The sequence below is a fragment of the Carcharodon carcharias genome, chromosome 2 (genome assembly GCF_017639515.1).
Source record: "Carcharodon carcharias isolate sCarCar2 chromosome 2, sCarCar2.pri, whole genome shotgun sequence".
NCBI lineage: Eukaryota > Metazoa > Chordata > Chondrichthyes > Lamniformes > Lamnidae > Carcharodon > Carcharodon carcharias.
In genome coordinates, this window is record NC_054468.1 from 2,372,859 (window position 1) to 2,484,311 (window position 111,453).

At 46.2% G+C, this 111,453-nt stretch overlaps 1 protein-coding gene across 1 annotated transcript; it reads right to left on the bottom strand.

Annotated features, from left to right (window-relative positions):
• Window positions 1–4,705: 4,705 nt before the first annotated feature.
• LOC121270411 (leucine-rich repeat and IQ domain-containing protein 4-like) lies at window positions 4,706–81,293 on the bottom strand. Its single transcript, XM_041175726.1, has 6 exons — window positions 80,373–81,293; window positions 34,247–34,420; window positions 18,014–18,152; window positions 9,159–9,355; window positions 5,494–5,648; window positions 4,706–4,784 (listed from the first exon to the last, which is right to left on the bottom strand). The coding sequence occupies exons 1-6, from the start codon at window positions 81,291–81,293 to the stop codon at window positions 4,706–4,708; spliced, it is 1,665 nt and encodes a 554-aa protein (XP_041031660.1).
• Between the last annotated feature and the right edge of the window lie 30,160 nt (window positions 81,294–111,453).

Consider the following 111,453-nt stretch of genomic DNA (forward strand, 5'->3'; position numbering starts at 1 on the left):
CTGATGAGGGCGCAGGTTCCTCCAGGGAGTGCGGACAGAGCCAAGCTTCAGGCACCACAAGCAGCCTGTCTGTACAGGAGGGGAGGAATGGAGGAAGAGCAATAGTAATAGTGGATTTTACAGTCAGGGGAACAAATAGGCGCTACTGTGGCCATCAACGTGACTCCAGGATGGTGTGTTGCCTCCCTGGTGCCAGGGTGCGGGATGTCACTGAATGGCTGCAGGGCATCCTGAAGGGGGCGGGTGATAAGGCAGAGGTCATGGTACATGTTGGTACCAATGACATAGGATGAGGTCTTGCATCAAGAATTCAGGGAGTTAGACAGTAGACTAAAAATCTCGGGTTGTGATCTCTGGATTACTCCCAGTGCCACATGCTAGCGAGCTCAGAGATAGGCTAATAGTGCAGATGAATACGTGGCTTAAGAGTTGGTGCAGGAGGGAGGGTTTTAGATTCCTGGATCACTAGGACCGTTTCTGGGGAAAGTGGGACCTGTACAAGCGGGACGGTCTATGCCTGAACCAGAGCAGGACTAACATCCTTGCAGGTGGGTTTGCTAGTGCTGTTGGGAGGAGTTTAAACTAACTCGGCAGGGGGAAGGGACACAGAATGTTAGCAGAATAGGGACACATCATAATACAGTAAAACAATCACGTCAGAGGGAGTACAGCTGCATTAAGCTTCAAGGGAGTAAGGCAAGGCTGGATGGCCTCTACTTTAATGGAGTATTACAGGTAAAACGGATGATTTAAGGGTGAGGATTGACACGTGGAATTGTGATATAGTAGCCATCACTGAGATGTGGTTGAGGGAAGAGCAGGATTGGCAGCTCAATATTCCGGGATACAGAATTTTCAGAGGAGGCGGTAAAAGAGGAGGAGGCATTGCATTATTAGTTAAGGAGTCAGTTACTGCAGTAAGGAGAGATGATATCTTGGAAGGGGCATCAAATGAAGCTTTGTGAGTAGAGCTTAGGAATAAAAAAGGGGCAGCCACATTGTTAGGTGTTTATTATAGACCCCAGATAGTCAGCGGGAAATTGAGGAGCAAATATGTGCACAATTTGTGGAGGTGTGTAAAGACAATAACAATAAAGTAATTATATTGGGTGATTTCAACTTTCCCAACATTAATTGGGATAGACATTGTGTTAAGGGCTTGGATGAAATGGATTTCTTGAAATGTGTACAGGAGAACTTTTTGGGTCAATATGTAGAGGGTCCAACAAGGGACGGTGCATTGCTGGACCTAATTCTGGTGAATGAAGCCGGACAAGTGGCTGAGGTGGTGGTGGGGGAGCATTTTAGTGATAGCGACCATAACATGGTACAATTTAAGCTTGTTATGGATAAAGGAATAGACAAGTTGCAAAAAAATGTTTTGGACTGGGGGAGAGTGGATTTTAGTAAAATAAGGCATGATCTGGCTAAGGTAGACTGGGAACAGTTACATGTGGGAAAATCTACAGAGGAACAGTGGGGGGTGTTCAAAAAGGAAATGGGGAGGGTACAAGCTCAACATGTTCCCTCTAGGGTGATAGGAAGGAGTAACAAGCCCAGAGAACCATGGATGACCAGAGGTATTCAGGATACGATGAGTAGGAAAAGAGGCTTTTAGCAGGTACAAGGGAAGCAAATCAGCAGAGGCATTAGTGGAGTACAGAAAGTGCAGGGTGGAGCTTAAGAAAGCAATTAGGAGAGCAAAGAAGGGATATGAGAAAACGCTGGCTGGTAAAAGTAGGGAAAATCCCAAGATATTCTATAAGTATATCAATGGGAAGAGGATAACCAGGGAAAGAAAGATTAGTAAGTGTGCGGATGACACAAAGATTGGCCGGGTGGTAAACAGTGAGGTTGAGTGTCTTGGGCTACAGGAAGATATAGACGGGATGGTCAAATGGGCAGATAAATGGCAGATGGAATTTAACCCTGAAAAGCGTGAGGTGATACACTTTGGAATGAGTAATTTGACAAGGAAGTATTCAATGAACGGCATGACACTAGGAAGTTCTGAGGAACAAAGGGACCTTGGCGTGTGTGTCCATGGATCTCTGAAGGCAGAGGGGCATGTTAGTGGGATGATGAAAAAGGCAAATGGGGCACTTGCCTTTATCAATCGAGGCATAGATTACAAAAGTAGGCAGGTCATGTTGAAGTTGTATAGAACCTTAGTGAGGCCACAGCTGGAGTACTGTGTGCAATTCTGGTCACCACATTATAGGAAGAATATGCACTGGAGGGGGTGCAAAGGTGATTCACCAGGATGTTGGCTGGGATGAAACATTTATGTTATGAAGAGAGGTTGGATAGACTTGGGTTGTTTTCGTTGGAGCAGAGAAGACTGAGGGGCGACCTGATTGAAGTGTACAAGATTATGAGGGGCATGGATAGGATGGACAGGGAGCAGCTGTTCCCCTTAGTTGAAGGGTCAGTTACAAGGGGACATAAGTTCAAGGTGAGGGGCAGAAGGTTTAGGGGGGATGTGAGGAAAAACTGCTTTACCCAGAGGGTGGTGACGGTCTGGAATGCGCTGCCTGGGAGGGTGGTGAATGTGGGTTGCCTCACATCCTTTAAAAAGTACCTGGATGAGCACTTGGCACGTCATAACATTCAAGGCTATGGGCCAAGTGCTGGTAAATGGGATTAGGTAGATAGGTCAGGTGTTTCTCATGTGTTGGTGCAGACTCGATGGGCCAAAGAGCCTCTTCTGTACTGTGATTCTGTGATCACAGATGCCAATCAAGCTGTTCCAGTACAGCTACAACACTGGCATCTACCCGGCTATGTGGAAAATTGTACACAAAAAGTAGGCCGTATCCAACCCTGCCAATTACCGCTCCGTCAGTCTACTCTCGATCATCATCAAAGGGGTCATCAACAGTGCTAACAAGAGGCACTTATTTAGCAATAACCTGCTCACTGATGCCCAGTTTGGGTTCTGCCAGGGCCACTCAGCTCCTGACCTCACTACAGCCTTGGTTCAAACATGGACAAAAGAGCTGAACTCCTAAGGTGAGGTGAGAGTGACTGCCCTTGACATCAAGGTAGCTTTTGACCGTGTGTGGCATCAAGGAACAAGGAGCAAAACTGGAGTCAATGGGAATCAGGGGAAAACTCTCAGATGGTTGTAGTCATACCTAGCACAAAGGAAGATGATTGTGGTTGGTGGAGGTCAGTCATCTCAGTTCCAGGACATCACTGCAGGAGTTCCTCAGGGTAGTGTCCAAGGCCCAACCATCTTCAGCTGCTTCATCAATGACCTTCCTTCCATCCTAAGGTCAGAAGTGGGAATGTTCGCTGATAATTTCACAATGTGCAGCAGCATTAGTGACTCCCCAGATACTGAAGCAGCCCATGTCCAAATGCAGCAAGACGTGGACAATACCCAGGCTTGGGCTGACAAGTGGCAAGTAACATTCACACCACACAAGTGTCAGGCACTGATCATCCCCAACAAGACAAAATCCAACCATCGTCTCTTGATGTTCAATGGCATTACCATCCCCCACTCTCAAAATCCTGGGGGTTACCATTGACCAGAAACTGAACTGGACTAGCCATATAAATACTGTGGCGACAAGAGCAGGTCAGAGGCTAGGAATCCTGTGGTGAGTAACTCACCTCCTGTCTCTCCAAAGCCTGTCCACCATCCACAAGGCACAAGTCAGGAGTGTGATGGAATACTCCACACTTGCCTGGATGAGTGCAGCTCCCACAACACTCAAGACGCTTGAAACCATCCAGGACATCCAGCCCGCTTGATTGGCACTACATCCACAAACATTCACCCCCTCCATCACCGATGCACAGTAGCAGCAGTGTGTACCATCTACAAGATGCACTGCAGGAATTCACCAAGGCTCCTTCGACAGCACCTTCCAAACCCACGACCACTACCATCTCTAAGGACAAGGGCAGCAGATAGATGGGAACACCAGCACCTGGAAGTTCCCCCCCAAGGCACTCACCATCCTGATTTGGAATTATATCACCGTTCCCTCACTGTCAGTGGGTCAAAATCCTGGAACCCCCTTCCTAACAGCACTGGGGGTGTACCTACACCACAATGAATGCAGCGGTTCAAGAAGGCAGCTCACCACTGCCTTCTCAATGACAAGGGACGGGCAATAAATGGTGGTCCAGCCAGCGAAGCCCACATCCTGTGAAAGATTAAAAAAAAATAAGAATGCTAATAATTTATCCCTTACACCATGTGCACTTATCTTGTGAAATAACCTTTGATGTGGCACCTTATGAAATCTAAGAACACCACATCTACAGGTTCCCCTTTAACCACCTTGCTTGTTACTTCTTCAAAGAAATTCACCACATTACACTTATTTATAGTGAAATTAATGTCAAGTCATGCCCATTCTGAAGCTTATTGACATCTTATATTTTATCACAGTTCTTTTCACTCTTAACTATACCTTCCAATTTGTTGTAATTTGCTCATTTTGAAATTTTACTTCTGATTCCTGATAAAATCTTTTATGTAAATGGTGAACTACACTGGAGCCAATACCAAGCTTTTTGGAATACGTTCATGTTCTGCCAGTCCGAGCAGCTACCTTTCACTATGCGCTGTTTTGTACTGGAAAATACAATGAATATATTATGCAGTCCATTTGCAAAGGCTTTTGGAAGTCCTTATATACCACTTGCATTACATTACCTTTGTCTATTCTTTGTTACTTCGAAGAATTTAAGAAGGTTGGTTGAATGCAATTGCTATCTTGGGACTAGCAACCAACACCTGAGTTATCCTATTGTATTTGCTTGAGCTAGAGATGAGAATAATATCCGTGTAATTCACTAATGTTTTCCTTTGAGAAACCTCCTGTGTGACCTCTGGATTTAACTCTTTCGGTTCTATTTGTGACAATACAAGTTAAACATTCACAGTACATTTTTGTCACTTGTGCTGTGTAAATGCATGCTGTTGTTAGTTTATGATTAGTTAAATTTAAAGTGCTTGTGGGGCAGCTGTTTTATGAAGTGCAGAACAATGAGCAAAGATGACGAAATTTCTATCTAATATTAGGCGTGTTCCTTGAGTCATTCTATCTCTGATCATAATTTTGTAAACATCAACCTTTAACTACCCAACAACCAGAGAATTAGGAGAATAACCTTTGAACTTCTGAGAGTGAGGATGAAATTGGTCTTCAGTGAAAGCATGAAACGGGATGATAACGAATCAGTAACTCGTTTAATCAGGTGGTTGTAAAACGGCCTGTCATTTGCTGTTGGCTGTTTTACGTTATTTCTATGGTGTCCAGAACTTTAATAATTTTCAAAATTCAGATAATTCTATTGAGGACAGCCTCTAGGTGAACATCCAATATTATGATTAGGCTCTTGTAGAAACAAGTCTCCTTTTCTCCACTCTGTCATTTGTTTCCTCTGAGGTCTGATTATAGTCAGATCCTCCAGCTTTTGTGCACATTCCACTTGTTCCAGCTGATGTGACAACTTCAATTATTTTATTACTTTTTCTTCCTTTTCTGCTGCTTCCCTTTTTCACTCTTTCTTTTGTCTTTCTTCCCCTTTTTGTCTTTCTTCCCCTTTTTGTCTTTCTTTGGGAACAGGTTTTTGAATGGTCCTAGTTCTTTTCGGACCATTAATCCCCGCCACCAAGCCTGGATCTGTCAGATGGAAAAATGAACATTGAGTTACGAATGAAGTAAGAACTTCCTGCTTATGGCTGACCAAAAACCCCGGTGGAGAAACAGAGGGAGGGAGATGAGTAGAGAGAGGGAGATGGAGTGTTGAGAGATTGGTGATGGGTTAGAAGTGGGTAAATAGAGACCAGAAAGCAGTGGACTGGGTCGGAGGGTGACTGGGGCCCAGAAACACATGCAGGGAAAGCAACAACATGGTAAGAGGGAGCAATCCTGAGAGAAGAGCAGTGGTAAAAGTGAAGGTGGAACCTGGGAATTTTATTGTGGGTAAATAGTGAAATGTTGTTTTCACTGGTGGGCCAGTGGGGAACTTGGGAAGGGAAACCAAGGACTTGTATTGGAAGAACCAAGGGGAAGGGCAGAGAATTGGGATAAGGATGGCATTTTCAGGATGGCAACCTGGAGTGCCACAGGGATCAGTGCTGGGGCCACAATTATTTACAATATATATTAATAACTTGGGGGGGGGGGGGAGTGAATGCACTATCGCCAAGTTTGTGGATGACAAAAATAGTTGGGAAGGCAAGTGGTGAGGATGACACAAGGAGTCTACAGAAGGATATAGACAGGTTAAGTGAGTGGGCAAAAACATGGCAGATGGAATATAATGTGGAAAAATGTGAGGTTATGCACCTTGGCAGGAAGAATACAAGAGATGAATATTATTTAAATGGAGAAAGCTACAGCACAGAGGGATTTGGGAGTCCTTGTGCATGAATCCCAGAAAGCTACGTACAAGTTCAGCAGGTAATAGGGAAGGCAAATGGAATGTTGGCCTTTATTTCAATGGGAATGGAGTAGAAAAATGAAGTCTTGGTAAAACTATACAAGATAATGGTTAGACCACACCTAGAATACTGTGAACAGTTTTGGTCCCCTTATCTAAGGCAAGATATACTGGCATTGGAGGCAGTCCAGAGAAGGTTCACTAGGTTGACCCCAGATATGGAGGGATTTTTTTATGAGGAGAGTTTGAGTAGGTTGGGCCTGGAGTTTCGAAGAATGAGAGGCGACCTTATTGAAACATATAAGGTTCTTGGGGGGTTTGACAGGGTAGATGCTGAGGTTGTTTCCCCTTAAGGGAGCGCCTAGGACCAGAGGGCACAATCTCAGAATGTGGGGGCACGCATTTAAAACAGAGATGAGGAGGAATTTCTTCTCTCAAAGGGTAGTAAATCTGTGGAATCCTTTACCGCAGAAGGTTGTAGAGGCTGGGTCGTTAATTATATTCAAGGCTGCGATAAACAGATTTTTAATCAATAAGAGGATCAAGGGTTATGGGGAAAGGCAGGAAAGGAGTTGAGGATTATCAGATCAGCCATGATCTCACTGAATGGTGGAACAGACTCGATGGGCCAAATGGCCTACTTTTGCTCCTACGCCTTGTGATCTTAAGGGCAATTAGTGTGTTCATGCTTCACTGCAAAAGTCTAATGAGGCAGAGACTTAAATATCATTTCAAAAGGAATGGGCTGAATACTTGAAAAGGGGACCTATAAAAGGGAGTTTGAGGCTATAGCAGAGAGCACTGGCACTGAGAGATGAATGACTTCCTTTTTGTAATCTCCAATTGTGGAAACTCTCCTTTATTGAGCTGAGAATAGGAGTAGTTAAGAAATGTTGTTGCTGAGCTGAGTTTAGGATGATGTGCCCTGTGAGCAGTGCTCCAGACACTGCGAGTGCTGCCCTCTGTTGGTTCAGATTGAATTCTGACACCTGGTTTCAACATGTAAAGTGCAAGCACAGATCAGCACTAACTGACGCTCCAATTCAAAGCTGACACCTTTACATAAAACCAGAGTCCAAGGAAACTGGCGGAGAATATGGGCTTGTTAAAAGTGGCACTGACTGAGGAGCCCTGTGCGGTCATTTAGGCTACAGTTTTAAGGTGAATATCAGTGGGTTATAGCTTTATACTAGATACAGGTAGAATATCAAGTTGTTATACCTACTGTTACCAGTTACATTTTGACTAATGTTTAGTTAATTAGTTATTTCTGATTGAGGGAAATATGAGTGTCACCAGTAATAGTATTAGTTATTGTACTTTGCGCATTATGTTTAACTGCTGATGGATTCAACCTTCCTCCCACTTCTGGTCTCTCTTCACCGCCCTCTATTTCCTCTCTCCCCATATTCTTCTCTTTTTCCTCTTTCTTTGTCTCAATTAAATTTCTACTGTCCACTAGGTGTTTCTCCTCTACCCACTGCTCTGTATACTACCTGATTGCTCATTATCAGTGTATGAGAGTCACTGGGCTATTCACCTTGTCAGGCATAGTGATTCTGGATTAGAAATTTAGCAATTAGAAATAAGTGGATATTTTTCGGAGTGGCAGGCAGTGACTAGTGGGGTACCGCAGGGATCAGTGCTTGGGCCCCAGCTATTCACAATATATATCAATGATTTGGATGAGGGAACCAAATGTAATATTTCCAAGTTTGCTGTGGACACAAAACATGGTGGGAATGTGAGTGGGGAGGAGGCTGATAAGAGGCTTCAAGGCGATTTAGACAGGTTGAGTGAGTGGGCGAATACATAGCACATGCAGTATAACTTGAATACATGTGAAGTTAGCCACTTTGATAGGACAAACAGAAAGGCAGAGTATTATTTAAATGATGATAGATTGGGCAATGTTGATGTACAAAGGGATCTGGGTGTCCTTGTACACCAATCACTGAAAGCAAGCATACAGGTGCAGCAAGCAGTTAAGAATGCAAATGGAATGTTGGCCTTCATTGCGAGAGGACTTGAGTACAGGAGCAAGGATGTCTTACTGCAGCTGTACAGGGCTTTGGTGAGACCACGTCTGGAGTACTGTGTGCAGTTTTGGTCTCATTGCCATAGAGAGAGTGCAGTGAAGATTCACCAGACTGATTCCTGGGATGGCAGGATTGTCGTATGAGGAGAGATTGGGTTGACTAGGCCTGTATTCACTGGAGTTTAGAAGAATGAGAGGGGATCTCATTGAAAAATTCTGACAGGGCTGGACAGATTGGATGCAGGGATGATGTTTCCTCTGACTGGGGGGGTCTAGAACAAGGGGTCACAGTCTCAGGATATGGGGTAGACCATTTAGGACTGAGATGAGGAGAAACTTTTTCACTCAGAGGGTGGTGAACCTGTGGAATTCTCTACCACAGAGGCTGTGGAGGCCAAGACACTGAATGGACTTCTAGACTCTAAAGACATCAAGGGGTATGGGGAGGGAGCGGGAGTACAGCATTGAGATAAAGGATCGGCCTTGATCATATTGAATGGCGGAGCAGGTTCAAAGGGCCGAATGACCTACCCCTGTTTCTATTTTCTATGTTTCTATGTTCTTGCCTAACACAGACTGGACAGTGATCAGAAGCAGGAACCCTGGCTGATTTAACTGGGGCTAGAGGACAATTGAAATCCTGCTAAAGTAATTGCGATAAGTTTTTTTTTACATATCTTTTAAATCTTAACAGTGGAAATATTAATACCTTAGTTGCCTTGAAGTGCTGTGCCTTCTTTGTCTGTAAGTATTGGAGTACAGCAGATACTCCCTGCTGGCAAAGTTCGTCTAAAGGCTTTTCCAATGGGTTCCTCTCTAGGGACAGGATTTCCAGTTTCTTCAGTTGGTCAAAGTTTGCTGGGAGATGAGTTATTCGATTACAGCTTGCTAGAAGCTTCTGCAAGCCTGTAGGATCACACCAAGTTTCATGAAAATCCATTTCTTTCTAACAGGCTGAAGCTAGTTCAAGTTTATTTTCAAGTGCTTCCATTTACCGCTGTTAAGTTCTATTGTCCATGATCCATGTTTCCAGGACTCAGCCCTCTCCAGTTATTGGAGATGATATTTCTATATCAGACAAATATTTCTGTTTGTGATGAACAGTCCATATCTACGGGGGCATTGGTTAAAAATCTGGAAGTTAAATCTGAGAACAAAAATAATGGGGCATGTGGTTAAGTGACGGGTAATCGAGCAGCCCAGACCTGAGAGTGTAAATTGGTCAAGAGCTAGTTTGGTGTTTTTCAGAGAAACACTTGTGAAGTTCGTGGAAGCAAGTCATTGATAGTATTGTTACCTAATGGTCTGCTGTAACAATCTTTCTAATTTTTTTTAATATTACTTTCCAGTTGAGAAATATTTGAATGCTGATAGGCAGACTGCACCAATAGTTTGCATTAGTATATTGAAAATGGCAACTGAATCTTTTCTGTAGAAAACAGGAAGAATATCTTCTGTCCATGACCTGTTCTTTCCTCAGGCATAACACAATCAATCATTTTATGAAATAAAACCAAAATACTAGAAATACTCAGCAGGCAGCTGTGATGTGAGAAACAGAGTTAACATTTCAAGTTGATGATCTTTCATCAAAACCGTGCCGGTAGCTCCTGAGGACTCTTTTGTACAGAACTTCTTGTTCCACAGACAATCAAGTAAAACTCAAGTTATTGATTCTTTCAGGCTGGCTATATTCTCCATTTTAGTCTCCAGTTCACTGGGGCTGAATTTTATGCTGGGGTTGGGGAGGCAGTCTGGCCTCTGCTTGGCAGCTCTCCCAGTCACTGTTTTACAGCCATTAGGCCTTTTACTGGTTTGAGACAGGATTTCTGCCCCTATTGGGAAGGAAATCCTGCTTCCAAGAGCTACTGGCCAATTAGACAGCTGGCAGCTCTCTTGCACTATTAGCACCACCAGGAACAGTGGCCACTGCTGGGACTGCAACAGTCTCTATTGGAAAACACAGGGAAATGCGAAGATTCAAAAAGGAGGCCAAGTTTCACCAGGCGGGATGGACATTTGGTGCCAGCCTTCCCCACCACAGGTAAGATTCCAACGATAGCAGCAAGAGACCATTTATTGGCCACTGATGAGCCTCAGTTGCCCCATGGGCTGCTAGGTCCCTCCTCGCCGCTGGTAAAATTGCAGTGGGGGTGGGTAGGTGGTGGGCGCTCTGTTGCTGCCATGATACCCAATTTTACAGTCCCACCACCCCCCCCAACCTGCCCGTCAACCTGTCCCTGGGAGCCATAAAATTCCAGTAATTGTTTTTGTGTTTATTAAAATTAAACTGCATAAAATCAGATTCTGTGGAGTTAAAAACAAAAACCTTGACCTCAGCTTGCAACTTTCAAACATGTAACACCAAGGTCCGAATTTTCATCTTGATAGAAGGGTTTGGCCAAAATGCTGCTGGAGCCCTGAATCCAGAACTTCTGCTCCTGAATCCAGGAGCACATTTTCGGCGGGGTGGGGGGGGTCAGGGAGGGGTGGTATTTTGGGCATGGGCAGTTCAAGGAGGCAGTTACACGTATTAAAGTTCAGCTGCATTCAGTTGTCTGCGATTTTTGTCACCCAGGTTTTGGAAACACGACCTGTGGACTTGATACTTTTCGGGAGAAGGTCTAAACTTACCAGAGTTCTTTGCAGAGCTTCAAAAAGTTTAACAAAGTGCCACAGAACTTCCACCCACTAAATCACAGATGTGTGGATGGCACCCAAGGGAGTTGGAGGGTGAGGCCTTTGGCTTTGGGAGAGCAGATGTTTTTGCCCCTCATGACTCAGGCACCCAGGTGGCAAGGAGGAGAATGTGCTAGAAAAGGGAACAGTGTGCGTTGTGATGAAGAGAGTGCAAAATTGGAGTGGCATCTTCACAATATTGCACTGTAGAGGCCAGTGAATGTGAGCAACATGAGGCTAGAGAGAGGAGACAATGTCAGGTGTTGGAGGCAACACAGTGTGCACCAGGCAATAGGAGGAAGAGGAATGAGGAGGGAATGCCGGGTTTTGCCCTGAGATAAGGGCATGCCGACTGCAGAGGTCACATCTCAATATGATTAAGAACCACTGCAGATAGTGGCTCAGGCTAACCCGGAAATTGGTCAATGCCATAGCAAGATCTCATACCACAGTCTGCCGATGCTCATGTCCTGTCCCCACAGTCTGCTGATCCGCATGTCCTGCAAGTGCTTCAAGAGCATTTGGGCTTGAATTCTTATGTAGACAGCTCTTCTAGGGCTCAGCCGGAGACCCCTGTGGATTCTCACAGTCAGCCGCACACGGCATCAAGGCAGCCACTGATGCCCTGTATGCTCATGTGGGAAGCACTTTAACCACCCGATGGATGTGGTGTTTCAGACACAGCCATGGGATTTGCAGATTTAGCAAGTTCCTCTCAGGCGCAGGGAGCTCTCGAATGGACTCATGTTATCATAAGGGGACCAACTCATCAACGTGATACCTTCGTGCACACGAATCCTTTCACTGGCTGAATGTGCAGGTGTTGTGTGGCCACAGCAAGGTTCATTCACATCTGTGCACAGCACCTTCGAGGTGACCGAGGAATTCCCAGCTGCCTCAGACTTGGCAAACACTAACACAGGTCCGTGATTGATTTCTGGGGAACAAGGGATACCCCTTAAGGGGGTAACTTATGACCCCCTTGAGGCGGCTGGTAACGGAGCCCACATAGAACTATAACTACAGTCACGTGGTGGTCCACAGTGTGATAGAGCAGGTTATTGGCATTCTCAAAATGTGCTTCAGGTGTCTTGACTGCTCAGGAGGAACACCAGTCTTCCCTTGCAAGGGATAGCAGTGGTGTGCTGCATGCTACACAATATGGCACTGCGGAGGGGCCTACAACCAGAGGGGGCAGAAGCCAGGTCAGAGTTACATCATTTGAGGAGGAGAATGAGACCCCTCTTCAGACTCATGGATCTGGCACAGGGGAGGGGGAGGATGGCAATGGCAGATCAGCTGAGGAGCAAGCTCATGAAGCCATGTCTGATTCTTTGTAGGAGAGGGTCATCTCCAGATGACCTAGATTCACCTAGGCTCTTGAAAGCTTATAAATAAAAGCAGCCAGTCCCGGTGAGCAGCTCCCATATAATAAACCTTTCATATGACAGCCATATATCCTCCAAGAAATGCCCATCCCCAACAGGAGAGAAAACCAGTAGCATATGCTGAAAGTCAGGACCTTAAACATGGCTGAAACCATGACAATTATAACCCTTAGCCTCAACACCTTGAGAAGCCTTTCATAACCTGGACCCTGCACCCATCTGTTAGTAGCTGCCAACGAGTTGGCCAAGATGCCATCCTATGACTGTTCAAACCATGGAGTGATAGTTGGGAGCAGTACTTTACATCCAAGACCTATAGATATGATTGTATATGCCAATAGCACTGCAGCTAATACAGTTCTGCAGTGTACGGCTACAACTGTGTGAATGCAGCTCCTTTAATTACCTTCCACGTTGTGCATCCACCACCTGCATCCAATATCAGGAGTGTGTGCCATCTGCAACATGCAATGCTGCCAGGAATCTCAGCTCCCTTCAAAACCACAGCCTCTACTGCCTGGAAGACAAAGGCTGCCAATGGGAACACCACCACCTGGAGGCTCCCCATCAATTCACTCACCATCCAGACTTGGAAATATATCACCGTTCCTTCACTGTCACTGGGTCAAAATCCTGGAACTCTCTCCCTAACAGCCCTGTAGATGTACCTACACCACATGCACTGCAGCGGTTCAAGAAGGCAGCTCACCACCACCTTCTCAAGGGCAACTAGGGATGGGCAATAAATGCTGGCCCAGCCAGCGAAGCCCACATCCCATGAATAAAAACAAGTGCAGTAGGAAGACCGCATAAGCAGACTTTTCCGGAACATACATGGTATCTTGACATGCCAAGTTTCCACTTAAGTGATCATGTAAGACTCCCGTGTGGATGACTGCCTTTGACACAGCACTCATGCTTGAACTGTACCTGATAAACTCCAACTGATCTTTGAGTCTGATCACTGATCCTCCCTTAAAGTTAATCATTGATGAACAAGAAATGCTGCTTAGAGCATCTCAATCCACAGCCCTTGGTGTACCACTACCTTATCTGAAGGCCTGGAGAAACAAACAACCTTCTATTGCCAGACAGACATGGGCATACCCTTACTCCTGATTGTATCAATGCAACATGGGAGACCTGGCATATACCCCTTCAGCATGTAGTCTTCAGTGCCACCGCGTAAGGAGTGCTTTCATTTTGTAAACCTTCTCATTGAGGGATTCAGCGTACAAAAGCAGACTGAAACATTTTTCAGTGTAGTGATGTATAGGAAAAATGTGCGTAGTTTTGATAGTGTCACCACGATGAACACATTAGTGATCGAGGAGAGACGATGCCCTGCACTGGCGAATGCTCCTATGAAGTGCTCCTTGTGCTGCCTTGGAGGAGGTAGAGACAGATTGTTCACCTCTCATGTGATGTAGCACTGAGGAATTTGGTGGCTGGCCTCATCGTGCAGGGATCTATTGGCGACCTACTTCAGACTGCAGCCTCTGCATTTCTGCAGTCACACCAGTCACTGGCATCTATGGAGAAGTTGAGGGCTCTGGCAGAGGGGCTAGGGAGGTGGAAGAAGATGAGGATGCTGAGGAACTTCCAGCACCTTCACCCTCCTCAATGACTTCCACAGCCCTGGGTCGGCCTTCAGGTGGGGTTGATGGGGCTGGCTGCTCGTGCATTCCAGTAACCGCTGTACCAACAGTTACGGGTACTCAGCCCCTCATGTATTCTGAGGATGTCAGTGTTCATACTCTGAGTGGACTGATGCAGGTTACTGAGGGAAGCTTCCACCTTTCCCTGGTGAGACACTGCTCCTGCATCCACTCCGAGCGTTGCTGCAAGTGTCTCTCCGTGAGATTGGCGAACCTCTCATGGTCCCAGGATAATGTGGAGCTCATGACGTCGATAGACTCCTCCATTTGAAGTGCGTGAGCTCGCATTGCCTCAGGGAACTCCACCATGTGTCAACACACCTGCTGCTGATGCTCCAAACACTGTTCCCAAAAGGTGAATCTTGAGGGTCCACGTTCTTGCCCACTGGAGCATCACCACGACTTTCCTCCCTCCTCCGAGGGAGTCTGTGCACAGAGGTCTCTGACTCTGACATCTCCTCCTGCACTCTGGTGCGATGATTTTCATCTTGTGCTACCAACTCTACATGTGCGCTACATCCCACCAATGTGCTGCATCTGAGTAGACGGAGTGAGAGATAGTGAGATGTGATGCCACCTCCTTGGACATCTCTTCCTCCCTTGATGTCCAAGGGATGATCTGACCTGGGGACAGGGGTGTGAGCAAGTGGTGCTAGAACCTGTGTGAGACACAAAGGGAGTTAATGTGACAAAGCCCTTCACATTGTGAGAGCACAGCCTGATACAGGCCATTGTCTTTAGCCATAATTGCACTGCCCTTTTCACTCAACCCAACGTCCACACTGCCTCTCATACCAACATCGCCCTGCGCTCCTTGAGCTGACAGCATCAACTCTACCATTACTGCCATGTTCCACCAGTGTCTTTAGCACCTGCTACAGATGCTTCTCCAACCCCGACAATGAGCTGGGAGGGTACCTCGCCACCTCCATTGCTGTCTCCTCTTCATTCCTAATTGCTCAAATTCTTATAGCTTCTGCGGTCCAGGCCATCACCCTGGTGTTATGGGCCCTCTTGTCCTGCAGATACAACATAAAGAGTGATGTTTGTCAAATATATAATGCTGCCAGGGAGAAATCTCTTGGATGTGTCATTGCATCACAATAGACATTAACACTTCTATAGTGTGCACCACAGGAGCGACTTGGACAGACAAGCCTGCATGCTTTGGAGAGGTATGTGCCAGGCCTCCCACCATTGGTACAGCTTTCGGATGTGAACTATCATTTGAGCCTCTGTGCACCTGTACTGAACAACTCTCCTTTCCAGATTACAGCAGATCATAGAACCACTTCCTACATTGGACCCATGGTTTTTGATGGTCCACTACTGAGCTCATGGCAGTGACGATCTTTTGCCCTCTTGGTTGCTATGGGTGCATTCCAGTCACCATGTGTATATAATTTAATTTTCTTTTCATTATTCTTTCATGGGGTGTGGGTGTCACTGGCAAGGACAACATTTCTTCCCCATCCATAATTGCCTTTGAACTGAGTGACTGTTCAGGCCATTTCAGAGGACAGTCAACCATATTGCTGTGGGTCTGCAGTTACATGTAAGGCAGACTAGGTAAGGATGGCACATTTCCTTCCCTAAAGGCCATTCACCAGAAACTGAACTGGACACCAATTGATGGCAGTTGTCATCATGACGGAGACTAGCTTTCAGATTTTATTAATTGAATTCAAATTCGACCAGCTGCCATGGTGGGATTTGAACCTATGTTCCCAGAGCAATTAATCTGGATCTCTGGATTATCGAACCAGTGGCACACCACTGTGTCACCATCTCCCAATAATAATATTGCATACCCAATAGTGCACACCATGTTTGGACATTCTGCTCCAGAGCTTTTTTTTAATTCATTGATGGTATGTGGTAATCATTGGCTAGGCCAGCATTTATTGCCCATCCCTATCTGCCCTCGAGAAGGTGGTGGTGAGCAGTTACAGACCATGTAGTGTAGGTACACCCACAGTGCTGTTAGGGAGGGAGTTCCAGGCTTTTGACCCAGTGACAGTGAAGGAACGGTGATATGTTTCCAAGTCAGGATGGTGGATGACTTGGAGGGGAACTTCCAGATGGTGCTTTTCCCATGTCTACTGCCCATGTCCTTCTAGATTGTGGTGGTCGTGGGTTTGGAAGGTGCTGTCTAAGGAGCCTTGTTGAATTCCTGCAGTGCATCTTGTGCGTCGGTGGTGGATGGAGTGAATGTTTGTGGATGTGGTGCCAATCAAGCGGCTGCTTTGTCCTGGATGGTGTCCAGCTTCTTGGATGTTGTTGGAGCTGCACTCATCCAGGCAGGTGGAGAGTATTCCATCACACTCCTGACTTGTGCCTTTTAGATGGTGGACAGGGAGCCAAAGGGAGTCAGGGGGTGAGTTACTCGCTGCAGGATTCTTAGCCTCTGACCTGCTCTTGCAGCCGCAGTGTTTATATGGCTAGTCCAGTTCAGTTTCTGGTCAATGGTAACCCCCAGGATGTTGATAGTGGGAGATTTAGAGATGGTAAAGCCATTGAATGTCAAGGGGTGATGGTTGGATTCTCTCTTGTTGGAGATGGTCATTGCCTGGCACTTGTGTGGTGCGAATGTTACTTGCCACTTGTCAGCCCAAGACTGGATATTGTCCAGGTCTTGCTGCATTTGGACATGGACTGCTTCAGTATCTGAGGAGTCACAAATGGTGCTGAACATTGTGCAATCATCAGCAAATATCCCCACCTTGACATTATGATGGAAGGAAGGTCATTGATGAAGCAGCTGAAGATGGTTGAGCCAAGGACACTACCCTGAGGAGCTCCTGCAGGAGCTGAGATGACTGACCTCCAATAACCACAACCAACTTCCTTTGTGCTAGGTATGACTCCAACCAGCAGAGAGTTTTCCCCCTGATTCCCATTAACTCCAGCTTTGCTAAGGTTCTTGATGCCACACTTGGTCAAATGCAGCCTTGATGTCAAGGGCAGTCACTCTCCCTTCACCTCAGGGGTTCAGTTCTTTTGTCCAGGTTAGAACTGAGGCTGTAATGAGCTTAGGAGCTGAATGTCCTGGTGGGAACCCAAACTGGGCATCAGTGAGGAGGTAATTGCTAAGCAAGTGCCGCTTGCTAGCACTGTTGATGACCCCTTCCATCACTCTACTGATGATCAAGAGTAGACTGATGGGACTGTAATTGGCCGGGTTAGATTTATCCTACTTGAGCAATTTTCTACATTGCTAAGTAGATGTCAGTGTTGTAGCTGGACCTGGAGGCCCTAGTCGCTGCAGGGCACTAACCCTCCCAATCCTTCTCCATTCTTGCCTCAGTGAGAGATTTTGGCATGAGAAATGTAAAAAGTAAAGGTACATAAGACTTCCAGCTTTGATAGGTCTCACGCACATTTGTCTGCTTACATGCATACATGCATGGACCATGTTCTCTAAATCATCAATGAGTAATATTGGTGGAGGGGAAGTGCATGGGGTGTGAGTTCTGGACAAATGAAGGGTAGACTGGGTTTTGTTCCTGTCTCTCCCAGATACCATGCTACGCTCCAAAGCACTAACTACCCTGCTGGGTTGCTCCCTCTGAGTCAGTGTTGTGTCATGAGATTGTGTGGCTTGAAGGGTCCTGGTCTGGAGGGAAGGACATGAGAGATGCCTCCATTTTCATAACTCCAGCAATGCTGAGCTGTTCACAAACATCTCTGAGGATGTTACTCTTCATTCTCCCCGCCTGAGGTTTTGGAGCGTTCTGAACTCAGCACAAACTAGAGATTGAAACTGGCACCTTTTTAAATGTGTGTGCTTTGGGTACATTGGATAAGGTTGAGACAGACTAACAGAAAGAGCTGTGTACCGTGGATGTCCGTGATTGATTCGGGTAACTCCAGCAAACGGTTTTCATGGCAATCGAGCACAATCAAGTTCTGGAGCAACCCGATTGTTGATGGCAAAAACTGAATCTCATTGTTTTCAAGATACAATTCTTTCAGGTTCTGAAAAACAGATTGCAGTTACAGTGACTGTGAGGTCCCCAATCATAGGCAGTAATTTTTCTCTATCTACCCTTTAAGTTCCCTTTAACATATAACGAACTTCAACCAAAACACCCCTTAACCCTCTAAACCAAGGGTGTACAACTCTAGTTTGTGTAAGCTCCTCTCGTAATTTAACCCTTGGAGTCCAAGTATTATTCAGATAAAACTACTCTGCACTCCCTTCAAGGTCAATATATCTTTCCTAAGGTCTGTTACCCAGAACTGCTGACAGTGATGCCAGGTATGGTCTAACCAGGGCTTTGTATAGCTGAAGCATAACTTCTACCCCCTTGACTTTTCTGTTCATCTATGGGACTTCCTGCCACTGACTTATTTGGGGTGGAGGCGGGAAAGTGGCAGGGTCCCAACCCACCACCCTCCCACCTAATTAAATGCCCCCTCTGCCACTCAATGTGCCACAGGCACAAGATTCCACCTGGGGCCTCAGTTTAACATTTCTTCTGAAAGTTAATGCCCCTGGGGATATGGCGTGGGAATGGAAGTGATTGGACTGCTTTACAGAGAGCTGACATGGGCTTGAGGGCCAATTGGCCTCTTTCTGTGCCATAATGACCCTATGATAGGACAGCACCCGCTCAGTACTACACTGGAATGCTAGCCTTGTTTTTGAGGCTCAAGTCTTTGGAGAGGACCTTAAATCCACAGCCACTGGCCTAGAGGTGAGAGTAATACTGAGTCACAGTTGACTATGCAACCTGTATATGTATTATTGGCAAACTTCGCTATGTGCCTTAAGCTGTTAAAAAATACAGTGAATATTTGTGGCCCCACACAGATCTCTGTGGGGCTCCACCAATCACATCCTGACAATTAGAGTACCTGCCCATTATACGGACTATCTGTCTCCTGCCAATCAGCCAGTCTCTAACCAGGTCAATAATTTGCCCTCAATTCCATGAACTTCAACTTTAGTGAACTTTCTTTTATGAGAGACTTTATCAAATGCCTTCTGAAAGTCATATAAGTAACATCCATTGACATTCCCCAGTCCACTACTTTAGTCACCGCCTCAGAATATTTAAGCAGATTCATTAAGCAAGACCTATCCTTTACAAATCCATCTCCAATCAGCAGAAAACTTGTAAGGTTTTAGGGAAGCTTGTGGTACAGTGGTATTGTCACCGGACTGGTATTCCAGAGACCCAGCGTAATGCTCTGGGAACCTGGGTTTGAATCCCTCCACGGCAAACGGTGGAATTTGAATTTAATAGAAATCTGGAATTAAAAGTCTGATGATGACAGTGAAACCATTGCCGATTGTCATGAAAACCCATCTGGTTCATTAATGTCCTTTAGGGATGGAAATCTGCTTACCTGGTCTGGCTTACATGTGACTGCAGACCCACAACATTGTGGTTGACTCTTAAATGCCCTCTAAACAAGGGCAATTAGGGATGGGCAATAAATGCTGGCCTAGCCAGTGACACCCACATCCCATGAGCAAAAAAAAAGGTGCCACTAATGCCCTTTAGGGAAGGAAATCTGCGATCCTCACTTGGTCTGGCCAACATGTACTCCAAATCTGAAGTAATGTGTGTTATGGCACAGTGGATAGTAAATGCTGAGCTACTCACAGAATCACAGGGCAGAAGAAGCCCTTTGGCCCATCGAGTCTGCACCAACACGTGAGAAACACCTGACCTACCTACCTAATCCCATTTACCAGCATTTGGCCCATAGCCTTGAATGTTATGACGTGCCAAGTGCTCACCAAGGTATTTTTTAAAGGATGTGAGGCAACCCACCTCCACCACCCTCCCAGGCAGCACATTCCAGACTGTCACCACTCTCTGGGTAAAGCAGTTTTTCCTCACATTCCCCCCTAAACCTCCTGCCCCTCACCTTGAACTTATGTCCCCTTGTGAGTGACCCTTCAACTAAGGGGAACAGCTGCTCTCTATCCACCCTGTCCATGTCCCTCATAATCTTGTACACATCAATCAGGTGGCCCCTCAGTCTTCTCTGCTCCAACGAAAATAACCCAAGTCTATCCAGCCTCTCTTCATAACTTAAATGTTTCATCCCAGGAAACATCCTGGTGAATCTCCTCTGCACCCCCTCCAGTGCAATCACATCCTTCCTATAATGTGGCGACCAGAACTGCACACAGTACTCCAGCTGTAGCCTCACCAAGGTTCTATACAACTTACCAACATCACCTCCCTACATTTGTAATCTATGCCACGATTGATAAAGGCAAGTGTCCCATATGCCTTTTTCACCATCCCACTAACATGCCCCTCTGCCTTCAGAGATCTATGGACACACACGCCAAGGTCCCTTTGTTCCTCAGAACTTCCTAGTGTTATGCCGTTCATTGAATACTTCCTTGTCAAATTACTCCTTCCAAATTGTATCACCTCACACTTTTCAGGGTTAAATTCCATCTGCCACTTATCTGCCCATTTGACCATCCCGTCTATCTTTCTATAGCCCAAGACACTCAACCTCGCTGTTAATCACCCGGCCAATCTTTGTGTCGTCCGCAAGCTAACTAATCCTACCCCCCACATAGTCATCTATGTCATTTATATAAATGAGAAATAATAGGGGATCGAACACAGATCCCTGTGGTACGCCACTGGACACTGGCTTCCTTCTGTCATCACCCTCTGCCTCCTACAACTAAGCCAATTTTGAATCCACCTTATCAAATTACCCTGTATCCCATGTGCATTTGCCTTCTTTATAAGTCTCCCATGTGGGACCTTGTCAAAGGCTTTGCTGAAATCCATGTAAATTACATCAACTGCACTACCCTCATCTACACACATGGTCACCTCCTCAAAAAATTCAATCAAATTTGTTAGGCATGACCTCCCTCTGAAAAAGCCATGCTGACTATCCCTGATCAAACCTTGCCTCTGCAAGTGGAGATAGATTCTCTCCTTCAGAACTTTCTCCAATAGTTTTCCCACCACTGACATGAGACTCACTGGCCTGTAGTTCCCTGGCTTCTCTCTACAACCCTTCTTAAATAGCGGAACCACATTAGCTGTTCTCCAGTCCTCTGACACCTCCCCTCCTGGCCAGAGAGGAATTAAAAATTTGGGACAGAGCCCCTGCCATCTCCTCCCTTGTCTCCCTCAGCAGTCTGGGACAAAAATCATCTGGACCTGGAGATTTATCCACTTAAGCCTGCCAACACCTCCAATAACTTATCACTCTCTATATCAATTTGCTTAAGAACTTCACAATCTCTCTCCCCGAGTTCAATACCTTCATCCTCATTCTCTTGGGTGAAGACAGATGTGAAGTATTCATTCAACACTCTAGCAATGTCCTCTGGCTCCACCCATAGATTGCCCCCTTGGTCCATTATGGGCCCTACTCTTTCCCTGGTTATCCTCTTCCCATTGATATACTTATAGAATATCTTGGGATTTTCCCTACTTTTATCAGCCAGAGCTTTCTCATATCCCCTCTTTGCTCTCCTAATTGCTTTCTTAAGCTTCACCCTGCACTGTCTGTACTCCACTAATGCCTCTGCTGATTTGCTTCCCTTGTACCTGCTCAGTAGCGCCTATTTGTTCCCCTGACTATAGAATCCCCTATTACTATTGCTGTTCTTCCCTTCCTCCCCTCCTGTACAGACAGTTTGCTTGTGGTGCCTGAAGCTTGGCTCTGTCCGCACTCCCTGGAGGAACCTGCACCCTCATCAGCTTCCAAAATGGAATATTGATTTGCAGGTGGGACCCCAGGGGACTCCTAAACAACCTGCCTGTTTCTCTTGGACTGCCTGGTGGTCACCCATTCCCTCAAGTCCCTTCAGCTGCGGTGTGACCACCTCTCTAAGCGTGCTACCCACGGTGCTCTCAGACTCCCGCATGCTCCACAGTGTCCCCAGCCGCCGTTCCAGCTCTGAAACCCAAGCTTCCAGGAGCTACAGCTGGACACGCTTCCTGCACACGTGCTGGTCCCGGGCACTGAAAATGTCCCCAGCTTCCCACATGGAGCAATGTCCCCAGTCCCCATCATTCCTCTGCCTGCCACCCCCTCACTTGGTCATCTGAAACCACAACCCCCTCACTGTGACTCTGCCTGTTCCCCACCCCATCCCTCTCCTAGCCTGGTCTCTCCTGGTAGCTTGCAGCCCTGCCTGCGCCCCACACCAGTCTCTCCAAGGTGTCTGTAGTCCTGCCTATTTATTTGTCATGGGATACGGCATCACTGTCGAGGCCAGCATTTGTTTCCCATCCTTAATTGTCTTTGAACTGAGTGGCTTGCTAGGCCATTTCAGAGGGCAGTCAAGAGTCAACCACCTTGCTGTGGATCTGGAGTCACATGTAGGCCAGACCAGGTAAGAACAGCAGATTTTCTTCCCTAAAGGACATTTGTGAACCAGATGGGATTTTACAATAATCGACAATGGTTTCTTGGTCAATATTACTGAGACCAGCTTTTAATTCCATATTTTTATTCTTTGAAGGCAAATTCCATCAGCTCCATGTTGGGATTTGAACCCATGTCTCCAGGGCATTATGCTGGGCCTCTGAATTAATGACATTACCATTACACCAACGTCTGAGCACCCCAACACTCTCTGTGGGTAGAGTGCAGCCCTGTCTGCCCACCCCACCCTGGTCCTGCCTCAGAGAGCAACTTTGCCAGTGCTCAGGAGTTGGAGCAGTGGTGAGAGATGATAGCAGCACAGTGAAAGGTAGACAAACACTGCATATAAGTTACGCCAAGTTTGTGAAACTGCACAGTTCATGAAAGTGGCAGTTTGATCACCCAGCTCATGAAATGGACAATGGCAAATTTGCCCAGTTCATGAAATGGCCAATTTCTATAAACAAAAAAAAAAATAATTCGTAAGTGTATGATCTACTTAATTCTGTTTCTTGTCCTCTTATGTTTCATACAGTATTATATCCAAACTATTTAAATATAACTTATATTCAATGATTACAGTGCAGCAAAAACAAATAAACCAACCATGATTAACTAAGAAAGTTAAGGATAGTATCAAATTGAAAGGAAAAACATACAATGTGGCAAAGATTAGCGGTAAGCCAGAGGATTGGGAAAGTTTTAAAAACCAACAAAAGGTGACCAAAAAATAATGAAGAGGGAGAAAATAAACTTTAAGGGTAAACTAGCAAATAATATAAAAACAGACAGTAAGAGCTTCTTTAAATATATAAAAAGGAAGAGAGAGGCCAAAGTGAACATAGGCCCCTTAGAGAATGAGACTGGGGAAATAATAATGGGGAACCAGGAAATTGCAGAGGATTTGAATAAATACTTTGCATCAGTCTTCATAGTAGAAGACACTAGCATTCCAAAAATACTAAATAGTTGGATTTGGGATAGTTATGGAAAAAGATAAGGTTGGGCTGGGAATAAAAGTTCTAAACTGGGGAAAGGCTAATTTTACTCAGATGAAACACAATTTGGCCCAAGTGGACTGGGAGCAGCTCCTTACAGATAAAACTGTGTCAGAGCAGTGGGAGGCATTCAAGGAGGAAATAACAAAAGTACAGGGCAAATATGTTCCCGTAAAGACAAAGGAGGGGACGAAGTCCAGAGAACCCTGGATATCCAGGGACACAAAGGTTAGGATTAAGAAAAAAAGAGAAGCTTATGGCAGATACTGAGGGCTCAATACAGCAGAGTCCCGAGAGCACTATAAAAAGTAAAGGGGGGAACTTAAAAAGGAAATTAGGAAAGCTAAGAGAGTGCATGAGAAAGCATTGGGTAGAATAAAGGAAAACCCAAAGGGGATTTTTATATATATAAAGAGCAAGAGAATAACTAAGGGAAGAGTCAGGCCAATTAGGGACCATAGAGGTAATCTGTGTGTGGACCTGGAAGACATGGGTACAGTCCTCAATGAATACTTTGTGTCAGTCTTCACAATGGAAAAGGACGATGCAGGTATAGACATCAGGGTGGAGGACTGTGAAATATTGGATGGAAATTAACATAGAGAGAGGAGGTACTAGTGGGTTTAGCGGCCTTAAAAGTAGATAAATCTGCAGGCCTGGATGAGATGTGTCCCAGGTTGTTGAAGGAGGAAAGGGAAGAGGTATCAAGGGCCCTGGCAGTAATTTTCAAATCCTCTCTAGCCACAGGGTGAGGTGTCAGAGGACTGGAGGACTGCGAATGTTGTCCCAATATTAAAAAAGGGAGAAAGGGATACTTCAGGAAAATACAGGACAGTCAGTTTAACCTTGGTGGTGGGGAAGTTCCTAGAAAGAATTCTGAGGGACAGAATATATTTGCACTTGGAGAGACACAGATTGATCAGGGATAGTCAGCATGGATTTGTTAAGGGAGGGCCGTGTTTGACAAATTTGATCACATTTTTTGAGGAGGTAACCAGGAGTGTTGATGAGGGTAATGAATTTGATGTGGTCTACATGGACTTTAGCAAGGCTTTTTATAAGGTCCCTCGTGGCAGACTGGTCAAGAAAGTAAGAGCCCATGGGATCCAAGGCAAAGTGGCACATTGGATCCAAAATTGGCTGAGAGGCAGGAAGCAGGAGGTAAAAGCAAAAAACTGCAGATGCTGGAAATCCAAAACAGAAACAGAAATACCTTGAAACACTCAGCAGGTCTGGCAGCATTGGCGGAGAAGAGCACAGTTGACGATTCAAGTCCTCATGACCGTTCAACAGAACTAAGTAAAAGTAGGAAAGGGGTGAAATATAAGCTGGTTTAAGAGGGGGGGGGTTGGTTGGGGGGGTGGTGGGGTCATTAGGACAAGCAGTCAGTAAAGGGAGTGATGGTAGAGGGATGTTTCTGTAACTGGAAGTCGGTTTCCAGTGGGGTTCCACAGGGCTTGGTGCTGGTGCCCTTGCTGTTTATGGTGTACATAAATGATTTGGGCTTAAGTGTAGGGGGTATGATAAGACCATAAGACATAGGAGCAGAAATTAGGCCATTCGGCCCATTGAGCCTGCTCCACCATTCGATCATGGCTGATAAGTTTCTCAACCCCATTCTCCTGCCTTATCTCCGTAACCTTTGATCCCCGTACCAATCAAGAACCTATCTATCTCGATCTCTCTATCTCTATATACTCAATGACCTGGTCTCCACAGCCTTCTGTGGCAATGAATTCCATAGATTCTCCACTCTCTGGCTGAAGAAATTTCTCCTCATCTCTGTTCTAAAAGGTCTTTCCTTTACTCTGAGGCTGTGCCCTTGAGTCCTAGTCTCTCCTACTAATGGAACCATTTCCCCCACATCCACTCTATCCTGGCCTTTCAGCATTCTGTAAGCTTCAATCAGATCCCCCCCTCATCCTTCTAAACTCCATTGAGTATAGACCCAGAGTCCTCAATGTTCCTCATACGTTAAGCCTTTCATTCCTGGGATTGTTCTCGTGAACCTCCTCTGGACCATCTCCAGGGCCAGAACATCCTTCCTGAGATATGGGGCCCAAAATTGCTCACAATATTCTAAATGTGGTCTGACCAGAGCCTTATAAAGCCTCAGCAGCACATCCTTGGTTTTATATTCTAGTCCTCTAGAAATAAATTCCAACATTGCATTTGCCTTCCTAACTACCGACTCAACCTGCAAGTTAACGTTAAGAGAATCCTGGACTAGGACTCCCAAGTCCCTTTGCACTCCAGGTTTCTGAATTCTCTCCCCATTTAGAAAATATTCTATGCCTCTATTCTTCCTACCAAAGTGCATGACCTCACACTTGCCCACATTGTATTCCATCTGCCAATTCTTTGCCCATTCGCCTAACCTGTCTAAATCCTTTTGCAGCCTCCCCACCTCCTCAATAATACCTGTCCCTCCACCTATCTTTGTATCATCTGCAAACTTAGCCAAGATGCCCTCAGTTCCTTCATCTAGATCATTAATGTATAAAGTGAAAAGTTGTGGTCCCAACACAGACCCCTGCAGAACTCCACTAGTCACTGGCCGCCATCCTGAGAAGGACCCCCTTATCCCCACTCTTTGCCTCCTGCCAGATAGCCAATCTTCTATCCATGCTAGTACCTTGCCTCGAACACCATGGGCTCTTATCTTTCTGAGCAGCGTCCTGTGCGGCACCTTGTCAAAAGCCTTCTGGAAGTCCAAGTAGATAACATCCATGTGCTCTCCTTTGTCTAACGTACTCGTTACCTCCTCAAAGAATTCTAACAGATTTGTCAGGCATGACCTCCCCTTGATGAAACCATGCTGACTTTGCCCGATTTTATCATGCACTTCCAAGTATTCTGAAATCTCATCCTTAATAATGGACTCTAAAATCTTACCAACGACCGAGGTCAGGCTAATCGACCTGTAATTTCCTGCCTTTTGCCTCACTCCCTTCTTAAACAGGGGGGTTACATTAGTGATTTTCCAGTCCTCTGGGACCCTCCCCAACTCCAGTGATTCCTGAGAGATCACCACTAATGCCTCCACTATCTCTTCAGCTATCTCCTTCAGAACTCTGGGCTGTAATCCATCTAGTCCAGGTGATTTATCCACCTTCAGACCTTTCAGTTTTCCTAGTACCTTCTCCTTGGTAATGGCCACCATACTCACCTCCGGCCCCCAACTTTCTTGAACTTTGGGAATGTCACTAGTGTCTTCCACCATGAAGACTGACGCAAAGTACCTATTCAGTTCCTCCGCCATTTCTTTGTTCCCCACTATTACTTCTCCAGCGTCATTTTCCAGTGTCCCAATGTCCACTTTTGCCTCTCTCTTACCCTTTATATATCTAAAAGAAACTCTTGCAATCTTCTTTTGTATTACTGGCTAGTTTACCCTCATATTTAATCTTCTCCCTCCTTATTTCTTTTTTAGTTGCCCACTGTTGGTCTTTGTAGGCTTCCCAATCCCCTGGTTTCCCACTGCTCTTCGCCGCATTGTATGCTTTCTCTTTAGCTTTTATGCTGTCCCTCACTTCCCTTGTCAGCCATGGTTGCCTCATCCTCCCTTTAGTCTGCTTCTTCATCCTAGGGATGAATTTTTGCTGTGTCTCCCAAATTACTCCCAGAAACTCCTGCCATTGTTGTTCCACTGTCTTTCCTGCTAGGCTCATCTCCCAGTCAATTCTGGCCAGCTCCTCCCTCATGTCTCTGTGGCTGCCTTTATTCAACTGTAATACCGTTACATCTGATTCCAGCTTTTTCCTCTCAAATTGCAGGGTAAATTCTATCATATTATGGTCACTTCCTCCTAAGGGTTCCTTCACCTTAAGCTCCCTTATCAAATCTGCCTCATTACACATCACTAAATCTAGAATTGCCTGTTCCCTAGTGGGCTCCACCACAAGCTGCTCCAAAAAGCCACCTCGTAGACATTCCACAAATTCCTTTTCTTGGGATCCACTACCAAGCTGATTTTTCCCAGTCTACCTGCATATTGAAATCTCCCATGATCACTGTAACCTTGCCTTTCTTACACGGTTTTTCTATCTCCTGGTGCATCTTGTGCCTCACATCCTGACTACTGTTCGGAGGCCTGTACTTAACTCCCATTATGGTTTTTTCACCTTTGCGGTTCCTCAACTCTACCCACACAGATTCCACATCATCTAACCCTACATCATTTCTTGTTATCGATTTAATTTCATTTCTTACTAACAAAGCAACCCCACCCCCTCTGCCAACCTGCCTATCTTTTCGATAGGATGTATATTCTTGGATATTTAGTTTCCAGTCTTGATCCCCTTGCAGCCATGTCTCCATGATGCCCACCACATCATACCTGCCAATTTCAATCTGCGCCACAAGCTCATTTACCTTATTTCATATACTGCGTGCATTCAGATCCAACACCTTCAGTCCTGTATTTCCTGTCCCCTTTCTCATTGTCATCCCTTTATCTGATGTGCTTGAAGTTAGATTCTTAGCCCTTTCCAAACACTCTGTCCTATTTTGTGTTCTGGGAACTTTAATAGCCTCTCCTGGGCTCCCCTTTCTTTTCAGTTTTTCCATAATTTTCCATTAAGTTGAATCCACCACCGCCACCAACCCCCCCCCCCCCGCCCCATACGCTAACCTGCTACTTTGTTTCCCGTTAGTCATACTTCTTGGAGTTTTACCCTCTCCCCCCAACTTTCTAGTTTAAACTCCTGTTGACCACCCTATTTACTTTTCGCTAGAACATTAATCAAGAAGTTCACGGATGACACAAAAATTGGTCGGGTGGTAAATAGTGAGGAGGATAGTGTAAACTGCAGGAGAATATCAATGAGCTGGTCAGTGGGCAGAATAGTGGGAAATGGAATTCAACCTGGAAAAGTGTGAGGTAATGCATTTGGGGAGGGCTAACAAGGCAAGAGATTACACTATGAATAGTAGGACCCCAGAAAGTACTGAAGATCAGAGGGACCTTGGTGTGCATATCCACAGATCCCTCAAGGTAGTGGGTCAGGTAGATAAGGTGGTTAAGAAGGCATATGGGACACTTGCCTTTATTAGTTGAGGCATAGAATACAAGAGCAGGGAGGTTATGATGGAACTATATAAAACTCTGCTCAGGCCACAACTAGAGTACTGTATGCAGTTCTGATCACCACATTATAGGAAGGATGTGATAGCACTGGAGAGGGTGCAGAGGAGATTTACCAGGATGCTGCCTGGGCTGGAGGGTCTGAGCTATGAGGAAAGACTGGATAGGCTGGTGTTGTTTACCTTCAAGCAGCGAAGTTTGAGAGGGGACCTGATAGAGGTGTATAAGATTATGAGGGGCTTAGATAGGGTGGAAAGGAAGGCACGTTTTCCATTAGTAAAGAGGTTAATAACCAGGGGGCATAGATTTAAGGTAAGAGGTAGAAGGCTAAGAGGGGAGTTGAGGAGGAATATTTTCACCCAGAGGGTGGTGGGAGTCTGGAACTCATTGCCTGAAAGGATGGTTGAGTCACAAATTCTCATAACATTTAAGAAGTATTTAGACATTCCCTTTTGTTGCCATAGCCTCCAGGGCTATGGGCCAGGTGCTGGAAAATGGAATTAGTGTAGTCAGATCTTTGTTGACCAGCGTGTACACAATGGGCCGAATGGCCTCCTTTCTGTGCAGTAAACATCTATGAGTGTATGAGTCTGCAATCAAGGAGGAAAAATGGGGGAGGAAATAAATACAATAACTGTCACGAGAGAAAAAGTACTAGGGAAACTAGGGCTAAAGGCTGATAAGTCACCAGGACCTGATGGGTTGCATCCTAGGATATTAAAGGAAGTAGCTACAGAGATAGTGGATGCTCTGGTAGTAATCTTCCAAGAATCCTTAGATTCTGGAAAAGTCCCAGGGGATTGGAGAACCGCCAAAGTGACACCCTTATTCAAAAAGGGAGGGAGACAAAAACAGGTAACTATAGGCCAGATAGCTTAATATCTGTCATTGGGTAAATTTTAGAGCCTATTATAAAGGATGTAATAGCAGAGCATTTAGAAATACATAATCTAATCAAGCAGTGTCAGCATGCCTGACAAATTTATTAGAATTCTCTGAGGAGGCAACAAGCAGGATAGATAAAGGAGAACTAGTAGATGTAATATATTTGTATTTCCAACTGGCGTTCAATAAGGTACCAAACATTGGGCTACTTAATAAGATAAGAGTCCATGGTGTTGGGGGTAGTATATTAACATGGGTAAAGGATTGGCTAACTAATAGAAGACAGTGAGTTGGGGTAAGGGGGGCATTTTCAGGATGGCAATCTGTAACTAGTAGAGTGCCGAAGGGATCAGAGCTGGGGCCACAATTATTTACAATATATGTTAATAACTTGGATGAGGGAAGTGAATGTACTATCACCAAGTTTGCGGATGACACAAAAATAATTGGGAAGGCAAGTGGTGAGGATGACACAAAGAGTCTACAGAGGGATATAGGCAGGTTAAGTAAGTGGGCAAAAACTTGGCAGATGGAATATAATGTGGGAAAATGTGAGGTTATGCACTTTGGCAGCAAGAATAGAGGAGCTGAATATTATTTAAATGGAGAAAGACTGCAGAAAGCTGCAGCACAGAGGGATTTGGGGGTCCTCATGCATGAATCACAAAAAGCTAGCATACAAGTTCAGCAGGTAATAGGGAAGGCAAATGGAATGTTGGCCTTTATTTCAAAGGGAATGGAGTATAAAAATAGGGAAGTCTTACTAAAACTATACAAGGCACTAGTTAGACCACACCTAGAATACTGTGAACAGTTTTAGTCCCTTTATCTAAGGTAAGATATACTGGCATTGGAGGCAGTCCAGAGAAGGTTCACTGGGTTGATCCCAGATATGGAGGAATTTTATGAGGAGAAGTTGAGTAGGTTAGGCCTGTACTCATTGGAGTTTAGAAGAATGAGAGGTGACCTTAGTGAAACATATAAAGTTCTTAGGGGGTTTGACAGGGTAGATGCTGAGAGGTTGTTTCCCCTTGTGGGAGAGTCCAGGACCAAAGGGCATAACCTCAGACCCCAAAGGGATCACCCATTTAAGACAGAGATGAGGACGAATTTCTTCTCTCAGAGGGTAGTCAATCTGTGGATTCCTTTACTGCAGAGGGCTGTAGAGGCTGAGTTGTTAAGTATATTCAAGGCTGAGATAGACAGATTTTTAATCAGTAAGGGAATCAAGGGGCATGGGGAAAAGGCAGGAAAGTGGAGTTGAGGATTATCAAATCAGCCATGATCTCATTGAATGGTGGAACAGACTTGCTGGGCCGAATGGCCTACTTGTGCTCCCACGTCTTATGGCCTTATAAAGAAACAATTCATACAAGCACAGTGTGCCTTTATTCAATGCACATCTCAGATTCGTTGTGACATCAAACATTTCAAATTAATTGGTTTATGTTCTGTTATATTTCATTCCAGATTGCACTGAGACCATTCAGATAAATTCTACATCAATGTTTACAAAAACAGCATAAATACAATTCATAGATATTTAGTGTGCCAGCACTGTCAGCAATGGTCAACATTGTCTCAGGACTTGTGGCTGTGACAGGCACTGTTGCAGCAGAGACCTGCTTTCAAACAGGAACATCATCTTGATAAGCAATTCTTCCTACAGTAACTTCTCTGGAAGCCTTGCCCACCACAAACACTTTGAGCATGTACAATCTCACAAAGGCTGAGACGTTCTGGTGGAATATCTTCTGCACTCAGTCCACTGTACTGCACAAATTCAAACTGACTTTTGGCAAGTTTGCCTTTTACAATCCCCTTAGCTGTTCCAATGGTGTAACCAGTTCCATCTACTGCCAGCCCCACACCTATAACATTTGGTGGGTCACCTTTGCTGCAGTCAAATTCTGACACTGGGACAGCCACATTGTCTCCAACACCAACAGCCCGAAATGACCTTGCGCTGTATGCCATCACCTACTTGGCTTGCTGTGCACTGGTTGGCCACCTTCCTTGCATGTTTGATAGTCAGAAGCTTTTTTCCAGGGTGGAAGAGTCAATTACTAGGGGACATAGATTTAAGGTGAGAAGAGAAAACTATAGAGGAGATGTGCAGGGCAATTTTTTTTACACAGTGTCTGGAATTCGCTGACAGAGGAGGTGGTTGAAGCAGGTACGATAGTGGTGTTTAAGAGGCAGCTTGACAAATACATGAATAGGATGGGAATAGAGAGGGATATGGACCCCGGAAGTGCAAAATGTTTTAGTTGACGGGCAATATGATTGGCGCAGGCTTGGAGGGCCGAACTTTTCTTTGTTCTTTGTCTGGCAGGATGAAGTTCTTCATCAGATTTTGGGCTATCTGTAATGGATGATACAGAGCCCTGCTCAGGGTCATTCATGGAGAATGGTGCTGTGGATGACTCAGGATTGTCCATGTTGAATGATCCGAGGGCTGGCTCAGGACCTTCCACGTTGGGTGGTCCAGGGGCTGACTCAGTATCGTCTGTGGTAGATAGCTCTGAGGCCAGATCAGGATTGTCCATGGAGGACGGTCCAGGGACCAGCTGAGGATCAGGATTTTCCATGTTCTCCTAAGAAGTATTTCCAGTTCTTCTTCAATGGCTCAGAAGACTCTGTTGAGGAACTCATCTGCCAACTTTGATCTGAGGCCACACCATGGTTTCTTTCTAGTGGATGCTTGGTAAGGAGCCATCTTTACACTTCATGGTAACTTCTGTTCATTGCCCACTGAACAAAACAGACACCTTGGTTTCACTGAGCACAGCTGTTGGCACACTTCCAGGCCATTAGCTTCAGCTTCATATCACAATTACTGTGTTCCACAGAGCCTTGACTCTGGGGAAGTCTCGAATGCCTGTTGACCAACAGCAATTCTTCCCAGAGTGTTGCCAGTTCGTCGGTGACCTGTGCTGTGAACTCTCTTCCGCTACCTGACTGAAGAATATGTGGAGCTCTGATGTCTAGAAATATGAGAAGCAGCTCATGGGTAACCTCAGCTGCTGTCTTGGATTTCAGAGGACAAATGACATGGCACTTGGTCAGATACTCCATATAGTGCAGTATGAAATGATAATTTCCATCCTTCATGGTCTGCATGTCAACCAGGTCTACTTGTCCATGTTCATTCAAGTCATTGACAGGCAGGGGTCTCACAGCCACTCCTGTCACTGTCTCCTGTCTCCTCAATGCTTTTCTATGCATCTCTCACAGCGGTCTGATAAGAGACCGTGAGATGTTTGCATATCTTTCAGAAAGTTTCTTTTGAGTCTTCTTTTCGCCACCATGGCCTGTTTCAATGTGGGCTTGTCAAGTGATGTCCAGGACTGCTTCCTTGGTAGCCATGCACTTACCATTGCTCTTGGTAACCTTGCCCACACCACCTAGAGATGCAAGCACTTAAGTTTTCAGGATGTAATGTTCATCTCTTGAGAGTTTTGTCCTGTTTTCCTATACTTGAAGACAGCAATCACCTTCTGTTCATATTCAGCAGACCACAAAACAGCACAGCTCTCAATACAATCACCCATCTTTAGTGTTTGCAGGGGTGATGCTAGTTAGTATCGATTTCTATGCTTATGTACTGATTCTACAAGAGATGTGAATGCCATCCCATTTTCAACTGGGTACAACAAAGGAGAGGTGGACTTGTCACCAATGAACTGTTAACTGTTATTTGCCATATGAGCCTTTGAAGTCAACACCATGTTAGTTTCACCTCCAGCATGGAATTCCACACTTTCCAAATTTACAATGTTCATGCTGTTATTGAGCAACGTAGTAGATGATGTTAAGCTTGTTCATCACAACAGGCTTTAGCAACAATTCCAAAAATAAGATTTTAAAACTCATACATAGCACTGGCCACTTCATTAAATGAGCAGTCAAACTGCCTATTTCATGATCCATGCAATGGGTTTGCCCAGTTCATGAAATGGGTTCTACCAGTGTCCATTTCATGAAATGGGCAGTTCTAAAAATGGGCATAACATATATACATCTCAAAGTCACACGTGAAGTGAAGCTGGGCAGGTGCACACCACTTATCAACTTATTTTTCTATTCCACTTTAGCCAAACTTGTCTTCATCTCCCTTGATTGCATTTATTGAGTTTAAGACACTAGTTATTGACCCACATTTCTCACTCTCAAACTGAATGTTGTCTAAAGGATCCTTTACCATGATGTCCTTAATTAATCCTGCCTCATTACACATTACGAAGTCCAAAATTGCCTGGTCCCTAGTTGGTTCCAGAACATATTGTTCTAAGAAACTGACCTGAATATACTTGATGAACTCAGCCTCCAGTGTACCTTTGCCAATTTGTGCAGATTAAAGTCACCCTTGATTATTGCAGCACCTTTCTTGAAAGCCTCCAATATTCCTTGATTTATACTCTATCCTACAGTGTTGCTTCTGTCAGGGGGCCAATAAAATATTCCAACTGGTGACTTCTTTCCTTTGCTATTTCTAATCTCCACCCAAACTGTCTTTGCAGCTGCAAAACTACCATAAAGGATAAAGATAACCAGCATTTCAATCCAGTTTGAACCTTCCAACCAACATATTGAACTAATTAAAAGTTAGCCTCAGCTGCAATTCCAAGGCACTGACAAACCAGAGCTGTGCCCCTCATGCCAGACTAACCATAGCTCATCCTATCAGAGTTAATTGAGCTTTGATATTACAGTTTTCTATCTCTTACCACCAGTTGAGAAATCTCCTCAGGTATGTGGGTGAATTTCATCCCATGATCTTGTCCCAGGTATAGTCTTTCCAGGGATTCCACAGAGCAAATCTCTTGGGGAAAAGCCCGAAACCGGTTCCCAGTCAAACCGAGAATCTTCAGTTTGGTCAAATTCTTTATTCCTGGTAAGACCTGCGAATTAAATAAGGTTTTTATTGTTTTCCTGACAGCAGTTGTTGCACACAAAAATAGGGATATCATTGGGTGTCCTCATAGAACAAATACTCATTAAACATCAGTACCCACTAGAGTCAGAGTTATGCTGTTAGTTTGGCTTACTCTCTGTCTAGTGAGAGCAGGGCTGGGTTTTTCCGACTGCTCAGTAGAGCAGCTTCTCCAGTAGAACAGGACTTGTTCCCACTATGAAAATGTGTTGGGAAATAGAGATAGTTTGAGTATGTTATATTTCTATTTGTAGGTGTTAGGAATGAGTTTTCACTTTAAAGGTTAAGTTTGATTTGTATTTCTGTGTCTGTGTTAAGGAAGGTCAAATGGAGTTTTAGTTTTACTTTAAAAAGACGCCTGCATTTCTAATGAGGTTTTTTATGACTGTTGCAGCTAGGTTAAACAAACAAGCGTAGAAGAATTGGGCTGCTGCCTAGTAACCGGGGTCCAGAGAGACAGGTCCCTCCCTCAGACACGCACAGAAAAAACTAAAGAAATGGCAGTTTTAAGTTCAGTTTGAAGCCAGGACTCCAGAGAGACTGTACACTGGGAAAGGGAACTGCAGATTTCCCATAAGAACCAAAAGGCCTCAAAAATCCAGGGGAGTGGAACAAGGGAAATCCCCAAGCAGACCTTCTAGTCAAAGGAAGGACAGGAACCTGGAAAAGGTCCTATTAATGAAGTTAAGAGTGAGAGGCAGAGAGAAAAGCTCCAAGTTTCAGACTTAAAGAGACAAAAGCTACAAAAAGCAGGTTTAAAGTGAGAAGAGCAAGAGGCAAGAAGGTCCAAAAAGACATGTGATGGCCTGTAACTCTTTGCTATGGGCATGTAAAGCAGTGATACTGTTGACGGCTGGGTCAGTGAGAGAGAGTGTGTGGAAGACAGTTTGAATACATGTGGTGACCCAGGGGAGTGGAACATCAGAAGGAGAGTTCAAAACCCTGGAAGTGGACCCTTGCACAAAGCATCTGAGAGAAAGCGTCGGTTTGAGAAAAGATTCCAAAGCAAGGCCATGGACAATGGAGATTCGAAACCCTCATGTGAAAGACAGAGTCCAGTGAGACTGATTGGCTCATGGTGTGACAAGTGTCTGGGAGGGGAGTTGAGGAGAGATTCATAGCATCTGGTTGAGGTGACATCTGTCACTTGGTTTCAGAGTGTGATGTGTCTGATCACAGGGTGCTATAGGTGACCATAAGACATAGGAGCAGAAATTAGGCCAATCGGCCCATCGAGTCTGCTCCGCCATTCAATCATGGCTGATAAGTTTCTCAACCCCATTCTCCCGCCTTCTGCCCGTAACCTTTGATCCCCTTACCAATCAAGAACCTATCTATCTCGGTCTTAAATACACTCAATGACCTGGCCTCCACAGCCTTCTGTGGCAATGAATTCCATAGGTTCACCACTCTCTGGCTAAAGAAGTTTCTCCTCATCTCTGTTCTAAAAGGTCTTTCCTTTACTCTGAGGCTGTGCCCTCGGGTCCTAGTCTCTCCTACTAATGGAAACATCTTCCCCATGTCCACTCTATCCAGGCCTTTCAGTATTCTGCAAGTTTCAGTCAGATCCCCCCCTCATCCTTCTAAACTCCATCGAGTATAGACCCAGAGTCCTCAAACATTCCTCATATGTTAAGCCTTTCATTCCTGGGATCATTCTCGTGAACCTCCTCTGGACCCTCTCCAGGGCCAGAACATCCTTCCTGAGATACGGGGCCCAAAATTGCTCACGATATTCTAAATGTGGTCTGACCAGAGTCTTATAAAGCCTCAGCAGCACATCCCTGCTTTTATATTCTAGTCCCCTCAAAATAAATGCCAACATTGCATTTGCCTTCCTAACTTCCGACTCAACCTGCAAGTTAACCTTAAGAGAATCCTGGACTAGGGCCCCGTACCTCAGGAAGGATGTTCTGGCCCTGGAGAGGGTCCAGAGGAGGTTCATGAGAATGATCCCAGGAATGAAAGGCTTAACATATGAAGAACATTTGAGGACTCTGGGTCTATACTCGATGGAGTTTAGAAGGATGAGGGGGGATCTGATTGAAACTTACAGAATACTGAAAGGCCTGGATAGAGTGGACGTGGGGAAGATGTTTCCATTAGTAGGAGAGACTAGGACCCGAGGGCACAGCCTCAGAGTAAAGGGAAGACCTTTTAGAACAGAGATGAGGAGAAACTTCTTTAGCTAGAGAGTGGTGAATCTATGGAATTCATTGCCACAGAAGGCTGTGGAGTCCAGGTCATTGAGTGTATTTAAGACCGAGATAGATAGGTTCTTGATTGGTAAGGGGATCAAAGGGCAAAGGTGGGAGAATGGGGTTGAGAAACTTATCAGCCATGATTGAATGGCGGAGCAGACTCGATGGGCCGAATGGCCTAATTTCTGCTCCTACGACTTAGGGTCTTATATCCAGTGCCTTCAGCTGTTTCTTGATATCACATAGAGTGAATTGAATTGGCTGAAGACTGGCATGGGTGATGCTGGGACCCTCCGGAGGAGGCCGAGATGTATCATCCACTCGGCACTTCTGGCTGAAGATTGTAGCAGATGCTTCAGCCCTTTCTTTGCACTAATGCGCTGGACTCCCCCATCATTTGAGGCTGGGGATATTTGTGGAACCTCCTCCTCCAGCAATGTGAGGAAGAACGTTTTAAATTAGGAAAGGTAATGACCTAGAACTCAGTGCCCACGAGGGTGGTAAATGCAAGAATAGCTAATGATTTCAAAAGGAAACTGAATGGCCAGTTGAAGGAAATAAACTTGCAGGCCTAGAGGGACCGCACATGTGTGTGGGACTGACTGAATTATTCCACAGGGGCTGGCATTGTTTCCATGGGCTGAAAAGCCTCCTTCTCTGCTATAAATGGCACTGACGCCTGTATTTGCGCCAAAAATCCTGGAAATGGCTGAAATTTCCAAGTCCCACCCCGAAACGTGGCATTTCCCTTCTTCGTGGATGCAGGATTATAGTCGGTCCGGGCTTCACTCCAGTGCGATTGTGGGGGTAGCTGGCCATTTAAATCAACAAGCGGAGTTGGGTGGGGGCAGAGGTTGGCGTGGCTGGGGCATAGGGAGGTGTGAAAGGGGGTGACGGGTGAAGGCTGGAAGAATGTTTTTTGTTTTATTATTATTCTTTATTTATTTAAACACAATGTCAGAGCACAGAGCCAAGCCTTGCACCTAGCCCGCCTCCACACCCACCAGCCTTCCCACTTGCTCTGGGGTTTCCCGCTCCGCATCCTATTTCAGCCTAGTCATCCCTTGAGCAAAAATCAAAGCCTTTTTTAAAGGTTGGGTTCATTGACCCAGGGAACTCCGGACCCAGCAAACCCGACCCAGGGAACTCCGGACCCAGCAAACCTGACCCAGGGAACTCCGGACACAGCAAACCGGACCCAGGGAACTCCGGACCCAGCAAACCTGACCCAGGGCCAAATATTCTGACTTAAGACTCCAAGGGTGCAATTTTTTTGTTCTGGAGACCAAGTGCGGTGTCAGGAGGGAAAGTCGGTGTGATTTCTGTTGGGTGCCAGGATGGGTTCTCATGCCAGAATGCCCGTTTTTCAGCTTATTATTTATGCATCAATGAGGAGCTGATTGAATCTCGTGGCAGGGCAGCCTGGGATTCGTCCACCTTGCCATTATCTCATGGGGTTGAAGGTCCAGGACACCGTATTTAAATGGCACCCACACAGACATTCACTCACTGCAGGACAGGTGTGTGGGAACCTGTTGGAAATTGCAGCCCAAAGCATAAAACCATCTGCCCCCAAATTCAGCGACAGCTCCCTGGAGAGACTCCTCCAGGCTTTGCAGGACCTGTGGGAAGTCCTCCAGCTACGGGATGGAAACTTGAGGTCCACCTGCCTCACAATGCTGGCTTGGGAGGAGGTCACCAGGGAGGTCAATGCCTGTGGACCTCGGAAGAGAGTCACCCTGCAGTGCCAAAAAAGGGCAAATGATCTCATCTGCTCCACCAGGGTAAATCAACCTTCTCCTCACTCCAAACTCTCACTCTCATCAGGCCTTCAGGCATTCAAGGGGAGTTACAATTCACAGGGATCTCGCTCACTGCCAAAAGAAGGGACATCAGCACTAATTGTCTGACAGACTCTGTAACATTTTCATCTCCTGTAACATGCTGCATAAGTTGTGTCTTCAGCCTTTACTGGGGAGCACCCAGCACACACAGCAGGCCTGCATGCTTATGATCTGCTCTTGCATCCATGCTGCTCATAGTCTTTCTTTCTGTCTTTAGGCAGCACAAGATCACATAACAAGAGGGAGAAATTCCTGACCAGAGGGGGGATGCCAGGGTTGAGGGCACTCACCCCCTATGAGAAGCAGGCAGCGGTGCTGGCTGCTGCGGGCAGGAACCATCCCTGTGCCAAAGACAAGATTTGGCATCTCCCAACAAACCAGTGAGGGTCAATGCGGTAGCCGTCGGCCACCCGGGGACAAGGACTATGAGTGATCTTTAATGTAGATGACTATCTAGGCAATCACTAATTATCTCTTCTCTCTATTACAGCCCATCAGCAGGAAAAGAGGGAGGGACATGCCCAACCAGCCCATCAGCCCCAGCTCCCAGAGCACCTCAAATGAGGAGGCCAAGAATACATCCGCTGAAGCTCTGGTATTGCGTTCACCTGCACCGTCCACCAGTGCAGAGACACAGGCCTCAGTAGGACTTAGTTCTAGAGAAGACTTTGGGTCACTATCTCTGCCTTAAAAATATTCAGTGACCCTGCTTCCACCGCCTTCTGAGGCAGAGAATTCCAAAGTTGCACAACATTCTGAGAGAATTTTTTTCCCTTATCTCTGTCCTATTAGGGTGGCCCTTAATTTTAAAATAGTGCCCCCTAGTTCTGGGGTCACCTACAAAAGGAAACATCCTTTCCACATCCACCTTGTTGAGACCATTCAGACTGTACTTGGATTTCTAAAAGGCATTTGATAAGGTGCCACATCAAAGGTTATTGTGGAAAATAAAAGCTCATGGTGTAGAGGGTAACATATTAGCCTAAATAGAAGATTGGCTGGCTGGCAGGAAACAAAGAGTATGCATAAATGGATCTTTGTCTGATTGGCAGAATGTGTCTAGTGCAGACCCCATCTTGTCATCTTGTATACTTCAATCAAGTCACCCCTCACTCTTTTAAACTCTAGTGGAAACAAGTCCAGTCTGTCCAACCTTTCCTCATAAGACAACCCACTCATTCCAGGTATCAATCTAGTAAACCTCCTCTGAACCGCCTCCGATGCATTTACATCCTTCCTTAAATAAGGAGACCAAAACTGCACACAGTATTCGAGATGTGGTCTCACCAATGCCCTGTATAATTGAAGCATAACATCCTTACTTTGATAACAAAAACAGAATTACCTGGAAAAACTCAGCAGGTCTGGCAGCATCGGCGGAGAAGAAAACAGTTGACGTTTCGAGTCCTCATGACCCTTCCACAGAACTAAGTAGAAATAGGAAAGGAGTGAAATATAAGCTGGTTTAAGGTGTGTGTGTGTGTGTGTGTGTGGGGTGGTTGGGGGGGGTGGTTGGGTGGGGGGAGAGAAGTGGAGGGGGGCTGTAGTTGTAGGGACAAGCAAGCAGTGATAGAAGCAGATCATCAAAAGATGTCACAGACAACAGAACAAAAGAACACATAGGTGTTGAAGTTGGTAATATATATCTAAACGAATGTGCTAATTAAGAATGGATGGTAGGGCACTCAAGGTATAGCTCTAGTGGGGGTGGGGGAGCATAAAAGATTTAAAAATATTCAGAAATAATGGAAATAGTTGGGAAAAAGAAAAATCTATATAATTTATTGGAAAAAAAACAAAAGGAAGGGGGAAGAAACAGAAAGTGGGTGGGGATAGAGGAGGGAGGTCAAGACCTAACCGATGCTGAACGTTCAGTGCTCAGCAAAGGACTCAGTTTCATACCCCTATGCTCTCACCTTAATGAATTTCGGGCTCGGCACAATGCTGAACTCTTCTTCCGCCGTCTTCGTCACCGGGCTCACTTCTTTGGGCAGGAGTCCTCTCCTCGTTCAACGGATCCTTTCACCCACCTCCAATATTCTCCCTCCACCTGGACCCCTCCCTCTGGATTCTTACCTTCTCTTGATCTTTTCATTGAGAACTGTCGGCGCGACATTAGTTGTCTCCATTTCTCTGCTCCTCTCACCCATTCTAATCTCTCTCTCTCTGAACTTACTGCACTCCATTCTCTCAGGTTCAACCCTGACATCGTCATCAAACCCGCTGACAAGGGTGGTGCTGTTGTTGTCTGGTGCACTGACCTCTACCTCGCGGAGGCTGAGCGTCAACTTGCAGACACTTCCTCCTACCTCACCCTGGACCATGACCCCACCACTGAACATCAAGCCATTGTTTCCAATGACCTCATCTCCTTTGGGGATCTTCCTCTCACAGCTTCCAACCTGATAGTCGCCCAACCTCGGACGGCCCGCTTCTACCTCCTACCCAAAATCCACAAACAGAACTGTCCCGGTAGACCGATTGTGTCAGCTTGCTCCTGCCCCACAGAGCTCATTTCTCGTTATCTTGACTCCCTTCTCTCTCCCCTTGTCCAGTCCCTTCCCACCTACATCCGTGATTCCTCTGACACCTTACATCACATCAACAATTTCCAGTTCCCTGGTCCCAACCACTTCCTCTTCACCATGGACGTCCAATCCCTCTACACCTCCATCCCCCACCAGGATGGTCTGAGGGCTCTTAGCTTTTTCCTCGAACAGAGGCCCGAACAATCCCCATCCACCACTACTCTTCTCTGTCTGGCTGAATTTGTTCTCACACTGAACAATTTCTCCTTCAACTCCTCTCATTTCCTACAAATAAAAGGTGTGGCTATGGGTACCCGCATGGGCCCCAGCTATGCCTGTCTCTTTATGGGATATGTGGAACATTCATTGTTCCAATCCTACTCCGGCCCCCTTCCACAACTCTTTCTCCGGTACATCGATGATTACTTCAGTGCTGCTTCATGCTCTCGTCGGGACTTGGAAAAATTTATTAATTTTGCTTCCAATCTCCACCCCTCCATCATTTTCACATGGTCCATCTCTGACACTTCCCTTCCCTTCCTTGATCTCGCTGTCTCAATCTCTGGTGATAGACTGTCCACCAATATCCATTACAAGCCTACCAACTCCCACAGCTACCTTGACTACAGCTCCTCACACCCCGCTTCCTGTAAGGACTCCATTCCATTCTCTCAGTTCCTTCGCCTCCATCGCATCTGTTCCGATGATGCTACCTTCAAAAACAGTACCTCTGACATGTCCTCCTTCTTCCTTAACCGAGGTTTTCCACCCACAGTCATTGACAGGGCCCTCAACCGTGTCTGTCCCATCTCCCGCGCATCCGCCCTGACGCCTTCTCCTCCCTCCCAGAAACATGATAGAGTCCCCCTTGTCCTCACATATCACCCACCAGCCTCCGCATTCAGAGGATCATCCTCTGCCATTTCCGCCAACTCCAGCATGATGCCACCACCAAACACATCTTCCCTTCACCCCCCTCCTGTCGGCATTCCGTAGGGATCATTCCCTCTGGGACACCCTGTTCCACTCCTCCATCACCCTCTACTCCTCAACCCCCACCTATGGCACCTCCCCATGCCCACGCAAAAGATGTAACACCTGCCCCTTCACTTCCTCTCTCCTCACCGTCCAAGGATCCAAACACTCCTTTCAAGTGAAGCAGCATTTCACTTGCATTTCCCCTAACTTAGTCTACTGCATTCGTTGCTCCCAATGCGGTCTCCTCTACATTGGAGAGACCAAACGTAAACTGGGCGACCGCTTTGCAGAACACCTGCGGTCTGTCCGCAAGAATGACCCAAACCTCCCTGTCGCTTGCCATTTTAACACTCCACCCTGCTCTCTTGCCCACAAGTCTGTCCTTGCTTTGCTGCATTGTTCCAGTGAAGCCCAACGCAAACTGGAGGAACAGCACCTCATCTTCCGACTAGGCACTTTACAGCCTTCTGGACTGAATATTGAATTCAACAACTTTAGGTCTTGAACTCCCTCCTCCATCCCCACCCCCTTTCTGTTTCTTCCCCCTTCCTTTTGTTTTTTCCAATAATTTATATAGATTTTTCTTTTCGCACCTATTTCCATTGTATTTGCCTTCCTAACTACCAACTCAACCTGCAAGTTAACATTAAGAGAATCCTGGACTAGGACTCCCAAGTCCCTTTGCACTCCAGGTTTCTGAATTCTCTCCCCATTTAGAAAATATTCTATTCCTCTATTCTTCCTACCAAAGTGCATGACCTCACACTTGCCCACGTTGTATTCCATCTGCCAATTCTTTGCCTATTTGCCTAACCTGTCCAAATCCTTCTGCAGCCTCCCCACCTCCTCAATACTACCTGTCCCTCCAACTATCTTTGTATCATCTGCAAACTTAGCCAGGATGCCCTCAGTTCCTTCATCTAGATCATTAATGTATAAAGTGAAAAGTTGTGGTCCCAACACTGACCCCTGCGGAACTCCACTAGTCACCGGCCGCCATCCTGCGAACCCCCTTATCCCCACTCTTTGCCTCCTGCCAGATAGCTAATCTTCTATCCATGCTAGTACCTTGCCTCTAACACCATGGGCTCTTATCTTACAGAGCAGCGTCCTGTGTGGCACCTTGTCAAAGGCCTTCTGGAAGTCCAAGTAGATAACATCCATTGGCTCTCCTTTGTCTAACCTACTCGTTACCTCCTCATAGAATTCTAACAGATTTGTCAGGCATGACCTCATCTTGATGAAACCATGCTGACTTTGCCTGATGTTACCACACACTTCCAAGTATTCTGAAATCTCATCCTTAATAACGGACTCTAAAATCTTACCAACGACCGAGGTCAGGCTAATCGGCCTGTAATTTCCCGTCTTTTGCCTCACTCCCTTCTTAAACGGGGGGGAGGGGGGGTTACATTAGCAATTTTCCAGTCCTCTGGGACCCTCCCTGACTCCAGTGATTCCTGAAAGATCACCACTAATGCCTCCACTATCTCTTCAGCTATCTCCTTCAGAACTCTGGGGTGTAATCCATCTGGTCCAGGTGATTTATCCACCTTCAGACCTCTCAGGTTTCCTAGTACCTTCTCCTTGGTAATGGCCACCATACTCACCTCTGCCCCCCGACTCTCTTGAACTTTGGGGATGTTACTCGTGTCTTCCACCGTGAAGACTGACGCAAAGTACCTATTCAGTTCCTCCACCATTTCTTTGTTCCCCATTACTACTTCTCCAGTGTCATTTGCCAGCGGCCCAATGTCCACTTTTGCCTCTCTCTTACCCTTTATATATCTAAAAAAGCTCTTGCAATCTTCTTTTTTATTACTGGCTAGTTTAGCCTCATATTTAATCTTCTCCCTCCTTATTTCTTTTTTACTTGTCCTCTGTTGGTCTTTGTAGGCTTCCCAATCCCCTGGTTTCCCACTGCTCTTCGCCGCATTGTATGCTCTCTCTTTAGCTTTTATGCTGTCCCTCACTTCCCTTGTCAGCCATGGTTGCCTTGTCCTCCCTTTAGTATGCTTCTTCTTCCTAGGGATGAATTTTTGCTGTGTCTCCCAAATTACTCCCAGAAACTCCTGCCATTGCTGTTCCACTGTCTTTCCTGCTAGGCTCATCTCCCAGTCAATTCTGGCCAGCTCCTCCCTCATGCCTCTGTAGTTGCCTTTATTCAACTGTAATAGCGTTACATCTGATTCCAGCTTTTTCCTCTCAAATTGCAGGGTAAATTCTATCATGTTATGGTCACTTCCTCCTAAGGGTTCCTTCACCTTAAGCTCCCTTATCAAATCTGCCTCATTACTCATCACTAAATCTAGAATTCCCTGTTCTCTAGTGGGCTCCACCACAAGCTGCTCCAAAAAGCCATCTCGTAGACATTCCACAAATTCTTTTTCTTGGGATCCATTACCAACCTGATTTTCCCAGTCTACCTGCATATAGAAATCCCCCATGATCACTGTAACCTTGCCTTTCTTACATACCTTTTCTAGCTCCTGGTGTATCTTGTGCCCCACATCCTGACTACTGTTCGGAGGCCTGTACATAACTCCCATTATGGTTTTTTCACCTTGTTCCTGAGTATCCTGAGACTGTGACACCTTGTTCTAGACCCCCAGCCAGAAGATACATCATCCCTGCATCCAGTCTGTCCAGCCCTGTCAGGGTTTTATATGTTTCAATGAGATCCCCTCTCATTCTTCTAAATTCCAGTGAATACAGGCCTAGTCAGCCCAATCTCTCCTCGTACGACAATCCTGCCATCCCAGGAATCAGTCTGATGAACCTTCGCTGCACTCCCTCTATGACAAGTATATCCTTTCTTAGGTAAGGAGTCCAAAACTGCACACAATACCACCGGTGTGGTCTCACCAAAGCCCTGTACAGCTGCAGTAAGGTATCCTTGTTCCTGTGCTCAATGAAGGCCAATGAAGGCTAACATAAGATTTGCCTTCTTAACTGCTTGCTGCACCTTCATGCTTTCAATGATAAGTGTACAAGGACACCCAGGTCCCTTTGTACATCAACATTCCCTAATCTATCACCATTTAAATAATACTCTGCCATTCTTTTTTTTCTAGGAAGTTGGATAACTTCACACTTACTCATGTTATACTGTACCTGCCACGTATTTGCCCACTCACTCAATTTGTATAAATCGCCTTGAAGCCTCTTAATTTCCTCCTCCCCACTCACATTCTCACCTAATTTTGTGTCATCAGCACACTTGGAAATATTACATTTGGTTCCTTCATCGAAATCATTGATATGTATTGTGAATATCTGAGGCCCAAGCACTGATCCCTGCGGTACCCCACTAGTCACCATCTGCCACTCTGAGAAAGATCTGTTTATCCCTACTCTCTGTTTCCTGTCTGCTAACCAATTCTCAATCCATGCCCAATATATTACCCCCAATCCCATGTAGTTTCATTTTACACACTAACCTCTTATGTAAGACTATATCAAAAGCTTTCTGAAAATCCAAATACACCACATCCACTGGTTCTCCCTTATCTATTCTGCCAGTTACATCCTCAAAAAACTCCAATAGGTTTGTCAAATATGATTTCACTCTCACAAATCCATGTTAACTTTGTCTAATCCCGTTGATGTTTTCTAAGTGTCCTGTTATCACATCCTGTATAATAGCACTGTAGCATTTTCCTTACCACTGATGTTAGGCTAACTGGTCTGTAGTTACCTGTTTTTTCTCTCCTTCCTTTTTTAAATAGTGGGGTTATATTTGCCACCCTCAAATCTGCTGGACTGTTCCAAAATCCACAGAATTTTGGAAGATGACAACCAACACATGCACTATTTCCATGGCCACCTCCTTTAGTACCTGGGGTGTAGATTATCGGGCCCTAACAATTTATCAGCTTTCAGTCCCATTAATTTCTCCAGCACTTTTTTTTTAGTAATACGTGGAAGGAGCATTTACAACATCTAAAAGAACTGTTTGATCGACTGCAAGAAGCTAATGTGGTAGTAAATTTAGCTAAGAGTGAATTTGCAAACGCGCAAGTTACATATTTAGGCCGCACCGTTGGACATGGTCAGCTGGCCCCACGAGATGTGAAAGTAAAAGCCATCATGAATTTCCCAGTGCCTAGAACAAGACAGGAAGTTTTGAGATTTCTGGGCATGAATGGAATTTATCGCAAGTTTGTATCAAATTTTAGCAGTTTGGTTGCTCCATTGACTGAATTATTTTTAAAAACTAGGAAAGTTCAATAGACAGAGTGCATTTGACAGTTTAAAAACTGTTGATTACTACACTAATTTTAGCAGAAACTAATTATGTCAAGCAGTTTAAGTTGGCGATTTATGCAAATGCTATCGGTATTGGTGCTGTGTTGTTACAAGAAAATGAAACAGGAATTGAAAGTCAGTTGGATATTTTTCACAGAAGCTGAATGGACATCAGAAAAGATAACCAACTAGTGAAAAAGAGACAAAACAAAAACAGAATTACCTGGAAAAACTCAGCAGGTCTAGCAGCATCGGCGGAGAAGAAAAGAGTTGAGGTTTCGAGTCCTCATGACCCTTCAACAGAACTAGGTGAATCCAAGGAGAGGGGTGAAATATAAGCTGGTTTAAGGTGATGGGGGTGGGGGGGGGGGGGGGGGGTGGGGGTGGGGGGGGGGGGGTGTTGGGTTGGGGGAGAGAAGTGGAGGGGGGTGGTGTGGTTGTAAGGACAAACAAGCAGTGATAGGAGCAGATCATCAAAAGATGTCACAGACAAAAGAACACAGAGGTGTTGAAGTTGGTGATATTATCTAAACAAATGTGCTAATTAAGAATGGATGGTAGGGCACTCAAGGTACAGCTCTAGTGGGGGTGGGGTAGAAAGACTAGCAGGGCATACAAGATTTAAAAATAATGGAAATAGGTGGAAAAAGAAAAATCTATATAAATTATTGGAAAAAACAAAAGGAAGGGGGAAGAAACAGAAAGGGAGTGGGGATGGAGGAGGGAGTTCAAGACCTAAAGTTGTTAAATTCAATATTCAGTCCGGAAGGCTGTAAAGTGCCTAGTTGGAAGATGAGGTGCTGTTCCTCCAGTTTGCGTTGGGCTTCACTGGAACAATGCAGCAAGGCAAGGACAGACTTGTGGGCAAGAGAGCAGGGTGGAGTGTTAAAATGGCAAGCAACAGGGAGGAAAAAGTGAAAAAGAGACTCTAGGTCTGGTGTCAGCATTGCAGCATTTCAAGATTCAGGTTGCAAGCAATTCTTTGGGAACAATTATTTATACAGACCACAATCCTTTAAAATTTCTGGAAAAAAATCGAAACCAAAATACCACACTGTTCAGATGGAGTTTATTACTGAAACCATTTAATTTACAAATTAGACATGTGACTGGAAAATCTAATGGCAGATGCGTTGTCAAGAGCTTAAAGTTTAAAGGAAATTGAACATTTGAAACATGGACCCAGGACTGAAATTACCTCTGTTGATTGTTATAAAATAGAAATAGTTTATAGTTATATTGGTATTTGTAGGTGTTAGGAATGAGTTTTAGATTTAAAGTTTAAATTTGATTTGCATTTCTGTATCTGCATTCAGAAAGGTCAAATTGAGTTTCAGTTTCATTTTATAAAGGTGCCTGCATTTCTAATGAGAGTTTATGACTTAACAAGTTAAACAAACAGGAGTAGAAGAATTGGACAGTTGCCTAGCAACAGGGGGCCAGAGAGGTAGGTCCCTCCCACAGACACACAGTAAACTAAAAAAAAGCAGTTTGTTTTGGAAGCTGTTGGAGTTCAGCTGTTTTGGAGACAGCTGCCAAACAGAAGCTATCTAGAAGGGGCAGAAAGCCAGTCCTAAACTAAAGAAAAGTCCCCAAGGATCCAGGGGAGTAGAACAGGGGAGTCCCAAGCAGATCTTCTAGACAAAGGAAGGGCAGGAACCTGGCAAAGGTCCTGTTAAGTGAAGGTAAGAGTGAGGGGCAGAGCAAAAGGCTCCAAGCTTCAGACTTAAAGAGACAAAAGCTGCAGAACTTGTGTTACCCTTACAAATCTGGATATATCTATAAAGGTATAGGTGTTGGTGAAGGAGTATTATAATATAGATCGTCCCTTCTTGTTGAATAAATGTTTTATTCTTTTGTTAAAAGTTCATCAGCTGACACTTGTGACCCTGTTCAGTAGCTACTGTCCACGTATCTAAATAAACAATTAAAAGTTTAGATCTATCAATCTGGGTTCCACTCTGGGATCAGGCTTGTCCATGGGTAACCTCAGCTGGGTTCATAACATTTTACAAAGGCCTAGTGTATATTTCATGTTAATGTATGTGCCTGGTAGTGTAATAGTTTTGTATATATAGATAAGTATAGTAGATAATGCGAAATATGTTGAGAAAATGAAACCATCTTTTAGAATTATAATGGTTCATTTTTCCATAAGGATGGAGGGGTAAGGGAAGTATCATTTTTTCCAATATTACTGTGGAATACTGTGAAGCAGGCTTGTGGGGTCTGTGTGTATGTTGTGTGTGTGTGTGTGTGACTAACTTAGTTAGACAGAAGACAGTCAGACTGCAAGGTTTAAATCATCAAAGGATTAGGTGTAAACAGGCATTTTGAAGTGGAAATGAACAAGTTAAGATGGGATAAAAACAAAAAAACTGCGGATGCTGGAAATCCAAAACAAAAACAGGATTACCTGGAAAAACTCAGTAGGTCTGGCAGCATCGGCGAAGAAGAAAAGAGTTGACGTTTCAAGTCCTCATGACCCTTCGACAGAACTTGAGTTCGAGTCCAAGAAAGAGTTGAAATATAAGCTGGTTTAAGGTGTGTGTGTGGGGGGCGGAGAGATAGAGAGACAGAGAGGTGGAGGGGAGGGGTGTGGTTGTAGGGACAAACAAGCAGTGATAGAAGCAGATCATCAAAAGATGTCAACGACAATAGTACAATAGAACACATAGGTGTTAAAGTTAAAGTTGGTGATATTATCTAAACGAATGTGCTAATTAAGAATGGATGGTAGGGCACTCAAGGTATAGCTCTAGTGGGGATTTTTTTTAAAATTTTTTTTTTATAATGGAAATAGGTGGGAAAAGGAAAATCTTTATAATTTATTGGAAGAAAAAGGAAGGGGGAAACAGAAAGGGGGTGGGGATGGGGGAGGGAGCTCACGACCTAAAGTTGTTGAATTCAATATTCAGTCCGGAAGGCTGTAAAGTGCCTAGCCAGAAGATGAGGTGTTGTTCCTCCGGTTTGCGTTGGGCTTCACTGGAACAATGCAGCAAGCCAAGTACAGACATGTGGGCAAGAGAGCAGGTGGAGTGTTAAAATGGCAAGCGACAGGGAGGTTTGGGTCATTCTTGCGGACAGACCGCAGGTATTCTGCAAAGCGGTCGCCCAGTTTACGTTTGGTCTCTCCAATGTAGAGGAGACCACATTGGGAGCAACGAATGCAGTAGACTAAGGTGGGGGAAATGCAAGTGAAATGCTGCTTAACTTGAAAGGAGTTTTTGGGTCCTTGGACGGTGAGGAGAGAGGAAGTGAAGGGGCAGGTGTTGTATCTTTTGCGTGGGCATGGGGTGGTGCCATAGGAGGGGGTTGAGGAGTAGGGGGTGATGGAGGAGTGGACCAGGGTGTCCCGGAGGGAGTGATCCCTATGGAATGCCGATAAGGGGGTGAACGGAAGATGTGTTTGGTGGTGGCATCATGCTGGAGTTGGCGGAAATGGCGGAGGATGATCCTTTGAATGCGGAGGCTGGTGGGGTGATAAGTGAGGACAAGGGGGACCCTATCATGTTTCTGGAAGGGAGGAGAAGGCGTGAGGGCGGATGCGCGGGAGATGGGCCGGACACGGTTGAGGGCCCTGTCAACGACCGTGGGTGGAAAACCTCGGTTAAGGAAGAAGGAGGACATGTCAGAGGGACTGTTTTTGAATGTAGCATCATCGGAACAGATGCGATGGAGGCGAAGGAACTGAGAGAATGGGATGGAGTCCTTACAGGAAGCGGGGTGTGAGGAGCTGTAGTCGAGATAGCTGTGGGAGTCGGTGGGTTTGTAATGGATATTGGTGGACAGTCACCAGAGATTGAGACAGAGAGGTCAAGGAAGGGAAGGGAAGGGAAGTGTCAGAGATGGACCACGTGAAAATGATGGAGGGGTGGAGATTGGAAGCAAAATTAATAAATTTTTCCAAGTCCCGACGAGAGCATGAAGCGGCACCGAAGTAATCATCGATGTACCGGAGAAAGAGTTGTGGAAGGGGGCCGGAATAGGACTGCAACAAGGAATGTTCCACATACCCCATAAAGAGACAGGCATAGCTGGAGCCCATGCGGGTACCCATAGCCACACCTTTTATTTGGAGGAAGTGAGAGGAGTTGAAGGAGAAATTGTTCAGCGTGAGAACAAGTTCAGCCAGACGGAGGAGAGTAGTAGTGGATGGGGATTGTTCGGGCCTCTGTTCGAGGAAGAAGCTAAGGGCCCTCAGACCATCCTGGTGGGGGATGGAGGTGTAGAGGGATTGGACGTCCATGGTGAAGAGGAAGCGGTTGGGGCCAGGGAACTGGAAATTGTTGATGTGATGTAAGGTGTCAGAGGAATCACGGATGTAGGTGGGAAGGGACCGGACAAGGGGAGAGAGAAGGGAGTCAAGATAACGAGAAATGAGTTCTGTGGGGCAGGAGCAAGCTGAGACGATCGGTCTACCAGGGCAGTTCTGTTTGTGGATTTTGGGTAGGAGATAGAAGCGGGCCCTCCGAGGTTGGGCGACTATCAGGTTGGAAGCTGTGGGAGGGAGATCCCCAGAGGAGATGAGGTCAGTGACAGTCCTGGAAACAATGGCTTGATGTTCAGTGGTGGGGTCATGGTCCAGGGTGAGGTAGGAGGAAGTGTCTGCGAGTTGACGCTCAGCCTCCGCGAGGTAGAGGTCAGTGCGCCAGACAACAACAGCACCACCCTTGTCAGCGGGTTTGATGACAATGTCAGGGTTGGACCTGAGAGAATGGAGTGCAGTAAGTTCAGAGAGAGACAGGTTAGAATGGGTGAGAGGAGCAGAGAAATTGAGACGACTAATGTCGCGCCGACAGTTCTCAATGAAAAGATCAAGAGAAGGTAAGAATCCAGAGGGAGGGGTCCAGGTGGAGGGAGAATATTGGAGATGGGTAAAAGGATCCGTTGAACTGGGAGAAGACTCCTGCCCAAAGAAGTGAGCCCGGAGACGAAGACGGCGGAAGAAGAGTTCAGTATCATGCCGAGCCCGAAATTCATTGAGGTGAGGGCGTAAGGGTATGAAACTAAGTCCTTTGCTGAGCACTGAACGTTCAGCATTGGAGAGAGGAAGGTCAGGGGCTATAGTGAATACACGGCTGGGGTTGGGATTGGAAGAAAGGGTGGGGACGGAGGGACAGGCAGGGGTGGAGGGTCCTAGATGGGTGTTGGTGTCGATGAGTTGTTGGAGCTTGCGTTCCTTAGCACTTGAGAGAAAGAGAAAAAGTTTCTTGTTGAGGCGTCGGATGAGCCGAAGGATAAAATGAAACTGGGGGCACGCGCAGCTTTGAAAAAGGGTACGGCGGTGCTGCTGGAGGGAGAGGTTGAGTGTGTTCATATGGCGGCGCATGGCACTGAGTGTGGATTTCAGAATGTGACGGGAACAGCTGTCCGAGAAACGTTTTATGTCCCGGAGATACCTGTAATCCTGGGTGGGTTCGAAACATGAGGGGTGGAATTTCAGTTGAAATCCACATGGGGTAAGTCGGAGCCGGAGACAGTCACTGAGAAAGGAGATATGGCTGTGAAAGCGGGTTTTAGTAAAAACCTTGTCAAACACCAGGAGAGAAATGGAAAGCAAGGAAGGTGAGCAAGACAACAGAGAGATACGGAAATCTTGTCGCAGAGAGGAACAGAACTTCTTCAAGGAGGTAGGCATTTCTTGAAGAGCAGTGGCAGTCAATTAAACACAGAGATAAAAACAAAAAAACTGCGGATGCTGGAAATCCAAAACAAAAACAGAATTACCTGGAAAAACTCAGTAGGTCTGGCAGCATCGGCGGAGAAGAAAAGAGTTGACGTTTCGAGTCCTCATGACCCTTCGACAGAACTTGAGTTTGAGTCCAAGAAAGAGTTGAAATATAAGCTGGTTTAAGGTGTCTGTGTGGGGGTGGAGAGATAGAGAGACAGAGAGGTGGGGGGGGGTGTGGTTGTAGGGACAAACAAGCAGTGATAGAAGCAAATAATAAAAACAAAAATAAAAGCAAAAAAACTGCGGATGCTGGAAATCCAAAACAAAAACAGAATTACCTGGAAAAACTCAGCAGGTCTGGCAGCATCGGCGGAGAAGAAAAGAGTTGACGTTTCGAGTCCTCATGACCCTTCGACAGTGATAGAAGCAGATCATCAAAAGATGTCAACGACAATAGTACAATAGAACACATAGGTGTTAAAGTTAAAGTTGGTGATATTATCTAAACGAATGTGCTAATTAAGAATGGATGGTAGGGCACTCAAGGTATAGCTGTAGTGGGGATTTTTTTTTTATTTTTTAAAATTTTTTTTTTATAATGGAAATAGGTGGGAAAAGGAATATCTTTACAATTTATTGGAAAAAAAAGGAAGGGGGAAACAGAAAGGGGGTGGGGATGGGGGAGGGAGCTCACGACCTAAAGTTGTTGAATTCAATATTCAGTCCGGAAGGCTGTAAAGTCCCTAGTCGGAAGATGAGGTGTTGTTCCTCCAGTTTACGTTGGGCTTCACTGGAACAATGCAGCAAGCCAAGGACAGACATGTGGGCAAGAGAGCAGGGTGGAGTGTTAAAATGGCAAGCGACAGGGAGGTTTGGGTCATTCTTGTGGACAGACCGCAGGTATTCTGCAAAGCGGTCGCCCAGTTTACGTTTGGTCTCTCCAATGTAGAGGAGACCACATTAGGAGCAACGAATGCAGTAGACTAAGTTGGGGGAAATGCAAGTGAAATGCTGCTTCACTTGAAAGGAGTGTTTGGGTCCTTGGACGGTGAGGAGAGAGGAAGTGAAGGGGCAGGTGTTGCATGTTTTGCATGGGCATGGGGTGGTGCCATAGGAGGGGGTTGAGGAGTAGGGTCCAGGCTCACTTCTTTGGGCAGGAGTCCTCTCCCAGTTCAACGGATCCTTTTACCCATCTCCAATATTCTCCCTCCACCTGGACCCCTCCCTCTGGATTCTTACCTTCTCTCGATCTTTTCATTGAGAACTGTCGGCGCGACATTAGTCGTCTCAATTTCTCTGCTCCTCTCACCCATTCTAACCTGTCTCTCTCTGAACTTACTGCACTCCATTCTCTCAGGTCCAACCCTGACATTGTCATCAAACCCGCTGACAAGGGTGGTGCTGTTGTTGTCTGGCGCACTGACCTCTACCTCGCGGAGGCTGAGCGTCAACTCGCAGACACTTCCTCCTACCTCTCCCTGGACCATGACCCCACCACTGAACATCAAGCCATTGTTTCCAGGACTGTCACTGACCTCATCTCCTCTGGGGATCTCCCTCCCACAGCTTCCAACCTGATAGTCGCCCAACCTCGGAGGGCCCGCTTCTATCTCCTACCCAAAATCCACAAACAGAACTGCCCCGGTAGACCGATCGTCTCAGCTTGCTCCTGCCCCACAGAACTCATTTCTCGTTATCTTGACTCCCTTCTCTCTCCCCTTGTCCAGTCCCTTCCCACCTACATCCGTGATTCCTCTGACACCTTACATCACATCAACAATTTCCAGTTCCCTGGCCCCAACCGCTTCCTCTTCACCATGGACGTCCAATCCCTCTACACCTCCATCCCCCACCAGGATGGTCTGAGGGCCCTTAGCTTCTTCCTCGAACAGAGGCCCGAACAATCCCCATCCACTACTACTCTCCTCCGTCTGGCTGAACTTGTTCTCACGCTGAACAATTTCTCCTTCAACTCCTCTCACTTCCTCCAAATAAAAGGTGTGGCTATGGGTACCCGCATGGGCTCCAGCTATGCCTGTCTCTTTATGGGGTATGTGGAACATTCCTTGTTGCAGTCCTATTCCGGCCCCCTTCCACAACTCTTTCTCCGGTACATCGATGATTACTTCGGTGCCGCTTCAAGCTCTCGTCGGGACTTGGAAAAATTTATTAATTTTGCTTCCAATCTCCACCCTTCCATCATTTTCACGTGGTCCATCTCTGACACTTCCCTTCCCTTCCTTGACCTCTCTGTCTCAATCTCTGGTGATAGACTGTCCACCAATATCCATTACAAACCCACCGACTCCCACAGCTATCTCGACTACAGCTCCTCACACCCCGCTTCCTGTAAGGACTCCATCCCATTCTCTCAGTTCCTTCGCCTCCGTCGCATCTGTTCTGATGATGCTACATTCAAAAACAGTTCCTCTGACATGTCCTCCTTCTTCCTTAACCGAGGTTTTCCACCCACGGTCGTTGACAGGGCCCTCAACCGTGTCCGGCCCATCTCCCGCGCATCCGCCCTCACGCCTTCTCCTCCCTCCCAGAAACATGATAGGGTCCCCCTTGTCCTCACTTATCACCCCACCAGCCTCCGCATTCAAAGGATCATCCTCCACCATTTCCGCCAACTCCAGCATGATGCCACCACCAAACACATCTTCCCTTCACCCCCCTTATCGGCATTCCATAGGGATCGCTCCCTCTGGGATACCCTGGTCCACTCCTCCATCACCCCCTACTCCTCAACCCCCTCCTATGGCACCACCCCATGCCCACGCAAAAGATGCAACACCTGCCCCTTCACTTCCTCTCTCCTCACCGTCCAAGGACCCAAACACTCCTTTCAAGTGAAGCAGCATTTCACTTGCATTTCCCCCAACTTAGTCTACTGCATTCGTTGCTCCTAATGTGGTCTCCTCTACATTGGAGAGACCAAACGTAAACTGGGTGACCGCTTTGCAGAACACCTGCGGTCTGTCCGCAAGAATGACCCAAACCTCCCTGTCGCTTGCCATTTTAACACTCCACCCTGCTCTCTTGCCCACATGTCTGTCCTTGGCTTGCTGCATTGTTCCAGTGAAGCCCAACGTAAACTGGAGGAACAACACCTCATCTTCCGACTAGGGACTTTACAGCCTTCCGGACTGAATATTGAATTCAACAACTTTAGGTCGTGAGCTCCCTCCCCCATCCCCACCCCCTTTCTGTTTCCCCCTTCCTTTTTTTTCCAATAAATTATAAAGATTTTCCTTTTCCCACCTATTTCCATTATAAAAAAAAATCAAAAATAAAAAAAAATCCCCACTAGAGCTATACCTTGAGTGCCCTACCATCCGTTCTTAATTAGCACATTCGTTTAGATAATATCACCAACTTTAACTTTAACACCTATGTGTTCTATTGTACTATTGTCGTTGACATCTTTTGATGATCTGCTTCTATCACTGCTTGTTTGTCCCTACAACCACACCACCCCCCTCCACCTCTCTGTCTCTCTATCTCTCCACCCCCCACTCACACACCTTAAACCAGCTTATATTTCAACTCTTTCTTGGACTCGAACTCAAGTTCTGTCGAAGGGTCATGAGGACTCAAAACGTCAACTCTTTTCTTCTCCGCCGATGCTGCCAGACCTACTGAGTTTTTCCAGGTAATTCTGTTTTTGTTAAGTTAAGATGGGATGCCTGTAGATACAGCACGAATAAGAATTTGCATTAGGAAGTAACTGAGGAATGATTTTTTAGCTACTGAACTTCAAAGTGAGAATAGAGGGAGTTTTACAACTGGCAAAGACCATAAATAAATAAAGCAAAGTTATTAAGTTTATTTTTCCCAAAAGTAGTGGCCATAAAGACAACATGAAACATTTTCACATAAGAACAATGGGTTTAAAAGATGAAAGGAAAAACATATATTTAAGGAAAGGTTGAGAGCTGTATGAGGGGTGTGGCCATGTGATCTTGAAGAGTGCACTGTGCGAGCACAATCTGGTGAAGGAAGCAGCTTCTAGCCACCCCAGAAGTGTCTGGTTGTTCCAGAAACAGTTTTGTTACAAGACTTGGATTTCCATTGTTGAGTGAGGGGGAGTGAGAAGCATGTGAAATACCTCCCTTATAGCAACAGTGAGTGCCTTGTGATAATATTACTGGGTGTTTTATAGATTAAGAATCTATAGAAACATGGAAACATAGAAAATAGGAGCAGGAGTGGGCCATTCAGCCCTTCGAGCCTGCTCCGCCATTCATCATGATCATGGCTGATCATTCAACTCAATAGCCTGCTCCTGCTTTCTCCGCATATCCTTTTATCCCTTTCACCCCAAGAGCTATATCTAACTCCTTCTTGAAAACATACAATGTTTTGGCCTCAACTACTTTCTGTGGTAGCAAATTCCACAGGCTCACTGCTCTCTGGGTGAAGAAATTTCTCCTCATCTCAGTCCTAAATGGTCTACCCCGTATCCTCAGACTGTGACGCCCTGGTTCTGGACTCTCCCACCATCAGGAACATCCTTCCTGCATCTACCCTGTCTAGTCCTGTTAGAATTTTATAGGTTTCTATGAGATCTCTGCTCATTCCTCTGAACACCAGCGAATATAATCCTAACTATAGGGACTGTTGTCTGGAAAGGGGAGTTTATTTGTGAATCTAGCTAAGTAGAAATCTTTTGGGAAATGTTACAGGACTAAATTTAACTGTGTGACTGTAATCTTGTGTGTTCAAGTTTTCTTTTCTTTTGTTAATAAATGTTTTAATTTATATTTAAAATCTCCAAAAGTGGTAGTGGAATCTCTACCTCTACATGCACCATCTATAAAACTCTCCAAGTATTCTATTTACCTTGATACCACTCTCTGATATATCCTCCTTATAATTAATATTTCTCTACTCCCCACTGCCAGTTTTTCTCCTCTCCACTCTGAATTTCCCCTCAGGTTTCCATCCCCCTGCCAATCTAATTTAAACCTTCCCCAACAGCACTAACAAACTTCCCCATGAAGACATTAGTCCGAGTCCTGTTAAGGTATATCCACCCCAGAAGTGGTCCCAATGTCTCAGAAATCTAACGTCCTCCCTCCTACTCCATTTCCACAGCCACTTGTTGAACTGCTCAATCTTCCTATTCTTATGCTCACTGCCATATGGCTTTGGGAGTAATCCTGAGATTACTGCTCTTGAGGTTCTGCTTTTCAATTCCCTTCCTAACTCCCCAAGATCTGCTTTCAGGACCTCATCCTTTTTTGTACCTATGTCATTGGTCCCAATGTGGACCACAACCTTTGGCTGTTCACCCTCTCCCAAAAGAATGTCCTGCAGAAGAATATTCTGTGACATCCTTGACCCTGGCACCAGGGAAGCAACATACCATCCTGGAGTCACATCAATGGCTGCAGAAATTCCTGTCTGTTCCCTGAACTATGGAATCCCCTAATACTATAGCACTTCCACTCTTCCTCCTCCCCTCCTGTGCAGCTGAGCCACTTGTGGTGCCATAGATTTAGCTCTTTCTACAGTCCCTGAGGAACCACCTCACTCACCAGTATCCAAAGTACATAAACGGTCATAGAGTGAGATAGCCTCAGGGGATTCCTGCACTATCTGCCTGTTTCTTTTAGATACTCTGCCAGTCACCTATTCCCTCTCTGCCTCTGTACGTCTTGGCTGTGGTGTGACCATCTTTCTAATTATGCTATCCATGTAATCTTCAGTCTTGTGGATGTGCCACAGTGACTCCAGCCACTGCTTAAGTTCCTCAACCTAGAGCTCAAGCTTCTGCAGGTGGTGACACTTCCAGCAGATGTAGTCATCAAGGGCACTTTGTGCCTGCGTGAATTCCCACATCCCATAGGATGCACATTCTACATGGCTGAGCTCTACTGATATACCTTAAATTTTATATGAAGTGCTTACTACTGTATGGTATAATATAATAACTCACCAATTATCTCCTCCGTGCCGAGTCCAGAAAGGCCTATACTTACCAATCAATCAACTTCCAGGACTCCTGTGACGTAATTTTTAGATTTTATCTGTAAACTCCCAGCTCTCTTTCTCCACTGCTTTAAGCTCTCGGACCTCTCCAGTTAATTACCAGTCACTGATTAACCTATTTCTTCTGCTGCACTGTAGTCGAAATCAAATGCTGGAAGTGAAAAAAGGGTAGAAGACAGGAACATGTCCTCCACCCCCATTCACCGAACTGCCCCCCAGGCACCGTATCCCCACTTTAATCCACAAATCCTCAAGTACTTACTCGGGACCCTGCAAATGTCGGAAGCCTGACAAGTCCTAGATGGCCTTTGCGTTTGGGTGATACCTTGAACATTCATTTTGAACACACCTGACAAGGTCACATTGTTTCCTACATGAATCCTGCAGATGCCTGACAGATTTGGCTACGCATCACATTGACAGCTTCATGGTCCACAAGATGGTACAGCACACAAGGCAATTCCTGTCTCTCTGCCCTAAGTCACTTATAGTCCTGTCATGCAATTTCCTATTTGAGTAAAGTGGTGTGCCTTTACCTAAGGGCTGCCTTAGGTAACAATGCGACCTTGGCAGGTGTGTCCAAAATGAATGTTCAAGGTATCACCCAATCGTAAAGGCCATCTAGGACTTGTCAGGTTTCCAAGTTTGCAGGGTCCTGAGTAAGTACTTGAGGATTTGACTTATAGTGGGGATTCGGTGCCTGGGGGGCAGTTTGGTGAATGGGGGTGGAGGACATGTTCCTGTCTTCTACTCTTTTTTCACCTCCAGCATTTGATTTCCACTTGATAAGGAGGAGTACAGGTTAAAAAAAAATGCATGTGAGCTCAGGAAACAGCTTCAGCAAGATGAATACACACCTTTTAAATCATACAATCTAAGCCCTTTTACAGTCAAGGTTAGCTGCTCATTGTACTCTTACTTGCCAAGTTCAGTGTCGTGCTCGCTGAGAATGGCAATTAATCAAAGAAGGACATTCAGCATTAAACGTCCTCACCACATCTTTCTCCAGACATTTGTGGTAGCCTTTGGGTTTCAATTGCTACGATTACGGTGCCCACCAACAGCTTCTCACACCTGAAAGTGCATTCAAAACAAAAACTTGGGACAGACAAATCTAATTTTAGTCAAAAGCAAAATACTGCAGATGCTGGAAAGCTGAAATAAAAACAGAAAATGCTGGGAAAACTCAGCAGGTCTAACAGCATCTGTGGAGAGAAAAACAGAGTTAACGTTTAGAGTCCATATGACTCTTCTTCAGAAGAGGAGTCTGAAGAAGAGCCATATGGGCTCGAAACGTTAACTGTTTTTCTCTCTACCGATCCTGTTAGATCTGCTGAGTTTTTCCAGCATTTTCTAATTTTAGTCACCTTGACTACTTGTGCCATCCACAAACAACTGACATCAGTGTAAAGGCAGCAGTAAAACTAATAACCTCGATAAGCACTTCTCCCGAGGCCAAAGCATGCTTACCTGCAATAATTTGCTGACAGGAGTCAGGTGGTGCAATTGTAAGAAATTAGCATCTTTAATAAACTGGCATAGAATCACAGAACTTTAACATCACAGAGGGAGGCCATTCACCCATCATGCCTGCACCAGCTCTCCAAATGAACATTATGTCCTAGTGCCATTTCTTGGCCCTTTCCCTGTACCATTGCACATTGTTTTTATTCAAATAATCATCTAATATCCTCTTGAATGCCTCGATTGAACCTGCCTCCACCACACTTCCAGGCAGTGCATTCCAGACCCGAACCACTCATTGTGTGAAAAAGTTTTTTTCATCTTACATTTGCTTCTTTTTCAAATCATGATAAATCTGTGCCCTCTCATTCTTGATCCCTTTACGAGCAGGAACAGCTTCTCCCTATCTACTCTGTCCAGCCCCCTCATGATTTTGAACATCTCTATCAAATCTCCTCTTAGCTTTCTTCTCTCCAAGGAGAGCAGTCCCAACCTCTCCAATCTATCCTCATGGCTGAAGTTTCTCATCCCTGGAATCATTAAACCTCTTCTGCACTCTCTCCAATCACATCCTTTCTATAAAGTGGTGCCCAGAAATGTACATAATACTCCAGTTGAGGTTTAAAGAGTGTCTTATATAAATTCCGCATAACCTCTCTGCTCTTGTACTCTATGCCCCTATTAATAAAGCCCAGGATACTATCTGCTTTATTAACTGCTCTCTCCACCTGATCGATGCACGTATACACCCAGGCCTTTCTGCTCCTGTAACCCCTTCAAAATTTCACTCCATATTTCATATTTTCTGTCCATGTTCTTCCTACCAAAATGCATTATCTCATCCTGCTTCACATTGAACTTCATCTGTCACCTTTCTGCCCATTTCACTAACTTGACTATGTCCCATTGAAGTTCTACACTTATACACTGGGGAGGCGATGGCATGGTGGTATTGTTGCTGGACTAATAAACCAGAGACCCAGGTTCGGATCCTTTTTTTGTTTATTTATTCATGGAATGTGGGCTTTGCTGGCTGGGCCAGCATTTATTGCCCATCCCTAGTTGTGGTGGTGGTGGTGAGCTGCCTTCTTGAACCGCTGCAGTCCATGTGGTGTAGGTACACCCAAAGTGCTGTTAGGAAGGGAATTCCAGGATTTTGACTCAGTGACAGTGAAGGAATGGTGATATAGTTCCAAGTCAGGATGATGAGTGACTTGGAGGGGAACTTCCAGGTGGTGGTGTTCCCATCTATCTACTGCTCTTGTCTTTATAGATGATAGTGGTCGTGGGTTTGGAAGGTGCTAAGGACCCTTGGTGAATCCCTGCAGTGCATCTTGTAGATGGTACACACTGCTGCTACTGTGCTTCAGTGGTGGAGGGAGTGAATGTTTGTGGATGTGGTGCCAATCAAGCGGGCTGCTTTGTCCTGGATGGTGTCCAGCTTCTTGGGTGTTGTTGGAGTTGCACTCATCCAGGCAAGTGGCGAGTATCCCATCGCACTCTTGACTTTTACCTTGTAGATGGTGGACAGGCTTTGGGAGTCATGGGGTGAGTTACTCGCTGCAGGATTCTTAGCCTCTGACCTGCTCTTGCAGCGACAGTATTTATATGGCTAGTCCAGTTCAGTTTCTGGTCAATTGTAACCTCCAGGATGTTGATAGTGGGGGATTCAGAGATGGTAAATCCATTGAAAGTCATGGAGTGATGGTTAGATTCTTTCTTGTTGGAGATGGTCATTGCCTGGCACTTGTGTGGCGCGAATGTTACTTGCCACTTGTCAGCCCAAGCCTGGATATTGTCCAGGTCTTGCTGCATTTGGACATGGACTGCTTCATGGGGAAAACCCCCTACTGGTTGGAGTCATACCTAGCACAAAGGAAGGTGGTTGTGGTTGTTGGAAGTCAGTCATCTCAGCTCCAGGACATCACTGCAGGAGTTCCTCTGGGTAGTGTCCTCAGCCAAACCGTCTTTAGCTGCTTTATCAATGACTTCCTTTCATCATAGGTCAGATGTGGTGATGTTCACTCATGATTGCACAATGTTCAGCACCATTCGTGACTCCTCAGATACTGATGCAGTCCATGTCCAAATGCAGCAGGACCTGGACAATATTCAGGCGTCTTATCATCTGCAAACTTAGAATTTGTCCACTGCGCATCAAGATCTAGATTTTTTTTAATTCATTCACAGGATGTGGACTTCACTGGCTGGGCCAGCATTTATTGCCCATCCCTAATTGCCCTTGAGAAGGTGGTGGTGAGCTGCCTTCTTGAACTGCTGCAGCCCATGTGGTGTAGGTACACCCATAGTGTTGTTAGGAAGGAAGTTCCAGGATTTTGACCCAGCGACAGTGAAGGAACGGTGATATATTTCCAAGTCAGGATGGTGAATGACTTAGAGGAGAACTTCCAGGTGGTGGTGTTCCCATTTATCTACTGTCTTTGTCCAAGATGATAATGGTCATGGGTTTGGAAGGTGCTGTCTAAGGAGTCTTGGCAAATTCCTGCAGTGCATCTTGTAGATGGTACACAACGCTGCTACTGTGCGTTGGTGGTGGAGGGAGTGAATGTTTGTGGATGGGGTGCCAATCAAGCAGCTGCTTTGTCCTGAATGGTGTCAAGCTTCTTGAGTGTTGTGGGAACTGCACTCAGCCAGGCAAGTGGGGAGTGTTCCATCACACTCCTGACTTGTGTCTTGCAGATGGTGGACAGGCTTTGGGGAGTCAAGAGGTGAGTTACTCACCGCTGGATTCCCAGCCTCTGACCTGCTCTTTTAGCCACAGTATTTATGTGGCCAGTCCAGCTCAGTTTTTGGTCAATGGTAGCCCACAGGATGTTGATTGTGGGGGATTCAGTGATGGTAATGCCATTGAACATCAAGGGGCGATGGTTGGATTCTCTCTTAGATAGTCATTGCCTGGCACTTGTGTGGCACGAATGTTACTTGCCACTTGTCAGCCCAAGCCTGGATATTGTCCAGGTTTTGCTGCATTTGGACATGGACTGCTTCAGTAATATAATCATTAATATGTATCAGGAAAAGCAAGGGTCCCAATACCGACCACTGGAGAACTCCCCTACAAACCTTCCTCCACCCTAAAGTATCCATTGGCCATTACTCTCTGCTTCCTATTTTTCAGCCAATCTTGTATCCACTTTTAGTATGGAACTTTTATGAGGTTAGCCAAACAGCATTGACTCTCTCTCTGGAAAGGCAATTTTTAAACACTCCAATGTCTAAATAGTCTCTGGAAACATCAAGGTCACTTGGTTCAGGCTGCCATATGGACATTCCCAAGTTGGTAGGATGGTGTCTTGTGTAGCCCCATTTTCTATGGAAGTGCTTAGAGAGGCCTGGACATCACGCTCAGAATGATGTAAGCAAACGTCTGGCCTCAAGCATGGTGATGAACAGGAGTGGAGGTGGCCACCCTGACATTTTTAGTACCTGCTCTATGTCCATTGGTCAGAAAAGTTTGAACAGATGATTGACATTGGGTAAACTATCAGTCCTCAGAAAAGGGTACACAAGTGCTTGGGAACAGGTCCAGGGGTCCTGGGGCAGTGGCAGTGCTCTTCATACAGCCACGTTCTTCAGATGAAAGAGGAAGAAGAGGAGGGAAACCGAGGGACGAGTTCCCCTAACACTTCGACTAGAGAACAGAATTCTGCTATCACAAGCTATTGAGATCAACACACTCTGTGCCAATCGCTCGTCCTCTGGGATCAGTAAACTGCTCTCAACTGTCATGCGTCGCATGCATTTTGTCTAATTAATTAATGCGTCATATCAAAACTGTTGCTCCTTAATGAACAGAATAAACTGTCTAAAAATTACTCCCAAATTATTGATTGCCTACTTTAGCTATCTGTGGCCCCAGATCCAAAAACCCTACACAGTGACAAATGATGCCCATTACCTGATGTTGCACATGTGGGGTCATAGACTAATCACTCTGGTGACAAAGAGGGAGAACTTAACCAATTGAAGTTCCTGATCAGACTCAATTGGGGGCCAACATTCTGGAGCCTTAACTGACTGCAAAACTTTGGAGGAACTAATAGAAAAATAGAATCAATTAGACTTGGAAACAGGTAAATTAAACATATATTTGCAATTTTGCCAACTATATACAATGAGTGTATGCCCATGCCACCTGAGTGGTTTCAATGCTTTTAAATCTTTCTAATCCTACCACTATGTCTAGGTGCAGCCCTGACATCCACAGCTGAAGTGAAGGCAGCTTGCTGACTGCTATGCCTGGTGACTGTGATGAATTTGGCAGGCATCCTCTCGTGGCATGAGGCATCGAGGGCCCTGGCCTGCTAGGGGTTTCGTGCTCAGGACAAGGTGCACCCTTTTCGGTTTGGCTTGCTGGGGTCACTGGGAATGGGGAATTGGAGTGGCAGGACACCATTGGAGATTACTGGGTGCTTGCCTCTAGGTTGTCTGGCTGGTGCCCCTCTCCCTGTGGGTGCCCGATGACCCCTCCCTGACTCCTTGAGGAGAAGGTGTTCCTGGAAGGTGGTCGAGGTGCCCTGTCTCCCTCTCACTGCTGAAACACATCCATGGCTAGAGCGATGGAGTGCAGGTCCGAGTGCATATCCAACAAAAACTGTTGGACTTGGGTCTCCAAGGCGGCTGCCATCCTTCCCATGGAGACTTTGGTGCGCTGGCATTCAGGAGCCACGACAGCAGACAGACATGAACAGACTCCTCCAGCCTTTGATCAAGACTGTGGATGGCCTCTGACAACTCTGTCTGATGCTCCCCTGCCTGTCTCTGTATCTGCAAGAGGTCTCTTCGGGCCAAGTCCAGAGGTCCGTCATCTGAATTGGACTCAGCAGGGTCCTGGTCTCTAGCAGTGCTCCGAGCGTCAGAGACCTTGGCTGTCACTGTGTCTGCCAGCTGTGGACTCATGCCTGTGAGGTGATCATCAAACTGTGAACCCGAGCCTGTTCTAGAATTAGGACCCACTAAGGTGCACTGGTGGAGGGTGCAGGTGAATACTGTGACAGTGCTTCCTCTGAGGATACTGAGCCTTCATCTATAGAGTGGCCTGGGGGCTGACGCTGTGTCGCCTCCTGGAGATGTCCTCCCCCATTTCTTGCTGATGCCTGGAATAGACAAAAGGGGGAATTACTGATTGACTAAGCAGGCTCACACATTAAAGATTGTGTACAGTCAGTGCCTGCATATTGCAGATGGAGACTGAATGCATCCTCACCTGTTTGTTGGAGGAGACTGATACATAAGGACATAAGAAATAGGAACAGGAGTAGACCATTCAGCCCCTCAAGCCTGGTCCGCCATTCAATAAGATCATGGCTGATCTGCTTGTGTTTTGATTTCCACATTCCCATCTAACCCCGATAACCTTTGATTCTCTTGCCTAACAAGAATCTATCTACCTCTGCCTTAAAAATATTCAATGGCTCCGACTCCACCACCTTCTGAGGCAGAGAGTTCCAAAGTCACACAACCCTCTGAGAGAAAAAAATTCTCCTCAACTCTGTCCTAAAAGGGTGACCCCTAAGTTTAAACCAGTGCTCCTTAGTTTTGGATTCACCCACAAGAGGAAACATTCTTTCGACATCCACTTTGTCAAGGCCGTTCAGGATCTTGTATACTTCAATCAAATCACCCCTCGCTCTTCTAAACTCCAGTGGAAACAAGCCTAGTTTGTCCAACCTTTCCTCATAAGACAACCCCCTCATTCCAGGTATCAATCTAGTAAACCTCCTCTGAACCGTCTCCAACGCATTTACATCCTTCCTTAAATAAGGAGATCAAAACTGCACACAGTATTTGAGATATGGTGTCACCAATGCCCTGTATAACTGAAGCATAACATCCTTACTTTTATGTTCAATCCCTTATAATAAAGGATAACATTCCATTAGCCTTCTTAATTACTTGCTGTACCTGCTTACTAACTTTTTGTGACTCATGTACTAGAATACCTAGATACCTCTGCATCTCAGAATTATGCAGCCATTTTGTTTAAGTAGTTCTCTGCTTTTTTGTTCTTCCTGCCAAAGTGAACAACTTCACACATTAAACTCTGTTTGCCAGATCTTTGCCCACTCACTCAACCTACCTATATCCATCTGCAACCTCATGTCCTCTTCACAACATACTTTCCTACCTATCTTTGTGTCATCTGCAAATTTAGCTACCATGTCTTCACTCCCCTCATCTAAGCCATTGATGTAACTCGTAAAAAGTTGAGGCCCCAGTACAGACCCCTGTGGGACTCCATTCGTCACATCCTGCCAATCAGAAAAAGACCCATTAAGCATTCCCTTTGCTTTCTGCTAGCCAGCCAATCTTCTATCCATGCTAATATGTTACCCACTACGCCATGGGCTTTTATTTTTCGTAATAATCTTTGATGTGACACCTTATCAAATGCCTTATCTCGCCTTCCACACAGGCAATGCCAGTTTTGTAAAACAAAAACAGAATTACCTGGAAAAACTCAGCAGGTCTGACAGCATCGGCGGAGAAGAAAAGAGTTGACGTTTCGAGTCCTCATGACCCTTCGACAGAACTTGCGTTCGAGTCCAAGAAAGAGTTGAAATATAAGCTGGTTTAAGGTGTGTGTGTGGGGGGCGGAGAGATAGAGAGACAAAGAGGTGGAGGGGGGGGTGGGGGGTGTGGTTGTAGGGACAAACAAGCAGTGATAGAAGCAGATCATCAAAAGATGTCAACGACAATAGTACAATAGAACACATAGGTGTTAAAAGTTTTGTGCCTGTTCCTCATAAGTACTGAGGCCTCCCAGCTTGGCCTGCTCTCTGTTATGTGCTACCTTGTCCTGCAGCAAGACAGAAGGATTAGTTGTGAGGCTAATTGATTAAATGAGCAGTAGCATGCATGCCTATTGTCACTATTGAGCCCTCCCCAGTAGGTGATCAAGAATCCGTTTGGCCAAGAACTATTATGAGATGGAGAGCTTAAAGTGGCTGGCACAGATTCAGTGTTGTGCTCCATCTGCTGGTCATGTGTGACATCCCTGTGCACTCGAACTCTCAGGCTGCCTGATGCCCTTCTGAGAGTGAGAGTTTGCAGTGAGTAGAGAATGCACTTACCCTGGCGGAGCACAGCTGATCATTCATTCTTTTCCTGCACGGCAGGCCAGTCCTTTTTTGGGCCTATGGGTACTAACCTCCCCTGGACCTCCTCCCAGTTTTGTGTGGTCAGGTGAGAGGGCCTCCTGCTCCCATCCTTCAGAAACAGAACCTGGCCTCCAGTGAGCCAATGGCTGTCTGGGTGCCATTTAAACATGGTGTCAGGGTCTTCAATCCTATGAAATAATGGTGGGTGGGTGACTTCTTGCCCACTTGCCCCAAGGTTCGCCATGTTCCTTGCAGGTTCATAGTTAAGAACATATGAACTAGGAGCAGGAGTAGGCAATTCAGCCCCTCGAGCCTGCCCCGCCATTCATTACAATCATGGCTGATCTCATTTTGGCCTCAGATCCAATTTCCTGCCCTCTCCCCATAACCTTTCAACCCATTACTAATTAAAAATCTATCTCCTCCTTACATTTATTCAGCATCCGGCATCCACTGCATTCTGAGGTAGTGAATTCCACAGATTCACGACCCTTTGAGAAAAGTAATTCCTCCTCATCTCTGATTTAAATCTACCACCCCTTAGCCTAAAACTATAGCCTCTCATTCTAGAATGCCCCACAAGGGGAAACATCCGTTCCATGTCTACTTTGTCTATCCCCTTTAGCACTTTATATACCTCAATTAGATCTCCTCTCATCCTTCTAAACTTTAGCGAGTATAGGCCTAAACTGCTCAATCTCTCCTCATAAGACAAGCCCCGCATCTCTGGAATAAATTCAGTGAGCCTCCTCCAATGCAACTACATCCTTCCTCAAGTAAGGGGACCAAAACTGTGCACAGTACTCCAGGTGTAGTCTCACCAATGCCTTATACACTTGCAACAGCGCTTCCCTATTTTTATACTCTATTCCTTTAGCAATAAATGCCAACATTCCATTTACCTTCCTTATTACCTGCTGTACCTGTATACTAGCTATCAGTGATTCATGCACAAGTACACCCAGATCCCTCTGCACTGAAGCATCCTGAAGTTTCTCTCCATTTAAATAATAAGTTGACTTTTTATTCTTCCGACCAAAATGGATAACCTCACACTTATCCACGTTAAACTCCATGAGCCGAACAGCGGAAGATCATGTGTGTTCAGCTGTCCAGCCACCAGCAGGAATCATTCTGACTTCCCTGCCTGGCACTGATGTTAGTATTCGGAAAGGAAGATTCCACCCTCTACCAAAACACTCAATTTTAAATACCCTTTCTTCTCTGGTGTAAGGAGAAACAACCTCAAATCAAATCTTCCACTGAATATATCTATTGAAATGATACATTTTATGAAATGATACATGGTAGAAAGAATAAAAAGAGGAAATATAAATTAAATGGCATAATTTTAAAGAGGGTCCAGGAACAGAGAAACCTAGGGATGTAGTGAATACAAGTCCTCGAAGCCAACAGGATGAGTTGAGAAGGCTGGTTATAAAAATATGTGGGATCCTTGGCTTCATAAAGAAATGCATAGAGTACTAAAGCAAGGCTGTAGACTCATAGGCTCATAGACATTTACAACACAGAAGGAGGCCATTCGGCCCATCATGTCCATAACAGTCAACAAAGATCTGACTACACTAATCCCATTTTCCAGCGCTTGGCCCATAGCCCTGGAGGCAAGTGAATATCTAAATACTTAGTAAATGTTACGAGAGTTTCTGACTCAACCACCCATTCAGGCAGAAAGTTCCAGAGTCCCACCACCCTCTGAGTGAAAAAAATTCTCAACTCCCTTTTTAGCCTTCTACCTCTTAGCTTAAATCTATGCCCCGTGGTTATTGATCCTTCTACTAATGGAAAAGGTGCCTTCCTATTCACCCTATCTATGTCCCTCCCACACTTATACAACTCTACCAGGTCCCCTCTCAACCTTCACTGCTCCAAGGAAAACAACCCCAGTCTATCCAATCTTTCCTCATAGCTCAGACCCTCCAGCTCAGGCAGCTGAGCTGCCTGGTAAGTCTCCTCTGCACCCTCTCCAGCGTTTTATACAATTCTAACATAGCCTCCCTGCTCTTGTATTCTATACCTTGGCTAATAAAGGCAAGTATCCCATATGCCTTCTTAACCACCTTATCTACCTGCCCTGCTACCTTCAGGGATCTGTGGATATGCACACCAAGGTCCCTCTGATCTTCAGCACTTTCCAAGGTCCTACCAAGGTATTATTCATAGTATAATCCCTTGCCTTGTTAGCCTTCCCCAAGTGCATTACCTCACACTTTTCCAGGTTGAAGTCCATTTGTCACTGCTCTTCCCACCTGACCAGTCCATTGATATCCTCCTGCAGTTTACAGCTATCCCCCTCACTATTTACCACCCTACCAATTTTCGTGTCATCCACGAAATTCTTGATCATACCCCCTACATTTAAGTCCAAATCATTTATGTACACCATAAACAGCAAGGGCCCCAGCACCGAGCCCTGCAGAACCCCACTGGAAACAGACTTCCAGTCACTGAAACATCCCTCTACCACCACCCTCTGCTTCCTGCCTCTCAGCCAATTTTGGATACAATGTGCCACTTTGCCTTGGATCCCATGGGCTCTTACTTTCTTGACCAGTCTGCCATGAGGGACCTTATAAAAAGCCTTGCTAAAGTCCATGTAGACCACATCAAATTCATTACCCTCATCAACACTCCTGGCTACCTCCTCAAAAAATTCGATCAAATTTGTCAAACACGACCTTCCCTTAACAAATCCATGTCGACTATCCCTAATTAATCCATGTCTCTCCAAGTGCAGATATATTCTGTCCCTCAGGATTCCTTCCAGTAACTTCCCCACCACCGAGGTTAGACTGACTGGTCTGTAATTTCCTGGTCTATCCCTTCCTCCCTTTTTTAATAATGGGACAACGTTAGCAGTCCTCCAGTCCTCTGGTACCTCACCTGTGGCCAGAGAGGATTTGAAAATTACTGCCAGGGCCTCTGATATCTCTTCCCTTTCCTCCCTCAACAGCCTGGGACACATCTCATCCAGGCCTGCGGAATTATCCACTTTTAAGGCCGTTAAACCCACTAGTACCTCCTCTCTCTATGTTAATTTCCTCTAATGTTTCACAGTCCTCCACCCTGATGTCTATATCTGCATCGTCCTTTTCCATTGTGAAGACTGACGCAAAGTATTCATTGAGGATTGCACTCACGTCCTGGGTCCACACACAGATTACCTCTATGGTCCCTAATTGGCCCAACTCTTTCCCTAATTATTCTCTTGTTCTTTATATATTTAAAAATCCTCTTTGAGTTTTCCTTTATTTTACCCACCAATGCTTTCTCATGCACTCTCTTAGCTTTCCTAATTTCTTTTTTAAGATCCCCCCTGCACTTTTTATACTCCATTAGGGACTCTGACATATTGAGCCCTCGGTATCTGCCATAAGCTTCTCTTTTTTTCTTAACCTTAACCTTTATGTCCCTGGACATCCAGGGTTCGCTGGACTTCGTCCCCTCCTTTGTCTTTACGGGAACATATTTGCCCTGTACTCTTGTTATTTCCTCCTTGAATGCCTCCCACTGCTCAGACACCGTTTTATCTGTAAGTAGCTGCTCCCAGTCCACTTGGGCCAAATTGTATTTCATCTTAGTAAAATTAGCCTTTCCCCAGTTTAGAACTTTTATTTCCGGAAAAACCTTATCCTTTTCCATAACTATCCTAAATCTAACAGAGTTATGGTCACTATCTCCAAAATGCTCCCCTACTGATATGCCTTCTACCTGCCTGGGCTCATCATGATGAACCTTTATAAAACACTGGTTATGCTGGGATATTGTGTGCATTTCTGGCCAACACTATTTAGGAAGGATATCAAGGCCTTAAAGAGAGTGCAGAGGAGAACAGATGCAGAGAAGGTTCAGGGTATGAGGGAGAGCAAAATAGAAGCTCAACTGGAACAGAGGTTTGAGGAGTGGCAATCACAGTCGGATTGCCACTCTGCTCATTTTTACTTGCCTTATTCAGGTGCTGCAACTTTTACACCCAATCTTCCAACTCGAGCCTCTTCAGAAAAGTGCAGCACAGCGGGTTCCTGCAGCCATCAATCTATTGCAGCAGCACTGAGGAAAAGAAGCCATTCCCCCTTTCTACAGCATGAGCAGCCATAAAGCAGGTAAGTTTAAATGTCTCAGTCATTATGAGAAACTGTGTGTAAGGTAAGTGGGTAGGATGGGGGTTAGAATGGGGAGGTGGTAGGATTGGGGTCAAGTAGTTGGTCATGGGCATTCAAATGGTTAGTTGGGAGGGTCAGGTGATTGGGGGTAGGATGGGTTGGGGATTCAGGGAGTCAGTTCGGAAGGGTAGTCGATCTGTTGGAGGGGTAGCCGGGGGCAGGAGTGAGGTATGTCGGGTGGGTGGATAGTCGGGGAGTTCGGAAGGGTATTTGGGGGATGGTCGGCCATGGGGTGATAGGATGGGTCAGCCGGGTCAGATGGTGGGTCAGGAGGGTTGAGGGTGGTCAGGGGGTCAGGAGGATAGTTGGGGGGTGTAGTCCGGCAGGTGGGAGGGTAGTTAGGGTGGATGGATAGTAGAGAGATAGTTGGGAGTGGAAGAAGAGTCGGGGTGGTCAGGGGATGGGTGTAGTAGGGGCAAGTCAGGTATAGTTGAGGACTAGTAGGTAGATGGGGATAGTCTGGGGTAGTTAGGGGGGTCAGGGAGTTAGTCGGCAGATGAGGGCTAGTTGAGGGGGGTTTGTGTGAAGTAGGGGGTGGGTTGGGAGTAGTTGGGCCAGGAGGATCGTAAAGGGGTGGTCTGGGGATTCGGGGGGTCGGGGTGGTAGTTGCGGGCCTATTGGGGGGTTGGGAGAGGTCAGTGCCATTGTTATCCAGGAGTTATAAGTGGTATAAATTCTTCTAACTTTTCCTGGGTAACTATTCTGCTAAGATAATTGGAACCATCCAAAATCTTTGACTTAAATTGAAATTTCGATGTCTCTCAGAGCAGAGTAATTGCCCATCAGAAGTTTGAACTTCATGGGCAATTCCTGTGCAATCCTTGCATGCATATTCTGGGGAGCCCCCAGTGCATCATTTGGGGTACACCCCACACCAGCCCCGGAGATCGGAAGTTCTGGGCTATTGTCTCTTTTTTCAGTTATATCTCCCATTTCCTTTTATAGTCTTTATTTACGAATGCTTATTCAGATCCCCATAACTGCTTTCTGGCAGCTAACATAAAAGGCAATCCCAAGGTCTTCTAATGAAAGGGGAATGAAAGGAAGAATAGGGTCGACCCGGGGTAAAAAGGGGGAGTTGCATGTGGAGACAGGAGAAATAGCGGAGGTATTAAATGAATACTTTGCATCTGTCATTACAAAGGAAGAAGATACTGCCCAGGCCGAGGTAAGAGAGGGGGTAATTGGCACACTAGAAGAATTTACACTTGAGAAACAGGAGATGTTAGAAAGGCTATTGTTACTTAAAAAGAGATAAGGTACTAGGACCGGATGAGATACATCCAAGGGTACTGAGGGAAGTGAGAGTGGGAATTGCAGAGGCACTGGTGATAATCTTCCAGTCTTCCTTAGTCACAGGGGAGGTGCCAGAGGACTGGAGAATTGTGAATGTTATACCCTTGTTCAAAAAGGGGTGTAAGGACAAAGCCAGCAACTACAGACCAGTCAGTTTGACTTTGGTGGTAGAGAAACTTCTGGAAACTACAATACAGGATAAAATCAATAGTCACTTAGACAAGTCATCAAGGAAAGCCAACATGGATTAATTGAGGGAAGATCATATTTAACTAACTTGCTGGAGTTTTTTGAGGAGGTAACAGAGAAGGTTGATAAGGGAAACATTGTTGATGTGGTGTATATGGATTTCCAAAAGGCATTTGAGCCAGTGCCACACAACAGACTTGTGAGCAAAACTCTAGCTCATGGAATAAAAGGGAAAGTAGGCACTTGGATAAGAAATTGGCTGAGTGACAGGAAACAGAGAGTAGTGATAAATGGTTGTTTTTCAGGTTGGAGGAAGGTTTGTAATAGAGTTCCCCAGGGGTCAGTGTTGGGCTCCATGCTCTTCCCGATGTATATTAATGACCTAGACTGTGGTGTTCAGGGCATGATTTCAAAATTTGCAGTTGATACAAAGATTGGAAATGTTGTCAACTGTGATGGGGGTAGTCTTGAACTTCAAGAGGATGGTGGTGGATTGGGCAGATGAAATTCAATGCAGAAAAGTGTAAGGTGAATCATTTTGACAGGAAGAATATGATAAGGCAGTATAAAATAAAGGGGGAGAAACTCTAATGGAGGTGTTGGAGCAGAGGGATCTTAGTGTATTTGTACATAGGTCATTGAAGATTGCAGGGCATGTTGAGAGAACAGTTAATAAAGCATATAGTAACTGAGTCTTTATTAATAGAGGTATTCAGTACAAGAGTAAGGAGGTCATGTTTAACTTGTATAAGACACTAGTTAAGCCTCATCTGGAGTTTTGCATCCAGTTCTGGGAGCCATACTTGAGGAAGGGTGTGAAAATATCGGAGAGAGTACAGAGGAGATTTTCAAGAATGATTGAAGGGATAAAGAACTGTAGCTATGAGGATAGTTTGGAGAGTTTGAGACTGTCTTCCTTGGAGAAAAGAAGGCTGAGAGGAGACTTGATCGAGGTATTCAAGATCCTGAGGAGTATAGATAGGTTAAACAGTGGGAAACCGTTCCCACTCAAGAGAGCATCAAGGACCAGAGGGCACAGATTCAAAATAATTGGCAAAAGGAGTAAATGTGACGTGAGAAAAAAAAAATTCACCTGGAGGATGTTTGGAGTCTGGAACAAACTTACTGAGAGGGGGTGGAAGCAGGTTCACAGAATCACAGAATCACACAGTGCAGAAGAGGCCCTTCAGCCCATCGAGTCTGCACCGACATGTTAGAAACTCCTGACCTACCTACCTAATCCCATTTACCAGCACTTGGCCCCATAGCCTTCAATGTTATGACGTGCCAAGTGCTCATCCAGATACATTTTAAAGGATGTGAGGCAACCAGACTCCACCACCCTCCCAGGCAGTGCATTCCAGACTGTCACCCACCCTCTGGGTAAAAACGTTTTCCTCACATCCCCCCTAAACCTCCTGCCCCTCACCTTGAACTTATGTCCCATTGTGATTGACCCTTCAAATAAGGGAAACAGCTGCTCCCTATCGACCCTGTCCATGCCCCTCATAATCTTGTACACCCCGATCAGGTCGCCACTCAGTTTTCTCTGCTCCAAATAAAGCAACCCAAGTCTATCCAACCTCTCTTCATAACTTAAATGTTTCATCCCAGGCAACATCCTGGTGAATCTCCTCTGCACGCCCTCCAGTGCAATCACATCCTTCCTATAATATGGTGACCAGAACTGCACACAGTGCTCCAGCTGTGGCCTCACCAAGGTTCTATACAACTCCAATGTGACCTCCCTACTTTTGTAATCTATGCCTCGATTGATAAAGGCAAGTGTCCCATATGCCTTTTTCACCACCCCACTAACATCCCTTCTGCCTTCGGGAGATCTATGGACACACACGTCAAGGTCCCTTTGTTCCTCAGAACTTCCTAGTGTCATGCCGTTCATTGAATACTTCCTTGTCAAATTACTCCTTCCAAAGTGTATCACCTCACACTTTTCAGGGTTAAATTCCATCTGCCACTTATCTGCCCATTTGACCATCCCATTGATATCTTTCTGTAGCCCAAGACACTCAACCTCACTGTTAACCACCCGGCCAATCTTTGTGTCATCCGCAAAATTACAAATCCTACCCCCAACATAGTCATCAATGTTATTTATATAAACAATGAATAATAGGGGACCCAGCAAAAATCCCTGTGGTACGCCACTGGACACTGGCTGCCAGTCACTAAAGAATCCTTCTGTCATCCCACTCTGTCTCCTAAATTAAGCCAATTTTGAATCCACCTTATCAAATTACCCTGTATCCCATGTGCATTTGCCTTCTTTACAAGCCTCCCATGTGGGACCTTGTCAAAGGCTTTGCTGAAATCCATATAAACTACATCAACTGCACTCCCCTCATCTACACACCTGGTCACCTCCTCAAAACATTCAATCAAATTTGTTAGGCATGACCTCCCTCTGACAAAGCCATGCTCACTATCCCTGATCAAACCTTGCCTCTCCAAGTGGAGATAGATACTCTCCTTCAAAATTTTCTCCAACAGTTTCCCTACCACTGATGTGAGACACACTGGCCTGTAGTTCCCTGGCTTAACTCCACAACCCTTCTTAAATAGTGGGACCACATTAGCTGTTCTCCAGTCCTCTGGCACCTTCCCCATGGCCAGAGAAGAATTAAAAATTTGGGTCAGAGCCCCTGCGATCTCCTCCCTTGCCTCCCTCAGCAGTCTGGGACACGAATCATCCGGACCTGGAGATTTGGCAGTCTCTCTCCCGGACTTCGATACCTTCATCCTCATTCTCCTGGGTGAAGACGGATGTGAAGTATTCGTTCAATACTCTACCAATGTCCTCTGACTCCACCTATTGGTCCCTAATGGGCCCTACTTTTTCCCTATATATGCTCTTCCCATTGATATACTTAGAGAATATCTTGGGATTTTCCCTACTTTTACCAGCCAGAGCTTTCTCATATCCCCTCTTTGCTCTCCTAATTGCTTTCTTAAGCTCCACCCTGCATTCTCTGTACTCCACTAATGCCTCCGCTGATTTGCTTCCCTTGTACCTGCTAAAAGCCTCTCTTTTCCTACTCATCGCAACCTGAATATCTCTGGTCATCCATGGTTCTCTGGGCTTGTTACTCCTTCCTATCACCCTAGAGGGAATATGTTGAGCCTGTACCCTCTCCATTTCCATTTTGAATACCCTCCACTGCTCCTCTGTAGATTTTCCCACAGGTTCCCAGTCTACCTTGGCCAGATCCTGCCTTATTTTACTAAAATCCACTCTCCCCCAATCCAAAATATTTTTTTAAAACTTGTCTATTTCTTTGTCCATAACAAGCTTAAACTGTACCATGTTGTGGTCGCTATCACTAAAATGCTCCCCCACCACCACCTCAGCCACCTGTCCGGCTTCATTCCCCAGAATTAGGTCCAGCAATGCACCGTTCTTTGTTGGACCCTCTACATATGGACCTAAAAAATTCTCCTGTACACATTTCAAGAAATCCACTCCATCCAAGCCCTTAACACGATGTCTATCCCAATCAATGTTGGGAAAGTTGAAATCACCTAATATAATTACCCTATTGTTATTGTTTTTACACACCTCCACAAATTATGCACATATTTGCTCCTCAATTTCCCACTGACTATCTGGGGTTCCATAATAAACACCTAACAATGTGGCTGCCCCTTTTTTATTCCTAAGCTCTACCCACAAAGCTTCGTTCGATGCCCCCCCTTCCAAGATATCATCTCTCCTTACTGCAGTAACTGACCTCTTAACTAATAATGCAATGCCTCCTCCTCTTTTACCCCCTCCCCTGACCCACCTGAAGAATCTATATCCCGGAATGTTGAGCTGCCAATCCTGCTCCTCCCTCAACCACGTCTCAGTGATGGCTAATATATCACAATTCCAGATGTCAATCTTCACCCTTAACTCATCCATTTTACCTGTAATACTTCTGGCATTAAAGTAGAGGCCATCTTGCCTTGCCTTACTCCCTTGAAACTTAATACAGCCGTACTCCCTCTGGCTTGATTGTTTTACTGTATTATGATGTTTTCCTATTCTTCTAACATTCCGTGTCCCCTCCCCCTGCCGAATTCATTTAAACTCCTCCCAACAGCACCAGTAAACCCAACCGCAACGATGTTAGTCCCGCTCTGGTTCAGATGTAGACCGTCCCGTTTGTACAGGTCCCACCTACCCCAGAAACGGTCCCAGTGATCCAGGAATCTAAACCCTCCCTCCTGCACCAACTCTTAAGCCATGTATTCATCTGCGCTATTCTCCTATTTCTGAGCTCGCTAGCATGTGGCGCTGGGAGTAATCCAGAGATTACAACCCGAAAGGTCTTGCTTTTTAGTTTACTGTCTAACTCCCTGAATTCTTGATGCAAGACCTCATCCCTCTTTCTACCTATGTCATTGGTACCAACATGTACCATGACCTCTGCCTTATCACCCTCCCCCTTCAGGATGCCCTGCAGCTGTTCAGTGACATCCCGGACCCTGGCACCAGGGAGGCAACACACCGTCCTGGAGTCACATTGATGGCCACAGGAGCGCCTATTTGTTCCCCTGACTATAGAATCCCCTATTACTATTGCTGTTCCTCCTCTCCTGTACAGACAGTTTGCTTATGGTGCCAGAAGCTTGGCTCTGTCTGCACTCCCTGGAGGAACCAGTGCCCTCATCAGCCTCCAAAATGGAATATTGATTTGCGAGCGGGACATCAGGGGACTCCTGAACTACCTGCCTGTTTCTCTTGGGCTGCCTGGTGGTCACCCATTCCCTTCCTTCCTCAAGTCCCTTAATCTGCGGTGTGACCACCTCTCTAAACGTGCTATCCACGATGCTCTCAGACTCACAGATGCTCCACAGTGTCCCCAGCCGCTGTCCCAGCTCTAAAACCCGAGCTTCCAGGAGCTGCAGCTGGACACACTTCCTGCACACATGCTGGTCCCGGGCACTGAAAATGACCCCGGCTTCCCACATGGAGCACGAGAAGCACACCACGGCTTTGAACTCTCCTGCCATGACTTATCTCTTTTAATTAAACCTTTTAGATCAATTACTCTAGGGCCCTTCTTTCCTGAATCTCGTTGCTACAGAACATACAAACTATAAACCACAAAAAGACCTTAAACTACAAGCGATATAAGTAGTAAATACTTACCTGACCTTACCCACTACTTACCAGTCATTCCTTTCCCTTGTAGCCTCTACTGCTGCAGCAGGGCATGGCCACTCTCTGAAGGTTTAAGAAGTTGGATAGCCAAGAAAAAATGCAAAGAGCACCTCTTCCCCTCTGCACTGAATTCCCACTGTGCACCAAATTGCCAATACCCACACTCACTCTGGCTGTGTCTCACTCAGGATCAGGTATCTCCCCTGTTCATGGGCAAGCATTCAAGGTATTCAAAAGGGAATTGGATTGCTATCTGAAAAAATAGAACGTGCAGGTTCATGGGGATAAGGCAGGGGAATGGGACTAGATAGAATTCTCAATGGGCTGAATGGCCTCCTTCTGTGCTGTAAAGATCCTGTGATTCTGTGGAATGACATTGCCATCTCTGCCTCAACATCCTCTTTTCATCATGGTCTTCGGCATTTCAATAAAACTGTCTAAAACTTTTGCTGTGAGCTATCTAATTCACTCCTGGTGGGAATCCACTGTCTGTACACCTCATTACAAGTTTACCAAATATCAACACTATTTTTTATTGTTTATACCCTTAAGGAGATGCAGCTCCCACAACATTCAAGAAGCTGGTCACCATCCAGAACAAAGCAGCCCACTTGATTGCCACCTCATCCAGCAACGTTCGCTCCCTCCACCATCAACCCACAGTAGCAGCAGTGTGTACCATCTACAAGATGCACTGCAGGGATTCACCAAGACTCCTTAAGCTGCATCTTCCAAACCCACGACCACTACTATCTAGAAGGACAAGGACAGAAGATAGATGGGAACACCACCACCTGGAAGTTCCCCTCCAAGCCACTCACCATCCTAACTTGGGAATATATCACCATTCCTTCACTGTCACTGGGTCAAAATCCTGGAACTCCCTCTGTAACAGCACTGTGGGTGTACCTACACCACATGGACTGCAGCGGTTCAAGAAGGCAGCTCACCACCACCTTCTCAAGGCAACTAGGGATGGGCAATAAATACTGGCCCAGCCAGTGAAGCCCACATCCCATGAATGAATAATAAAAAAAATAAAAAATTTTGAAGTGGCAAGCACAACACAAGGGCCAGGCAATATTATGCGAACATACAAATCAGGAGCAGGAGTAGGCCATTTGGCCTCTCAAGCCTACTCCACTATTCAATAAGATCATGGCCGATCTGATTGTGGCCAAAACTCCACATTCCACCTACCCAACCCATCCCTCCATCCTGATAACCTTTGACTCCCTTGTTTGTCGAGAATCTGTCTTAAAAATATTCATTGATCCTGCCTCCACCGCCCTCTGGGAAAGAAAGTTTCAAAGATTCACGTCCCCTGAGAGAAAGGCTTTCTTCTGATCTCTGTCTTAAATGGGAAACCCCTCATTTTTAAACTGTCTCACCTAGTTCTAGGCTCTCCCACAAGGGGAAACATCCTTTCAGCATTCACCCTGTCAAGTCCCCTCAGGATCTTATATGTTTCAATAAGATCACGTCTCATTCTTCTAAACGCCAATGGATCCAGGCCCAGACTGTCCAACCTTTCCTCACAAGATAACCCCCTCATTCCAGGTATCAGTCAAGAGAACTTTCTTGGAACTGCTTCTAACACATTTATATCCTTTCTAAAATAAGGAGACCAAAACTGCACAATACTCTAGATGTGGTCTCACCAAGGCTCTGTACAGCTGTAGCAAAATATATGTTGCTTTCCTATTCTTCCTGCCAAAGTGGAAAAGTTCACATTTTCCCACAATATACTCAATCTTCCAAATTTTTGACTATCTCCAAAAAGAGAGAATGTAAAAGTTGCCCTTTGACATCCAATGGCATTACCATAGCTGAATCTCCCACTATCAGTTGACCAGAAACTGAATTGGACTTGCCATATAAATACTGTAGCTACAGGAGCAGGTCAGAGGCTAGGAATTGTGTGACGAGTAACTCATCTCCTGACCCCAAAGCCTGACCACCATCTGCAAGGCACAAGCCAGGAGTCTGATGGAATACTCACCACTTGCCTGAATGAGTGCAGCTCCCACAACACTCAAGAGGCTCGTCACAATCCAGGTCAAAACAGCCCATTTGATAGGTACCCCATTAAACATGCACTTCCTCCACCACCAGTACACAGTAGCAGCAGTGTGTGCCATCTACAAGGTGCACTGTAGGAATTCACCTAGGCTCCTTTGGCAGCACCTTACAAACCCATGACCACTACCATCTAGAAGGACAAGGGCAGCAGATAGATGGGAACACCACCACTTGCAAGTTCCCTTCCAAGCCACTCAGCATCCTGACTTGGAAATATATCCCTGTCCCTTCAATGTCACTGGGTCAAAATCCATCAACTCCCTCTCTAACAGCACTGTGGGTATACCTATACCACATGTACTGCAGCGGTTCAAGAAGGCAGCTCACCACCACCTTCTCAAGGTGAACTAGGGATGGGCAATAAATGCTGGTCCAGCGTACTTACTCCATGCAAGACTAAACAAGAACCTCCATTCGATCCCTGACCTCCATTTAAAAGCCCAACATATTGAGCCTTTCTAAATCGGTTCATTGGCTTGCTGTGCCCAGTTGTTCTGCAGTTAACTCATCTCCCAATCAACACAGAATCTCACTGAATCATACAGACCAGAAAGAGGCCATTAGATCCATTATGCCTGTGCTGGTTCTCATTCAATTAGTCCCATTCCAAGCTCTTTCCCTGTTCCATAACTTTTCATATCCCTGCATCTCTGAGGTACATCTGAACTGCCGCATTTGGCTCCACTAACTTTCCATAATCCAGTGCCGAGAGTAAGATCTGTGGATAACCAATGCCTTCTGAGCATTTAACATCCCTGACTTTCTCTAGCTCCTCAGCTCCCCCTTTGTTGTCATTCTTACTCTGTCTTAAAGATCTCTGCATCTGAAACTGTGATTCTTGTGTTCCTTATTAAGAATCTTACTGCTTACTGCACTGTTCTCAAGTCCCACAGTGGTACACTTCTCATCCCTGCCTTACGCTTGATTGCCATTAGAGAGACTTGTACCTCTTTAAGTTTGCTGTCATCCAGGGACAGAACCTCCAACTGGCTGAGGCTGCAGATTTGCTTGGGGAAGTACCTGAGAACATTTTGACTGAGGTCCAAGAAGCGAATCCCTGTTAAGTCGGAGAAGCAGCAGCTTAGACTTTTTAACTGTGTGTTTCTCAGATAGAGGAGCTGTAAAGCCCCCCTGAGCTGGCAGACTACAGTAGGGAGAGTGTGTAGCTGATTATCAGATAGATCAAGTTCCGCCAGACTGCCTGGAAGTAATTGGAGGAGATTGAGGTCTAGACAGTTCCTGCTGAGGTCTAACACACAGAGACTGCTGCAGCTGCCAAGGGCTTGGGGAATGAAAGCCAGATGGTTATCGCTGAGGTATAAATGTTTCAGGTTTTGTAAACAGTTGATATCATCCGGGAGATAAATCAATGCATTCTGCCTCAGATCCAAAATCTCCAAACAATGCAGTTGGCAAAAGGCAAAGGGTAAAACCTGCAGATTGTTGGACTGGAGGTAGAGTTGTTGGAGTTCAGTTAGGTTGCTGATCTCCCAGGGTAGAGAGTCCAGGTTATTCCAGGACAAACCGAGTAGCTGCAGATGATGGAGCTTCTTACAGATCTGCCCTGGGAATTGCTTCAGGTTCATGTTGTACAGGCGGAGTTCCCGCAGAGCCCGCAATCGGCACACAGTGTTAGCGAAGAGACTGAGATGGAGAGGGTTTTTACTCAGGTCCAAACTCTGCAGTTGCTGCAAGTCACCCAGTTCCTCACAGATACTGAGTAGCTTGTTACTGTTCAAATATAGAACTCGGAGTTTCTGCAGACAGTTGATTTGCGGCGGAATCTCTTCAATGTGATTTTTCTCCAGGTGTAATTCCTCCAGATGTTGCAGCTGGAAAATTGCGGCTGGAAAGTTCAACAGCTGCATATCCGCAAAATCTTTAAACAAGACTCGACCTTTCAGCAGCTGCGGAATTTCTGGAGCCTCCTTTAAACTGCAGCCAAAATTATCAAACTCAACATGTGCCGGTGGCCCGGGAAACCGCGGCAATCCCGCAGCGAACATCCGGCAGCAGCGGAAAATCAACAGGGAAAGAAAGAGTCGGTACCGGAGACACCGGGAGCCCGATCAAAGCCGGATCTCCAAAGCCGGATCTTCAAAGCGCTTCCCCCCGGTCCTACTCCCGGTTTCCGAGTCTCTGTTGACCGCGGGGGTGGGGGTGGTGCGGGGGCCGGTCGTCTCCATAGAGACAAGAAACGCGGTGACTCAGCAGAAAACAAACAAACCCGCAACTGGGACCGGGAACATTAACCTGACCCGGGACCGGGAACATTACTTGACCCGGGGCCGGGAATATTAACCTGACCAGGTACCGGGAACATTAACCTGACATGGAAAAGGGAATATTAACTTGGCTAGGGACTTGGGACATTAACCTGACCCAGGGCTAGGACCAGGAACATTAACCTGACCCAGGACCAGGAACAGTACAGCCTTGGTTCAAGCGTGGACGGAAGAGCTGAACCGTTGAGGTGAGAGTGATTGCCGTTGACATCAAGGTTGCACTTGATGGAGTGTGGCATCAAGGAGCCCTAGTAAAACGAGTCAATGGGAATCAGGGGGAAAACTCTCCACTGGATGGACTCATACCTCACACAAAGGAAGGACATCACTGCAGGAGATCCTCAGGGTGGTGTCCTAGGCCCAACCATCTGCTACTTCATCTGCACTGGAGTGGTGCTTTGGGCTGCATTTGAGTGCTTCAGATGGAGTTTGGTGAGTGAGGGAGTTTTAAGGGTTAATTTAATTTAAGGGTTAATTTATCTCTAAAGTCTAGTCTTTCTTTAATTAAACAATTAACTAAAAGTTGCTCTTTGGGTTGGGAGAAGTTGAGTTTGAGCACAGCTTTAAAACAGGGCTCATTTAGGTTCTGCTGCAGCTAATTAATTAGTTAACTAGCTTAAACAGGTTTTCAGAAGCTAGATTCAGACAGCATAAAAGCAAACCATTTACAGTGCTGCTTTTGTCTGCATTGGAATGCTGCTTTGGGCTGCATTAGGGTGCTTCACTTGGAGTTTGGTGAGAGAGGGAGTTCGGTGAAGAAGGAAGGAGGTGATCCTTTCATTTTCTACCTTTCCTCAGAAAGAAGAGCAGCCGCCTTGGTAAGTAAGACTTGGTGAATATTTCTACTGTACTTAATATTCTCTAAACTAGAGGGAGTAAAGGTAAAGGGAGTAATTTAAGGGTAAGTCATGGCAGGACAGCTCGGTCACATGGAATGCTCTTCCTGTACAATGTGAGAAGTCAGGGACACTCCCAGTGTCCATGGTGACCATGCATACAGAAAGCTTCTCTAGCTGCAGCTACTTGAAATATGTGATTCAGGCCTGGAGCAGTGGCTGGAGTCATTGTGGAGCATCCACAGCGCTGAGATCTTCACGGATGGTACAGTGAGGTGGTCACAGTGCAGGTAAAGAGTGCACAGGCAGAAAATGAATGGGTGACTGCCAGACAGAGTAAGGGCACTAGGCAGGTAGTACATCTGCCTCTCCAACAGGTTTTCCCATTTGGATATTGCTGGGGGCGATGGTTTCTCAGGGGAATGCAGCGAAAAGCCAAGTCCATAGCACCATGAGTGGCTCAGCTGCATGGGGAGGGGGGAGAAAAAAAGAGTGGGAGAGCAATTTTATCATAAGCAGAACAGATAGACGTTTCTGTGGCCACAGACGTGACACCAACATGGTATGTTGCCTCCCTGGTGAATTAAAAGTAGCTGGTCTGAAGGCATTGATCTAACAGAAGTTAAACTAGGTTTGAAATGTTAAGTAGGTAAACATAGGTGTAAAGGAAACATTTGCATTTTTAAATAAACCAGGCTGGATTGATTTCAGAGAGGGTGAAATGTTTCACCTAGCCAGGAGAAGTTAAGAAACATTGTGTTTATTTTTCCCAAAGATTGCTGGTAAAATTGGTACAATGATATATTTTTATTATTAGAGAGGCAAAAGTCCAAAGACATAATGAAACAATGGGAATTTGCATTCAAAGGGGAAAATATGTATAAAGAAGAGAAAGCTGTGTGTCAGGGCAGGCATTCTAAGATCTAGCCCAAGTATGAAATGCCTCCAGTATCTAAGCCTCAAGCTGCTGTGTATCAGGAACTGAAGCTAAGAAAAACTCACTTTGAATTCAACTGTAAAGGGTATTGTGTGTTGCTTTGCCTGGGCCTTTTAAAAATCTATGTGTCTCCCTTTTGCCTTAACAGAGGTGTAACTCGGGCTTAGATTAATTAGGGGATTTAGATGTTATCGTAATAGCAATTTGTAGATCTATATTTGTGCTTAAAATCATGCCTTCTACTAATACAGTTTTAATTTAGTTTTGTAAACCTATAAGACCTGGTCACTCAAAATAATTACAAATTGTAAATAGTTGTGGCAGCTGCTTCAAATTTCCCTCTGGGATTTGGGCAGCTTGGCATTTACCATCTGCCTGCCATAACATTACACCCAGTGGCATGTGCTAGGGAAATCAGGGATAGGAGAATAAACTGGATGAATGTGTGGCTGCAAAGATGGTATATGAGGCATTTAGATTCTTTAGGCATTGGGACCGATTCTGAAGAATATGGGACCTGTGCAAGCTGAACAGGTTGCCCCCTAGCAGGACCGGGACCAATATCCTTGCAAGGGCATTCGCTAGTACAGTGGGGGAGGGTTTAAACTAGATTTGCAGGGGAATGGGAACCTGAGTGGGGGGACACAAGAGAGGGAAATAAAGATAGAAATGAAAGACAGAAAAGCAAAAAGCAAAAGTGGAAGACTGAGGAAACAGGGGCTAGCAGCAAATAGGGCCATAGTACAAAAAAATGTGTAAAAAGACAAGTCTAAGGGCACTGTACCTGAATGCAAGGAATATCCGCCATAAGGTAGATGAATTAACAACGTAAATAGATGTAAACGGCTATGACATGATTGCGATTACAGAGACATGGCTGTGGGGTGACCAAGGCTGCGAACTGAATATCCAAGAGTATTTGAATTTTAGGAAGGACAGGCAAAATGGAAAAAGAGGTGGTGTAGCATTGTTAATTAAGGATGAAATCAGCGCAATAGTGAGAGAGGATATTGTTCAGAAAATCTAGATATAGAATCAGTCTGGGTGGAGCTAAGAAGCAACAAGGGGTGAAAAACATTAGTGGGAGTTGTATATAGGCCTCCAAACATTAATGATAAGGTAGGGGACAGTATTAAACAGGAAATTAGCGATGCATGTAACAAGGGCGCTGCAGTAATCATGGGTAACTTTAATCTACATATAGACTAGGCAAACCAAATTAGCAATAACACTGTGGCAGATGAATTCCTGGAGATTGTATGAGATGGTTTATTAGACCAGTACATGGAGGAACCAACTAAGGAACCGATTGTCCTAGATTGGGCTTTGTGAGATGAGAAGGGCTAATTAATAACTTGTTGTGCAGGGTCTATAGGGGACAGTGACCATAACATGATAGAATTCTTCCTTGGGTTGGAAAGTGAAGTAGTCTAAACCAATCTAGGGTCCTAAATCTAAACTAAGGAAACTACGAAAATATGAGGCATGAGTTGGCTGCGATAGATTCAGTAAAAGGCATGACAGTGGGTCAGCATTAGCTAATATTTAAGGAATGAGTGTATGCAATGCAACAGTCATATACTCCTTTCTGGTGCAAAAACACAAAATGTAAAGTGGCCCAACCATGGCTAACAAAAGAAATTAAGGATAGTATTAGATCCAAAGAGGAGTCAGATAAAGTTGCTAGAAAAAGTAGCAAACTTGATGATTGGGAGCAGTTTAAAATTCAGCAAAGGAGGACCAAGAGATTGATTAAGAAGGAAAAATTAGAATATGAGAGTAAGCTTGCAAGGAACATAAAAGAGGGCTGTAAAAGCTTCTATAAAGATCGTGAAGACCAATATAGGTCCCTTAAAGTCTGAAACATAAGAATTTATAATAGAGAACAAAGATATGGCAGAGCAATTAAACAACTACAATTATACAAATAACTTCCCAGAAACACTAGGGAACCGTGAGTGTAGTGAGAAGGAGGAATTTAAGGAAATTAGCATTACTGAAAAAATAGTGCTGGAGAAATTAATGGGACTGAAAGACACTAAATCCCCAGGGCTTGATAATCTACACCTCAGGGTACTAAAGGGGATGGCCATGGAAATAGTTGATGCATTGGTTGTCATCTTCCAAAATTCTGTACGTTCTGGAACAGTCCCGGAAGATTGGAGGGGGGCAAATGTAACCCCACTAATTAAAAAAAGAGGGAAAAAATCGGAATTACAGACCAGTTAGCCCAACATCAGTGGTAGAGAAAATGCTAGAGCCCATTATAAAGGACGTGATAACAGAACACTTGGAAGATATCAACAAGGATTAGAGAAAGTCAGCATGGATTTATGAAAGGCAAATTATGTTTGTCGTCCTGACTAGAGCTTTTTGAGGATGTAACTAGCAGAATAGATAAGGGAATACTAGTGGATGTGGTGTATTTGGATTTTCAGAAAGCTTTTGATAAAGTTTAGAGTGCAAAATTAAAGCACATGGGATGGGGAGTATTAGATTGGCATGGATTGAGAATTGGTTAGCAGATAGAAACAGAGAGTTGGAATAAATGGGTCTTTTTCGGAGTGGCAGGCAGTGACTAGTGGGGTACTGCAGGGATCAGTACTTGGGCCCCAGCTTTTCACAATATATATCAATGATTTGGATGAGGGAACCAAATGTAATATTTTCCGAGACACAAAACTAGGTGGGAATGTGAATGTTGAGGAGGGTGTTAAGAGGCTTCAAGGTGATTTAGACAGGTTGAGTGAGTGGGCAAATACATAGCAGATGCAGTATAACATGGATAAGTGTGAAGTTATCCACTTTGGTAGGAAAACCAGAATGGCAGAGTATTATTTAAATGATGATGGACTGGGAAATGTTGATGTACAAAGGGACCTGGGTGTCCTTGTACACCAATTACTGAAAGCAAGCATGCAGGTGCAGCAAGCAGTTAAGAAGGCAAATGGTGGCCTTCATTGCGAGAGGACTTGAGTACAGGAGCAAGGATGTCTTCCTGCAGCTGTACAGGGCCTTGGTGAGACCACACCTGGAGTGTTGTGTGCAGTTTTGGTCTCCTGACCTTAGAAATGATATAAAAACAAAAATCGCTGGAAAAACTCAGCAAGTCTGAGAGAAAGACAGAGTTAATGTTTCAAGTCAGGATGACCTACCTCACAGCTCTGAAGAAGAGTCATACGTACTCGAAATGTTAACTCTGTCTTTCTCTCCACAGATGCTGTCAGACCTGCTGAGCTTTTCCAGCGCTTTTTGTTTTCGTTTCAGATTTCCAGCATCCGCACTATTTTGCTTTTATCTAAGCAAGTTGCCATAGAAGGAGTGCAGCGAAGGTTCACCAGACTGATTCCTGGGATGGCAGGATTGTCGTATGAGGAGAGATTGGGGCTGACTAGGCCTTTATTCACTGGAGTTTAGAAGAATGAGAGGGGATCTCATTGAAACATATAAAATTCTGACAGGGCTGGACAGACTGGATGCAGGGATGATGTTTCCTCTGGCTGGGGGAGTCTAGAACAAGGGGTCACAGTCTCAGGATATGGGGTAGACCATTTAGGACTGAGATGAGGAGAAACTTCTTCACTCAGAGGGTGGTGAACCTGTGGAATTCTCTCCCACAGAGACTGTGGAGGTCAAGTCACTGAATATATTTAAGAAGGAAATAGATTTCTAGACTCTAAAGGCACCAAGGGGTATGAGGAGAGAACGGGAATATGGTGTTGAGATAAAAGAGCTGCCATGATCATATCGAATGGCAGAGCAGGCTCGAAGGGCCGAATGACCTCCTCCTGTTTCTATTATCCTATGTTTCTATCAATGACCTTCCTTCCATCATGAGGTCAGAAGTGGGGATGTTCGCTGATGATTGCACAATGTTCAGCACCATTTGCAACTCCTCAGACACTGAAGCAGTCCATGTTCAAATGCAGCAAAACCTGGACAATATCCAGGCTTGGGCTGACAAGTGGCAAGTAACATTCGCACCACATAAGTGTCAGGCAATGACCATCTCCAATAAGAGAGAATCCAACCATCGTCTCTTGACATTTAATGCCGTTACCATTGCTGAATCCCCCACTATCAACATCCTCAGGGTTACAAAAACAAAAACAGAATTACCTGGAAAAACTCAGCAGGTCTAGCAGCATCGGCGGAGAAGAAAAGAGTTAGCGTTTCGAGTCCTCATGACCCTTCGACAGAACTTGAGTTCAAGTCCAAGAAAGAGTTGAAATATAAGCTGGTTTAAGGTGTGTGTGTGGGGGGGCGGAGAGAGAGAGAGAGAGAGAAGTGGAGTGGGGGTGTGGTTGTAGGGACAAACAAGCAGTGATAGAAGCAGATCATCAAAAGATGTCAACAACAATAGAACAAAAGAACACATAGGTGTTAAAGTTAAAGTTGGTGATATTATCTAAACGAATGTGCTAATTAAGAATGGATGGCAGGGCACTCAAGGTATAGCTCTAGTGGGGGTGGGGAGAGCATAAAATTCATTGCTCCCAATGTGGTCTCCTCTACATTGGAGAGACCAAACATAAACTGGGCAACCGCTTTGCAGAACACCTGCGGTCTGTCCGCAAGAATGACCCAAACCTCCCTGTCGCTTGCCATTTTAACACTCCACCCTGCTCTCTTGCCCACATGTCTGTCCTTGGCTTGCTGCATTGTTCCAGTGAAGCCCAACGCAAACTGGAGGAACAACACCTCATCTTCTGACTAAGCACTTTACAGCCTTCCGGACTGAATATTGAATTCAACAACTTTAGGTCGTGAGCTCCCTCCCCCATCCCCACCCCCTTTCTGTTTCCCCCTTCCTTTTTTTTCCCAATAAATTATATAGATTTTCCTTTTCCCACCTATTTCCATTATTTTAAAAAAAAAAATTTTAAATCTTTTATGCTCTCCCCACCCCCACTAGAGCTATACCTTGAGTGCCCTGCCATCCATTCTTAATTAGCACATTCATTTAGATAATATCACCAACTTTAACTTTAACACCTATGTGTTCTTTTGTTCTATTGTTGTTGACATCTTTTGATGATCTGCTTCTATCACTGCTTGTTTGTCCCTACAACCACACCCCCCTCCACTTCTCTCTCTCTCTCTCTCTCTGCCCCCCACACACACACCTTAAACCAGCTTATATTTCAACTCTTTCTTGACGCGAACTCAAGTTCTGTCGAAGGGTCATGAGGACTCGAAACGTCAACTCTTTTCTTCTCCGCCGATGCTGCCAGACCTACTGAGTTTTTCCAGGTAATTCTGTTTTTGTTTTTGTTTTGGATTTCCAGCATCCGCAGTTTTTTTGTTTTTATCCTCAGGGTTACCATTGACCAGAAACTGAAATGGACCAGCTGTATAAATATTGTGGCTACAAGAGCAGGTCAGAGGCTAGGAATTGTGCGACAAGTAACTCACCTGCTGACTCCCTAATGCCTGTCCACCATCTACAAGGCACAAGTCAGGAGTGTGATGGAATACTCCCCACTTGCCTGGATGAGTGCAGCTCCAACAACAGTCAAGAAGCTTGACACCATCCAGGACAAAGCAGCTGCTTGATTGGCACCACATCCACAAACATTCACCCCCTCCACCACCGACACACAGTGGCAGCAGTGTGTACCATCTACAAGATGCACTGCAGGAATTCACCAAGTCGCTTTAAACAGCACCTTCCAAACTCACGACCGCTACCATCTAGAAGGACAAGGGCAGCAGATAGATGGAAACACCACCAACACCTGGAAGTTCCCCTCCAAGCCACCCACCCTCCTGAATTGGAAATATATCGCCGTTCCTTCACTATCACTGTGTCAAAATCCTCGAACTCCCTCCCTAACAGCACTGTGGGTGTACCTACACCACATGGACTGCAGCGATTCAAGAAGACAGCTCACCACTACCTTCTCAAGGGCAACTAGGGTTGGGTAATGAATGCTGACCCAGCCCGTGATGCCCACATCCTGTAAATGAATTAACAAAAAATTAACCAGACCTGGAACTGGGAACACTAATAAGACCCAGGACCAGGAATATTATCCTGACCAGGGACTGAGGACACTAAGCAGCCCCAGGAATGGGAACATGAACCTGAACCTTATCTGTGCCAGAATCAGGAACATTAACCTGACCCGGGACCGGGACCGGGAACATTAACCTGACCCAGGACCAGGAACATTAACCTGGCCCAGGACCGGGAACATTAACCTGACCTGGGACCGAGACCGGGAACGTTAACCTGACCCAGGACTGGGAACATTAACCTGGCCCAGGACCGGGAACATTAACCTGACCTGGGACCGAGACCGGGAACGTTAACCTGACCCAGGACCGAGACCGGGAACATTAACCTGGCCCAGGACTGGGAACATTAACCTGACCCGGGACTGGGAACATTAACCTGACCCGGGACCGGGACCGGGAACATTAACCTGACCCAGGACCAGGAACATTAACCTGACCCAGGACTGGGACCGGGAACATTAACGTGACCCAGGACCAGGAACATTAACCTGACCCGGGACCGGGAACATTAACCTGACCCGGGACCGGGACCGGGAACATTAACCTGACATGGGACTGGGGCCAGGAACATTAACCGGGACCGGGACCGGGAACATTAACCTGATCCAGACTGGGACGGGGTACATTAACCTGACCTGGGACTGGGAACATTAATCTGACCCAGGACCGGGAACATTAACCTGACCCAGGACCGGGAACATTAACCTGACCCAGGACAGAGATCAGGAAGATTAATCTGACCCGGAAGCAGCAACATTAACCTGACCCGGGACCGAGACTAGGAATATTAACCTGATCCGGGATCAGGAACATGAACCTGACCCAAGGCTGGGAACATTAACCTGACCCGGGACCGTCACCTAGAATATTAAGCAGATCCGGGACCAGGAACTTTGCAGCTTTGGTTCAAGGACAAGGGGCTGAACTCCCAAGGTGAGGTGAGAGTGACTGCCCTTGTCATTAAGGCAGCATATGACCGAGTGTGGCATCAAGGAGCCCCAGCAAAACTGGAGTCAGTAGGAATCAAGGGGAAAACCCTTCACTGTTTGGAGTCATACCTAACACAAAGGAAGATGGTTGTGGTTGTTGGGGGTCAGTCATCTCAGCTCCAGGCCATCACTGCAGGAGTTCCTCAGGGTAGTGTCCTAGGCCCAACCATCTTCAGCTGCTTCATCAATGAACATCTTTCCATCGTAAGGTGATGTTCACTGATGATTGCACAATGTTCAGCATCATTCACAACTCTTCAGATACTGAAACAGTCTGTGTCCAAATGCAAAAAGACCTGGACAATATCCTGGCTTGGGCTGACAAGTGGCAAGTAACATCCGTGCCACACAAGTGCCAGGAGTGACCATCTCCAACAAGAGGGAATTTAACCATCACCCCTTAACATTCAATGGCATTACCATCGCTGAATCACTCACTACATTGATCAGAAACTGAACTGGACCAGCCATGTAGATACTGTGGCTATAAGAGCAGGTCAGAGGCTAGGAATCCTGCAGTGAGTAACTCACCTCCTGACTCCCCAAAGCCTGTCCACCATTTACAAGGCACAAGCCAGGAGTGTGATGGAATACTCCCCACTTGCCTGGATGAGTGCAGCTCCCACAACACTCAAGAAGCTTGACACCATTCAGGTCAAAGCAACTGTTTGATTGACATCACATCCACAAACACTCACTCCCTCCACCACCGACGCACAGTAACAGCAGTGTGTTACCATCTACAAGATGCACTGCAGGAATTCACCAAGGCTCCTTAGGCAACAACTTCCAAACCCACAACCACTACCACCTAGAAGGACAAGGGCAGCAGACGCATGGGCACATCACCCACCTGGAATTTCCCCTCCAAGCCACTCACCATCCTGACTTGGAAATATATCACCGTTCCTTCACTGTCACTGGATCAAAATCCTGGAACTCCCTCCCTAACAGCACTGTGGGTGTACCTACACCACATCGACTGCAGCGGTTCAAGAAGGCAGCTCACCAGCACCTTCTCAAAGGTAATTAGAGATGAGCAATGATTGCTGGCCTATTGGGTGACGCCCACATCCCGTAAATTAATTTTTAAAAAATTAACCAGACCTGGAACTGGGAACATTAATCAGACCCAGGACTGGGAATATTACCCTGACCAGGGACTGGGGAAACTAAGCAGCCCCAGGAACGGGAACATGAACCTTAACTATACCCAGGTCGGCACCAAGAAAATCAACCTGATCCAGAAATGAGACCGGGAGGATTAACCTGACCGGGACCGGGACCAGGAACATTAACCTGACCCGGGACCAGGAACATTAACTTGACTAGTGACCAAGAACATCAACCTGACCTAGGACCCAGATGGGGAACATTTACTTGACTCGGGACCTGGAACATTAACCTAACCTGGGACCAAGACCGAGGATGACGTCTATTCAGGGTCACGAGTTTGTGCCATGGATCTTTCTGTGACTGAACAGGCCGATTCTGGACCGTAGGACGTTTGGGCACATGGAGCAGGCATGTCACGATATGGTGGGATCCGGAGTGCAGGATTTGCTTCCTTTACTTTCCTTCTCTGCCACCACTCTGCCTCATCATTAAAGCATTGTTATTTAAAGTTTGATGTAGATGATGTACAAATTGATGCTGTTTTGGATGATTGACGGTAAGCTCCTCCCAATCACTAATGTCAACACTGCTGTACTCCAAGGAGAGCTTCAGTAAGTCTTTGAAGTATTTTCTTTCTCCTCCCCTGGAACTTTGGCCATTTGAGAGCTGGGAAAACAGGACCTGGTGGGGAAAACACTTTTCAGCCTTCTGGACACAGTGTCCACTTCATCATAGCTGATTTTTCAGGAGTTTTGCCTGAATGCTTATTTAACTGGCTTCAAGAAGGAAACAAGATTTTGTGTGGCAATCCTTCCATTGAATCTAAAGGATGTGGCAGACACAGTACTGATGGACCTTCTCTAGCACTCTTATGGGCAGAGTTTTACATTCCCCCGCAGCAGGTTTCTGGGGGGGTGGTGAGTGTAAATTTCACTGGGTGGCCTTATTAATGGGTTCCCACCTGTCCTGACCTCTCCGCAATTTTGTGGTGGGTCAGGCAAGGCCCACTCGCCCTTGCTCCAATTGAGAGTCTTAGGCTGCCAATTAAGAACCACTTAAGGACTGTTTCAAGCCCAGCCTCAATTTTCAGGCTGGCGGGAGGAATCCGAGGGTATGGGAAACCTGAAAAGAAATTGGGTTCAAGCCTCGGGTGAGAAGTGGGCGGCACCTCTATCAGCAGCCCCCTTTTAACCTTGAGGACCCCCCGCCCCCAACCCCGAGCCCGGTAACCACAAGATCTCCCTATTCCCACAGCATCTCCATTGACAACCCAACCCCCCTCTGACAACACCCCCCCAGGCCTCCCCTGCCCTACCCTGAGACCCCAAAATCTTACCTGGTCTCAGAATCCTGGGACTTCAGCTCCAGTGAGCGCATGCATTCCCAGTCCTGACCACTGCAGCTTCTGGCACTGCATGGAATAAGACCGTAAGACTGTAAGGCATAGGATGTGGGAGCAGGGGTAGGCCGTTCAGCCCATCGAGTCTACTCTGTTGTTCAATGAGATCATGGTTGATCTGATAATCCTCAACTCCACTTTCCTGCCTTTTCCCCAGGCCCCTTGATTCCCTTACTGATTAAAAATCTGTCTAACTCAGCCTTGAATATATTTAATGACCCAGCCTCTACAGCCCTCTGTGGTAAAGAATTCCACAAATTCTGAGAGAAGAAATTCCTCCTCATCTCTGTTTTAAATGGGTGCCCCCTTACTCTGAGATTATGTCCTCTGGTTCTAGACTCTCCCACAAGCTCCCAGCATCTACCCTGTCAAGACCCCTAAGAATCTTATATGTTTCAATGAGGTCACCTCTCATTCTTCTAAATTCCAATAGAGAGCTGTTGGCCAATCAGATTGACTGACAGCTCTCTAAGGCAGAATTTCCTCCCAAGGGAGGGACAGAATTTCCGTCTCCAGCCAATTAATACTCGTCGGAGCTTTAATTGGCTGCTGGGCAGACAGTATTGGCGGGAATGTGTTTCCCACTACCTCTTCAATGGCAGGAAGGGAAACCCCACCATCCTAAAAATCCTGGCCTATGTGCCAGTGATAGACAGCCCAGCTTTGCTGCAGTACAGGGGTGTGGTGATAATAATTGCTCTGTGCACTAGGACTTTTGTTGACTGGCAGAGGTCTTTCTTGTCAAAATCTTGCTGCTATCATTTGTAGAAGGCTGAGCTGGTGCAACTGATCCAATGATGAATCTCCTTCAGGTTACGATGAGAAGGAAAAGATAGGCTTTTAACAGGTACAATGGAAGCACATCAGCAGATGCATTAGTGGAGTACAGACAAGTGCAGGGTGGAGCTTAAGAAAGCAATTAGGAGAGCAAAGAGGGAATATGAGAAAGCTCTGGCTGGTAAAAATAGGGAAAATCCCAAGATATTCTGTAAGTATTCCAATGGGAAGAGGATAACCAGGGAAAGAGTAGGGGACCAAGGGCACAATCTATGGATGAAGCCAGAGGACAGCGGTACAGTATCGAGTGAATACTTCACATCCGTCTTCACCCAAGAAAATGAGGATGAAGGTATCGGACTTGGGGAGAGAGACTGCAAGGTTCTTGGGCAAATTGATATTGGGAGTGACAAGGTTTGGAAGGTGTTGGCAGGCTTAAAAGTGGATAAATCCCCAGGTCCGGATGATTTGTATCCCAAACTGCTGAGGGAGGCAAGGGAGGAGATGGCAGGGCTCTGACTCAAATTTTTAATTCCTCTCTAGCCATGGGGGAGGTGCCAGAGGACTGGAGAACAGCTAATGAGGTTCCGCTATTTAAGAATGGTTGTAGAGATAAGCCAGGGAACGACCATTGAGGCCATTGAGTCTCACGTCAGCGGTAGGAAAACTATTGGAGAAATTTCTGAAGGAGAGTATCTATCTCCACTTGGAGAGGCAAGGTTTGATCAGGGATAGTCAGCATGGCTTTGTCAGCGGGAGGTCATGCCTAACAAATGTGATTGAATTTTTTGAGGAGGTGACCAGGTGTGTAGATGAGGGTAGTGTAGTTGATGTAGTTTATATCGATTTCAGCAAAGCCTTTGACAAGGTCCCACATAGGAGACTTATAAAGGAGGCAAAGGCACATTGGATACAGGGTAATTTGATAAGGTGGATTCAAAATTGGCTTAGTTGTCAGAGGCAGAGGGTGATGACAGAAGAATCCTTTAGACTGGAAGCCAGTGTCCAGTGGCGTACCACAGGGATCTGTGCTCGGTCCCCTATTATTTGTCATTTATATAAATGACATAGATGACTATGTGGAGGGTAGGATTAGTAAGTTTGAGGATGACACAAAGATTGGCCGGGTGGTTAACAGTGTGGTTGAGTGTCTTGGGCTACAGGAAGATATAGACGGGATGGTCAAATGGGCAGATAAGTGGCAGATGCAATTTAACCCTGCAAAATGTGAGGTGATACACTTTGGAAGGATTACTTTGACAAGGAAGTATTCGATGAACGGCATGACACTAGGAAGTTCTGAGGAACAAAGAGACCTTGGCGTGTGTGTCCATAGATCTCTGAAGGCGGAGGGGTATGTTAGTGGGGTGGTGAAAAAGGCATATGGGACACTTGCCTTTATCAATTGAGGCACAGATTACAAAAGTAGGGATGTCACGTTGGATTTGTATAGAACCTTGGTGAGGCCACAGCTGGAGTACTGTGTGCAGTTCTGGTCGCCACATTATAGGAAGGATGTGATTGCACTGGGGGGGATGGATGCAGAGGAGATTCATCAAGATGTTACCTGGGATGAAACATTTAAGTTATGAAGAGAGGTTGGATAGACTTTGTTTGTTTTCGTTGGAGCAGAGAAGCTTGAGGGGTGACCTGATTGAGGTGTACAAGATTATGAGGGGCATGGACAGTGTGAATAGGGAGCAGCTGTTCCCCTTCATTGAAGGGTCAGTCACAAGGTGACATAAGTTCAAGGTGAGGGGCAGGAGGTTTAGGGGGGATGTGAGGAAAAACTGCTTTACCCAGAGGGTGGTGACGGTCTGGAATCCGCTGCCTGGGAGGGTGGTGGAAGTGGGTTGCCTCACATCCTTTAAAAAGCACCTGGATGAGCACTTGGCATGTCATAACATTCAAGGCTATGGGCCATGTGCTGGTAAATAGGATTAGGTAGGTCAGGTGTTACTCAAGTGTCGGTGCAGACTCGATGGGCCGAAGGGCCTCTTCTGCACTCTGTGATTCTGTGATTCTGTGATCCTCGTCAAAGGTGTCCTTTACAAGAGGTGGCTGCCAAGGTGTGAGAAATGCTCAACATCTTTCAGAGTCTCTCCTTTAACAAATCTGGGAGGTGGAATATTTGGCTGACCAGGTGTGGGTTGATATGTGAAATTTTTTTGGCAGCCTTCAAAGACAGCCTTTAAATTTTGCTACCTGGAATGTTAGAACACTCTTGGATAATCTCAAGAGTGACTGTCCAGAAAGAAGAACTGCAGTCATATCACACAAGCTAGCAAGACTCAAACTGACATTGCCGCCCTCAGTGAGACCTGCCTTCCTGGAGAGATGCAGTTGAAGGAACAATCAGGAGATACACCTACAACTGGCATGGAAAGGCTGACAGTGACTCTCATGTCCACAGAGTTGACTTTGCCATCCAGAATAGGATCTTGCAAGCACTGTCAGAACTTCCCAATTGTATAAATGAAAGGCTCATGATACTTCACCAACAGCTCAGCCATAATCAATATACCATCTTCATCAGCTTTTTTGCCTCGTCCCTTGACTCTGTTGAAGATGTGAAGGAAAAGTTCACAGATTCAGAGAATTGTTACAACACAGAAGGAGCCCATTCGGCTCATCATGTCTGTACTGGCTCTCTGAATGAGCAATTCACTTAGTGCCATTCTCCTGCTTTCTCCCTGTAACTCTGCACATTCTTCCTTTTCAGATAACATTCTAAATCCCTTTTGAAAGCTTCGATTGAATCTGCTTTCACCACACTCTCAGGCAATACATTCCACACCCTAATCACTCGCTGTGTGAAAAAGTTTTCTCACGTATCACTTTTGCTTCTTTTGGTAATTATTTTAAATCTGTGCCCTCACATTCTCAATTATTTCATGAGTGGGAACAGCTTCTCCCTGCCTATCCTGTCCAGACCCCTGATGATTTTGAATACCTCTATCAAATGTCCCTTCAGCATTCTCTTCTCCAAGGAAAACAGCCCCAACCTCTCCAATCTATTTTCATTAACAATTACTCTCTGTTTCCTGCCATTCAGCCAATTTTGTATCTGTGTTGCTACTGTCCATTTATTCTATGAAGTATAACTTGGCTCACAAGTGTGTTGTGTAGCAGTTTATCAAATGCCTTTTGGGAGTCCATATACAAAACATCAACAGCATTACCCTCACCAATCTGCTACGTTACCTCCTCAAAAATCTGCAGCAAGTTAGTTAGACACAATCCATGCTGCCTTTCCTCAATGAATCCACTCTTGTCCATGTGACTATTAATTTAGTCCCAAATGATTGTTTCTAGAAACTTCCCCAATATTGAAGTTGAACTGACTGGCCTACAGTTGCATCTCTTTTGAACAAGGGTGTAATGTTTGCAATGCTTCAGACCTCTGGCACCACCCCTGAGTGTAAGGAAGGCTGAAAAGCTATGGCCAGTGCCTCCACCATTTCCACTCTCACTTCTCTTAGTATCCTTCAATTCAATTCATGCAGCCCTGGTGATTTATCAACTTAGCGTTTCCACCATGCTAAATAGCAATTCAAGACTGGACATCAATGACATGCTGTGGGCATCGGCAGCAGCAGAATTGTACTCAACCACAATCTGTAACCTCATGTCCTGGTATATCTCCCACTCTACCCTTACCATCAAGCCAGGGGATCAACCCTGGTTCAATGAAGAGTGCAGGAGGGCATGCCAGGAGCTGTACCAGGCATACCTAAAAATGAGGTGCCAGCCTGGTGAAGCTATAAGACAGGACTACTTGCGTGCCAGAAAACGGAAGCAACAAGTGATAGAGCTAAGCAATCCCACAACCAACCAACAGATCAGAACTAAGCTCTGCAGTCCTGCCACATCCAGTCATGAATGGTGGTGGAACAATTAAACAACTCACTGGAGGAGGAGACTCCATAAATATCCCCATCCTCAATGATGGAGGAGCCCAGCACATTAGTGCAAAAGATAATGCTGAAGCATTCGGAACAATCTTCAGCTGGAAGTTCTAACTGGATGAACTACCTCAGCCTCTCCCGCAAGCCCCCAGCATCACAGATGCCAGTCTTCAGTCAATTCGATTCACTCCATGTGATATAAAGAAATGGCTGAAAGCACTGAATAATGCAAAGGCTATGGGCCCTGACAATATCCCAGCAATAGTGCTGAAGACATGTGCCCTTAGTCAAGTTGTTCCAGTGCAGGTAAAACACTGGCATCTATCAGCAATGGGGAAAATTGTCCATATATGTCTTGTACATAAAAAGCAGGACAAATCTAATCCATCCAATTACCACCCCATCAGCCTACTCTCGATCATCCGTAAAGCAATGGAAGGGGTCATTGACAGTGCTACCAACCGGCACTTGATTGGCAATAACCTGCTCACTGATTACGGAGAGAAGGCGGGAGAATGGAGTTGAGAAACTTATCAGCCATGATTGAATGGTGGAGCAGACTCGATGGGCCGAATGGCCTAATTTCTTCTCCTATGTCTTATGGTCTTATGGTCTCACTGATGCTCAGTTTGAGTTCTGCCAGGGTCACTCATTCAAAGAAGTGTAAAAATAATAGGGTAGTAATAGTGAGGGATTTCAACTTCCCCAACATTAACTGGATTAGCCATAGTGTGATAGGTTTAGAGGTAGCGGAATTCTTAAAATGCATCCTGGAAAGCTTTTTAAGCCAGTATGTAGAAGGTCCTACAAGAGGGGGTGGGGGGGTGGGGTGGGGGGGGGGGGGGCGATCCTGGACTTAATTTTAGGGAATGAAGCCGGGCAAGTGGTAGAGGTATTAGAGGGGGAGCATTTTGCAGATAGTGATCATAATTCCTTAGATTCAAGGTTGTTATGGAAAAGGACAAGGATGGACCATAAATCAGAGTTCTAAACTGGGGGAAGGCCGATTTTAATAAGATCAGGTATGATTTGGCCAGAGTGGACAGGGAGCAGCTACTTTTTGGTAAATCTGCATCAGAGCAGTGGGACTCATTCAAGAAGGAAATAGGGAGAATACAGGGCCAACATATTCCAGTAAAGATAAAGGATGGGACCAACAAATCCAGGGAACCCTGGATGTCAAGGGGTATACAGAATTGGATAAAGAGAAAAAGGAAGCTGATGGTAGATGGCGAGGGCTCAAAACAGCAGAAGCCCTAGAGGAGTATAGAATGTATGGGGGAAAATTAAAAAGGAAATTTGGAGAACAAAAAGAGGGCATGAAAAAACATTGGCAGGTAAAATAAAGGAAAATCCAAAGTTATTTTACAAATACATTAAGAATAAGAGGATTACCAGGGAAAGAATAGGGCCCATTAAGCATCATAGCGGTAATTTGTGTGTGGAGCTGGAAGACGTAGGTAGGGTTCTAAATGAATACTTTGTGACGGGAGTTCACAAGTGAGAGGGACGACATGGGTATGGAAATCAGGCAGAAGGACTGTGATATAATTAAATAAATAAGCACAGAAAGGGAGGAGATTCTAAGTGGTCTGGCAGGCTTAAAAGTGGATAAATCCCCAGGCTCGGGTGAAATGTATCCCAGGCTGTTGAGTGAGGCAAGGGGAGAGATAGCAGGGGCGCCGGCAATAATTTTCAATGCCTCTCTGGCCACAGGAGAGAATCACAGAATCACAGTGCAAGAAGAGGCCATTCGGCCCATCGAGTCTGCAGCAACATGTGAGAAAAACCTGACCTACCTACCGAATCCCATTTACCAGCACTTGGTCCATAGCTTGAATGTTTTGACATGCCAAGTGCTCATCCAGGTGCTTTTTAAAGGGTGTGAGGCAACCCACCTCCACCACTTTCCCAGAAAGTGCATTCCAAACCATCACCACCCTCTGGGTAAAAAAGTTTTTCTTCAAATCCCCACTAACCCTCCTGCCCCAGGAGGTGCCAGAGGACTGGAGGACAGCCAATGTGATGCTGTTATTCAAGAAGGGAGGATGGGATAAACCAGGGAACTACATGCCAGTCAGTCTAACCTCAGTGGTGAGGAAACTATTGGAAGCAATTCTGAGGGATAGGATTAATCTACACTTGGAGAGGCAAGGATTAATCAAGGACAGTCAGCATGATTTTGTTAAGGGGAGGTCATGTCTGACCAATTTGATTGAATTTTTTGAAGAGGTGACCAGGCGTGTAGGTGAGGGCAATGCATTTGATGTAGTCTACTTGGACTTCAGCAAGACTTTTGATAAGGTCCCGCATAGGAGACTGACGACAAAGGTAAGAGCCCATGGGATCTAAGGCAATTTGGTAAATTGGATCCAGAATTGGCTGAGTGGCAGGAAGCAGAGGGTGATGGTCAAGGGGTGTTTTTGTGACTGGATGCCTGTGTCCAGTGGGGTTCCACAGGGATCGGTGTTGGGTCCCTTGCTGTTTGTGGTATATATAAACGATTTAGACTTGACAGAATCACAGAATCACACAGTGCAGAAAAGGCCCTTCGGCCCATCGAGCCTGCACCAAGACGTGAGAAACACCTGACCTACCTACCTATTCCCATTTACCAGCACTTGGCCCATAGCCTTGAATGTTATGACGTGCCAAGTGCTCATCCAGGTACTTTTAAAGGATGTGAAATAACCCGCCTCCACCACCCTCCCAGGCAGCTCATTCCAGACCATCACCACGCTCTGGGTAAAAAGGTTTTGCCTCATATTCCCCTAAACCTCCTGCCACACACCTTGAACTTATGTCCCCTCGTGACTGACCCTTCAACTAAAGGGAACAGCTGCTCCCTATTCACCCTCTCCATGCCCCTCAATCTTATACACCTCAATCAGGTCACCCTCAGTCTTCTCTGCTCCAACGAAAACAACCCAAGTCTATCCAACCTCTCTTCATAACTTAAATGTTTCATCCCAGGCAACATCCTGGTGAATCTGCTCTGCACTCCCTCCTGTGCAATCACATCCTTCCTATAATGTGGCGACCAGAACTGCACACAGTATTCCAGCTGTGGCCTCACTAAGGTTCTATACAACTCCAACATGACCTCCCTACTTTTGTAATCTATGCCACGATTGATAAAGGCAAGTGTCCCATATGCCTTTTTCACCACCCCACTAACATACCCCTCCGCCTTCAGAGATCTATGGACACACACGCCAAGGTCCCTTTGTTCCTCAGAACTTCCTAGTGTCATGTCATTCATTGAATACTTCCTTGTCAAATTACTCCTTCTAACGTGTTTCACCTCACACCTTTCAGGTTTAAATTGCATCTGCCACTTATCTGCCCATTTGACCAGCCAGTCTATATCTTCCTGTAGCCCAAGACACTCAACCTCACTGTTACCCACCCGGCCAATCTTTGTGTCATCCTCAAACTTACTAATCCTAACCCCAGATAGTCATCTATGTTGTTTATATAAATGACGAATAATAGGGGACCCAGCACAGATCCCTGTGGTACACCACTGGACACTGGCTTCCAGTTACTAAAGCATCCTTCTGTCATCACCCTCTGTCTCCTACAACTAAGCCAATTTTGAATCCACTTTATCAAGTTACCCTGTATCCCATGTGCATTTGCCTTCTTTATAAATCTCCCATGTGGGACCTTGTCAAAGACTTTGCTGAAATCCATTTAAACTACATTAACTACACTACCCTCATCTACACACCTGGTCACCTCCTCAAAACATTCAATCACATTTGTTAAGCATGACCTCCCTCTGACAAAGCCATGCTGACTATCCCTGTTCAAACCTTGCTTCTCCAAGTGGAGATAGATACTCTCCTTCAGAAATTTTTCCAATAATTTCCCTGTCACCGACGTGAGACTCACTGGTCTGAAGTTCCCTGGCTTATCTCTACAACCCTTCTTAAATAGTGGAACCACGTTAGCTGTTCTCCAGTCCTCCGGCACCTTCCCTGTGGCCAAAGAGGACTTAAAAATTTGATTCAGAGCCCCTGTGATCTCCTCCCTTGCCTCCCTCAGCAGTCTGGTACACGAATTATCCAGACGTGGAGATTTGTCCACTTTTAAGCCTGCCAACACCTCCAATACCTTGTCACTCCCTATATCAATTTGCTCAGTCTCTCTCCCTTAATTCGATACTTTCATCCTCATTCTCTTGGGTGAAAATGCCACCCCCCCCCCCCCCCTCACTGTTCCTCTGTAGATTTCCCCACAAGTAGCTGTTCCCAGTCTACCTTGGCCAGATCCTGCCTTATTTTACTAAAATCCACTCTCCCCCAATCCAAAACATTTTTTTGCAACTTATCTATTTCTTTAACCATAACAAGCTTAAACTGTGCCATGTTGTGGTCGCTATCACTAAAATGCTCCCCCACCACCACCTCAGCCACCTGTCCGGCTTCATTCCCCAGAATTAGGTCCAGCAATGCGCCATCCCTTGTTGGTCCCTCTACATATTGACCTAAAAAGTTCTCCTGTACACATTTCAAGAAATCCACTCCATCCAAGCCCTTAACACTATGTCTATCCCAATTATTGTTGGGAAAGTTGAAATCACCCAATATAATTACCCTATTGTTATTGTTTTTACACACCTCCACAAATTGTGCACATATTTGCTCCTCAATTTCCCTCTGACTATCTGGGGGTCCATAATAAACACCTAATAATGTGGCTGCTCCTTTATTACTCCTAAGCTCTACCCACAAAGCTTCATTCGATGCCCCCTCCAAGATATCATCTCTCCTTGCTGCAGCAGCTGACTCCTTAACTAATAATGCAATGCCTCCTCTTTTACCCCCTCCCTGTCTCGCCTGAAGATTCTATATCCCAGAATGTTGAGCTGCCAATCCTGCCCCTCCCTCAACCACATCTCAGTGATGGCTACTATATCACAATTCCATGTGTCAATCTTCAACCTTAACTCTTACCTGCAATGCTCCTGGCCTTAAAGTAGAGGCCATCCAGTCTTGCCTGCCTCCCTTGAAACTTAATGCAGCTGTACTCCCTCTGATGCAAACAGAGCCAAACAGAGTCAAACAGAACCAAACAGAACCTGACAGAGCCAGGCAGAGCCAAAGAAAACCTGGCAGAGCCAAACAGAACCTGGCAGAGCCAAACAGAGTGAAATAGAGCAAAACAGAGCCAAAAGAGCCTGGCAGAGCCAAACAGATCTTGGCAGAGACAAACAGAGCCAAACATTGCCATACAGAACCTGGCTGAGCCAAACGGAGTCTGGCAGAGACAAACATATCCAAACAGAGCCTGGCAGAGCCAAACAGAGCCTGGCAGAGCCAAGCAGAGCCTGGTAGAGCCAAACGGAGCCTGGCAGAGACAAACATAGCCAAACAGAGCCTGGCAGAGCCAAACAGAGCCTGGTAGAGCCAATCACTGCCAAACAGAGCCAGGCAGATCCAAGAAGAACCTGGCAGAGCCTAATAGAGCTTGGCAGAGCCAAACAGAGACTGGAAGAGGCAAGCAGATCTAAACAGAGCCAAACAGAGGCAAACAGAGCCAAACAGAGCCAAACAGAGCTAAGCAGAGCCCAGTTGAGCCAAACATGGCCAGACAGAGCATGATGGAGCCAAACAAATTCAAATGGAGCCTGGCAGAGCAAAACAGAGCCAAACAGAGCCAAGAAGAACCAAACAGTGTCCGGCAGAGCCAAACATTGCCATACAGAGCCTGACAGAGCCAACAGAGCCTGGCAGAGTGAACCAGAGACAAACAGAGCCAAACAGAGCCTGGCAGATCCAAAGAGAGCTAAACAGAGCCAAATCAAAACCTGGCAGAGCCTGGCAGAGCGAAACAGAGCTAAACAGAGTGAAGCAGAGCCAAACAGACCCTGGCAGAGCCACACATAGCCTGTCAGAGCCAAACAGAGCCTGGTGGTGCCAAAGAGAGATAAGCAGAGTCAAACAGAGCCTGGCAGAGCCAAACAGAACAAAATAGTCGAAGGGTCATGAGGACTCGAAACGTCAACTCTTTTCTTCTCCGCCGATGCTGCCAGACCTGCTGAGTTTTTCCAGGTAATTCTGTTTTTGTTTTGGATTTCCAGCATCCGCAGTTTTTTTGTTTTTATTTTTAGAACAAAATAGTGCCAATCAGAGCCAAACAGAGCCATACAGAGCCAGGCATAGTCAAGCAGTGCCCTGCAGAGCCAAACAGATCCAAACAGAGCCAAGCAGGGCCAAGCAGAGCCAAACAGAGCCTGGCGGCGCCAAAGAGAGCTAAGTAGAGCAAACAGAGCCTGGCAGAGCCATACAGTGCAAAACAGCACCCGACAGAGCCAGACAGAGCCTGGCAGAGCCAAACAGAGCCAGAGAGTACCAAACAGAATGAAATAGAGCCAATCAGAACAAAACAGAGCCATACAGAGCCTGGCAGAGTCAAGCAATGCCCTGCAGAGCCAAACAGGGCCAAGCAGAGCCAAACAGAACCAAACAGAGTGAACGAGAGCCTGGCAGAGCCAAACAGACCCTGGCTAAGCCAAACAGAGCTAAACAGAGCTTGGCAGAGGCAAACAGTGCCTGGCAGAGACAAACAAGCCCTGGTAGAGCCAAACAGAGCCAAGCAGAGCCAAAACCAGCCAAACAGAGCCTGGCAGAGCCAAACAGAGCCTGGCAGGGCCAAACAGAGCCTAGCAGAGCCAGACAGAGCCTAGCAGAGCCAAACAGAGTCAAACAGTGCCAAACAGGGCCAGACAGGGCCAAACAGATTCTGGAGAGCCAAACAGATCCATACAGAGACTGGCAGAGTAAAGAGAACCTGGCAGAGCCAAACAGAGCCTTGTGGAGCCAAATACAGAGACAAACAGAGCCTGGTAGATGGAAACAGAGCCTGGCAGAGACAAACAGGGCCAAACAGAGCCTGCCAGAGCCAAACAGAGGCAATTAGAAACCCGTACGAGCCAAACAGAGCCTGGCAGAGTGAAACAGAGCCAAACAGAGCCAAACTGAGCCAAACAGAAACCTGGCAGAGCCTAAAAGAGCTAAACAGAGCCTGGCAGAGCCAGAGACAAACAGAGCCAAACAGAGCCATACGGTGCCAAATAGAACCTGGCAGAGCCAAACAGAGCCTGGCGGTGCCATACTGTGCAAAACAGCTCGTGGCAGAGTCAAACAGAGCCTGGCAGAGCCAAACTGATCCAAACAGTGCCAAACAGTATGAAATAGAGCCAGTCAGAGCCAAAGAGCCATACAGAGCCTGGTATAGTGAAGCAGTGCCCTGCAGATCCAAACAGAGCCAAACAGATCCAAACAGAGCCAAACAGAGCCAAACAGAGCCAAGCAGTCAAACAGATTCTGGCAGAGCCACATATAGCCTGGTGGCACCAATGAGAGCTAAGTAGAGCAATACAGAGCCTGGCAGAGCCATACAGTAAAAAACAGCTCCTGGCAGAGCCAAACAGAGCCTGGCAGATCCAGACAGAGCCAAACAGAATGAAATAGAGCCAATCAGAACCAAACAGAGCCTGGCAGAGTCAAGCAGTGCCCTGCAGAACCAAACAGAGCCAAACAGGGCCAAGCAGAGCCAAACAGAACCAAACAGAGTGAAAGAGAGCCTGGCAGAGCCAACCAGACCCTGACTGAGCCAAACAGAGCTAAACAGAGCCTGGCAGAGGCAAACAGTGCCTGGTGGAGACAAACAAGCCCTGGTAGAGTCAAACAGAGCCAGGCAGAGCCAAACAGAGCCAAGAACAGCCAAACAGAGACTGGCAGCGCCTGGCATAGCCAAACAGAGGCAAACAGAGCTAAACAGAGCCATACAGAGCAAAACAGAGACAAACAGAAACTGGTAGAGCCAAACAGAGCCTGGCAGAGTGAAAGACCAACAAACAGAGCCAAACAGACCTTGGCAGATCCAAACAAAGCCAAACCGAGCCAAACAGAAACATGGCAGAGCCAAACAGATCCAAACGGAGCCAAACAGAGACAAACAGAGTCAAACAGAGTCACACAGACCTTGGCAGAGCTAGAGAGAGCCAAACAGAGCAGGGCAGGGCCTGGCAAACCCAAACAGAGCCTGACAGAACCAAACAGAGCCTGGTAGAGCCAAACAGAGCCTAGCAGAGCCAAGCAGAGCCAAACAAATCCAAACAGGGCCAAGGAGAGCCAAACAGAACCAAACAGAGCCACACAGAGCCTGGCAGAGTCAAGCAGTGCCCTGCAGAGCCAAACAGAGGCAAACAGGGCCAATAGAGCCAAACAGAACCATACAGAGTGAAAGAGAGCCTGGCAGAGCCAAACAGACCCTGGCTGAGCCAAACAGAGCTAAACAGAGCCTGGCAGAGGCAAACAGTGCCTGGCAGAGACACACAAGCCCTGGCAGAGCCAAACAGAGTAAACAGACTGAAACAGAGCCTGACAGAGCCAAACAGAGCCTGGCAGCACCAAGGAGAGCTAAACAGAGCCTGGCAGAGGCAAACAGTGCCTGGCGGAGACAAACAAGCCCTAATAGAACCAAACAAAGCCAAGCAGAGCCAAACAGAGCCAAAAACAGCCAAGCAGACACTGGCAGAGCCTGGCATAGCCAAACAGAGCCAAACAGAGGCAAACAGAGCCAAGCAGAGCTAAACAGAGACAGGCAGAAACCTGGTAGAGCCAAACAGAGCCTGGCAGAGCAAAAGACCAACAAGCAGAGCCAAACAGACCCTGGCAGATCCAAACAGAGCCAAACCGAGCCAAACAGAAACATGGCAGAGCCAAACAGAGTCAAACAGAGTCACACAGACCTTGGCAGAGCCAAACAGAGTAGGGCAGGGCCTGGCAGACCCAAACGGAGCCTGACAGAGCCAAACAGAGCCTGGCAGAGCCAAAGAGAGCCCTGCAGAGCCGGACAGAGTCAAACAGAGCCTGGCAGGGCCAAGCAGAACCAAACAGAGCTATGCAGGGCCTAACAGAGCCAAACAGAGCCCTGCACAGCCAAGCAGAGCCAAACAGAACCAAACAGAGTGAAAGAGAGCCTGGCAGGGCCAACCAGACCCTGGCTGAGCCAAACAGAGGCAAACAGTGCCTGGCAGAGCCAAATAAGCCCCGGCAGAGCCAAACAGAGCAACCAAAGCCAAACAGAGCCTGGAAGAGGCAAACAGTGCCTGGCAGAGCCAAACAAGCCCTGGTGGAGCCAAACAGAGCCAACCAGAGCCTGGCAGAGCCAAACAGAGCCAAACCGAGCCAAAAAGAGCTAAGCAGAGGCTGGCAGAGCCAAACAGAGCCTGGCAGGACCAAACATAGCTAAGCAGAGCATGGCAGAGCCTAACAGAGATAAACAGAACCAAACAGAGCCTGGTAGATCCAAACAGAGCCCTGCACAGTCAAGCAGAGCCAAACAAAGCTAAACAAATCCAAACAGGGCCAAGGAGAGCCAAACGAACCAAACAGAGTGAAAGAGAGCCTTTCAGACCAACCAGACCCTGGCTGAGCCAAACAGAGTCAAACAGAGCGTGGCAGAGGCAAACAGTGCTTGACAGAGCCAAACAAGCCCTGGCAGAGCCAAACAGAGCAAAATAGAGCCAGTCAGAACCAAACAGAGCCACACAGAATCTGGCAGAGTCAAATAGAGTCGAACAGAGACAAACAGAGCTCTGCAGAACCTAAATGAGCCGAACAGAGCACTGCAGAGCCAGACAGAGCCCAACAGAGCTAAACAGAGCCTGGCAGGGCCCAGCAGAGCCAAACAGAGCTCTGCAGAGCCTAACAGAACCAAACAGAGCCCTGCAGAGGCAGGCAGAGCCAAACAGAGCCACACAGAGCCAAACAGAGCCAAACAGGGCCAGGGAGAGCCAAACGGAACCAAACAGAGTGAAAGAGAGCCTGGCAGAGCCAACCAGACCCTGGCTGAGCCAAACAGAGCCAACCAGAGCCTGGCAGAGACATAAAGAGCCAAACAGAAACCTGGCAGAGCCTAAAAGAGCTAAACAGAGCCTGGCAGAGCCAGAGGCAAACAGAGCCATACAGTGCCAAATAGGACCTGGCAGAGCCAAACGGAGCTTGGTGCTGCCAAGGAGAGCTAAACAGAGCAAACAGAGCCTGGCAGAGCCATACAGTGCAAAACAGCTCCTGGCAGAGCTAACCAGAGCCTCGCAGAATCAAACAGTGCCAAACAGAGCAAAATAGAGGCAATCAGAACCAAACAGAGTCTGGCAGAGTCAAGCAGTGCCTGGCAGAGACAAACAAGCCCTGGTGGAGCCAAACAGAGCCTGGCAGAGACAAACAGAGCCAGACAGAAACCTGGCAGAGCCTAAAAGGGCTAAACAGAGCCTGGCAGAGCCAGAGGCAAACAGAGCCAAACAGAGCCATACAGTGCCAAATAGGACCTGGCAGAGCCAAACGGAGCTTGGTGGTGCCAAGGAGAGCTAAACAAAGCAAACAGAGCCTGGCAGAGCCATACAGTGCAGAACAGCTCCTGGCAGAGCCAAACAAAGTCTCGCAGAGTCAAACAGTGCCAAACAGAGCAAAATAGAGCCAATCAGAACCAAACAGAGCCCTGCAGAGCCAAACAGAGACAAATGGGGCCAAGCAGAGCCAAACAGAAACAAACAGAGTGAAAGAGAGCCTGGCAGAGCCAACCAGACCCTGGCTGAACCAAACAGAGCTAAACAGAGCCTGGCAGAGGCAACCAGTACCTGGCAGAGACAAACAAGTCCTGGTGGAGCCAAACAGAGCCAAAAAGAGCCAAGAACAACCAAACAGAGACTGGCAGAGCCTGGCATAGCCAAACAGAGCCAAACAGAGGCAAACAGAGTCAAACAGAAACCTGGCAGAGCCACACAGAACCTGGCAGAGGGAAACAGCAACAAACAGAGCCAAACAGACTCTGGCATATCCAAACAGAGCCAAACAGAAACATGGCAGAGCCAAACAGAGACAAACAGACCTTGGCAGAGCCAGAGAGAGCCAAACAGAGCAGGGCAGGGCCTGGCAGAGCCAAACAGAGCCAGCAGAGCCTGGCTGAGCCAAACAGATCCAAACAGAGACAAACAGAGCCAAACAGAGCCTGGCAGATCGAAACAGAGACTGGCAGAGCCAAACAGGGCCAAACAGAGCCTGGCACAGCCAAACAGAGGTATGCAGAGCCTGGCAGAGCCTGGCAGAGCCTAACAGAGCTAAACAGAACCAAACCCAGCCAAGTAGAGCCTGGCAGAGCCAAACAGAGCTAAACAGAGCAAACAGAAACCTGGAAGTGCTAAACAGAGTCTGGCAGAATGAAACAGAGACAGAAAGAGCAAAATAGAGCCTGGCACATCAAAACAGAGACAAATAGAGCCAAGCAGAGCCTGCTAGAGCCAAGCAGAGCCAAGCAGAGCCAAACAGTGACAAACAGAATGAAACAGAGCAATCAGAGCCAAACAAGGCATACAGAGCCTGGCAGAGCCTAATAAAGCCAAACAGAGCCCTGCAGAGCCAAGCAGAGCCAAACAGATCTAAACAGATCCAAACAGGGCCAAGGAGAGCCAAACAGAGCCAAACAAAGTGAAGGAGAGCCTAGCAGAGCCAACCAGACCCTGGCTGAGCCAAGCAGAGCTAAACAGAGATTGGCAGAGGCAGACAGTGCCTGGCAGAGCCAAATAAGCCCTAGCAGAGCCAAACAGAGCCAGGCAGAGCCTGGCAGAGCCAAAGAGAGCTAAGCAGAGCCTGGCAGAACAAAACAGAGCCTGGCAGGGCCAAACAGAGCTAAACAGAATCAAACAGATTGTGCTTGAATTTGCCAGGCTCAACCTAGCACGTTTTGGCTCTGCCAGTCTCTGTTTGGCTCTGTTTCTCTTTGCCAGGGTATGTTTGGTTCTCCCGGGCTCTGTTTAGCTCTATTTGGCTCCCTTTGGCTCTGTTAGGCTCTGTTTGGCTCTCTTTGGCTGTGTTTGGCTCTGGCAGGGTCTGTTTGGCTCTCTTTTTGCTCTATTTGGTGCCACCAGGCTCTGTTTGGCTCTGCCAGGCTCCCTCTTTCTCTGCCAGGCTCAGTTTGGCTCTGTTTGACTCTGTTTGTCTCTGCCAAGTTCTACTTGGCTCTGTTTGGCTCTGTGTGGCTCTCTTTGGCTCTGCCAGGCTGTGCTTGGCTTTGTTTGGACCTGCTTGGCTCTGCTTTGCTCTCTTTGGCACTGTTTGGCTCTGGGAGGCTCTGTTTGGCTCCGGTTGTATCTGCCAAGATCCTTTTGGCTCTGTTTGGCTCTGTCAAGCTCTGTTTGGACCCAATTGGCTCTATTTGGCTCTGCTAGGATCTGTTCATCACTGTTTTGTGCTGCCAGGTTCTGCTTGGCTGTCTTTGGCTTTGCCAGGTTTCTGTTTGGCTTTGTTTGCCTCTGTTTGGTTCTGTTTGGCTCTGCCGCATTCTGTTTAGCTCTGTTTGGCTCTGCCAGGCTGTTTGGCTCTTGTTGCTCTGCTGTCGGCTCTGTTTGGCTCTGCATAGTCTCTTTTTTGGCACTGTTTGGTTCTGCCAGGCTCTGTTTCACTCGGCCAGGCTTTGTTTGTCTCTTTGTGACTCTTTTTGGCTCTGTTGGCTCTATTTGATTCCATTTGGATTAGCCAAGCTCAGCCTGGCACTCTTTGGCTCTGCCAGTCTCTGTTTGGCTCTGTTTCTCTCTGCCAGGATATGTTTGGTTCTCCCAGGCTCTGTTTGGCTCTATTTGGCTCCCTTTGGCTCTATTAGGCTCTCTTTGGCTCTCTTTGGCTGTGTTTGGCTCTGGCAGGATCTGTTTGGCACTGTTTGTCTCTGTCAGGATCAGATTGGCTATGCTTGGCTCCATTTTGCTCTTCCGGGCTCTGTTTGGATCTGAAAGGCTCTGATTGGTTCTGTTTGCCTCCTTTTGGCTCTGTTAGGCTCTGTTTGGCTCTCTTCTTGCTCTACGTGGTGCCACCAGGCTCTGTTTGGCCCTTGTTGGCTCTTCCAGGTTCCTTATTCTCTGCCAGGCTCAGTTTGGCTATGTTTGGCCCTGCTAGGATCTGTTTGTATCTCTTTGGCTCTGCCAGGTTTCTGTTTGGCTTTGTTTGCCTCAGTTTGGAACCGTTTGGCTCAGCCAGGTTCTGTTTCTGTTAGGTTTAGGGGTAGGGTTGTTGCTGGGGTTGGGGTTGGGGTTAGAGTCAGGGTTGGGGTTAGGGTTAGGGTTTAGAGGTTAGGGGTTGGGTTATGGTTAGGGTTAGGGTTAGGATTAGGGTTAGGGTTAGGGTTAGGGGATAGGGTTAGGCATAGGGGTTAGGGTTAGGGTTAGGGGTTAGGGTTAGGGTTAGGGTTGGGGATAGGGTTAGGGTTAGGGGTTAGGGTTAGGGTTAGGGATTGGGTTAGGGTTAGGGGTTAGGGTTAGGGTTAGGGTTAGCGGTTAGGGGTAGGGTTAGGGTTTGGGTTAGTGTTAGGACGAATTAGGGTTAGGGTTAGGGTTAGGTTTAGGGTTAGGGTTAGGGTTAGAGTTAGGGGTTAGGGTTAGGCTTAGGGTTTGTGTTAGGGGTTAGGGTTAGTGGTTAGGGTTAGGGGTTAGAGTTAGGGTTAGGGTTTAGGCTTCGGTTTAGGGTTTAGGGTTAGGGTTAGGGTGGGAGCGTTAGCTTTAGGGTTAGGGTTAGGGTTAGGGAGGGAGCGTTAGGGTTAGGCTTAGGGTTAGGGTTAGGGTTAGGGGTTAGCGGTTGGGGGTTAGGGTTGTGGTTAGGGGTTAGGGGTGAGTGTTAGGGTTAGGGATAGGGTTAGGGGTTAGGGTTAGGGTTAGGGTCATGTTTAGGGCGTTAGGTTTAGGGGGCTAGGGTTAGGGG

Excerpts from the sequence above, each read along its gene's own strand:
- LOC121270411 (XM_041175726.1), bottom strand. The coding sequence starts at position 81,293 with ATGCAGCTGTTGAACTTTCCAGCCGCAATTTTCCAGCTGCAACATCTG. Across the intron at positions 9,356-18,013 it reads ATCAATCACGGACATCCACG|GCTTGCAGAAGCTTCTAGCA; the intron begins GTACACAGCTCT and ends GTGATCCTACAG. Across the intron at positions 5,649-9,158 it reads AGCACTTCAAGGCAACTAAG|ATCCAGGCTTGGTGGCGGGG; the intron begins GTATTAATATTT and ends TCCATCTGACAG.